At 33.6% G+C, this 144,179-nt stretch overlaps 4 protein-coding genes across 7 annotated transcripts; 2 read left to right on the forward strand and 2 right to left on the reverse strand.

Moving 5' to 3' along the window:
• Positions 1–12,078: 12,078 nt before the first annotated feature.
• smg (sterile alpha motif domain containing protein 4 smaug) lies at positions 12,079–85,914 on the forward strand. Of its 4 annotated transcripts, none has more exons than XM_075308090.1 (8): positions 12,079–12,331; positions 28,476–28,697; positions 41,816–42,796; positions 42,873–43,839; positions 51,251–51,941; positions 56,248–56,467; positions 74,635–75,184; positions 83,840–85,914. In XM_075308090.1, exons 3-8 carry the CDS (start codon positions 42,066–42,068, stop codon positions 83,879–83,881), a joined length of 3,201 nt encoding a protein of 1,066 aa, XP_075164205.1. In that variant the 5' UTR covers positions 12,079–12,331; positions 28,476–28,697; positions 41,816–42,065; the 3' UTR covers positions 83,882–85,914. The 4 variants fall into 4 exon arrangements, 2 of the variants coding, with proteins under 2 accessions (XP_075164205.1, XP_075164206.1); XR_012722206.1 differs by lacking the exon at positions 12,079–12,331 and having other exon boundaries at positions 28,342–28,697; positions 83,840–84,675; positions 85,297–85,914; XR_012722207.1 differs by lacking the exon at positions 12,079–12,331 and having other exon boundaries at positions 28,342–28,697; positions 83,840–84,258; positions 85,297–85,914.
• Positions 85,915–92,578: 6,664 nt separating this feature from the next.
• On the forward strand, positions 92,579–105,249 carry LOC142236390 (UPF0193 protein EVG1 homolog). Its single transcript, XM_075307627.1, has 4 exons — positions 92,579–92,715; positions 92,775–92,961; positions 98,269–98,646; positions 104,821–105,249. The coding sequence occupies exons 2-4, from the start codon at positions 92,805–92,807 to the stop codon at positions 104,991–104,993; spliced, it is 708 nt and encodes a 235-aa protein (XP_075163742.1). The 5' UTR covers positions 92,579–92,715; positions 92,775–92,804; the 3' UTR covers positions 104,994–105,249.
• Positions 105,250–106,918: 1,669 nt separating this feature from the next.
• LOC142233473 (ribonuclease H2 subunit C) lies at positions 106,919–107,749 on the reverse strand. Its single transcript, XM_075304410.1, has 3 exons — positions 107,425–107,749; positions 107,204–107,367; positions 106,919–107,148 (listed from the first exon to the last, which is right to left on the reverse strand). The coding sequence occupies exons 1-3, from the start codon at positions 107,639–107,641 to the stop codon at positions 107,086–107,088; spliced, it is 444 nt and encodes a 147-aa protein (XP_075160525.1). The 5' UTR covers positions 107,642–107,749; the 3' UTR covers positions 106,919–107,085.
• A 2,095-nt stretch (positions 107,750–109,844) lies between these two features.
• On the reverse strand, positions 109,845–112,514 carry LOC142234365 (protein phosphatase methylesterase 1). The gene is made up of 7 exons (XM_075305488.1): positions 112,271–112,514; positions 111,997–112,195; positions 111,825–111,934; positions 110,771–111,082; positions 110,502–110,699; positions 110,088–110,445; positions 109,845–110,010 (listed from the first exon to the last, which is right to left on the reverse strand). The coding sequence occupies exons 1-6, from the start codon at positions 112,342–112,344 to the stop codon at positions 110,136–110,138; spliced, it is 1,203 nt and encodes a 400-aa protein (XP_075161603.1). The 5' UTR covers positions 112,345–112,514; the 3' UTR covers positions 109,845–110,010; positions 110,088–110,135.
• Positions 112,515–144,179: the final 31,665 nt, after the last annotated feature.

Raw genomic sequence — 144,179 nt, forward strand, 5'->3', positions numbered from 1 at the left:
ACCCATATAAATACACTTTGAATGGCCTGAAATCTAGTACTTCGTTTTTCGTTGTTCGATTAAAAACCCCAATCGAATCTAATTTGTCGAAATATTTATTTTGTTACGAAGATATGAAAGGTTTTTCAAATTTTGTTTTGCCGGAGTCGGAGTCGAGCAAAATTTATACGACTCCGGCTCCGACTCCAGTAAAATCTTCAGACTCCGACTCCGGCTCCGACTCCACAGCCCTGACTTAAACCTAACCAATATTTTTTTTCAGTTCATGATTTTAGCCACACTGACGATATTAATCACGCTCACAATTTCATTCTTCCTCATGATGCTGATTACGTTGATAGGTATAATTTTTCTTCCCATATAAAAAAAAATTGTACCAGAGAAATGTGACTTCTGTATGGCCCCTATGGGGACTTATATCCGACTACGTTTTTAAACCTAAACAACATTTTTTTATGAGGTAAATATCAACAACTTGGACTTTCTTTGGTATATGTTTACAACAACGTCTCACGTTTCTGATTAGATATCAATCAAAATAATACATAACCTAGGGAATTGTAAAGGGTGATTTGTTAAGAGCTTGATAACTTTAAAAAAAAAAAAAACGCATAAAATTTGCAAAATCTCATCGGTTCTTTATTTGAAACGTTAGATTGGTCCATGACATTTACTTTTTGAAGATAATTTCATTTAAATGTTGACCGCGGCTGCGTCTTAGGTGGTCCATTCGGAAAGTCCAATTTTGGGCAACTTTTTCGAGCATTTCGGCCGGAATAGCCCGAATTTCTTCGGAAATGTTGTCTTCCAAAGCTGGAATAGTTGCTGGCTTATTTCTGTAGACTTTAGACTTGACGTAGCCCCACAAAAAATAGTCTAAAGGCGTCAAATCGCATGATCTTGGTGGCCAACTTACCGGTCCATTTCTTGAGATGAATTGTTCTCCGAAGTTTTCCCTCCAAATGGCCATAGAATCGCGAGCTGTGTGGCATGTAGCGCCATCTTGTTGAAACCACATGTCAACCAAGTTCAGTTCTTCCATTTTTGGCAACAAAAAGTTTGTTAGCATCGAACGATAGCGATCGCCATTCACCGTAACGTTGCGTCCAACAGCATCTTTGAAAAAATACGGTCCAATGATTCCACCAGCGTACAAACCACACCAAACAGTGCATTTTTCGGGATGCATGGGCAGTTCTTGAACGGCTTCTGGTTGCTCTTCACTCCAAATGCGGCAATTTTGCTTATTTACGTAGCCATTCAACCAGAAATGAGCCTCATCGCTGAACAAAATTTGTCGATAAAAAAGCGGATTTTCTGCCAACTTTTCTAGGGCCCATTCACTGAAAATTCGACGTTGTGGCAGATCGTAAGTCTATTCATGATGAAATGTCAAAGCATACTGAGCATATTTCTCTTTGATACCATGTCTGAAATCCCACGTGATCTGTCAAATACTAATGCATGAAAATCCTAACCTCAAAAGAATCACCCTTTATATTGTATTTGCATGTGTTACATCGAGCAAACGATCTTTATTTTGTGGTTTAGTGGGTATTTAACTAAACCTAGTATATTGTTTCGATAAACGATATCTGAGAACATTTGGGACATTTTGCAACCGTGCAATTGCATTCAATTTTCAGAGGAAAATTACTCGCATGTACGACATATTGCTTATTCTGCCATTTGATAATTAGGCCCCTAGAAATTTAATATTCTTAAGTGTTTGGTAGTTTGATCAATTTGTTTTATTGACTCCATGCAATTGCACGTGCCTTTTGATAAATTAAGTATTTTTGATGTTGAACAAATGTTAAAATGCAATCGCACACGCAAGCACCGAGGGATCTGAACGAGCCAAAAAAAATAATTTTACCCCACGGTACACCCTCAAAAAAAATCGCTTCTGTAACATATACCACAAACAAAATATTGTTTGTATTGTTCAAACATATTATGTTTTACCTTAGGCATGCACTGGTAGAAAAAATTGTTACTGAAATTTTCTTTGTGTATTTATATTTTTAAGGCGCAAATTGATTACTTCCATTCTTTTATTTGCAATATACTCTCTGGGTCTGTCTTTCTAAATTAATATATGTTTGCATCCAAACATATTATATTTACAAAAATTTAATGTCCCAAACATAATATGTTCTAACATATTAATATATATGTCCCAAACATGTTATGCTAGTTTATGAACATTATATGCTTGCACTCAAAAATAATGTGTTAAAAAATTTGGTATCCAAATATATAATTTTTACACCCTAACATATGAAAAACATTATTTTTCGTCCGTTTACATATAACACCGTTATCTTGCACTTTCGGTAATATACTTAAATTTCCTAACAAGCCGACATTGCAAATTGAAATCCAATCAATATTTGAACTCAACGAGTATTTTACTGAAAACAACCAAGTGTTAAATGTGCACGGACGAAAAAGACTGTTTTTCATATGTTTGGGAGCCACCGTGCAATGGTTAGCATGCCCGCCTTGCATACACAAGGTCGTGGGTTCGATCCCTGCTACGACCGAACACCAAAAAGTTTTTCAGCGGTGGATTATCCCACCTCAGTAATGCTGGTGACATTTCTGAGGGTTTCAAAGCTTCTCTAAGTGGTTTCACTGGAATGTGGAACGCCGTTCGGACTCGGCTATAAAAAGAAGGTCCCTTGTCATTGAGCTTAATATGGAATCGGGCAGCACTCAGTGATAAGAGAGAAGTTCACCACTGTGGTATCACAATGGACTGAATAGTCTAAGTGAGCCTGATACATCGGGCTGCCACATAACCTAACCTAACCATATGTTTGGAACTCGAATTTTTTAACACAATATTTTTAAGTGCAAGCATATAATGTTCATAAACTAGCATAACATGTTTGGGGGCATATATGTTAATATGTTAGAACATATTATGTTTGGGACATAAATTGTTTGTATATATAATATGCTTAGATGCACACATATATTAATTTGGAAGTAGCCTATAAACATATATGTGTTTTTGAAAGAGAGACCTAGAGAGTATGCTGCAAGTAAAATAGTGGAAGTAACCAATTGGCGCTTTAAAAAAATATATCCACAAAGAAAATTTCATTAAAATTTTTTACTACCAGTGTATGCCCTACGTTGAACCATAATATGTTTGAACAATACAAACAATATTTTGTTTGCACCAATCCTGAAAATATATATGTTTGAAGCAAAATGTGTTTGGGGTATATGTTACAAAAGCGATTTTTTTTTTGAGGGTGCGGTCCACTGTATTTACAATACACCAAAAGAATTATCTACGTTAACAAAAGAAAGAAATACGAGTATGTCATTGCTTTACAAACATACACGGACAAAAAAGGCAATTTTTCATATGTTTCATCATATGTTTGAAACTCAAATTTTTAGCACATTACTTTTATGTTCCCAAACTAGTAGTAAATAATAACATGTTTGGGACATATATATGAATATGATAGAATATATTATGTTTGCGGCATGACATTTTCTTAAATATAATATCTCTAGGTGGAAATATATATTAGTGTAGAAATTTGAAAGTCATTACTGATAAAAAATAAATGGAATGAGTGTAAAATAAGCATTAAACATTATAAAATTTTATAAAATTTTAAATGAAATCAATACCCAAATGTTTTATAATATATCTGCGGAATTTCACAGGGCTGGAGTTTTTTGTACACCCAGAAAAAAGTGCCTTCGAAACTAAAGGAAAAAATTTTCATCAATATAGTTTATCCATTTTATTTCCATCAAGGTAAATTTTTGTGAGAAATAATAAAATTTACTCGTTTCAGTAAAAAAATCCTAAACTGTAAGCAGTTAGGAATAGTTCATTAACTAGAATAAGGCATGGAATTTTACTCATACTATTTTCTTCGCTGGGTATAAGAATTTACTACTGAAAAAGAAAATTTTATTCACCGATAACAAAGCATTCGTAAAAATAAACAAAAACCGAACTAAAACCAAGTTTCCTCAAAATTAGTAAAATTTCTTATAAAATGATAATTGCGACTTCCTTTATAATAGAAAGTTTTTCATACATACGAACAACACTTGGCATAGAAAAATATTTTAGTTCATTCGTACTAAGAAGTATGCAATCCTTTCAAAACTTAAGGAAACACACTTGTTAGAATATAGGAAATTTTCCTAAATTTCTATTGTCTACCTGTAATCGATACCTGTCATCGTAATCGATGTGTTTGCGCGTGGGTGTAATCGATATGTTTGCGCGTCGGTTGTTTTTTCTAGTTGGAATCGCGTTGTTTTGGTATACGGAGAGATTGTTAAAAAATAATATGGTAAAATAATATAATAAATAACAAATAAAATATATAAAATATTTGTTATTTTAAATTAGAAAAATTTTCGTTTTTAAAAATAAATCTATCAATGTTCGTGATAGTGTATAAAGGAAGAAAACACCAGCAGAATAACAACCCTTTCATTTGTCTTCGTTTTGGAATCTTCAATTATCAGGTAATATTCAGTGACGCTAACCTTTTGGAACAAAAATGTTTTATGATTTTTTATATTTGTAGGTATTGAAATTGTAAAAGGAGGACAAGGAGAAGAAAAAGTGCGTTTTACAGTTGATAATATCACACGGAAATTGGAAATAGTGGAATAATAAACTAATATTTCAAAGAGATTCGATGCTGTTGATTCTTAATAAATATATTCAATATATTAATAAAACATGTCTTTTATTGAAGATAAAGTTGCTTATAGAAATAAATAAAATTGTATTTAAAAACGAAGGTAAGCAGTCCTAATTATGAAGTAAAAGTTTTACCACAAATGTGTAAGATTTGTCGAAATGAATGAAAAAATTTCAATAAAATCATTCCATATATGAATTCAAATTAGTTAATTTTTTTCATTCTGTAGTATAGTGGTACATAAATATAGGAAAATGTTAACTAATATATGGAATGCATTATTCCTAATTTCTACGAAAATCACATCGTTCAAACAAATAAAAATGGCTTTGGCGCTATACGAAGTTCAACTTTCTTCACAATGAGTTCATTTTAACTTAAAGAAGGGGTCACTTTTTTCTGGGACCATTTTTGTCGAAATCAGAAAAACATATATATGGGAGCTATATCTAAATCTGAACCGATTTCAACCAAATTAGGCACGCATAGCTACAAAGCTAATTCTACTCCCTGTGCAAAATTTCAACTAAATCGGAGTTAAAAATTGGCCTCTGAGGTCATATGAGTGTAAATCGGGCGAAAGCTATATATGGGAGATATATCCAAATCTGAACCGATTTCAACCAAATTTGGCACTCATAGTTACAATGCTAATTCTACTTCCTATGCAATATTTCAACTAAATCGGAGCAAAAAATTGGCCTCTGTGGGCAAATGAGTGTAAATCGGGCGAAAGCTATATATGGGAGCTATATCTAAATCTGAGCCGATTTGGCTGATATTTTGCAAGTTTTTCGAGACTCATAAAATATTCGGATGTACGGAATTTGAAGAAGATCGGTTGATATACACGCTAATTATGACCAGATCGGTGAAAAATATATATGGCAGCTATATCTAAATCTCAACCGATTTTTTTTTCCAAAATCAATAGGGATCGTCTTTGAGCCGAAACAGGACCCTATACCAAATTTTAGGACAATCGGACTAAAACTGCGAGCTGTACTTTGCACACAAAAATACATCAACAGACAGACAGACGGACAGACAGACAGACGGACAGACAGACGGACAGACAGACGGACAGACAGACAGACGGACATCGCTACATCGACTCAGAATTTAATTCTAAGCCGATCCGTATACTAAAACGTTGGTCTATGATTACTCCTTCTTGGCGTTACATACAAATGCACAAACTTATTATACCCTGTACCACAGTAGTGGTGAAGGGTATAAAAAGACGGAGACAGAGACGATTTTTTTAGGGTGTTCACGGGGAGAAGAAAAATAATTATCAGGATCCCATTCGAAGAGCTAAATAATTTAATGGGTTACTTTTCATAGTCCTAATAAAAATAACATGACTCCCATTTACCCCCATTTTCATGAAGCTCCGATTGTACTACGTTATGGTTAGGCTTAGTGGTAGTCCGATATTTCTGGCTTACTTAAACTATTCAGCCCATTGTGATCTCTGCCAGCATTTCAAAGTTCCATTTCATCCTCAAAGCTACCACATACTCGTAAGTGACACTACTACAATCACCAACTGTGATGGGGGAAGCGTATCAAAAAGTACGAAATGTATATGAAAGAAGTTTGCCACCACTATTTTTACAGGAGCCATTTCGTATTTTGTGAAACACCAAGCGCAACTAGCTTATCATAATTTATTTAAATAAAAACGAAAATGAAGTGCTGAAAACATAGGTATTACGCTTGAACTTTTGTCACCATTTCACTCCGGTTTCCGTCCTTCACATAGCTGTTCCACTGCAGCTATGAAGGTCCTTGATGACATAAGATTGCAGTATGACAGCTGGAACGTTACACTCGTATGTCTTCTGGACTTCTCCAGAGCATTTGACTCTGTCGACCATGGGATATTGTGTGCTAAATTGAAACATATTTTTGGGTTCACCGACCCTTCTTGTAGGCTTATACGGAGCTATCTCTCTGGCAGGTCACAAAAAGTTAGCATAGGAGATAGATCATCAACACCTAGGTATATTGAGTCTGGAGTTCCACAGTGATCAGTAATTGGACCTTTGCTATTTAGCATGTTTATTAATGACATATTCTGCGCAAGTACACCCAAAAAAAGTGACCCCACCGCGGAAGAAAATGTAGGTTTATTTTAGAAAATTTTAACTAAAATAGTTTTCTAATTGCACCATGTTACAAATAAGTTAATACTTTTTGTCAAATTGAAGAACATTTTTTAAAAATAATTTATTTTTTTCTGTTGTTTAAGAAAATGTTATATGTTGGAAGAAAAAATTGGATTTAAAAATTGTTAAAATGTCTTTAGCGCTGTACGAAGTTCGAGACAGGTACAATTTTAGTAAAATTTACTCATTTGAGAGACTTATGAACTCAATTTAAGCAAACTTGTGCCATTTTAGGAAAATATGAACTATTTCATTATACTCACCACCATAGAATGGTGACGGGGGTATAATAAGTTTGTCATTCCGTTTGTAACACATCGAAATATCGATTTCCGACTATATAAAGTATATATATTCTTGATCAGGGAGAAATTCTAAGACGATATAACGATGTCCGTCTGTTGTAATCACGCTACAGTCTTCAATAATGAAGCAATCGTGCTGAAATTTTGCACAAACTCGTCTTTTGTCTGCAGGCAGGTCAAGTTCGAAGATGGGCTATATCGGTCCAGGTTTTGATATAGTCCCCATATAAACCGACCTCCCGATTTGGGGTCTTGGGCTTATAGAAATCGAAGTTTTTATCCAATTTGCCTGAAATTTGAAATCTAGAGGTATTTTAGGTGTGCCAAAAATGGCGAGTACCGGTCCATGTTTTGGTATAGCCCCCATATAGACCGATCTCCCGATTTTACTTCTTGGGCTTATAGAAACCGCAGTTTTTATTCAATTTACCTGAAATTGGAAATCTAGAGGTATTGTAGGACCACAAATACGTGTACCAAAAATTGTGAGTATCGGTCCATGTGTTGGTATGGTCCCCATATAAAACGACCTCCTGATTTGGGGTCTTGGGCTTATAGAAACCGTAGTTTTTATCCAATTTGTCTGAAATTGGAAATCTAGAGGTATTTTAGGACCATAAAGAGGTGTGCCGAAAACGGTGAGTATCGGTCCATATTTTAGTATAGCCCCCATAAGAACGATCTCCCGATTTAACTCCTTGGGTTTCTAGAAACCGTAGTTTTTATCTGATTTGCCTGAAATTGTAAATATTCTGGTATTTTAGGCTCACAAAAACGTGTATCGGATTAAGTTTTTATCGGTCCATTTGGTAATGCCTCTATATAGACCGACTTCACTTCTTGAGGGTGTAGAAGGCGCACTGATCATGAAAATTGCTTGAAACTCAATGTAAAATTTCCAGATTTTACTTCTACAGATTTAAAATTTCAAATCAAGACGTTATTTTATAATTTTCTTACACACTTACAAGAGATGTTAATGATTCCTCTAAAACTCAAACAAAAATGGTTCTTATAAATCCAGAATCTGATATAGTCCTCATAGGTGAAATCTTAAAATTTATCTTCGGGAAGTGTCCTCAAGTCCTCAAGCCCTCCTGAAATTTCAAAGGAAACCCTAATATTTGGTTCATGGTGGTGGGTATTTAAGATTCGGCCCGGCCGAACTTAGTGCTGTATATACTTGTTTTGTAGTAACTTGGCGTGGTAGAACTTCTCAATAGTGACGACACTTTTGCCACGAGCTTTGGCAAAACGACTGTTTTCGACGTGGTGGGGATTCTCATAAGTGCCGTCAAATTCTAACAATGTTGACAGGGATATCACAGTGGCGAACTTCTCTCTCATCACTGAATCACGAATTTTAAGGACTGAATTAAATGCTTATTGAAACCTCTTTTCACAAACACAAAATATATCGTTTTTGGGAATATTAAATGTTCTGAATATACATTTAATGGTTGCGGTAAACATGGATTTTCTGTGCGCGTGTCTAAGCCACATTACGTGTGAAACAGTTCATTGATAAGGGAAAAGATCATAACTAGTGATACTAAAATGGATAATAGTACCTTCATCAATAAAAACTGCTTATACGTAATAGGTACTTTCAATCAACATCAACAACCACAATTGACTAAATATGTTTGTACCTGAGCGGCTATATACTCTACCATTAAATCCCAGCCAATAAAGAGTATTTTCAGCGAGCTGAAAATAAGATGTGCCTTGCGATATCTAAAAATGTGTCAATTAATTTGAAAGGTTTACATTATTCATTTGTACTTGTGGAAAGTGTTGGATAAGCGGCCAAAGAAAGCGCTTGATCTCTTTATTTATGCGTTTATGATAAAATTGTACAGACACGGTTAGCTATCCTCTGTTAATTGAAAAATTACACACTTGCGTGTCGATTATTATAGCCTGTCTGACGTTGAAAATGAAAACGCTATTCTTGCAGTGGTTTCCCAAATTGAATCGAATCTATTTTCGGAGAATTTATTCCAAAAATAGTCTGATTTTTGACAAGTTTTTTATTCAATCGTGATTAAAGCAAACGTAGTAACACTATGAAACAAACATTCAATAAAATTGTATTTTACTATGGCGTAGTTGGTACATAGCGTGACAAAATGTATATCTGTTGAACTACACGTAAAAGTTTGATAAACGCGTATTGGAAACGATATTCATTTGTTACGGTCTTTCAAAATTCTTTGAAAAGTTGAAACTTTTATTGCGCAAAAATTGTTTTGTTACATTTTTTTTTGCCGTAAATAAATAATTAATCAAATCGACTTTAGTACAAGGTGTTCGATTTGTCCAATTTTTGGCCAGCATATAGAATTTTCGATTCTAAACACAAAATGTAAAGACCACTTTTTTGAACTATTTTCGGAGTTATGGTCCCCTAAAGTGTCCATTATCATGTACATTGCATTTCATTATAAATGTAATATATTTAGAATACTTTAGACTCTGTCCATAGGAGAAAGTCTCGAACCACGGCCGAAGGCCGGCCACCTACATACTCCAATTTCCAAGGGTCGATATCTCGAAAACTACATTCTTCCTACAAAATTTTTAAATTTTAAAATTACTTTTTTACATTCTCTTTAAAATGTACTATTTTTACCACGAACGGAAAAATTTCATTCATTTCATAAAAAATTGATACCAGAATTAACAACAAAAACCACTGAAAATACCGATTGATTTTCAGGCGTCGATATCTCGAAAATTAATTTGTTATGCCCCATCCACACTATAAATTTATCCAGACGACAGTGCTCATGTCAAATATATACAAGATATTGGACACACTATAAGTTATGTTCGTAGACATAATCGATACTGCAGCATCTTAAGGGTACCTTATACGGTCGGATAAACCTTACGACACAACACGTTGCGGTGACAAATCCGATAGTATAAGGTCATGTTCGCATGTTGCGGGGACGTGTTGGCATAAAATCAAAACAACTTTTTAAAGGGTGATTTGTTAAGAGCTTGATAACTTTTTAAAAAAAAAAACGCATAAAATTTGCAAAATCTCATCGGTTCTTTATTTGAAACGTTAGATTGGTCCATGACATTTACTTTTTGAAGATAATTTCATTTAAATGTTGACCGCGGCTGCGTCTTAGGTGGTCCATTCGGAAAGTCCAATTTTGGGCAACTTTTTCGAGCATTTCGGCCGGAATAGCCCGAATTTCTTCGGAAATGTTGTCTTCCAAAGCTGGAATAGTTGCTGGCTTATTTCTGTAGACTTTAGACTTGACGTAGCCCCACAAAAAATAGTCTAAAGGCGTCAAATCGCATGATCTTGGTGGCCAACTTACCGGTCCATTTCTTGAGATGAATTGTTCTCCGAAGTTTTCCCTCCAAATGGCCATAGAATCGCGAGCTGTGTGGCATGTAGCGCCATCTTGTTGAAACCACATGTCAACCAAGTTCAGTTCTTCCATTTTTGGCAACAAAAAGTTTGTTAGCATCGAACGATAGCGATCGCCATTCACCGTAACGTTGCGTCCAACAGCATCTTTGAAAAAATACGGTCCAATGATTCCACCAGCGTACAAACCACACCAAACAGTGCATTTTTCGGGATGCATGGGCAGTTCTTGAACGGCTTCTGGTTGCTCTTCACTCCAAATGCGGCAATTTTGCTTATTTACGTAGCCATTCAACCAGAAATGAGCCTCATCGCTGAACAAAATTTGTCGATAAAAAAGCGGATTTTCTGCCAACTTTTCTAGGGCCCATTCACTGAAAATTCGACGTTGTGGCAGATCGTAAGTCTATTCATGATGAAATGTCAAAGCATACTGAGCATATTTCTCTTTGACACCATGTCTGAAATCCCACGTGATCTGTCAAATACTAATGCATGAAAATCCTAACCTCAAAAGAATCACCCTTTATTTTTTCTGGTTGGGTAGCACAAATCATTAGGTGTAAGGGGATGTTCGCCAAACATTGTCAAAAACAAATCTATTTTACGCTAAAAACAGGCATTTCTGCAATGAAATTAAAGATATATTGTCAATTCTGGCTAAAAATTAAAGAAATATACAAATCTAAACCAGAATTATTGCAAAAACGTAGCAAAATTCCACTTCCATTCTATGGAAAACCAGGCAAGATGTATTTTGAAATTCATAAAGTAATTTGTAATATATTAAATGTGGATTACTTCAGGAATCATTGTTTTGCAACATATACTCGGATTTTTATTATTTTCTTCCATTTTTTCAGTAAAAAATTGTTTCTCCTATAACTCTTCATACATCTTCGTTGCATGTTTATGCTTCTTCTTATTTTTTCATGTTGTCATCATATTTGTTCGTGTAGTGTAATGCGCTTTACGGACTATCAGTTATTCCGGACGGAATATCGGACACGAGCACTGTCGTCCGGAATAACTAATAGTCTGTAAACCGCATAAGGGCAAAACTTGAACGAACACACAACAAATAGACGAACCTCTGTCGTAGTGTTTATCCGGCCGTCTAAGGTCCGCTTTAATGGGATCGATAAGACATTTATAGACATTTTACTTACCTCCGACAATTCTTAGCGTTCGGCCACACTGGAAGATTCTTTACAAACACAGACATTTCGTCCGGAATAACTAATAGTCTGTAAGGCGCATTACTGACATTATTTCCTTATTGTAATAATCGAATTGCAACCAACCATTTCTCTGGGTGTGTTTATGGTACAAAACACCACATCTGATTTATAGTACAAAAAATCTCATCATGTGAATTTCCTAACCTTCTAAGTTGTATGTTCCAATTCCATGTCATTTTCCGCTTTCATTAATGTTTTGGATTTCCAATCCCATTGCATTTTACAAATTCATCTATCCTCGGTACTCTCTTAATTCGACTGGTGGCAAAAATCATATATTAATAAAAAGGAATATAATTAGTTGAAAATTAATGTGAAATTTCATAGTAACATACAACAAATATTTTATTAAAGAATAGCAACATGGGGTTTATCAATTTTGTGCCGAAACGTAATAAAGAACGCAAACGTGGTTAATGAAAAATTGCGTGAAAAAGTAATGAAGTGACAAGTGAAAAAGGTGCCCCAAATCGTATCGTATATCAGCAGCATACTAGCAGAAGAAACAAAATATTCGGTAAATTTGTGATTAAATTGTAAAAATATGAATTTGGTAAACGTGTTGTGATGGTTCGCAATAAAATTTATTGTCTACAAGACAATAAAGCTATTTTAAGTACAAAAGACTTTGTCAAAATTGTATGCGATGGTAGGAAAGAGGGGTGAAGTAAACGATAAAGAAAGAAGAAAAGATTGCAACAGAAAAAAGTAAAGATGAAATAGAAAATATTTTCAAGGTTTACAGCGCTGTTTACTGCGGAAAGAAAATCTTCTTGGACCCAAAAACAAAAAATCATACAATTTAGCACAAAACAATACTGGCATCAACGACGACAAAATGTAAACCGAAAAACACTTCTCCCGCAGTGGGTTGTAGTTGATCAAATGACAAAAAATAAAACAAAGTTAATTGTTTGTGCTTTTGACGATAATAATACAATAATGATTTGTGAGTACGCGTGTATGTGTACATTGTCGTCCCGAGTAATCACACATAGATACAATAACCATCCGTCGTTGTCGTCTGTACCGTACAACAACAAAATGTGTGCGTACATTTCGATAAATGTGTTTTCGTTATAAGAAATTGTTTTAGTATTCTTATTTCCTCCTATTTGCTCTTATTCTCAAAAAAAAAAGAAAAAACAAAACAAAAATATATACAAATAAAATTAAGAAATTTCAAGAATGAAAATACTGTGTACAAAATCAAACGAACAAGTGAATCAACCTTTCGACTATAATATAAATATATTAAGCAAGTAACAAAAGCAGCGAAGCTGACGTCGACGCCTACTTTACAGTTGTATGCTGCATTTTGCTTGAAATGAATATCAAAACAAACAAAAAAAACTATAGTAGTCGTCCACATCTTAACGGTATTGCAAAAGCTACTGCGACGTCAGCAGCTAATTTCAAACAACAAACTTTCAACTGCCTGAGAAGATATTCCGATATATCATATTTAGAAAAAAAAAACAACAACAAAGCAGACACTCTCGTAGGCTCTGCAATACAAAGACGAGAAGTCATGCCCCAACTGTAATTCCCCCTCTCCTTTACAACAAAAGTGAAATCGTGCACAATGTTGTTTTTGTGTCTGAGCCCATCTCTGCAATCATTCCCCCGTTCACCCATCATCTACAGTAATATCCAACATCATCCGAAATATGCTGTATTTTTTGCACAAAACATCAATGATTAAGATCGTCTTTTAAAAAGAGAGTTTCTAGCGACTATGTAGTAGGCAGTCATTGAACAAAGAAAGCAAAGCTGATTTTTTGCAATAAGAGAATAATGGCTTTAAAAGTTATATATAAGATGTAACACAACTAAAACAATATACATATTTTATACATAATCCAATTGATATATTAAGGGCCGGTTTTTCTCAATGGCTATTTATTATTAATAATTGTGATACCACAAGTGGTGAACTACTCTCTTATCAATGAGTGCTGCCCGTTTTTGTGTTTAGCTCAATGACGCGGGGCATCTTTTTTATAGCCAATAAACTTTGAAACACTCAGAAATGTCACCCGCATTAATGAAAGTAGACACTCCACCGCTGAAAAAGTTGGGATTGAACAAATGACCATTTGTATGCAGCGGTATACTTACCTTTGCTCTACGGTGGCTCCCTGTGGCAAACGTAAGGCAGAATATCTGCATAAAAATGTAGACTCTAGTTTATGCTATTTCCGAAAAAATAAATCAGAGTTTAATTTATATAGCTTGGCTAACCGCTGGAAATTTTTTTGTTAGGTAAGAACTCGTAATTGTTTTCCAATAACCAAATTTAAGCTCACTCCCAAATTTCGATAAAAGCTTCTAATATAGCCATTCAAAATATTAAATGTCGAGTAACTAACAGGTTGGCTGATAAGTCCCCGGTCTAACAAAGAAAAACACATTTTTTTGTCAAAATTCGTTTTTATTATTCAACATAATTCCCTTCAAGAGCGATACAACTATTATAACGACTTCCAATTTTTTGATACCATTTTGTTAGTACTCCTTCGGTTTTGCCTCAAAATAGGCCTCAGTTTCGGCGATCACCTCTTCATTGCAGCCAAAATTTTTCCCTGCGAGCATCCTTTTGAGGTCTGAGAACAAGAAAAAGTCGCTGGGGCCAGATCTGGAGAATACGGTGGGGTGGGGAAGCAATTCGAAGCCCAATTCATGAATTTTTGCCATCGTTCTCAATGACTTGTGGCACGGTGCGTTGTCTTGGTGGAACAACAACTTTTTTCTTCTTCATATGGGGCCGTATTGCCGCGATTTCGACCTTCAAACGCTCCAATGACGCCATATAATAGTCACTGTTGATGATTTTTCCCTTCTCAAGATAATCGATAAAAATTATTCCATGCGCATCCCAAAAAACAGAGACCCTTACTTTGCCAGCGGACTTTTGAGTATTCCACGATTCGGAGACGGTTCACCGGTCGCTGTCCACTCAGCCGACTGTCGATTGGACTCAGGAGTGTAGGGATGGAGCCATGTTTCATCCATTGTCGCATATCGATCGAAAAACACGGGTGTATTACGAGCTGCAAACACCGCTCAGAATCATCAACACGTTGTTGTTTTTGGTCAAATGTGTGCTCGCGCGACACTCATTTTGCACAGAGCTTCCGCATATTCAAATATTGATGAATGATACGACCAACACATTCCTTTGATGTCTTTAAGGACTCTGCTATCTCGATCAACTTCATTTTACGGTCATTCAAAATCGTTTTGAGGATTTTTTTTTGATGTATTCGTCGGTAACCACCTCTTTCGAGCGTCCACTGCGTTCACCGTCCTCCGTGCTCATTTCACCACGCTTGAATTTTGCATACCAATCAATTATTGTTGATTTCCCTGGGGCAGAGTCCGGAAACTCATTATCAAGCCCAGTTTATGCTTCCACCGTATTTTTTCCATTCAGAAAACAGTATTTTATCAAAATACGAAATTCCTTTTTTCCATTTTTTTCACAATAACAAAAGTTGCTTCACAAAAGACGCTCTATCTCACAAACTAATTGACTTACAGACGTCAAATTTTGACACGAATCATTTGAAGGTTGGTACTATATAAAAATAATATGCATTTAATACTAGCAACGTCATCTATGTGTCAGACCTGGGACTTATCAGCCAATCCTTTCTTATTTTTCTTGTATATAAAAAACATTTGATCATATTTATTATCACGATATACATCTATTATTCCTTGGGAGCTCTATTAATGATTTTGTTTAATCGGGCCTTAGAGGATATTAGTCAGTGGGTGAAGTTATATGGTATTGTTTTGTATACGTCTTGGGACAATTCGTGTAAAGCTACCTGATCCTGATATAATTTTAAAGGGCTGTTGTTGTTGTTCTAACAGTTTTTAATGTAGTTTCATCCATTTTGTAGTTCAGCTGGTATCCAGATCAAGGAACTCTGCGACAAGGATGGGGTGTGTCCAGAGTGATCTGGTAGTGAGACGGGTAGGCTTAGCTGGACAAGCAAAAAGGTGACGAGTGTCATGTGGCCCTTGATTACAGATGGGACACACGTCAGCTACGCAACATAGTAGAACTACTAGTGGACGTAACGGTGCTGTCTTTGTAACCCTTTGGAGTTGTTTGTGTTTTCTCAGGAAATAGGTCTTTGCAGATTTGAAAACCCCTTATGAACAACGAACTTCAACTAAAGGTATGCACTTTTTCGTTTCCTAAGCCCTTTTGCCATCAGAATCTCATTATTTTAGAAGATTTTCTGAATATAACTACATCCACCACTCCTTGCCAATTTTCGGAATTGTATTAGTTGAATACTTTCCTTAGGTTAGGTTAGGTGGCAGTCCGATGTATCAGGCTCACTTAGACTATTCAGTCCATTGTGATACCACATTGGTCAACTTCTCTCTTATCACTGAGTGCTGGCCGTGCTGAAAATGGTGTGTATCGGTCCATGTTTTGGTATAGCCCTCATATAGACCGATTTCCCAATTTTACTTCTTGGGCTTCTATAAACCATAGTTTCTATCAGATTTCCCTGAAATTGGAAATCTACATGTATTTTAGGATCACAAATAGGAGTGCCGAAAATGTTGCCTATTTATATAGCTCCCATATATCACGATTTTACTCCTTGGGCTTCTAGAAACCGTATTTTCTATCCGATTTATCTTAAACTTCAAATACAAAGGTATTTTAGGACCACAAATAGGTGTGAAGAAAATGATAGTTATCGGTTCATGTGTTGCTATAGCTCCCATATAGACCGATCTTCCAATTTTATTTTTTGGCTTCTAGAAAGCCTACTTTTTATCCGATTTGCCTAAAATTTTAAATCTAGAAGTATTTGAAGATCACAAATAGGTGTAACGGAAATGAGGTGAATCAGCCCATGTGTTGGTATAGCCCACATATAGACCGATCTCCCGATTTTACTCCAAGGGCAGTAGGTTTTATCCGATTTTCATGAAATTGCAAATCTTGTGGTATTTTATATATACAGTCATTGTAAAACAAGATTGTTTTGAAAATTCGTCCTATTTTCATCGATATATTTGAACCACTTAACTTATCACAGATCCATTACATACGCTTGTTCGTCATCTCAATACCTTGCATTCAAGTACAAACAACGATTTAATCGGACATTTCTAACTTGAGTTATAAATTGTTTAGTGAAAAAAGTCGGAAAACTAAAAATAACGGGATATCTCAAAAACGGTTCCATAAAAAAATTTTAACCTTCATTTTCGAATTCAGCAGATCAAAATACATAAGAAAAATCTTCAAATGTACATTTTCAGTGAAAAATAGTGTTAACAAACACAACACACAAAAATTCATATTTGGATATAAAACAAGTATATACAGCATTAAGTTCGGCCGGGCCGAATCTTAAATACCCACCACCATGAACCAAATATTAGGGTTTCCTTTGAAATTTCAGGAGGGCTTGAGGACTTGAGGACACTTCCCGAAGATAAATTTAAAGATTTCACCTATGAGGACTATATCAGATTCTGGATTTATAAGAAACATTTTTGTTTGAGTTTTAGAGGAATCATTAACATCTCTTGTAGGTGTGCAAGAAAATTATAAAATAACGTCTTGATTTGAAATCTTAAATCTGTAGAAGTAAAATCTGGAAATTTTACATTGAGTTTCAAACAATTTTCATGATCAGTGCGCCTTCTACACCCTCAAAAAGTAAAGTCGGTCTATATGGAGGCATTACCAAATGGACCGATAAAAACTTAATCCGATACACGTTTTTGTGAGCCTAAAATACCAGAATATTTACAATTTCAGGCAAATCAGATAAAAACTACGGTTTCTAGAAACCCAAGGAGTTAAATCGGGAGATCGTTCCTATGGGGGCTATACTAAAATATGGACCGAAACTCACCGTTTTCGGCACACCTCTTTATGACCCGAAAATACCTCTAGATTTCCAATTTCAGGCAAATAGGATAAAAACTTCGGATCCTAGAAGCCCAAGAAGTAAAATCGGGAAATCGGTCTATATGGGGGCTATACCAAAATATGGACCGATACTCACCATTTTCGGCACACCTCTTTATGGTCCTAAAATACCTCTAGATTTCCAATTTCAGACAAATTGGATAAAAACTACGGTTTCTTTAAGCCCAAGACCCCAAATCAGGAGGTCGTTTTATATGGGGACCAACCAACACATGGACCGATACTCACAATTTTTGGCACACGTATTTGTGGTCCTACAATACCTCTAGATTTCCAATTTCAGGTAAATTGAATAAAAACTGCGGTTTCTATAAGCCCAAGAAGTAAAATCGGGAGATCGGTCTATATGGGGGCTATACCAAAACATGGACCGATACTCACCATTTTTGGCACACCTCTTTATGGTCATAAAATATCTCTAGATTTCAAATTTCAGGCAAATTGGATAAAAACTACGATTTCTATAAGCCCAAGACCCCAAATCGGGAGGTCGATTTATATGGGGACTATATCAAAACCTGGACCGATATAGCCCATCTTCGAACTTGACCTGCCTGCAGACAAAAGACGAGTTTGTGCAAAATTTCAGCACGATTGCTTCATTATTGAAGACTGTAGCGTGATTACAACAGACAGACAGACAGCCAGACAGACAGACGGACATCGTTATATCGTCTTAGAATTTCTCCCTGATCAAGAATATATATACTTTATATAGTCGGAAATCGATATTTCGATGTGTTACAAACGGAATGACAAACTTATTATACCCCCGTCACCATTCTATGGTGGATTGGAGACATCTGGGGGGAACACAACTAAAACTCTGGTTAAAATTTACATATATGGACGAACGAACACGAAACTGAAAAATATTAATTTTATAACAAATTTAAACCACACACACATTGTTATTATTTTAAAATATAATTAAAACCATTTAATTCAATATTTATTTCGATAGAAATTTTACTTCTTTTGTTTTATTTATTTTAAGTTGCACTTAATTTTATACTTTTTAACACTGCATAATTCAACTGCTTACGTCCTCTCTCTCTTTTGAAGCCGTACTTAAAGATTACAGTAGGAATAAAACAAAACCAAATTTAAATTTTAAAACCTTGTTTGCATAAGAAACAGTGTTTCCAAACTTTTTGACAAACTTCTAACTTTGATTTTTTAGTTTTGGCCAATGGGATCGACCACTGTGCAATGTACATAGTGAAAATTTCGTGGAAATCGATTTTATTTTTGTTTTACCCTCTACCATAGGAGATGTCCCAGACACCAGGTTACATATTCTGGATTGTGGTGAAATTCTGAATCGATCTAGACATGTCCGTCCATCCGTAATAAGTATAGCCCCCATATGAACTAATTCTCAGGTTTGACTTCTTGAGCTTACAGTAGCGGCATTTTCTCGCCTTGAAATTCCTGCAATGACGCTATTTTCCATCTAACTAGTCCAAAAATTGTATAGTATATGTAGCCTCGATTCAAATCGATCTCCCAAATTGTTCTGTATTGTATTTTTCTTTTTGCTGCTGAGGCTTACTGGGGTTCCATAATTCATACGACCCGAGAACTATGTCAATAAATAGAATAAATGCTGTAACACCGTCTTATAACAAGATCAAGACTTCATTGGATTAGGTGCCATCGTACTCCTTGTTTAAAAGAGTAAATATTAATCAATTTCAATTCGAATATAAAATAAATTTCATTTAGCTATTATTTCTGGCTATTTTTTTTTACAAATATTAGCTATTTTCTTCTATAAATTTTGTTTGATCTACACACAACAAAAATATGTTTTGTCTTAAATCACGAAATTAATTGATCCAATAAATTTTTAATTGAAATGCCTTCAACAACAAAGAAATGATATTATCAATTAAAAAAAATATTGAAACTTAAGATGCCTGTGTGGTGAAATTTGGCTTGCCACTGTATTTGATGGAGTCAATAACGTTTTTGAATACGACTTTTGGATCATTTTTACCATGTTGTCTTTGAGAGATCGTTTTCTGTACGCGTAGCCAGGTTGTGGAACTCGCTACCTCACCAACTTAAAAATTTCTCAATTACTCCTTTTACATTTAAAAGGAATTGTTAAGTTACTTATCTTCTCTATAATGCAAATATTTAGCAACTCACTGACAATTTCAAAATCCATATGTTTTAATTTCTTCTTTACTATGTATAAAAGGTTGTGCGTTAGGATTTTAATTTTTTTAAATTTTTTTTAGTTTTGTTTTAATAATAAGGTTAAGTTTTTATTTGGAATACTAGAGTTCTATTGATTGAATTCTATCAACATGTTATTCAGAAAGGCGTTGGTTGATTAACCCTTGTGCACTCCTTGGATAAGTGTCCTTTACGCATGCGAATTATTATAGCGGTTTATGGAAATATTTTATTATTATGTATCTTTCAAAAACATACATTTCGTCCCTGTAATGGATAAATAAAAGTTTCAAAAAATATCCAATAACTAAAGGAATACAAATTACGTTTTAAAATCCATGGTGGGTCAAATTAAATAAATAAATAAAATAAAAAAATTTAAAAAATTAATTGATATTATTAATTTTTGTGATTGATTTTTGTCTCAATTAAACCATTTAAATTTTTAGTTGAATATTTTTTTGAATTAAGATGTATAATTGGCAAAATTTTCGTGAATTTTTTATGTGTAGTAGAGGTGTGCACGTGAGTGACATTTCATCCACACTCACGAAGCAAAATGTTTATTCACGCACAATACGTTTGGTAGACACTCACACTTACGCACATTTACGAAATGAAAACCAGTGTCACGCACGAACTAATTTTAAAGACTCACGCTCACGCACGATTCACGATAATTAACGTGACTCACGACATTTTCCAACCGGAAAAGAGCAAAGGTAACAAAATTAATAGGATATAGTTCGACAGCTAAATAATATTCAGTTACCATATCAGAAAGAATTAAATCTTGATTTTTTCGTGAGTCTGATTTTGTAGAAATTTTCTTCACGCACATTCATGAACCAATTTTATTTCTCACGCACGACATATTTGTTTTAGTCCCATTCACCCACATTCACGAAAGTTGCTTCAGATTTTGTTCACGACTCACGTGATTCACGTGTGAATCACACGGGTCACGACAGGTTCGTATCACGCGCACAGCTCTACTGTGTAGCTATTTTTGCTTCTTAATATATGGAAATACTGACTGGAACGAGTTGTTTTTTTTAGCATAAAAGAACTCGTTATGGAAGTCTCATTTCATTATTGTAAAGAATCGATTGGATTGAATCGACATTTTTTGAAGAAATGAACAAAACGAAAATTCGCTTTTCTTTTTTATACCCACCACCATAGAATGGTGATGGTGGTATAATAAGTTTGTCATTCCATTTGTAACACATCGAAATATTGATTTCCGACTATATAATGTATATATATTCTTGGTCAGGGAGAAATTCTAAGGCGATATAACCATCTGTCTGGCTGTCTGTTGTAATCACGCTACAGTCTTCAATAATGAAGCAATGCCGAAAATAAAAACGATAAAACGATGGGTTTTTGGCTTATAGAAACCGTAGTTTTTACCCAATTTGCATGTAATTGGAAATCTGGAGGGCATCGGTCCATGTTTTGATATAGCCTCCATATAGACTGATCACCCGATTTTGGGTCTTGGACTCATAGTAAATTGAAAATCTAGAGGTATTTTAGGACCATAAAGAGGTGTGCCGAAAGTGGTGAGTATCGGTCCATGATTTGATATAGTCCCCATATAAATCGACATCCCGATTCGGGGTCTTGGGCTTATAGAAACCATAGTTTTTATCCAATTTGCTGAATTTGGAAATCTAGAGGTATTTTAGGACCATAAAGAGGACCATGTTCTTATATAGCTCCCATATAGACCGATCTCCCGATTTTACTTCTTGGGCTTCTAGAATCCGTAGTTGTTATCCAATTTGCCTGAAATTGGAAATCTAGAGGTATTTTGGGACCATAAAGAGGTTTTGCGAAAATGTTTTGGTATAGCCCCCATGTAGACCGATATCTCGATTTTGCTTCTTGGGCTTCTTGAATCAGTAGGTTTTGTCCAATTTGCCCGAAATTGGAAATCTAGAGGTATTTTAGAACCGTAAATAGGTGTGCCGAATATCGGTACTGTTTTTGATATAGTCCTCTGATAAACCGGTCTAGATTCTAGGACTACAATTAGATGTGCTTGAATATTGTGAGTATTCGTCCATGTTTTTGGCATAGCCTCCATAAGACTGATCACTCGATTTAACTCCTTGGGTTTTTAAAAACCGTAATTTGTATCCGATTTGCCTAAAATTGTAAATATAAAAACGCGTATAGGATTTAGTATTTATCGGTCCATTTGTTAAGGCCTCCACTACTTGAGGGTACAGAAAATGCACTGATCATGAAAATTGCTTGAAACTGAATGTAAAATATCCAGATTTTACTTCTTGTTATCATTTGAATTATGGGGGTAAAAATCTACAGATTTTAGATTTCAAATCAAGGCATTATTTCATAATTTTCTGGCACACTTGCAAGCGATGTTTATGATTCCTATAAAACTCAAACAAAAATGGTTCTTATTAATCCAGAATCTGATCTAGTCTTCATAAATAAAATCTTTAAATTTATGTTCGGGAAGCGTACTGGTTGAACTGATTTGCTTGGGAAAGAAAACTATTATATTTGATTCATGGTGGTGGGTATTTAAGATTCGGCCTGGCCGAACTTACTGCTGTATACATATACTTGTTTTATAAAGGGTGATTTGTTAAGAGCTTGATAACTTTTTTTAAAAAAAAAAACGCATAAAATTTGCAAAATCTCATCGGTTCTTTATTTGAAACGTTAGATTGGTCCATGACATTTACTTTTTGAAGATAATTTCATTTAAATGTTGACCGCGGCTGCGTCTTAGGCGGTCCATTCGGAAAGTCCAATTTTGGGCAACTTTTTCGAGCATTTCGGCCGGAATAGCCCGAATTTCTTCGGAAATGTTGTCTTCCAAAGCTGGAATAGTTGCTGGCTTATTTCTGTAGACTTTAGACTTGACGTAGCCCCACAAAAAATAGTCTAAAGGCGTCAAATCGCATGATCTTGGTGGCCAACTTACAAATTTAATTTTATAACAAATTTAAACCACACACACATTGTTATTATTTTAAAATATAATTAAAACCATTTAATTCAATATTTATTTCGATAGAAATTTTACTTCTTTTGTTTTATTTATTTTAAGTTGCACTTAATTTTATACTTTTTAACACTGCATAATTCAACTGCTTACGTCCTCTCTCTCTTTTGAAGCCGTACTTAAAGATTACAGTAGGAATAAAACAAAAACAAATTTAAATTTTAAAACCTTGTTTGCATAAGAAACAGTGTTTCCAAACTTTTTGACAAACTTCTAACTTTGATTTTTTAGTTTTGGCCAATGGGATCGACCACTGTGCAATGTACATAGTGAAAATTTCGTGGAAATCGATTTTATTTTTGTTTTACCCTCTACCATAGGAGATGTCCCAGACACCAGGTTACATATTCTGGATTGTGGTGAAATTCTAAATCGATCTAGACATGTCCGTCCATCCGTAATAAGTATAGCCCCCATATGAACTAATTCTCAGGTTTGACTTCTTGAGCTTACAGTAGCGGCATTTTCTCGCCTTGAAATTCCTGCAATGACGCTATTTTCCATCTAACTAGTCCAAAAATTGTATAGTATATGTAGCCTCGATTCAAATCGATCTCCCAAATTGTTCTGTATTGTATTTTTCTTTTTGCTGCTGAGGCTTACTGGGGTTCCATAATTCATACGACCCGAGAACTATGTCAATAAATAGAATAAATGCTGTAACACCGTCTTATAACAAGATCAAGACTTCATTGGATTAGGTGCCATCGTACTCCTTGTTTAAATGAGTAAATATTAATCAATTTCAATTCGAATATAAAATAAATTTCATTTAGCTATTATTTCTGGCTATTTTTTTTTACAAATATTAGCTATTTTCTTCTATAAATTTTGTTTGATCTACACACAACAAAAATATGTTTTGTCTTAAATCACGAAATTAATTGATCCAATAAATTTTTAATTGAAATGCCTTCAACAACAAAGAAATGATATTATCAATTAAAAAAATATTGAAACTTAAGATGCCTGTGTGGTGAAATTTGGCTTGCCACTGTATTTGATGGAGTCAATAACGTTTTTGAATACGACTTTTGGATCATTTTTACCATGTTGTCTTTGAGAGATCGTTTTCTGTACGCGTAGCCAGGTTGTGGAACTCGCTACCTCACCAACTTAAAAATTTCTCAATTACTCCTTTTACATTTAAAAGGAATTGTTAAGTTACTTATCTTCTCTATAATGCAAATATTTAGCAACTCACTGACAATTTCAAAATCCATATGTTTTAATTTCTTCTTTACTATGTATAAAAGGTTGTGCGTTAGGATTTTAATTTTTTTAATTTTTTTTTAGTTTTGTTTTAATAATAAGGTTAAGTTTTTATTTGGAATACTAGAGTTCTATTGATTGAATTCTATCAACATGTTATTCAGAAAGGCGTTGGTTGATTAACCCTTGTGCACTCCTTGGATAAGTGTCCTTTACGCATGCGAATTATTATAGCGGTTTATGGAAATATTTTATTATTATGTATCTTTCAAAAACATACATTTCGTCCCTGTAATGGATAAATAAAAGTTTCAAAAAATATCCAATAACTAAAGGAATACAAATTACGTTTTAAAATCCATGGTGGGTCAAATTAAATAAATAAATAAAATAAAAAAATTTAAAAAATTAATTGATATTATTAATTTTTGTGATTGATTTTTGTCTCAATTAAACCATTTAAATTTTTAGTTGAATATTTTTTTGAATTAAGATGTATAATTGGCAAAATTTTCGTGAATTTTTTATGTGTAGTAGAGGTGTGCACGTGAGTGAAATTTCATCCACACTCACGAAGCAAAATGTTTATTCACGCACAATACGTTTGGTAGACACTCACACTTACGCACATTTACGAAATGAAAACCAGTGTCACGCACGAACTAATTTTAAAGACTCACGCTCACGCACGATTCACGATAATTAACGTGACTCACGACATTTTCCAACCGGAAAAGAGCAAAGGTAACAAAATTAATAGGATATAGTTCGACAGCTAAATAATATTCAGTTACCATATCAGAAAGAATTAAATCTTGATTTTTTCGTGAGTCTGATTTTGTAGAAATTTTCTTCACGCACATTCATGAACCAATTTTATTTCTCACGCACGACATATTTGTTTTAGTCCCATTCACCCACATTCACGAAAGTTGCTTCAGATTTTGTTCACGACTCACGTGATTCACGTGTGAATCACACGGGTCACGACAGGTTCGTATCACGCGCACAGCTCTACTGTGTAGCTATTTTTGCTTCTTAATATATGGAAATACTGACTGGAACGAGTTGTTTTTTTTAGCATAAAAGAACTCGTTATGGAAGTCTCATTTCATTATTGTAAAGAATCGATTGGATTGAATCGACATTTTTTGAAGAAATGAACAAAACGAAAATTCGCTTTTCTTTTTTATACCCACCACCATAGAATGGTGATGGTGGTATAATAAGTTTGTCATTCCATTTGTAACACATCGAAATATTGATTTCCGACTATATAATGTATATATATTCTTGGTCAGGGAGAAATTCTAAGGCGATATAACCATCTGTCTGGCTGTCTGTTGTAATCACGCTACAGTCTTCAATAATGAAGCAATGCCGAAAATAAAAACGATAAAACGATGGGTTTTTGGCTTATAGAAACCGTAGTTTTTACCCAATTTGCATGTAATTGGAAATCTGGAGGGCATCGGTCCATGTTTTGATATAGCCTCCATATAGACTGATCACCCGATTTTGGGTCTTGGACTCATAGTAAATTGAAAATCTAGAGGTATTTTAGGACCATAAAGAGGTGTGCCGAAAGTGGTGAGTATCGGTCCATGATTTGATATAGTCCCCATATAAATCGACATCCCGATTCGGGGTCTTGGGCTTATAGAAACCATAGTTTTTATCCAATTTGCTGAATTTGGAAATCTAGAGGTATTTTAGGACCATAAAGAGGACCATGTTCTTATATAGCTCCCATATAGACCGATCTCCCGATTTTACTTCTTGGGCTTCTAGAATCCGTAGTTGTTATCCAATTTGCCTGAAATTGGAAATCTAGAGGTATTTTGGGACCATAAAGAGGTTTTGCGAAAATGTTTTGGTATAGCCCCCATGTAGACCGATATCTCGATTTTGCTTCTTGGGCTTCTTGAATCAGTAGGTTTTGTCCAATTTGCCCGAAATTGGAAATCTAGAGGTATTTTAGAACCGTAAATAGGTGTGCCGAATATCGGTACTGTTTTTGATATAGTCCTCTGATAAACCGGTCTAGATTCTAGGACTACAATTAGATGTGCTTGAATATTGTGAGTATTCGTCCATGTTTTTGGCATAGCCTCCATAAGACTGATCACTCGATTTAACTCCTTGGGTTTTTAAAAACCGTAATTTGTATCCGATTTGCCTAAAATTGTAAATATAAAAACGCGTATAGGATTTAGTATTTATCGGTCCATTTGTTAAGGCCTCCACTACTTGAGGGTACAGAAAATGCACTGATCATGAAAATTGCTTGAAACTGAATGTAAAATATCCAGATTTTACTTCTTGTTATCATTTGAATTATGGGGGTAAAAATCTACAGATTTTAGATTTCAAATCAAGGCATTATTTCATAATTTTCTGGCACACTTGCAAGCGATGTTTATGATTCCTATAAAACTCAAACAAAAATGGTTCTTATTAATCCAGAATCTGATCTAGTCTTCATAAATAAAATCTTTAAATTTATGTTCGGGAAGCGTACTGGTTGAACTGATTTGCTTGGGAAAGAAAACTATTATATTTGATTCATGGTGGTGGGTATTTAAGATTCGGCCTGGCCGAACTTACTGCTGTATACATATACTTGTTTTATAAAGGGTGATTTGTTAAGAGCTTGATAACTTTTTAAAAAAAAAAAAACGCATAAAATTTGCAAAATCTCATCGGTTCTTTATTTGAAACGTTAGATTGGTCCATGACATTTACTTTTTGAAGATAATTTCATTTAAATGTTGACCGCGGCTGCGTCTTAGGCGGTCCATTCGGAAAGTCCAATTTTGGGCAACTTTTTCGAGCATTTCGGCCGGAATAGCCCGAATTTCTTCGGAAATGTTGTCTTCCAAAGCTGGAATAGTTGCTGGCTTATTTCTGTAGACTTTAGACTTGACGTAGCCCCACAAAAAATAGTCTAAAGGCGTCAAATCGCATGATCTTGGTGGCCAACTTACCGGTCCATTTCTTGAGATGAATTGTTCTCCGAAGTTTTCCCTCAAAATGGCCATAGAATCGCGAGCTGTGTGGCATGTAGCGCCATCTTGTTGAAACCACATGTCAACCAAGTTCAGTTCTTCCATTTTTGGCAACAAAAAGTTTGTTAGCATCGAACGATAGCGATCGCCATTCACCGTAACGTTGCGTCCAACAGCATCTTTGAAAAAATACGGTCCAATGATTCCACCAGCGTACAAACCACACCAAACAGTGCATTTTTCGGGATGCATGGGCAGTTCTTGAACGGCTTCTGGTTGCTCTTCACTCCAAATGCGGCAATTTTGCTTATTTACGTAGCCATTCAACCAGAAATGAGCCTCATCGCTGAACATAATTTGTCGATAAAAAAGCGGATTTTCTGCCAACTTTTCTAGGGCCCATTCACTGAAAATTCGACGTTGTGGCAGATCGTAAGTCTATTCATGATGAAATGTCAAAGCATACTGAGCATCTTTCTCTTTGACACCATGTCTGAAATCCCACGTGATCTGTCAAATACTAATGCATGAAAATCCTAACCTCAAAAGAATCACCCTTTATATGGTTAAATCAAAAACTAGGCGCTGTGGCGAAATTCCGGACACTGTTGAATGATGCCAATTGTTGACATATGTATGTTTCATGGTATAAAATGTTGAACCACCACCGAATTTCAAACCTTAAAATCAACAAATATTATATACAATTCCAAAATTTAAATAGAAAACTTTATCTTATACATTACTTTATCTTAATTGTTTACGATGTTGGGTATTGCGCACGATAATTCGTACTCCCTGTGACTTCAGGGTACCTTTTAACTAAAGATTACAAATACTGTCATCTCTCATAAGGCATTTCATTTTTGTTTTTCTTCACGTTTAAGTTTTCTCAGACAATAAACGGTATTAATAACCAACAATTTCCAGACATTTAAAATTGATGAGATTCTCCAAAGCTTGCATTTACTCTCGCGCTCTCTCCCAATTCTCAAAAAATATACTTTCGTTAAGAAGTGGAGATATTTCTTTCCAAGCGTAGATCAACATGTTTGATTTTTCGTCATCTCTACCATAAATTTTGTGATCTGTGCTACTGCTGCTGGTGTACGACATATTTTGTGTGCAGTTTTTGTGTATTTTTCAGCTCCTAAAGAAGTGATTAAACGTAAATTTTATAAATAAAAAAACAAATGTATTAAATCGAAATTTATTGTTGTTGTTTTAGAATGTGTTTTTGTGTTTGTTGACATTTTTTAAGATAAATGCTTTTTAAAAGCAAGTAAAACAAAAAAAAAACTATCGCATAAAAGAAAATTGTATTGCCAATGTAGAAATTCATTAAAAGTAATTAGCATAATTATCATCATTGACCTTGATTTCCTGGAGAAATTTATAAATTCTTACGAAGACTATAAAGGAATTTGGATTAGTACTATTGACATCAAATGTAAGTATTGATAACGCTATTTATTTATTATATGTTGTTGTTGTTTTTTTCTTATTAAAATGTACCTTAAATTCTTGGAAGGATTTACCGTTTAAATACTGGAAGAAGTCGTTGTATATAATTATAAGAAAAATTGTGAGGTTATGTTGGATCATATATAAAATATTTAAAAAAAAAATGCGCAAAATTTTCGCTTTACTGTGCCGCGACTAGCATGGTAGCGATGCTTTGTACTGTACTTTCATCCTATACTGCTTAAATTTACATTCATTTATTCATCTAATATTTGTCAACCAGTGCTAATTTAATTAGTAAGAGATTTAAATGAATATATACATAAACTTATAACCAGAAATACTGAATCATGAGCTAGTAATATTTCATATAAATTGAGAGCATATATGAATGGACATTTTCAAAATTGTATGTCGATCAAAATTGATTTTTATATTTAGTTGCAAAATTATTGAATATACCGCAATAATGCACTAACATTTCAATGAACAAAAGTATGCTATTGACATACTAACCATAGAAATCCGCATGCCCTGGATGATGAATTATTCAAATGAAATTAGTTTTATCTCTCATTTGTAAGCAAAATATTTCAAAATGTTTAGATACTCCATAATGATACTGATAAGGACACCATAAACATAAGTATTGGTTAAGCTGATATGTTTAAAATCCAATACTAGGACCCATCATCACAATGGACTGAAAAGTCTAAGTGAGCCTGAAACTTAATCGGGCTGCCACTTTAACCTAACCTAGGACATATTGGAGATCTGGTATCTATGATAATAGAATTATCATATCATCACTATCACTCCCAATAGAGAATATTTTGGGTGAATAAATAACATTTATTAAAACATTAAAAGTTGACAATTTTAGTTTGACAAGGGAAAGTTACTACTTCTACCATGAACTTTAATAAAGGGTGATTCTTTTGAGGTTAGGATTTTCATGCATTAGTATTTGACAGATCACGTGGGATTTCAGACATGGTGTCAAAGAGAAAGATGCTCAGTATGCTTTGACATTTCATCATGAATAGACTTACTAACGAGCCACAACGTCGAATTTTCAGTGAATGGGCCCTAGAAAAGTTGGCAGAAAATCCGCTTTTTTATCGACAAATTTTGTTCAGCGATGAGGCTCATTTCTGGTTGAATGGCTACGTAAATAAGCAAAATTGCCGCATTTGGAGTGAAGAGCAACCAGAAGCCGTTCAAGAACTGCCCATGCATCCCGAAAAATGCACTGTTTGGTGTGGTTTGTACGCTGGTGGAATCATTGGACCGTATTTTTTCAAAGATGCTGTTGGACGCAACGTTACGGTGAATGGCGATCGCTATCGTTCGATGCTAACAAACTTTTTGTTGCCAAAAATGGAAGAACTGAACTTGGTTGACATGTGGTTTCAACAAGATGGCGCTACATCCCACACAGCTCGCGATTCTATGGCCATTTTGAGGGAAAACTTCGGAGAACAATTCATCTCAAGAAATGGACCGGTAAGTTGGCCACCAAGATCATGCGATTTGACGCCTTTAGACTATTTTTTGTGGGGCTACGTCAAGTCTAAAGTCTACAGAAATAAGCCAGCAACTATTCCAGCTTTGGAAGACAACATTTCCGAAGAAATTCGGGCTATTCCGGCCGAAATGCTCGAAAAAGTTGCCCAAAATTGGACTTTCCGAATGGACCACCTAAGACGCAGCCGCGGTCAACATTTAAATGAAATTATCTTCAAAAAGTAAATGTCATGGACCAATCTAACGTTTCAAATAAAGAACCGATGAGATTTTGCAAATTTTATGCGTTTTTTTTTTTTTAAAAAGTTATCAAGCTCTTAACAAATCACCCTTTAGAATGTGTTGTTTGTATCAAATGGGAGAAACAATTTCCTGGCACCCAATATTGAGATTTTTGAGGATAATTTATAAATATTACTATAATTCAGAAACATCCCATTGGGTAAATAAATAAAAGGGGGAAAAAATAGCCATCAGAATTTTGTGGTAATTATAGTATAAATAACAAGTAAGGAAAGACTAAAGTCGGGCGGATTTGATTTGGACATTTTCCATACCATATTAAATTCGTCAAATGTGTTGGGTGCTATATATAAAGGTTTGTCCCAAATACATACACTTAAATATCACTCGATCTGGACAGAATTTGATAGACTTCTACAAAATCTATAGACTCAAAATTTAAGTCGGCTAATGAACTAGGGTGGAACACAATGTTAGTAAAAAAATATGGGAAACATTTAAATCTGAAGCAATTTTAAGGAAACTTTGCAAAAGTTTATTTATGATTTATCGCTCGATATATATGTATTAGAAGTTTAGAAAAATTAGAGTCATTTTTACAACTTTTCGACTAAGCAGTGGCGATTTTACAAGGAAAATGTTGGTATTTGGACCATTTTTGTCGAAATCAGAAAAACATATATATGGGAGCTATATCTAAATCTGAACCGATTTCAACCATAGCTACAATGCTAATTCTATTCCATGTGCAACATTTCAACTAAATCGGAGTTAAAATTGGCCCCTGTGGTCATATGAGTGTAAATCGGGCGAAAGCTATATATGGGAGATATATCTAAATCTGAACCGATTTCAAACAAATTTGGCACGCATAGCTACAATGCTAATTCTACTCCTTGTGCAAAATTTCAACTAAATCGGAGTTCAAAATTGGCCTCTGTGGTCATATGAGTGTAAATCGGGCGAAAGCTATATATGGGAGATATATCGAAATATGAACTGATTTCAACCAAATTTGGCACGCATAGCTACAATCCTAATTCTACTCCCTGTGCAAAATTTCAACTAAATCGGAGCAAAAAATTGGTCTCTGTGGTCATATGAGTGTAAATCGGGCGAAAGCTATATATGGGAGCTATATCTAAATCTGAACCGATTTCAACCAAATTTGGCACGCATAGCTACAATGCTAATTCTACTCCCTGTGCAAAATTTCAATTAAATCGGAGTAAAAGATGGGCCACTGTGGTCATATGAGTGTAAATCGGGCGAACGATATATATGAGAGCTGTATCTAAATCTGAACCGATTTCAATAAAATTTGGCACACTTGACTAAACTACTAATTGTACTCCTAGTGCAAAATTTCAACCAAATTGTGGTAAAACTCTGCCTTCTGGGACCGTATTAGTCCACATCGGACGAAAGATATATATGGGAGCTATATCTAAATCTGAACCGATTTCTTCCAAAATCAATAGGGTTCTATTCTGAGCCAATGCACATACTTGTGCCAAATTTGAAGTCGATTGGACTAAAACTGCGGCTTAGACTTTGATTACAAAAATGTGTTCACGGACAGACGGACGTGGCTATATCGACTCAGGAGCCCACCCTGAGCATTTTTGCCAAAGACACCATGTGCCTATCTCGTCTCCTTCTGGATGTTGCAAACATATGCACTAACTTATAATACCCTGTTCCACAGTGTGGCGCAGGGTATAAAAATATATTCATAAAAATGTGTTCACGGAACGACGGAAGGAAGGACAGACGGACATGGCTAGATCGACGCAGGAGCCGGACCTGAGCAATATTGCCAAAGACACCATATATCTATCTCGTCTCCTTCTAGTAGAGCATTTGAAGTTTGTGGGGAATATTTTGAAAAATCGACCGTAACACAAGAATTATACCAATATATTGTCTATTTGTTTATGATTATACCTAAATATTATAGATTTAGATCTGATCAATATTGGTAGTGGCTTAAAAAAAAAGTGTCACATAAGTATCATTGCTCAAAAAATGTGGCAATTTTGCTACTAAATGGGCAAAATGGCAGCACTGCGTATGGACTGAAATATTCTAGAAAAAGTTGTAAAATTCTTGCCGTTTTAATATTTCCCCACCAAGTTCAATTACCCTAGTATAACATATATATTTTTTTACGAATTTAAGTACATACAAATTCATATAATATAGATTGTTACATTTACATTTATACTGAAATTCCGAAATATTGTTATGGAAGATGGAATTTTTACGAAAAACTGTACTCCCGAATTATCCCGTGTTTATCGTTCTCATTTGATAGAAAAACAGACTATCAAAGTCAATTTTGACAATGCGTGGCAACATCTCCCGTCTTTTAGAAGTAAAGGGTGATACGGTCAAAATTTGGTCAAGGGAAAACGCGTGTAAATCGGTGAAATCGTTTATTTAAAAAATCAAATTAAATTTCTTTTTCAAGTTCAATTAGTATAAAATTCAGGGAAAATATTCAGTTAGGCTTTCGCTTTTCCAAATCCGAATTGCCGGGCCTCACGCTTGACACCTGCCATCAGATTTTGTACAGCCACCTTGTCCACCTTCTTCGCCGCAGAAAGCCAGTTTGCCTTGAACTGCTGCTCGTCCTTAGCAGTTTTTTTGGTCTTCTTTAGGTTCCGCTTGACAATAGCCCAGTATTTCTCAATTGGGCGGAGCTCTGGCGTGTTGGGAGGGTTCTTGTCCTTGGGAACCACCTGCACGTTGTTGGCGGCGTACCACTCCATGGCCTTTTTACCGTAATGGCAAGATGCCAAAATAGTACGGAACAACCGTGTTTCTTCAGGAATGGCAGCAGACGTTTATTCAAACACTCTTTCACGTAAATTTCTTGGTTGACAGTCCCGGAAGCTATGAAAATGCTGCTTTTCAAGCCACAGGTACAGATGGCTTGCCAAACCAGATATTTCTTTGCGAACTTTGACAGTTTTATGTGCTTGAAAATAAAGGGTGATTTGTTAAGAGCTTGATAACTTTTTTTTAAAAAAAAACGCATAAAATTTGCAAAATCTCATCGGTTCTTTATTTGAAACGTTAGATTGGTCCATGACATTTACTTTTTGAAGATAATTTCATTTAAATGTTGACCGCGGCTGCGTCTTAGGTGGTCCATTCGGAAAGTCCAATTTTGGGCAACTTTTTCGAGCATTTCGGCCGGAATAGCCCGAATTTCTTCGGAAATGTTGTCTTCCAAAGCTGGAATAGTTGCTGGCTTATTTCTGTAGACTTTAGACTTGACGTAGCCCCACAAAAAATAGTCTAAAGGCGTCAAATCGCATGATCTTGGTGGCCAACTTACCGGTCCATTTCTTGAGATGAATTGTTCTCCGAAGTTTTCCCTCAAAATGGCCATAGAATCGCGAGCTGTGTGGCATGTAGCGCCATCTTGTTGAAACCACATGTCAACCAAGTTCAGTTCTTCCATTTTTGGCAACAAAAAGTTTGTTAGCATCGAACGATAGCGATCGCCATTCACCGTAATGTTGCGTCCAACAGCATCTTTGAAAAAATACGGTCCAATGATTCCACCAGCGTACAAACCACACCAAACAGTGCATTTTTCGGGATGCATGGGCAGTTCTTGAACGGCTTCTGGTTGCTCTTCACTCCAAATGCGGCAATTTTGCTTATTTACGTAGCCATTCAACCAGAAATGAGCCTCATCGCTGAACAAAATTTGTCGATAAAAAAGCGGATTTTCTGCCAACTTTTCTAGGGCCCATTCACTGAAAATTCGACGTTGTGGCAGATCGTTCGGCTTCAGTTCTTGCACGAGCTGTATTTTATACGGTTTTACACCAAGATCTTTGCGTAAAATCTTCCATGTGGTCGAATAACACAAACCCAATTGCTGCGAACGGCGACGAATCGACATTTCACGGTCTTCAGCAACACTCTCAGAAACAGACGCAATATTCTCTTCTGTACGCACTGTACGCATTCGTGTGGTTGGTTTAATGTCCAATAAAGTAAACTGAGTGCGAAACTTGGTCACAATCGCATTAATTGTTTGCTCACTTGGTCGATTATGTAGACCATAAATCGGACGTAAAGCGCGAAACACATTTCGAACCGAACACTGATTTTGGTAATAAAATTCAATGATTTGCAAGCGTTGCTCGTTAGTAAGCCTATTCATGATGAAATGTCAAAGCATACTGAGCATCTTTCTCTTTGACACCATGTCTGAAATCCCACGTGATCTGTCAAATACTAATGCATGAAAATCCTAACCTCAAAAGAATCACCCTTTATCTGCTACCTTTCCCCTTCCTTTTGCCGTATAAAACTCCTGTCCCGGAAGCTGCTTGTAGTCGGCTTTGACGTAGGTTTCGTCGTCCATTACCACGCAGTCAAACTTCGTCAGCATCGTCGTATATAGCCTCCGGGATCGCGCTTTGGCCGTCGTATTTTGTTTATCATCGCGATTTGGAGTCACTACCTTCTTGTAAGTCGATAGTCCGGCTCGTTTTTTGGCTCGATGTACGGTTGTAGACGATACACCCAGCTTATTTGCGGCATCTCGGAGAGAGAGGTTAGGGTTTCGCTTGAATCTACTGGCAACCCTCTTTGTCGTCTCAGCGGCTTCCGGTTTTCGATTTCCCCCCGATCCAGACTTCCTGGCTGTCGACAAACGTTCCCCAAACACTTTAATTACATTTGTAACGGTTGATTTGGCAACTTTTAGCGATTTTGCCAGCTTTGCGTGCGAGTAGCTCGCGATGCACGAGCAAAATTTTGATACACTGCTCTTCTTGCTTGGACGGCATTTTGACAACTGAAGAGTGAATTCCAAAATCAAAATAGGAGCAACATTCTACACACACACACACACACCTTCAAAATGAGGGGTGTTCAGGTTTTTTAAATGCAAAATTGAAAGAAATACGTCAAGTTTATTGACCAAATTTTGACCGTATCACCCTTTATGCAAATTCCAAATCTACAAAAACATAGCAACAATTATAAATTATAAAAATTATGAGTTTAAAAACTAGAAAAAGGTAACATAAATAGTATTAATAACTAAGTAACAGAATTTGAAACAAGCAGATACACAATAATTAAAACAATTAACAAAAAATATAAAAATTACGAAAAAAAATATGTAAAAAAAAATATACATTTAATTAATTATTAATTTAAAAAATTAAAAATAGGAAACAATAAAAAATAAAAAAACAAGTAAGGAAAGTCTAAAGTCGGTAGGGGCCGACTATATTATACCCTGCACCACTTTGTAGATCCACATTTTCGATACCATTTCAAATCAATGTGTTCTACAATATTTATAGACTTCAAATTTAAGTCGGCTTATGCCCTGGGGTGGAACACAATGTTAGGAAAACAAAATATGGGAAACATTTAAATCTGAACCAATTTTGGGGCAACTTCGCAAAAGTGTATTTATGATTTATGGGTCGATAGATATGTATTAGAAATAAAGGAAGATTTGAGTCACTTTTACAAGTTTTCGACTTAGCAGTGGCGATTTTATAAGGAAAATGTGGGTATTCTGGCCATTTATGCTCAAAACGGAAATGCGAGCAACTCGGACAAAATATGACTTTTCTAATGAAGTCGTTAACCTAGGTATAAATATTTGTGGGTTCCGATCTGACCTGCAGGAGGTGAAAAATTCCGCAACGTATTTAGGCGTCTGTGTCATATATACCTTGTGGAAATGTAACAAAACACGTATATCCACAAATTTGCGAAATTCACACCCCAAAAAGTCAATGACACATGGTGTCACATGCTCACGAACATTGAGAGTGTAAACAAATCTAATAATTATATTCAGCTTAATTCTCTTGAAGAAACATCCTAACGTCCCAGAAAACACCTCTAAACAATTCAAAATGACAGGCATCAACAAGCCATGAGCTACTCTCTTCCTAATCACAAACGGAACAAATTCCACATTGTACATATCATTCCCAAAATTCACAGATACATTCCCATGATTAGTGAACCTTAGTTTTGTCAGTATTAATAGAAAGACCATATACATAAAATTCTTGACGTATCGCCAATAACACTTTGCAGGACATCAGGGAAATCGGACTGACTTTTAAACAGAAGTTGTATATCATCAGCAAAAGCAAATGGTAAACAATTCGGACTAGCTACTAAATCAAATAGATCATTAATGAACACAATGAATAAAAGCGGCCCAAGCACAGACCACTAACTACACGCAAATCACTATTTTGAATGATTTTAGGGCCGAAAAAGTGAATTTATATCTTATACGGTTTTTGAGAAATTCCAAAAAAAAAAAACTTTGAACTTATACGGATTTTAGTAAAGTTTTTGACCGAGTGAATCATAAGCTGTTGTTGTATAAGCTGGATAGTATTGGATTGACCAGTACACTTTTGGCTTGGATTTCGTCGTATCTTGAGTGTCGTACACAAATTGTGTCTTTTGGTGGCTCCTATTCGAGGTGCTTTGATGTCCCACCAGGTGTGCCTCAGGGTAGTCATTTGGGGCCTTTCTTATTTTTGTTATTTATAAACGACTTACCTCAGTCCGTAGTTAACTCTAGGATTTTGATGTACGAGTATGCTGATGTTAAGTTATTCTCCTCGTTCGATAATTCTGGTCGGGTGCATTTATTACACGATGATTTGGATAGCTTTGGTGATTGGTGTAGAGTAAATCTAATGGATTTGAACTTTAAGAAATGCAAGTTTATGCGTTTCTTCAGGTCTAGGTCTATGCAGGTCACGTTATTGGAGGAGCTTGATTCTTTTGTTGATCTTGGCATTGTTATGGATCGTAGGCTTAATTTTAATGATCATATTAATTCGATGGTGAGTAAGGCATATGGGGTTCTAGGATTCATAAAGCGTTGGGCGAAGGAGTTTTCGGACACTTATGTTACCATGTTTTTGCTGCCCTTGTTAGACCCATTCTAGAGTATGGTTCCATCGTGTGGGATCCTCAGTATGATGTTTACATTGATAAGATAGAATCGGTTCAGAAGCAGTTCGCTCTGAGACATCTTCATTGGAACAGTGATTTTGTTCTTCCTCCTTATACTTCTAGATTGAGGCTGATTCATTTGCCTACTCTTAGGAGCCGACGGACGATATTGAGCTCCACGATGATATATAGGCTAGTTTGTGGGGATATTCCATGCTCTGAATTAATATCTAGGATTAGGATAAATGTTCCTTTAAGGGCATCTTGGAATTACCAGTTTATTTTCATTGATTTTCAACGTTCGAATTATACTTCTGTGGAGCCTATTCGTAGGATGTGCATTAATTTTAATTCAATCTACGAGAGCAGTTCGGAAACTTCTTAGCCTAGCACAAAAAGCGCGGTATAGACAGCAAAAAGTTAAATGTTTTGGAAACTTTCATCTCTGTTATGAACACATGCTAAATTTTGTTTCGATCTGGCAACTCCCTCATATAGAAACAGGTGTTCAAAAAAGATGATCCGCAATTTGTATACCCTGCTCCACACTGTGGAAGTTAGTGCATATGTTTGCAACACCCAGAAGGAGACGAGATAGACACATGGTGTCTTTGGCACAAATGCTCAGGGTGGGCTCTTGAGTCGATATAGCGATGTCCGTCTGTCCGTGAACACAGACAGTTTTAGTCCAATCTACTTCAAATTTGGCACAAGTATGTGTTTTGGCTCAGAATAGATCCCTATTGATTTTGGAAGAAATCGGTTCAGATTTAGATATAGCTCCCATATATATATTTCGCCCGATATGGACTTATATGGCCCCAGAAGCCATAGTTTTACGCTAATTTGCTTAAAATTTTGAACAAGAAGAACAATTAGTTATATAGTCAAGTGTGCCAAATTTTATTTAAATCGGTTCAGATTTAGATATAGCTCCCATATATATCTTTCGCCCGATATGGACTAATACGGTCCCAGAAGCCAGAGTTTTACCCCAATTTGGTTGAAGTTTTGCACAGGGAGTAGAATTAGCATTGTAGCTATGCGTGCCAAATTTGGTTGAAATCGGTTCAGATTAAAATATAGCTCCCATATATAGCTTTCACCCGATTTACACTCATATGACCACAGAGGCCAATTTTTTGCTCCGATTTAGTTGGAATTTTGCACAGAGAGTAGAATTAGCATTGTAGCTATGCGTGCCAAATTTGGTTGAAATCGGTTCAGATTTAGATATAGCTCCAATATATAGCTTTCGGCCGATTTACACTCATATTACCACAGGGGCCAATTTTTTGCTCCGATTTAGTTGAAATTTTGCACAGGGAGTAAAATTAGCATTGCAGCTATGCGTGCCAAATTTGGTTGAAATCGGTTCAGATTTAGATATAGCTCCAATATATAGCTTTCGGCCGATTTCCACTCATATGACCACAGAGGCCAATATTTTGCTCCGATTTAGTTGAAATTTTGCACAGGGAGTAGAATTAGCATTGTAGCTATGCGTGCAAAATTTGGTTGAAATCGGTTCAAATTTAGATATAGCTCCCATATATATGTTCTTCTGATTTCGACAAAAATGGTCAAAATACCAACATTTTCCTTGTAAAATCGCCACTGCTTAGTCGAAAAGTTGTAAAAATGACTCTAATTTTCCTAAGCTTCTAATACATATATATCGAGCGATAAATCATAAATAAACTTTTGCGAAGTTTCCTTAAAATTACTTCAGATGTAAACGTTTCCCATATTTTTATACCCTGCGCCACACTGTGGAACAGGGTATTATAAGTTAGTGCATATGTTTGCAACACCCAGAAAGAGACGAGATAGACACATGGTGTCTTTGACAAAAATGCTTAGGGTGGGCTCCTGAGTCGATATAGCCATGTCCGTCTGTCCGTCTGTCCGTGAACACATTTTTGTAACCAACGGATTAGGTAGTAATTTAAGCCCAATCGACTTCGAATTTGGCACAAGTATGTGTTTTGGGTCAATGTAGAACCCTATTGATTTTGGAAGAAATCGGTTCAGATTTAGATATAGCTCCTATATATATCTTTCGCCCGATATGCACTTATACGGCCCTAGAAGCCTGAGTATTACCCCAATTTGGTTGAAATTTTGCACTAGGAGTACAATTGGTAGTATAGTCAAATGTGTAAAATTTTATTGAAATCGGTTCAGCTTTAGATATAGCTCCCATATATATCTTTCGCCCGATATGGACTAATACGGTCCCAGAAGCCAGAGTTTTACTCCAATTTGGTTGACATTTTGCACAGGGAGTAGAATTAGCATTGTAGTTATGCGTGCCAAATTTGGTTGAAATCGGTTCAGATTTAGATATAGCTCCCATATATAGTTTTCACCCGATTTACACTCATATGACCACAGAGGCCAATTTTTAACTCCGATTCAGTTGAAATTTTGTGGTAACGAAAATTTAGATCTACGGAGTGGTGCAGGGTATAATATAGTCGGCCCCGCCCGACTTTAGACTTTCCTTACTTGTTTTTACTAACATTGTGTTCCTCCCTAGTGCATTAGTCGACTTCAATTTTGAGTCTATAGGTTTTGTAGAAGTCTATCAAATTCTGTCCAGATCGAGTGATATTTAAATGTATGTATTTGGGACAAACCTTTATATATATCCCCCAACACATTTGACGGATGTGATATGGTATCGAAAATTTAAATCTACAAAGTGGTGCAGGGTATAATTTAGTCGGCACCGCCCGACTTTAGACTTTCCGTACTTGTTTTACAATGGAAAAATTAGAAGTGCGTGCTGTCATTAAATATTTATACATAAAAAGGTTTATCGGGACAAGAAATTCATAATGATATGGTGAATGTGTTAGGTGAAAGTGCTCCTTCATATGCAACATTAAAAAATTGTGTTGCTGAATTTAAACGTGGTCGTACAAGCATTGAATATGAACCACGTAGTGGACGTCCAAAAACAGCAACAACAACAGAAATTGTAGCCAAAGTGCATGATATGGTATTAAATGATCGACGAATAAAAGTGCGTGAAATTGCTAATATCATGGGCATCTCAAATGATCGAGTCCATTTAATTTTGCATGAATAACTACAGATGAAAAAGCTTTCTGCAAGATGGGTGCCGCATTTGTTAACAGTCGATCAAAAACCCATAAGAATGTCAAAATTTTATTTCTATAGAAAATTTTGTCAATTTTTTTTTTGCTATAGAAAATTTTGTCAAAATTTTATTTCTATGGAAAATCTTGTCAAAATTTAGTTCTATAGATAATTTTGTCAACATTTTATTTCTAAAGAAAATTTTGTCAAAAGTTTATTTCTATAGAAAATTGAAAATTTGGTCAAAATTTTATTTCTATAGAAAATTTTGTCAAAATTTTATTTCTATTGACAATTTAGATCCCCATCTGTTTCCATTTGGACAAAGTGGTTACATCTCTCGGGGAGCAGTGCCTTCATTATTTTATAGGTCATATATTGGGACTCCCAAACATATTTTACAATAATCGTTTTTACCATCGGATAGGGGACAGAAAATATATATTTCATATACAAATCCCCATTTTTTGCCACTCGGCCACAGTGGGCTCATTTCACTCTGTTTCATATATGCTATTTTAAAAGGTTTTTACATCAATCGAAAGCAATGGTTTCAGTGTTTCTTTGGTTAAATTTTGCTTTGTCTATCTCATCCCGTTTGGCCAATTTATGTCCATTTCTATGGAGGATTATATCGCAATTTTTTTGTTTTTGGTATTCATATATAACTCATTTTTTCACATATAGGTGGAAGTGAAGCGAATATTCCTATACGGATTTATTTAATCTCACATTTTTTAAGGGTGTAGAAAATTGTGGTCGAATATAGATGTAATCTGGTTCACATATAAATATGTATACACGCAAAAAAATAAAACGTTTGGAAAACGTGTACCCAAAACGTTTTTCTTTTGTTAAGAGTGTTCGAAAATTTTAAACTTTTATCACCAAAAAAATCGTTTGTTACAAAATTTTTATTTTTTCAATTAAAAAAAAAAATATTTTTGGACCAACAGCACAGTCAATTTTCATAGTAAAAATTTAATATAGTAGTATGTAATGTTGAACATCTTTTCGGAATCTTTGGAACATATACGTAAAAAAAAACAAAAAAAAACCTTTTGGTATTCGCTCGAAGCAGGAATCGAACTCACGACTATGCAAAGCGGGCATGCTAACCATTGCGCCACGGTGGCTCCCATTATTGGCCTTACTGGCTTACTTATTGTCTTAAAACTAAAATAAAATACATAAATAAATTGTTTATACCATAGTTTCTATTAAACCCCAATTTATGCATTTTTTCAGATCAATTTATTTATAAAACCACGACCTGTTGTCTATTTTTTGATGACAACAAGAACTAATAACTTGTAAAACAATGCGCACGGCATAGACACTAATCAAGAGAATTTTAAACAAGACTATTATTCATTTGAACTAACTTGTCGAGAAAGGATACTGTTTTGCAGCGTAACTTACAATATCCGATCCATTGGAGTCAGAGAAAATTTTTAAAAACTTGGCCAACGTAAAGTACTGGGACATAAGCCTCAATATGAAATACACAACAAACACTGAAAACCAAAATGTATCAAATGTCAGTCAACACAGTCATAGCCACAATAGCATTAGCAATAATAATGCGATAGTAGTCACGTCATTGACGTCGACAACAAATACGACGACGAATGGTGGTAGCACCACTGCCACCGGGAATGCATTGTTTTGCGAGCAAGTGAACACAGTGACCAATTTCTTTGAGAAATGGAACGATTGTGAACGCACTGTTGTCATGTATGCTCTATTGAAGCGACTACGTTATCCCAGTTTAAAATTCCTTCAATATTCCATTGACAACACCTTGACACAGAATATGGGTTCCTCATCCAATCTAAGCACCGTTGTCATTGATGTGAATGCAAATAATCCATCGTATTTGCAAAACTTGTTGAATGCCTACAAAACTTTTCATTTGGGTGATTTGGTCGACACATTGTCCTCATCATCGTCTGACAAAGATTCCATGCCATCGTGCTATGGTTCGGATTTTCAACTAACACATTGTGATGAAAGGAAATTGTATGGCAAGAAAGAGGATATACTACACGAGGTATTGAATATGTTACCTCTCTTGAAGCCGGGAAATGATGAAGCCAAAATGATCTATTTGTCATTGATACCATTGGCAGTCAAGGATACAATACGACAAATTGTACCCACTGAATTAGTTCAACAGATATTTTCGTATATGCTAATACATTCGGCCGTATCAAGTGAAGATCGAAGGTAAGTTGAAAGCCTTTCATATATTCGATAAGAATAAACGATTAACAAATTTTTTGTTTGTCTCTTTCTTTATAAGGTCCCTAAATGGGTGGCTACGCCATTTGGAGGAACATTTACAATCTTCTAACAATTGCGCATCTTTTAATATGGGCTTAGCTCCACCACACATTCAAAACTCTAATTTTATTTCCAATCAGAGTAGTCTCATGGGTAGTTTGTTATTAGAAAATCCAACAATGACTACGTCGGGCTCATCGGCTACTTCATCGTCCTCATCAGCATTATCGATTTCATCGACGGCATCTAATGCTTCGGTAGCTTCATCCTTTGGTAATTTGACACAGAATTGTAATTCGACTACAATCGCGTCTCAATCGATAATGGGATCACGCAATACAGACTGGCAGACAATACAACCTCCTAGCAGGCAGCAGCAATTGCAACAGCAGCAACAACAACAAACGAAACAAACATCGTCCATAACTTCTGACTGGTCATCTTTGGTAAAATCAAACAACAATAATAATAACAACAATACTGGCCCAATCAACAATTCAGCTGGTAATAGCGTTGCCAATGTTGGTGTGGTGGTTAACGTCGGTAATAGTGGCGTTGTTGGAAATATAACTGATCAACTCTGTGATAATTTGAATGGCATAACACTCAATGAATTAGCATCTAGTCAAAATAGTTTAGGACTCAATCTTGGAACAAGCATAGTCGACTCCCTTGGTGGTGGTGTGGTCGATACAAATAATTGCGCATCGCTGGTTAATGGTTTAGCAGCTGCGGCCGCTTCGGCCACCGCCGCCTCTTCTTCATCGGTTGCAACAACACCCAGTCTGTTTGGCCCGCAAACAAATCCAATTATTAATATAATTAATAATAACAATAATTGTAGTAGTCAATTGAATGGTATCGAAGATCATGACACTTCATTCTCTAAGAATGGTACTGAAATTTTAGACTTCGATCCCAATGTAAATACGATGAACAATTGTGACAGTTGCAGTAATAGTAGCAGTAATCTTGGCCAACTACCGGTAAGTATAACAATGAGAACATGGTTAAACTTTATATAGAGAGATAGATGCTTCGTTGATTTTTGAGTTTGTTTGTCTCAACAAGCTCTTTATGAATACTGATAAGACTCAATTAATGAGATTTAGGCCCCGTTTCAATAATGTTTTTAATATTCATATTAATGGAAGGGAGATAACGGAAGTTGCCATAGTTAGATACTTAGGTTTATACTTACAGGGAAACCTCTTGTGTACCTGAAATCTAAAATATCACCAGCTATTGGTTTACTGTATAAATTCCAATACAAGTTCGATAGAAAAACTAAATTGTTAATTTACCAGTCCTGGATACAAATTCATTATTGTTACTTGCCAATAGTATATGGATAACAAGTATATAAAGCCATAGGTTCGGCCGGGCCGAATCTTAAATACCCACCACCATGAATCAAATATTATAGTTTCCTGTGAAAATTTCAGGGGGATTTGATGACAAGCAGATCGGTTCAACCAGTACAATTCCCGAAGATAAATTCAAAGATTTTCCTATGAAGACCAGATCAGATTCTGGATTTATAAGAACCACATTTGTTTGAGTTTTAGAAGAACCATAAACATCGTGTGCAAGTGTGCAAGAAAGCGATGAAATAACGCCTTGATTTAAAATCTAACATCTGTAGATTTTTACCCCCATTTTTTAAATGATTACTAGAAGTAAAATCTGGAAACTATAATTCAGTTTCAAGAAATTTTCATTATCAGTGCACATGGACCGATATTCACCATTTTCGGCACACCTCTTTAAATGTGTTCCTCAAAATACTTCTAGATTTAAAATTTCATGTAAAGCCCAAGAAGTAAAATCGGGAGATCGGTCTATTTGGACGATAAACCAAAACATGGACCAATTTCGGCTCTCATATTTAAGGTCCTAAAATACCTCTAGATTTCTCATTTCAGGCAAATTAGATAAAAACTACGGATTCTAGAAGCCTAAAAAATAAATCATTTCTTGCACACCTATTTATATTCAAAAACCTCCAGATTTTCGATTTCAGGCAAAGTGGACAACAATTACGGTTTCTAGAAGCCCAAAAGTAATATCGGGAGATCGGTCTATCTGATGGCTATATCAAAACATGGACCTATACTAACCATGTTCGGCATACCTTTTTATGGTCCTAAAATACCTCTAGATTTCCAATTTGTGGCAAGTTGGATAAAAACTACGGTTTCTATAAGCCCAAGAATAAAATCTGGAGATCGGTCTATATGGAGGCTATATAAAAACATGGTCCGATACTCATCATTTTCAGGACACCTCTTTAGGGTTTTAAAATACCTCTAGATTTCTAATTTAAGGCAAATTGGATAAAAACTACTGATTTTAGACGCCCAAGAAGTTAAAACTGGAGATCGGTCTATAGGGGGCTATACCAAAACATGGACCGATACTCACCATTTTCGGCACACCTCTTTATTGTTCTAAAATACCTCTAGATTTCCAATTTCAGGCAAATTCGATAAAAACTACGGATTCTATAAGCCCAAGACCCCATATCGGGAGATCGGTCTATATGGGGGATATACCAAAACCTGGACCGATACTCACCATTTTAGCACACCTCTTTATGGTCCTAAAATACCTCTAGATTTCAAATTTCAACCAAATTGGATAATAACTACGGATTCTAGAAGCCCAAGAAGTAAAATCGGGAAATCGGTCTATATGGGGGCTATACCTAAACATCACCTGATAGTCACCATTTTTGGCACACCTGTTTATGGTGCTAAAATACCTCTAGATTTCCAATTTCAGGCGAATTGGATAGAAACTACCGATTCTAGAAGCCCTAGAAATATAATCGGGAGTTGGGTCTATATGGGGGCTATACCAAAACATGGACCGATGCTCACCATTTTTGGCACACCTCTTTGTGGTTCTAAAATACCTCTAGATTTCCAATTTCAGGCCAATTGGATAGAAACTAAGGTTTCTATAAGCCCAAGACCCCAAATCGGGAGGTCGGTTTATATGGGGACTATATCAAAACTTGGACCGATATAGCCCATCTTCGAACTTGACCTGCCTGCAGACAAAAGACGAGTTTGTGCGATATTTCAGCACGATTGCTTTATTATTGAAGACTGTAGCGTGATTACAACAGACAGACAGCCAGACAGACAGCCAGACAGACAGACGGACAGACGGACATGGTTATATGGTCTTAGAATTTCGCCCTGATCAAGAATATATATACTTTATATAGTCGGAAATCGATATTTCGATGTGATACAAACAGAATGACAAACTTATTATACCCCTGTCACCATTCTATTGTGGTGGGTATAAAAAACACTACTCAACTAAAATCTCTTCAAAGGCTTCAGAACAAAGCTCTTAAAGTTGTGGCGACTTTGAGCGTAACCCATTCCACTTTGAATTTACAGTTATGTGAAAAATAACGGGGACATTGCCTTCCCACATTTAGATAACATTGAAAACCGAACAAAAAATAGAAAATTCTTTCTTGTTTAAACTATTTATTTTTTCTTAAAAGGTAGAGATAAAATTAGAGACAAAAATTTTGTTACTATTGTACGAGTAATGTCATTATAAATGACATGATTTACGTGTGAAAAAAGGACGCTTCATAAAAGTTTAAACCTATTACCAAATTAAATAAAACTTTATAGATATTTATACTGAATATTGCTCCATAAAGCCGTAGTGTTACATTAGTACTTATTTGCGGATCCTTTGTTATTCAGAACAGTAGAACATCTTCTAGGCACTGAATCGACCAAGTTTTGCCAAAAATATAGCGATAATTCGTTCCACGCATCCTGTATTAGATTCCAGAGCTCATCGCAAATTAGCTTCGTTGCACAAATTTTTCTATTGGGTTCAATTCTGAGGACTGTACCGCTCATTCTAACACATTGATTTTATTGTCCTAGAACCTTGCTGTATGTTTTGTGTACCTTGCTGTATGTTTTGTGTACCTTGCTGTATGTTTTGTCTTATTATCCTCCTGGAAGATCCATTTGAGTGGCATCTTTTTTTCGGCCTACGGCAGCATTGTATTTTGCAAAATATCTGTGCTATCAGCTGATTTCATTATATTCTGTATACGATATAAAGGACCCACACCATAATACGAGAATGACTCCTATACCATGGTACTGCCACCAGCGTTTTGGACCATCTTCAAAGCATATTTGGGATTGAATACTTGATGGATACACACAAAAAAAAATTTCTGATTCAATCACGAAATTAATTGATCCAATTAATTTTTAATTGAAATGCCTTCAATCACAGAAATGATAGTATCAATTATCCAATCCAATTAATTTTTAATTGAAATGCCTTCAATCACAGAAATGATAGTATCAATTAAACAATTAATTGAAGGTCAATTAAAAAGTTAATTGATCCAATTAAAAAAATAATTGATACTATTATTTTTGTGATTGATTTTTGTTTCAATTAAAAAATTTGTTGAATCAATTAAATTTTTAATTGAATATTTTTTAAAAATCAATTAAAATTTTAATTGGAAAAATTTTCGTGAAATTTTTTTGTGTGTAGGTCTTCTTACATGCTGGACACTTCTATCACAAGAAAACAAGTTTACTTTTGTTTCATTGGGCCACAGAATATTACGCCATCTTTGCTTAGGCCTATAGATTTGATTTTTAGAAAACTTTAATCCTTGTTTAATATTCTTTTTGGATAACAATGACACTTTTCATGCACTAAATCCATTTCCTATATGTGTTTCCCGAATAGATGATGCATCAACGTCAATATTCAAATCATTTCTTAGTTGGTTAGATGCGATACGAGGGCAGTTCGGAAACTTCTTAGCCTAGCACAAAAAGCGCGGTATAAACAGAAAACAGTTAAGTGTTTTGGAAACTTCCATCTCTGTTATGAACACATGTTAAATTTTGTTTCGATCTGGCAACTCCTTCATATAGAAACAGGTGTTCAAAAAAGACGCATCCGCAATTTTTTTACAATGGAAAAATTAGAAATGCTGTCATTAAATATTTACATAAAAAAGGCTTATCGGGACAAGAAATTCATAATGATATGGTGAATGTGTTAGGTGAAAGTGCTCCTTCATACGCAACATTAAAAAATTGGGTTGCTGAATTTAAACGTGGTCGTACAAGTATTGAAGTTGAACCACATAGTGGACAGAAATTGTAGCCAAAGTGCATGATATGGTATTAAATGATCGACGAATAAAAGTGCGTGAAATTGCTAATATCATGGGCATCTCAAATGATCCAGTCCATTTAATTTTGCATGAAAAAACTACAGTGGAAAAAGCTTTCTGCAATATGGGTGCCGCATTTGTTAACAGTCAATCAAAAACGCATGAGAATGAACATTTCTCAAGCTTGTTTGGATCGCTTTAGGCGAAATAAAATTGATTTTAAGCGTCGTTTCATAACTGTTGATGAGACATGGATCCACCAAACAATGGACTGAAGCTGGAGGAAGTGCCCCAAAGAAGGCAAAAACAATTCAATCGGCTGGTAACGTTATGGCAACGGTTTTTTGGGACTTCAAAGGTATTTTATTGATTGACTATCTGCAAAAGGGTAAAACAATAAATTCAGAGTACTATTGCAACCTTTTGGATCAATTAAATGTACAAATTCGAGAAAAACGTCCTGGCTTACAACACAAAAAAAATAATTTTTCATCAAGACAACACACCAGCGCATAAGAGTGTTTTAACAATGGCTAAAATCAACGAATTAAAGTACGAGTTGTTTGACCACCCACCTTATTCTCCTGATTTAGCTCCCAGTGACTTTTACTTATTCCCAAATCTAAAAAAAAAATCCTTGCTGGCAAGCGTTTTACCTCAAATGAAGATGCAATTACAGTTTTAAACCACTACTTAGAAGACCTTGAGGAAAACTATTTTAATCAAGGGATAGAATTGCTAGAAGTGTTGGACTAATTGTATTGAAGTTTCAGGAGATTATATTGAAAAATAAAAATATTTTTGAAAAACTAACTATTCTCTTTCATTGATATGCTAAGAAGTTTCCGAACCGCCCTCGTAAAGTCAGCAGAGAACTGGACTGGATGACGCCGACGCAAACTGTATGATATTTGAGAGAAGCGCTGACAAAAATTGCATGATATTAGAGACATTTTCCTCATGACTGCCACCTACTGACGCAGTTTCACTTCACACTTTCGTTCTCTTGTATTTTCATTCTCTCTGATACATAATTTATAGAACAGTTCTACGAGTTTTTGAAAAGGGCTGCTCATTTCATTGGCACTTGTGAGCGGAGCTGTCATGTCGGCCGCTCTTTTTAAAAAGTGCCGAGCTTCATGTGTGCTCCGGCACTCAAATAAAAAAGTTTAGCTCATTTTTGAGCAAAATTCAAACACTGCTTCAAACTATTGAACATTTTACCAAACCATCAGGGGAAGAAATTTAGCCTATAAAATTAGGATTTTTTGTTTGGAGTCAAAAACTTGAATATTGTGTCACTCAGTTATATATGTAAATCAATGTTAAGTTTGTCTATACCAGACTTTCATTTAAAACTTTTGAAAATTGCATATAAGTGCATTTTCGCGCTTTGAAGACCTTTAGGAAGATCGTAGATTTAGAAAGCAAATAGTTAGGAACCCTAAGTTGATTCTGATTATACCATAAATCACGCCCACTTTGAGTATTAACAATTCAATTACACTTCAATTCGGAAAAAAACTATGTCCTTCGTTTATTGACAAGGGCAATAAATGTCTAGTAGATCATTTATAAAAAAAAAACAAGTGAGTAACGTAGAAAGTCGGGCGGGGCCGACTATATCATACCCTAAACCACCCCTACTGAATTAGTAAACATAAGCATTTGTGGGGTATCATTGGTATAGGTTTTGGAGAACATAAAAGGGGGGTACATGTTTATGGGTGTCTTGTCACAATCTGAGAAGAAATGTCTAATATTAGGAGCTATAGTTAATTTTGCACCAAAAGAGTTAGTTTGCCACTAATATTGAGTCCATTATTAAGAAAGAGGAAATCGGTCAATTAGTTGTGGGTAATAAATCCAAATTTCTGCAAATAGGGCAATAGATTTATGTAAGAGCTACATGTAAGTCTAAATACGATCAGCTAGTACATCAAAATTTTAAATTTGGATAACATAGGTTAATAAATAAAAGTATTATGGCCAAATATGACAAAATCGAGCGATGCATACATATGGGACCTATATCTAAATCTGAACCAATTTGTATAATATTTTGCAGGTATGATTGATACCACAGAAGGTCATTTTGTGTAAAATTTGAGCACGATCAGTTAACAAATGAGGCGCGTATGGTCAAAAATAAGGTTATTGGGGGCAAATTTTTCAAAATCGGGCGATACATATATATGGGAGCTATATCTAAATTTGAACCGATTTCGATGAAATTTTGCACATACAGTTAGTGCTATAGAAGATTACATTTAGCCAACCTTGGTTACGATCGTTTGATAAATAAGGGTTTTACGGCCAAATTTGGCAAAATCGGGCGATACATATATATGGGAGCTATATCTAAATCTAAACCGATTTCGATTAAATTGCGCACATACAGTTAGAGGTATAGAAGATTATATTTAGCCAACTTTGAGCACTATCGGTTGATAAATAAGGGTTTTACGGCCAAATTTGGCAAAATCGGGCGATACATATATATGGGAGCTATATCTAAATCTGAACCGATTTCGATTATTTTTGGCACATATTGTCAGCACCATAAAAGATTAGAGTAAACCAAGTTTGAGTAAGATCGCTTAATAAATAAGGCTTTTATGGCCAAATTTGGGAAAATCGGGCGATACATATATATGAGAGCTATATCTAAATCTGAACCGATTTCGATGAAATTTTGCAGACTTAAAGGGTGATGAAAAATTTTACTATGTGCAAAATTTGATGACGATCGGCTTGTAAAAAAGCGCAACGTAATACCATTTGTCGAAATCGGGCGATACATATATATGGGAGCTATATCTAAATTTGATCCGATTTCTTCCAAATTCAATAGCGTTCGTCCTTGTGCCCAAAAAACACCCTGTACCAAATTTGATCCAAATCGGTTAATAATTGCGACCGGAATCCTGTGAATAACAAATACATGGACTGACGGACGGACGGACACCAAGCGCTAGATCGACTCAGGAGGTGATTCTAAGTCGATCGGTATATATTTTATGGGGTCTAAAATCAATATTTCTGGTAGGCACATTTTTTGGCCGATCAAACTTATTATACCCTGACCACTATGTGGTTTAGGGTATAAATATAAATCTCAAGGTCATACAAAGCAGTTTTTCAAATCGTACTTGTATTTTATTCTAATAAATTTATATGCTTTATTGTTCACATTTCAGCCTCAAATGGGTTATGCCTCAATTCTAATGAGCAACTGTGGAGATCAGTTAGATATAAATCGTTGGAGTTTGGATAGCAAATTTGCAGCATTAAAAACACGACGTTCAAACAGTCTTACCACTCAAACTATATCCTCTTCAGCTTCGTCATCAAACTCATCTGTTATAACTGTTAATGATAATTGCTCCAATTCTACAGAAAATTTGGCACAATTTGCCAATAAACCACGTAGTTTTTCGCTATCAATAGAACATCATCGGGGTTCATTGACCAACAGTGGATCAGATACTCGTCTGGATGATTTCAAACCAAACTACATTAAATTTCAAACGAGAAATGTTGGCATGTCCAGCATTGGATTGTGGCTAAAATCATTACGTTTACACAAATACATTGAACTCTTTAAAAATATGACGTATGAAGATATGTTGCAGATAAGTGAGGAATATTTACAGAGCTTAGGTGTAACCAAAGGTGCTTCCCACAAGTTGGCATTGTGCATTGAAAAACTAAAGGAACGTTCTAATCATTTGGCCAAAATGGAACACGAACTATTGAATGGTCAGCTCAAGCTGCAGGCAGCCGTAGAAGAGTTGGCTAATATTGTACTAACGCCTATGAAGCCAATAGAATTGGTCGCAGCTGGTGATGACAATGTGGCTTTAATGTTTTTAAAAATAGTCGATTTAGGTAAGTATAAATTGAACATTTTACGAGAAGACTCAATTTAATAACTACCCAGAAAAAAAATTGTCGCCAAAAAGTAGTGAATATGTTCTTTTTGGATCCGGAAGTGGTGCAAAATTGACGCAGAAGCGATGAATTTAACATGGGCTTGTCATAAGACGAATGTCCACCATTTCAACAGCTGTTGCACTGAATTTGCATCACTTCTTAAGGTGTGATGCGAATCCAGTGTTTTAGATGTGAATTAAGAAATTTTGTGATATTTTGACGAATAAATAATTTTTAAAACTTTTTATGATTTCTAATGTATTATAACGCTTTTCTGTAGCGTTTGACATCAAATATTTTCAAAAATTCGAAAGTTTTCTAGAAAGGATTTCTCATTTTTTCGGCAAAATTGAAATAATTTGCACTATTTCATTAATTATTAATCTGTTTTTAACCTATTTGAAATAATAAAATTTTAAATTTCCCATTAAAATTATGAACAAAGCGAGTTATAACAAGTAAGGAAAGTCTAAAGTCGGGCGGGGCCGACTATATTATACCCTGCACCACTTTGTAGATCTAAATTTTCGATACCATATCACATCCGTCAACTGTGTTGGGTGCTATATATAAAGGTTTGTCCCAAATACATACCTTTAAATATCACTCGATTTGGACATTTGATAGACTTTTACAAAATCTATAGACTCAAAATTTAAGTTGGCTAATGCACTAGGGTGGAACACAATTTTAGTAAAAAACAAGTAAGGAAAGTCTAAAGTCGGGCGGTGCCGACTATATTATACCCTGCACCACTTTGTAGATCTAAATTTTCGATACCATATCACATCCGTCAAATGTGTTGGGGGCTATATATAAAGGTTTGTCCCAAATACATACATTTAAATATCACTCGATCTGGAAGAATTTGATAGACTTCTACAAAATCTATAGATTCAAAATTTAAGTCGGCTAATGCACTAGGGTGGAACACAATGTTAGTAAAAAATATGGGAAACGTTTAAATCTGAAGCAATTTTAAGGAAACTTCGAAAAAGTTTATTTATGATTTATCACTCGATATATATGTATTAGAAGTTTGGGAAAATTAGAGCCATTTTTACAACTTTTCGACTAAGCAGTGGCGATTTTACAAGGAAAATTGCGGTATTTTGACCATTTTTGTCGAAAGCAGAAAAACATATATATGGGAGCTATATCTAAATCTGAACCGATTTCAACCAAATTTATGGCTCATAGCAACAATGCCAATTCTACTCCCTGTGCAAAATTTCAACTAAATCGGAGTTAAAAATTGGCCTCTGTGGTCATATGAGTGTAAATCGGCCGAAAGCTATATATTGGTGCTATATCTAAATCTGAACCGATTTCAACCAAATGTGGCACGCATAGCTACAATGCTAATTCTACTCCCTGTGCAAAATTTCAACTAAATCGGAGCAAAAAATTAGCCTCTGTGGTCATATGAGTATAAATCGGGCGAAAGATATATATGGGAGCTATATCTAAATCTGAACCGATTTCAATCAAATTTGGCACACATGACTATACTACTAATTGTACTCCTAGTCCAAAATTTCAACCAAATTGGGCCAAAACTCTGGCTTCTGGGGCCATATAAGTCCATATCGGGCGAAATATATATATGGGAGCTATATCTAAATCTGAACCGATTTCTTCCAAAATCAATAGGTATCTATTCTGAGCCAAAACACATACTTGTGCCAAATTTGAAGTCGATTGGACTAAAACTGCGACCTAGACTTTGATTACAAAAATGTGTTCACGGACAGACGGACATCGCTATATCGAGTCATGAGCCCACCCTGAGCATTTTTGCCAAAGACACCATGTGTCTATCTCGTCTCCTTCTGGGTGTTGCAAACATATGCACTAACTTATAATACCCTGTTCCACAGTGTGGAGCAGGGTATAAATATGGGAAACATTTAAATCTGAAGCAATCTTAAGGAAACTTCGCAAAAGTTTATTTATGATTTATCGCTCGATATATATATATTAGAAGTTTAAGAAAATTAGAGTCATTTTTTCAACTATTCGACTAAGCAGTGGCGATTTTACAAGGAAATTTTTGACCATTTTTGTCGAAATCAGAAAAACATATATATGGGAGCTATATCTATTCAACTAAATCGGAGCAAAAAAATAACCTCTGTGGTCATATGAGTGTAAATCGGGCGAAAGCTATATATGGGAGCTATATCTAAATCTGAACCGATTTGGATGATATTTTGCAAGTTTTTCGAGACTCATAAAATATTGGGATGTTCGGAATTTGAGGAAGATCGGTTGATATACACGCCAATTATGACCAGATCGGTGAAAAATATATATGGCAGCTATATCTAAATCTGAACCGATTTTTTCCAAAATCAATAGGGATCGTCTTTGAGCCGAAACAGGACACCATACCAAATTTTAGGACAATCGGACTAAAACTGCGAGCTGTACTTTGCACACAAAAATACATCAACAGACAGACAGACGGACAGACAGACAGACAGACGGACATCGCTAAATCGACTCAGAATTTCATTCTAAGACGATCGGTATACTAAACGATGGGTCTCTGACTTTTCCTTCTTGGCGTTACATACAAATGCACAAACTTATTATACCCTGTACCACAGTAGTGGTGAAGGGTATAAAAAATTGACTCAAATGAACTTCCTGTGCAGTTAAAATAAAGAACATCGTTGGGTGGACATTTTTGGAAGTGCTTTTAAAGTTGTGCCTTTTGAAGAACTTCCAAATTTTTTTGCTGGGTAACAGTAAGAACATCATTTTGTGATAAATATCGTTGTGTTTATATATAAAGAATATTTCAACTTTAACAACTTGTTGAAAAAGTTTTTTATTTCCATTTTTATGTTAGCATGATATAAATGCAGACTTTAATCAGATGAATTCAGCAATGTATGTAAAAATAGAATTCGATTTGTTGTTGCATTAGTGTAGTAACAAACGAAATCAAAAAATAAGATTAAGGTATTGAAGTTATACGAAAAGATGATGCATAGTGGTGGTGAAAACATGGTTCAATTTGGGAAGAATAATTCTCGTATCAAATTTTCATAAGAAATTAACATAAAAGACCCAAATTGAATCATCTCATCCGGTCAGATCTTATTAAAGACTATGGCAATGTGTATTAGCCAACACTGAAACATAATTATTGTCAGGCTTGTGAGCTTCGTATCCAGCATTTTCTTTTCAGTAACTTAATAGTATCAATTTCCTTAATCTTCTTGTCCAATAAGCTCGAATAAATATTGTAGTAATACATACCAATCTTCAGAACAAAGCTTTTTGAGCCTCTTGAGGCCTCAATTTTAATCTGATTTTTTCACATGTGAAGTCCTCTAACTCCCACGAAACGATATTGGTTGAATTTGGTCGGTTGAGTTTTCGGCCCATAATTTCTTCGTCTTTTTATGACTTCGCGCAAACGACGCTCGATTATCTTCGATTATCGAAGAGATATATCAACAAAACCTTGATCTACTTCTACTTGCTTTGATGTGTTTTTTCGGCATCGGCTCACCTTTGGCACGATGTTCTGCCGATTGATCATGTGGGTCCAGGTCGTAAGCGTATATCCAAGTCGGGTCGCCAGTGATAATACGTTTCATGTCATCTTGGTAATCGGAATGCAAAGTTTGAGATTTTGTTCGAGTGCTTTTACATGCGATCATGACTTTACTTTTCTTAAGCCCAAATAATCTTTTAAAAATGTCTTCATCGATCACTCTAATTTTCAAACAATATCAAAAGATCTCTTTGATTTTATTAACATGTAAATCATGAGTTGATCTTGATGGAGGTCGTGGTTCGTCCCCAAACCGAGGAAATTTCATTCCGCATGCACTCATTATAAAAATCGCTGAATAAACTTTTTGTACTTCAGGCACTAATAATTACTTTGATTTGACATTTGGCAGAGATGTTACAGACATTCATCACAACGTAGAAAAAATTACGACGAATAGATTCCGCATCTTAGAAGTCATAGTCATTTTTTGTCCACAGTAGTATATGGACAGAAGTTCAGACAGACAGCGTCAGTTAGACTAACGAATTGATTCTTAGTCAATTAGTATAATTAGTATATTACGTTGCCTAAAACCAATATTTCCAGTAAGCTCACTGGCAGACCTAGATTATTGTTATTATATGCTGACCACCTGATCCCGCCCTGTATGACCCTGACGCACAAAAAATAAAGCTTGAAATATATACATATATTTGTTGGTTATTCATTAATATTTGTTTATTACAGTTTGTACAATTGCACAAAAGGATCCGTACGCAGTTGTTGATGACGACAACATAAGTGTTATTTTGTGGATTTTGGATCGTTCCATACACAACGAGGCTTTTGTTAATCACGTAAATCAATTGAAGGAATTAAAATTCAAATTATCCAAATTGAAAATGTCGCTCACTCCCAAAATGCATCATGCCAAAAACGGCAGCAATGGCAATTTGAATAAACCCAGGTGAGATAATAAACATGTAAAATCTTTTTCATAGCAAAATATAAAATTACGTTATTTTTACGGTACGGTCACATGGGGCAAATATTTGACTGAAATCAATAAAGAATCCGTTGCCATATTCAAACCAGCAAACATGTTTAACTCATATTGCATACATTACATCACGATAAGAACATCTTCCGAAAACGATATTTTAAAAGTGCTCCTGGAAAAAAAGTTTGGCACTCGTTTTGGGCAAATATTTGCCTAATATGACCATACCCTTAGACTTGTATTTGATTTGTAATGGTTCACAAACATTTGGTAATACGAACACGGTTGTAACAGTTGGTAGAATTCTACCAAAAATGGTAATTTTTTTCTGTTTGGTAGATTGGTAGAATTGTTGGCGTTTTGGTAGATTTTTCAAAATATTCTGATCCGACGAAGATACCTCAATTACTCTTCTATTCAATTTATATTTGGCGAATTTCAATACAGAGAAACAGTATTATACAGACTATTCCTTTTTTCCACTGCAGTTTACGTAGTATTCATATGAAGATTTTTGGAATATAAGCAGCATTTCCGAAATGTTTCATGAGGATGATTCTGATCTAAATATTTATGCACATCATATTCATAATAATTTACTGACAATTTATCGAAGAAAATTATATGGTAACTGTAGGTTTATAGCTTACGTTAACTTTTTTTTTTGTTAAATTTCGTGTTAGGCTATCAAAGAACATTGCAATACCACATAGCAACTGCTCTTTTTTGGTGGAAGTTGTTGTTATCCATTTTTGGACCAAACTAAATTCTAAAATTCTACATATTTTTTCCTATACCACTAAATTTTCATCAATCTCAGATTTTTTTATATTTGGTAGAATTTTCACAAAATCTTCCTCGATTATTTTTTAATCGTGTGACTAATTTAACTCACCACCCAATGGCAATTTACTATGTCGTAAACGGCTACTATCACAATTTTCAAAATTTTATTTCTATAGAAAATGTTGTCAAAATTATATTTCTATAGAAAATCTGATCAAAATTTTATTTCTATAGAAAATTTTGTCAAAATTTTATTTCTATAGAAAATTTTTTAAAAATTGTATTTCTATAGAAAATTTTGTCAAAATTGTATTTCTATAGAAAATTTTGTCAAAATTTTATTTCTATAGAAAATTTTGTCAAAATTTTATTTCTATAGAAAATTTTGTCAAAATTTTATTTCTATAGAAAATTTTGTCAAAATTTTATTTCTATAGAAAATTTTGTCAAAATTTTATTTCTATAGAAAATTTTGTCAAAATTTTATTTCTATAGAAAATTTTGTCAAAATTTTGTTTCTATAGAAAATTTTGTCAAAATTTTATTTCTATAGAAAATTTTTTCAAAATTGTATTTCTATAGAAAATCTTGTCAAAATTTTATTTCTATAGAAAATTTTGTCAAAATTTTATTTCTATAGAATTTTTTTTTTTTAAATTTTATTTCTATAGAAAATTTTTTCAATATTTTATTTCTATAGAAAATTTTGTCAAAATTTTATTTCTATAGAAAATTTTGTCAAAATATTATTTCTATAGAAAATTTTGTCAAAATTTTATTTCTATAGAAAATTTTGTCAAAATTTTATTTCTATAGAAAATTTTGTCCAATTGTATTTCTATAGAAAATTTTGTCCAATTGTATTTCTATAGAAAATTTTGTCAACATTTTATTTCTATAGAAAATTTTGTCAAAATTTTATTTCTATAGAAAATTTTGTCAAAATTTTATTTCTATAGAAAATTTTTTCAAAATTGTATTTCTATAGAAAATCTTGTCAAAATTTTATTTCTATAGAAAATCTTGGCAAAATTTTATTTCTATAGAAAATTTTGTCAAAATTTTATTTCTATAGAAAATTTTTTCAAAATTGTATTTCTATAGAAAATCTTGGCAAAATTTTATTTCTATAGAAAATCTTGGCAAAATTTTATTTCTATAGAAAATCTTGGCAAAATTTTATTTCTATAGAAAATTTTGTCAAAATTTTATTTCTATAGAAAATTTTGTCAAAATTTTATTTCTTTAGAAAATTTTGTCAAAATTTTATTTCTATAGAAAATTTTGTCAAAATTGTATTTCTATAGAAAATTTTGTCAAAATTTTATTTCTATAGAAAATTTTGTCAAAATTTTATTTCTATAGAAAATTTTGTCAAAATTTTATTTCTATAGAAAATTTTGTCCAATTGTATTTCTATAGAAAATTTTGTCAAAATTTTACTTCTATAGAAAATTTTGTCAAAATTTTATTTCTATAGAACATTTTTTCAAAATTGTATTTCTATAGAAAATCTTGTCAAAATTTTATTTCTATAGAAAATCTTGGCAAAATTTTATTTGTATAGAAAAGTTTGTCAAAATTTTATTTCTATAGAAAATCTTGGCAAAATTTTATTTGTATAGCAAAGTTTGCCAAAATTTTATTTCTATAGAAAATTTTGTCAAAATTTTATTTCTATAGAAAATTTTGTCAAAATTTTATTTCTATAGAAAATTTTGTCAAAATTTTATTTCTATAGAAAATTTTGTCAAAATTTTATTTCTATAGAAAATTTTGTCAAAATTTTATTTCTATAGAAAATTTTGTCAAAATTTTATTTCTATAGAAAATTTTGTCAAAATTTTATTTCTATAGAAAATTTTGTCAAAATTGTATTTCTATAGAAAATTTTGTCAAAATTGTATATCTATAGAAAATTTTGTCAAAATTTTATTTCTATAGAAAATTTTGTCAAAATTTTATTTCTATAGAAAATTTTGTCCAAATTGTATTTCTGTAAAAAATGTCCAAATTCAAAATTTTATTTCTTTTTTCATTCGTTTTGTTTTGTTATTGTTGGTTTCTTTCTTTAATCATTGTTGTTGTTTTTGATTTCAGCTTAAAACCATACATTGAATAAACTACAAGTGTAGCTTAACCAACAGAGGAAAATAATGTTTGTCAAAATTATTCGGACAAAGCCCTATAGACTGCAAGATGGACTGATTTTAGTTCTATAAAAAATTTTGTCCAAATTTTATTTCTATAGAAAATTTTGACAAAATGTTATTTCTATAGAAAATCTTGTCAAAATGTTATTTCTATAGAAAATTTTGTCAAAATTTTATTTCTATATAATATACTAATATTAATTGACGTAAAACGAAATCCATTATTTTTTCCAATAGATGGTGTTATTTATCTGTTCTCACATTGTAGAAGTTGTATCGCTTTCCGCCAGATGGCGTGTAAAAAATATTTCTTATTATAGAATCAATCAACCGTACCATCAGAAAAACTGTTGAATTTGAATTCAAAATGTCATCTTTATAACGCCGAAAGGACATATGCAACACAAGATACAGATAAATAACACCAACTTTTAGAGAGAAATGTTCGAGCGTAGAATTCTTTTATTGTTTATAGCTTAAGTAAGCAATTCTACTTTTTATAAAGTAATTCAGTCTAATATTAATACGATATAGTAAATATTTTTTAAACTAAATTCAAAATGCCGTAGTAGAGGCATTTCTTTGGCATTCTTTCCTTGCGTAAATAAAGGCCACCACCATGGTTGAAACGCTAGACTTTTACTTTTGCTGCAATATATATATATAACATTGATCTTACGTATCACAAGCTAAAATTCTGCAAGTGAAATCTGTCTCATAAAGCTAATAACCTTAACCACATATATGACTTCCAGATCTCTAATATTTACAATAACATATAGAGCAATTCAATTCATGATTCATATCGATAAAAAAATGGTGAAATTGCTATATACGCAAATGAATGAGCAAAGTGAATGACATTTTAGTTTGTATAAATATCCAACCCAAATACTAAAAAAATCTTTGTGGCCGTATTAGTTACCTAATTTCAATATAAAGATACATTGCATTGTAATATTATACGAGAGCAATCATCTTGTTTATATGGGGAGTTCCATGAAAACATGACAATTTTGAGCAAAATCTATATTGAACATTTAGCCGACAGGAGGGCAGTTTGCGGCGGTGGTTGCATTAGGAAAAAAATCTTTAATCTGATGAAGCATTATTATTAATCCGATTACCATTCGTTATTTGCATACTATATAAATGGTTGAACAATTACAAACCATCGCATTCGCTAATTTACAACCGAGGCAGCATCAATCATTGCTGAGCATCATCATCTTACGTAGAACAATGAAAAATTTCTTAATACTATACCAACTGTGCCTACTACAACTAGCTGCTAATCAGGTGTTATGTGTGCTTATCAAAATTCCGACACCTGCCTTAACAAGCTCATCAAATGCTATAGATCGCAAACAGCTGAAATCAATAGAAGGTTCAATGGACTTGACCACAGACGCATGTGAGAATTTTTATCAGTATGCCTGCGGGAATTGGGATAAATTACATTCGGATACTTCGAAATACCATGATTCTTATAGAATGATCGAATACTACACAAATAAGGAAATGGCCGTAGCTTTATCTGAAAGACCTTCGACAACAGAACCTAATTTCATGAAAAAAGCTCGAGCATATTATAAATCTTGTGTGAATATGAGAACTTTGGATTTATTGCAATACCTAAAGTGGTTGGAAGAAAATGAAGATCTCAGAATTATAGTGAACTCGAACACATATGACCATCAACAAAACGTTTCCATCCCCACGCTCTGGTTAAAATATTTTGGTATACTCAATAAGTACGGATTAAATGGAGTATTTCTAGAAGAGACCTATATTAAGCGTTTAGGTGTGCTGAAAATCAATCGCCCATTGAGAAATAAGGGATTCCGCAAACTCAATTTCCCTATTTTCAAAGTGATAACATCTGCTAGCTTCGGTTGGAAGAATGAGACATTGAAAGAGAAGTGGAATCAATTCAGCGACTTCGAAAATGATTTACTCAAACTTTACTCATTGGCAGAGGATAAAAATATAATATTCAATCTATCTACTATACAACAGATTCCTTGGTTGAACTACTATGTGAACATGCTGCTGTATAATACAAATTTTCCAGTAACAAATCTTAAAATATATATCAAAGATTTGTCCTATATCACAAGCCTTCAAAAACTATTGCAAGTACACGATGGCGATTTTATTTGCGAGTATCTACAAATAAGGTTTTTGTGGAATGTCCTTCAAAATGAAAATGGAAAATTCAATCCAAAGGGTTGTGCTTTAAAAGCGCGACAATTTATGTATTTAGCCATGGACTGGTTGTTTGAACGACAACATCCTGGTCTAGTAAACAGTATACCAAAGATTCAAAATATGTTCGAGAGGATCAAAAAACACTATGGAAAGGTCTTGGTAAAAAATCCAAATGGGTTTAATTCCACCATAATGGGATTTCTTTTGAAAAAACTAAACAGTATCAAGCTAAAGATTGGTCTCTTACCTCGCATCAATACAGAGCAACGTCTAGAAGATATCTATGGTGTTTTGAAAATGAATGAAAGCAACTACTATCACAACCAATTACATTTATTTGTATTTCAAACGAATAATACCTTAATGAATTATATACCATCAACGAATAGTTCTGAATATATTGAACATGTAAAAAAGACATCACCTTATTTCCACAGACTTTACAACATAGTGGTAGTGCCCATTACCACTCTGCAATTGCCTATTTACGACCCCAATTTAAATGATTTATACCAGTACAGTTCGGTTGGCTATATATTGGGTCACGAAATTACCCATGGCTATGATACTTCCGGCATTCGGCGAGATGCTAATGGTCTAGCAATAGATATTTATCGTGACATGATAAATGCAAATCCTAGATTTAATGAAAATTTATCCTGTATTCGTAAATTGAATAATGGTCAAATTGATGAAAAGATAGCCGATGTAACCGGATTTCGTGTGGCTTTCCAGACATATTTTGAACTGTATCCACAAGCTCGCCAAAAAACGATTAGACTGCATGGAACAAATATAACTCTTGATCGCTTATTTTTTCTAAACCACGCCCAATTCAGATGTAGGTCTACACAAGTCCATTTGTTCGCCGATGTAACTCACGGCACGGCAGAAGATCGCATTGTCGATGCCTTAGCACATTTTCCAGATTTTGTAAAGACATTCAACTGCTCTAAATATACTGATATGTATTTGGAAAAAACGTGTCAGTTGTGGAGGAAATAGAAATATGTTTTATAATATTATTATAATAGCAAGTAATAACATAGACGTAGCCAAAGAAAAAATACCCAACAAAAACGTTCGAATTGTAATAAAAATCATTGATACATTTAAAACCTGGATGTAGTACAAAGCAAGTTTGAGTTTGTGTTTCAAACCCTTAAATAATAAAAAAATGTTTATATTTTATACGCTTCACTTATATGATGAGGGATATATTAGAGTTACGATTCAATTTGTATCACATTGTGTTCATTCTTAATCAGGATGTCCGACTGTCTGCTGTAGCAGTAGTTTTGATTCTTACAGCAATCCCCATTTGTACACAGGAAAGCAGTTATTAATTCAATCACGAAAATAATTGATCTCATTTTTTAATTGAAATTGCTTCATGCTCGACTATCACAGAATTAATTATAAATAATAAAAAAAAATATACTTGCTTCCAAAATTAATAATAATTTCTTAATTATAATACCAACTAGGCGTATTTAAATTAAGCTAAATAAATAAAATATGTTGTGAACCATTATAATTTAACGAAATAATGATATGCTAGATTTGTCCGTATGGGTTATGGTTAATTTGTGACCGGGTAGGTGAAGGCTGAGCGGTGTTTTGGGATCATATTAAAGTTGATTGGTTGGAATTATATGACCATGTTTGGGCGGCCGGCTGGAGGTTACATCTCAATCCCTCCCTTGCGTTTTATTTGTATTGCCTTTGAAAAGTTATTGTGTATGTCACCAGGAGAGACCGTCGGAGCTAGCTGGCCAACAGCGTTGCCAATTTAGCTATTTTCCCGCTAGATTTGGCTTTTTTTGAAGACGTTTAGCGGGAAAAAAATGCATTAAGCTTTTTTCTGGCTTTTTTTCATGACCCTTTTAGCTATTTTTGACTTTTTTATTTCCGACATGTTTCTATTGAAATATGGATAAAACAGGGTTTTATCTAAGCCTTGCTGCAAGAATAAGGTTTTCCACATATTTAAAAGCTCAGTTGAAACATTAATAATGATTCCAGCCATTTATGCGGGCATTTTTGCAGCAAATACACCTTGTTGTAAAGTTTTTTCCTCATATTCATAAAAGTTATCGTAAACTTTAAATCTACTATTACCATACAAATTTGTTTGATAAACTGGCAGTAAATTATTGGGAATAGTAGCATTGTACTCGATTACCCTTTTTATTTTATTATAATATTCTAAAGTTATTACGATATTACTAAATTAAAATAGTAGATGTGAATTGCTTTGTGCACTGAAAAAATATTGTCGTGAGGCCAAAGATTTCATCTCCTTTAAATTCGAACGCGAATTTTGTGAATTTCTCTTATATAAACTGTTTTCCTTGTCCAAAAGCCGATAAAGTCGTTTTGTCCTTATCGTTAAGTGATTCAACTTAAAAATGGGTATCTTTTCATGAAAGAAGGCTAGGGTCAATTCTAAAATTAATGAAATAGACTTTAAATGTGAGGAGTTTTTGTATATTGACCACAAACCAAAATAGCGTTCAAAAATTTTAAAAACGTATACATACAATAATTTCTACTTGAAATCGATTCTGAATTTGGAAATTTAAGTTGGCGTTAGCACGTTTTTAAAGCACTTTGATAGCTCATGAAGAAAAAGAAAATGTTTTTACTGGGAAATGTAAACTGTAGGTATTTTATACAATTTAAATAAAAGTAATGTATTTCGAATTTCTCACAATTTCAAAACTAACCTAAAATTTTATTTAAAAAAATGACTATCGTGTATATAAGTGATTCGAATTGAGATGTTCTATTTCATTGCTCTTTATTCAACGCAGTAAATTCAATACACTGATATGATGATATGACAAAGTGTGTGAATAAGTATGTATGATATATTCGTATATGTGATAAGAATGTCAAAACAAAAAGAGTAAATAAAGCATAATTAGTGAACTAGTAACCTATACGTAACGATGACAAATCATTTTTTTACCAAATCCAAAGCATGCTTAGATCATTTAATATTTTAAAATAACAAGTAAATAAAATAGAGGTGTTGGGAAGGTAGTTCCCACAAAACGAAGGACTTCCAGTAAAAATTTGTGATAGTAATCAACATGTATCGAACACTCAAACAGAGCTAATATGACTTAGATAATGTTACAGTCTCACAGAAGTGGATTAAAATGAAAATAATATGCATTCTAGGTGAAATAAAGCCTTTAAGTTTGTTTCATCAAATTTCAATCAAAAATGCTACTTTTGATACAAAAGAATTTAGCTAGCTATTTTTTAGCATTTTTTAGCTATTTTTTGGGCAAATCTAGCGGTTTTTGGTGAAACAATTCTGACAACGCTGCTGGCCAGATTGAGTCGTTCTGCACAGAAAATGTTTTTTTTTCTGAATCACGCAATTAATTGATGCAATTAATTTTTTAATTGAAATTTCTTCATTCACGAAAATTATAGTATCAATCACAGAATTAATAAAAAGAAAAAAAAAAATAATAAGAAAAAATGTGCTTTAAAAAATAATAACTTCGGCAATTGCAATTAAAATTTTTAGTTGGTTAAATAATTAATTGATTTTTGTCGCAAAACTCAATTAAGTATTTAATTAAGACAATCAATTATTTATTGCAAAGTTATTCATTTATTAATGGCCTTTTTACCGTAATGACAAGATGCCAAATCCGGCCAAAACAGTACGGAACAACCGTGTTTCTTCAGGAAAGGCAGCAGACGTTTATTCAAACACTCTTTCACGTAAATTTCTTGGTTGACAGTCCCGGAAGCTATGAAAATGCTGCTTTTCAAGCCACAGGTACAGATGGTTTGCCAAACCAGATATTTCTTTGCGAACTTTGACAGTTTTATGTGCTTGAAAATATCTGCTACCTTTCCCCTTCCTTTTGCCGTATAAAACTCCTGTCCCGGAAGCTGCTTGTAGTCGGCTTTGACGTAGGTTTCGTCGTCCATTACCACGAAGTCAAACTTCGTCAGCATCGTCGTGTACAGCCTCCGGGATCGCGCTTTGGCCGTCGTATTTTGTTTATCATCGCGGTTTGGAGTCACTACCTTCTTGTAAGTCGATAGTCCGGCTCGTTTTTTGGCTCGATGCACGGTTGTAGACGATACACCCAGCTTATTTGCGGCATCTCGGAGAGAGAGGTTAGGGTTTCGCTTGAAACTACCGGCAACTCTCTTTGTCGTCTCAGCGGCTTCCGGTTTTCGATTTCCCCCCGATCCAGACTTCCTGGCTGTCGACAAACGTTCCCCAAATACTTTAATTACATTTGTAACGGTTGATTTGGCAACTTTTAGCGATTTTGCCAGCTTTGCGTGCGAGTAGCTCGGATTTTCGCGATGCGCGAGCAAAATTTTGATACGCTGCTCTTCTTGCTTGGACGGCATTTTGACAACTGAAGAGTGAATTCCAAAATCAAAATAGGAGCAACATTCTACACACACACACACCTTCAAAATGAGGGGTGTTCAGGTTTTTTAAATGCAAAATTGAAAGAAATACGTCAAGTTTATATTGACCAAATTTTGACCGTATCACCCTTTACTACCTCGCTTATGATCAAGTTGACTGATGATATTAGGCTTGCGATCAGCGTTGCCAGAATTCTTTCTCCAAAAACCGCTAGATTTGCTCAAAACAATAGCTACTAAAAAAGCTAAAAAAATAGCTAGAAACAAGTATATACGGCCGTAAGTTCGGCCAGGCCGAAGCTTATGTACCCTCCATCATGGATTGCGTAGAAACTTCTTCTAAACACTGCCATCCACAATCGAATTACTTAAGTTGCGGTAACGCTTGCCGATGGCAAGGTATCTTAAAACCTCCTAACACCATCTTCTAAATTGTATGTAAGTCCATACGTAGTATATTAAATCAAAAAAGATCGATCCAATAGGTATATAATTTAGTTTGACAAAGTAGACATAAAATTTTGACAAAATTTTCTACAAAAATAAAATTTTAACAAAATTTTCTATAGAAATAAAATTTTCACAAAATTTTCTATAGAAATAAAAATGTTGACAAAATTTTCTATAGAAAGAAAATTTTGACAAAAATTTCTACAGAAATAAAATTTGAACAAAATTTTCTATAGAAATAAACTTTTGACAAAATTTTCTATAGAAACAAAATTTTGACAATGATGAAACTTTTATTATGAACCGAATAAAATTTTAACAAAATTTTCTCTAGAAATAAAATTTTGACAAAATTTTCTATAGAAATAAAATTTTGACAAAATTTTCTATAGAAATAAAATTTTGGTAGATTATTTTTGGCTCTAGTGGCAACCATGATTATGAACCGATATGGACCAATTTTTGTGTGATTGGACCAATTTTGGTATGGTTGTTAGCGACCATATACTAACACCACGTTCCTAATTTGAACCGGATCGGATGAATTTTGCACCTCCAAGAGGCTCCGGAGGTCAAATCTGGAGAATGTTTTATATGGGGGCTATATCTAATTATGGACCGATATGGACCAATTCTGGCACGGTTGTTAAAGATCATATACTAACACCATGTTCCAAATTACAACCGGATTGGATGAAATTTGCTTCTCTTGGAGACTTCGCAAGCCAAATCTGGGGATCGGTTTATATGGGGGCTATATATAATTATGAACCGATGTGGACCAATTTTTGCATGGTTGTTAGAGACCATATACCAATATCATGTACCAAATTTCAGGCGGATCGGATAAAATTTGCTTCTCTTTGAGGCTCCGCAAGCCAAATCTGGGGATCGGTTTATATGGGGGCTATATATAATTATGAACCGATGTGGACCAATTTTTGCACGGTTGTTAGAGACCATATACCAATATCATGTACCAAATTTCAGGCGGATCGGATGAAATTTGCTTCTCTTTGAGGCTCCGCAAGCCAAAATCTGGGGATCGGTTTATATGGGGGCTATATATAATTATGGACCAATGTGGACCAATTTTTGCACGATTGTTAGATACCATATACCAACACCATGTACCATATTTCAACTGGATCGGATGAAATATGATTCTCTTAGAGGCTCCACTAGCCAAATCTGGGGATCGATTTATATGGGGGCTATATATAATTATGAACCGATGTGGACCAATTTTTGCATGGTTGTTAGAGACCATATACCAATATCATGTACCAAATTTCAGGCGGATCGGATAAAATTTGCTTCTCTTTGAGGCTCCGCAAGCCAAATCTGGGGATCGGTTTATATGGGGGCTATATATAATTATGAACCGATGTGGACCAATTTTTGCACGGTTGTTAGAGACCATATACCAATATCATGTACCAAATTTCAGGCGGATCGGATCAAATTTGCTTCTCTTTGAGGCTCCGCAACCCAAATCTGGGGATCGGTTTATATGGGAGCTATATATAATTATGGACCGATGTGGACCAATTTTTGCACGGTTGTTAGAGACCGTATACCAACACCATATACCAAATTTCAGCCGGATCGGATGAAATATGCTTCCCTTTATATGGGGGCTATACGTAAAAGTAGACCGATATGGCCCATTTTCAATACCGTCCGACCTACATCGATAACAACTACTTGTGCCAAGTTTCAAGTCGATAGCTTGTTTCGTTCGGAAGTTAGCGTGATTTCAACAGACGGACGGACGGACATGCTTAGATCGACTCAGAATTTCACCACGACCCAGAATATATATACTTTATGGGGTCTTAGAGCAATATTTCGATGTGTTACAAACGGAATGACAAAGTTAATATACCCCCATCCTATGATGGAGGGTATAAAAAAACTAAATTTGTTAGTATCAAAAGTCAAATTTTTCATTGAAATGTAACAAACTAAAAGCTTTATTTCACTTAAAATGCATATTAATTTAATTGTATTCATTTTAGTTCTACTTCTGTGAGACTTTAACAATATCTAAGTCATATCATTAGAAAATATCAATATGTTTCGTTTTAATTAGCTTAAATCCGGTGTATTAATGATAAATTCGTGAACATGTACATTTTTGCTAATTTTACCCAAGAGAGTAAAAGCCATTCTTACTGTCTTGCAAGTTTATACTGAATAATTTTTATTGGAAAATTACCCAAACAAACCTATTGTTGTCCAATTTTCGTAAATGTAATTCCTTTCCATTAATAAATAGCAGATTTGTTTTTATCGTTTTATTTTGTTTTGATCCTATCAATACGATATTTTTTATTGTATTTTTATGTTAAAACAAGTAAGGAAAGTCTAAAGTCGGGCGGGGCCGACTATATTATACCCTGCACCACTTTGTAGATCTAAATTTTCGATACCATATCACATCCGTCAAATGTGTTGGGTGCTGAACATATAGAGGTTTGTCCCAAATGCATACATTTAGATATCACTCGATCTGGACAGAATTTGATAGACTTCTACAAATTGTATAGACTCAAAATTTAAGTCGGCTAATGTCTAGGGTGAAACACAATGATAGTAAAAAATATGGGAAAGATTTAAATATGAAGCAATTTTAAGGAAACTTCACAAACTTTGATTTATGATTTATCGCTCGATATATATGTATTAGAAGTAGAGGAAAATTAGAGTCATTTTTACAACTTTTCGACTAAGCAGAGGCGATTTTAAAAGGGAAATGTTCGTATTTTGACCATTTTTGTCGAAATCAGAAAAACATATATATGGGAGCTACACCTAAATCTGAACCGATTTCAATCAAATTTGGCACGCATAGCAACAACGCTTATTATACTCCCTGTGCAAAATTTCAACTAAATCGGAGTAAAAAATTGGCCTCTGTGGTCATATGAGTGTAAATCGGGCGAAAGCTATATATGGGAGCTATATCTAAATCTGAACCGATTTCAATCAAATTTGGCACACTTCACTACACTACTAGTTGTACTCTTAGTGCAAAATTTCAATCAAATTGAGCCAAACCTCTGGCTTCTAGGACCATATTAGTCCATATCGGGCGAAAGATATATATGGGAGCTATATCTAAATCTGAACCGATTTCAATCAAATTTTGCACACTCGACTATCCTAACAATTGTACTCCTCGTGCAAAATTTCAAGCAAATCGAGATAAAACTCTGGCTTCTGGATCCATATAAGTGCATATCGGGCGAAAGATATATATGGGAGCTATATCTAAATCTGAACCGATTTCTTCCAAAATAGGGTTCTATTCTGACCCAAAACAGGAACATGTGCCAAATTTGAAGTCGATTGGACTTAAACTGCGACCTAGACTTTGATCACAAAAATGTGTTCACAGACAGACGGACGGACGGACAGACGGACATGGTTAGATCGACTCAGGGACCCACCCTGAGCATTATTGCCAAAGACACCATGTGTCTATCTCGTCTCCTTCTGGGTGTTACAAACATATGCACTAACTTATAATACCCTGTTCCACAGTGTGGCGCAGGGTATAAAAATAATACCACACTTTATTTCCTTAAATTTTTCTTGCATACACTGAAAAAAAATGCCCGGTTCCAAAGATTTTGTACACTAATAATTTTGGTATTGATTCCGCGTCAAATTTGAATTTATTCGTCCCTATTGATTTTGGAAGAAATCGGTTCAGATTTAGATATAGCTCCCATATATATCTTTCGCCCGATATGGACTAATATGGTCCTAAAAGCCAGAGTTTCGGCCCAATTTGGTTGAAATTTTGCACAGGGAGAGATTTAGCATTGTAGCTATGCGTGCCAAATTTGGTTGAAATCTATTCAGATTTAGATATAGCTCCCATATATATCTTTCGCCCGATATTGACTTATATGGCCCCAGAAGCCAGAGTTTTGGCCGAATTTGGTTAAAATTTTGAACTAGGAGTACAATTAGTAATATAGTCATGTGTGCCAAATTTGATTGAAATCGGTCCAGATTTAGATATAGCTCCCATATATATGTTTTTCTGATTTCGACAAAAATGGTCAAAATACCAACATTTTCATTGTAAAATCGCCACTGCTTAGTCGAAAAGTTGTAAAAATTACTCGAAATTTCCTAAACTTCTAATACATATATATCGAGCGATAAATCATAAATAAACTTTTGCGAGGTTTCCTTAAATTTGCTTCAGATTTAAATGTTTCCCATATTTATACCCTTCACCACTACTGTGGTACAGAGTATAATAAGTTTGTGCATTTGTATGTAACGCCAAGAAGGAGTAATCATATACCAACCTTTTAGTGTACGGATCGGCTTAGAATTAAATTCTGAGTCGATTTAGCGATGTCCGTCTGTCTGTCTGTTGATGTATTTTTGTGTGCAAAGTACAACTCGCAGTTTTAGTCCGATTGTCCTAAAATTTTGTAAAGGGTCCTGTTTCGGCACGAAGACGATCCCTATTGATTTTGGAAAAAATCGGTTCAGATTTAGATATAGCTGTCATATATATTTTTCACCGATCTGGTCATAAATGGCGTGTATATCAACCGATCTTCCTCAAATTCCGTACATCCGAATATTTGATGAGTCTCGAAAAACTTGCAAAATATCAGCCAAATCGGTTCAGATTTAGATATAGCTCCCATATATAGCTTTCGCCCGATTTACACTCATTTGCCCACAGAGGCCAATTTTTTCCTCCGATTTAGTTGAAATTTTGCATAGGGAGTAGAATTAGCATTGTAACTATGCGTGCCAAATTTGGTTGAAATCGGTTCAAATTTGGATATATCTCCCATATATAGCTTTCGCCCGATTTACACTCATTTGACCACAGAGGCCAATTTTTAACTCCAATTTAGTTGAAATTTTGCTCAGGGAGTAGAATTAGCATTGTAGCTATGCGTGCCAAATTTGGTTGACATCGGTTCAGATTTAGATATAGCTCCCATATATATGTTTTCGACAAAACTGGTCAAAATACCAACATTTTCCTTGTTAAATCGCCACTGCTTAGTCGAAAAGTTGTAAAAATGACTCTAATTTTCTTAAACTTCTAATACATATATATCGAGCTATAAATCATAAATAAACTTTTGCGAAGTTTCCTTAAAATTGCTTCAGTTTTAAATGTTTCCCATATTTTTTACTAAAATTGTGTTCCACCCTAGTGCATTAGCCAAGTATAGATTTTGTAAAAGTCTATCAAATTCTGTCCAAATCGAGTGATATTTAAATGTATGTAGTTGGAACAAACCTTTATATATAGCCCCCAACACATTTGACGGATGTGATATGGTATCGAAAATTTAGATCTACAAATTGGTGCAGGGTATAATATAGTCGGCCCCGCCCGACTTTAGACATTCCTTACTTGTTTTTTACTAAAATTGTGTTCCACCCTAGTGCATTAGCCAACTTAAATTTTGAGTCTATAGATTTTGTCTATCAAATTCTGTCCAGATCGAGTGATATTTAAATTCATTTGGGGCAAACCATTATATATAGCCCCCAACACATTTGACGGTCTCGAAAATTTAGATCTAAAAAGTGGTGCAGGGTATAATAAAGTCGGCCCCGCCCGACTTTAGACTTTCCTTACTTGTTTAGTTTGTGATCAAGATACAAAAACTCCAGAAATTTAAAGACTGTTTCATTAATTTTAAGAATTTTTCAGAATTGACACTAGCTTAAAAAATGCTCTTTCATGATACCCATTTTTAAGTTGAATCACTTAACTAACAGGTTGGCTGATAAGTCTTCGGTCTGACACATAGATGGCGTCGCTAGTATTATATGCATATTATTTTTATATAGTACCAACCTTCAAATGATTCGTGCCAAAATTTGACGTCTGTAAGTCAATTAGTTTGTGAGATAGAGCGTCTTTTGTTAAGCAACTTTTGTTATTGTGAAAAACATGGATAAATGGAATTTCGTGTTTTGATAAAATATTGTTTTCTGAATGGAAAAATACGGTGGAAGCATAAACTGGGCTTGATAATGAGTTTCCGGACTCTGCCCCAGGGAAATCAACAATAATTGATTGGTATGCAAAATTCAAGCGTGGTGAAATGAGCACGGAGGACGGTGAACGCAGTGGACGCCCGAAAGAGGTGGTTACCGACGAAAACATCAAAAAAAAATCCACAAAATGATTTTGAATGACCGTAAAATGAAGTTGATAGAGATAGCAGAGGCCTTAAAGATATCAAAGGAACGTGTTGGTCATATCATTCATCAATATTTGGATATGCGGAAGCTCTGTGCAAAATGGGTGCCGCGCGAGCACACATTTGACCAAAAACAACGTGTTGATGATTCTGAGCGGTGTTTGCAGCTGTTAACTCGTAATACACCCAAGTTTTTCCGTCGATATGTGATAATGGATGAAACATGGCTCCATCACTACACTCCTGAGTCCAATCGACAGTCGGCTGAGTGGACAGCGACCGGTGAACCGTCTCCGAAGCGTGGAAAGACTCAAAAGTCCGCTGGCAAAGTAAGGGCCTCTGTTTTTTTGGGATGCGCATGGAATAATTTTTATCGAATATCTTGAGAAGGGAAAAACCATCAACAGTGACTATTATATGGCGTTATTGGACCGTTTGAAAGTCGAAATCGCGGCAAAACGGCCTCATATGAAGAAGAAAAAAGTGTCGTTCCACCAAGACAACGCACCGTGCCACAAGTCATTGAGAACGATGGCAAAAATTCATTAATTGGGCTTCGAATTGCTTCCCAACCCACCGTATTCTCCAGATCTGGCCCCCAGCGACTTTTGCTTGTTCTCAGACCTCAAAAAGATGCTCGCAATTTGGCTGCAATGAGGAGGTGATCGCCGAAACTGAGGCCTATTTTGAGGCAAAATAAATAAATAAATAAATAAAACCGAAGGAGTACTACCAAAATTGTATCAAAAAATTGGAAGGTCGTTATAATCGTTGTATCGCTCTTGAAGGGAACTATGTTGAATAATATAATAAAAACGAATTTTGACCAAAAAAAAATGGGTTTTTCTTTGTTAGACCGGGGACTTATCAGCCAACCTGTTATACCCCCATCACCATTCTATCTTATAGTGGTGGGTATAAAAAGCCCAATCTAGCGGGAAAATAGCTAAATTGGCAACGCTGCTTGCGATGGACAATCGTAACCCAGCACTTCTGGCTGCACTAGAATTCTGCAAAGTTTTTGACTCTGTTGATCATAATATTATTTGCTACAAACTTAATCATGTATCAGTGTCGTCCAGAGCTCGAGCGAAACAGGTTTTTTTGGCCGAAGCCGATTATTTTCCTAAAATTTCTAATAACATAGATGTTTGGAATGTTTTAGTTCAATACTAGCATATTTTAGTTTGAAAATGCAATAAAAACAACAATAAAAGGTATTCAGTCTTACAATATTCTTTTAGAACTTACATACTTTTTAGTATTCAAAATTTAGTACTTCGATATTATAATGAATAATTGTTCGTTGGCCACACTTGTCGGTGAAGCGTGTAAATATTTTATTGCCGCTGTTCTTAAATGTTGAGAAGGAGAACTCTCTCAATATTCAAGTATTTTACGTAACATAGTAGGCTCCATAATATATGAATCCATTTCATTTTTTTTTTCTTTTCTTAATTTTGTCGCACAGAAACAAAAAATTCATGAACATTTTTCCAAATAAAATGTTATTGAGTTTAAAAAAAATTAATTGATTCAACTAATTTTTTTTTTTTTTTATTGAAACAAAAAGCAATTACAAAAATTAATAGTATCAATATTTTTTTTTATTTGATATTATCATTTCTGTGATTGCAGACATTTAAATTAAAAAATTTATTGGATCAATTAATTTCGTGATCGAATCAGATTTTTTTGTTGTTTTTTATTAACAGCAAACAAAATGTTTGCTGATCGCATTCAGGAGCTTTTTATAGAACACGAATATATATAAAAACAAACATTTTTAATGGAAATAAAAATTAATGACTTTGGAAGAACATATAAAATACGTTAATCTACACTTAATCATTTACATTTTGCAATTAACTTTTGTTTCTTGAATATTGTCAAATAATCTTTACAGTTTTCAATTTTCCAGGTGGAATGGCAAAACACGCAAATGTGACCAGAAAAATGGAAGTAATGATCGAATTAATCATCGCAAAAACTCCAATGACATGTTAAATTTCTCGCTGAGCTGTCTGCAACAGCAACATCATCATAATCAACAAATATCTGACTATGATAAATTTAATCATAGCACCAATAATAACTACAAAAATTATCAACATCAAAATTTCCCAGCTTTACCCCAACAACAACAACAGCATAATCCACAACATAGACGTTCACTTAACAATTTAATTGTTGTTTCCGGAGTTCAGCAGCCACAAAAAATGATTTTTCAACCAGGCCAGGCAATCCTTTCAGCAACTAATAATAATGGTGGTAATGATGAAATATCATCTATTGACATCCCACAACAATCGAGGAAAGCTAGCCTTACTTCAATGAATAACAATAATAATTTGGAACAATCTATCGCTGGTGGCCAACACAACTCTTCATCATCATCGGCAGCTAACGTTACCATCTCTTCTGTGCCAAAGAAAACAATGGCTGCTGTCGTTATGGTTAGTACCGATGATCTCATGCAAAACTCTGGCCCTGGGTCGGGTATAAAATCAAATAGTAGCATTGTTGTATTACCTCCTCCAACGCCACAATCTCAACAGGTAGCCACCAATCAACAACATTTATATTGTTGTACCCAAAACGGTGGCCTTGTGAACTTAGCTTCCCTACCTACCTTGAGCGAAAACTATACTTCGCTTCCCCCATCTCTTACTCCCACAACCAATGTTGGAGACGTTGCTGCTGTCACACCCAACGGCAGTAACTCAGTTAGCCTCAATGATGCCAGCAGTCTGGAACAATTGGAAACATTATGTCTTCAAATGACCGAACAAGCCATTAATTAATAATATGTCCAAGCAAGGACAATCTCTTCTATGCATAGTTTGTTTGTTCTATATATTGTTAAACCATTTTGCTGAATTATGTAGTAGCAGTAAGTCGTAATGGTGTTGTTTATTTTATATTGATGGTGTTTGTTTTTTTTTTTTTTTTTTAATTTGATGCATCAGAAAACGCATAATAATTTCCTAAATCCGTGGGAGTAAACGTAAAAGAAATCTTCTTTAAATATTAAAAATGTTCAGAAAATTGGTTACGTCAAAATCAAAACAATTTAATCCTTTTAACATGTCATCGGCTATTTAGTACAAAATTTGTATAGCTTTCTAGAAGTTGCAATTGACTATTTTTTTTTCTTTTTTATGGATCTTTTGCAATTTATATCAGTAGCATTGGCATGCGTTTTTTGTATTCAAAAGAAATTGAAAAAAAAAAATTATATATAATTGTAAAGTGTTGTAATTTGTGTTGTGTTATGTTTTATATTTTATTTGGTTCCCAATATGTATGTACATGTATGATTGTAAAATTTAATAGTATCCACCCCATTTGATTAGATTTTCACTCCATTTTTTTTTAAATTGAACGGTCCCATTGCCCATTTTCCAGCCCCTTCCGACCGTGAGGACCTCGTCCCCATTACGTAGGGACAGCGTAAATACCATGATCCGGAACATGGCGGGGAGGAGGCCGAGGGATGTAACCAGCTACAGAAAAGCCGGTTACACCCCTCTTTGCTATTATACATTTAGTTTTTGCGTGGCACGAAAAGGTTTAATTTGTATAAATATGTATACATAGAAGAAAAACGGAAAAATGTCCGTAAAAGACAACATTAAAAATTTTAACACCTTATGGTAAGATAAAACAGTGAACTATGGTGTAAACTCGGTTTGCAAAAAGCAAAATGTTAAAAGTTCTTAGGCCAAAACAAATTACTTGCACATAATGCATACTGTAAAGCAAAATAAAATTTTTGGCAATATGTACGTTATGCAAATTTTTCTGTTAAAGATTTAGAATCCTAGAAATTTGTTTATTTATTTATATATTTTAATTTTCCTAAATTTTGTGAAGATTGAAGTCGTTAGACCCTATATATCACCCAAGAGCTACACAATTCCTTAATTAATCAACTTAAATCAATTAATAGTACACAAAAAAAGTGCAAACTTAAAAAACACAATCCACTCTACAGGGTGTTCTTGTGTACATTACATCAAAACATTTTAAAAAGTATAAATAAATAGAATGGCTTTGATTTGAGGTTATTAAAGCCAACTACTAATATTAGCATCGAATGCTAGTAAACACATGTTTTGAATATTGTGAAATAAAAGCATGATTTTATTCCAAAAAAAAATGACCTATTCGGGTATTTGCAGTCGAAAGTAACAAAGAACTTTCTAAAATTCCATTGTCACTGATTGCACTAGCCAACAGTCGTTTTGTGAATTGGTTCTAGCATAATTTTTCTCATTGATTTTGACCTACTAAACACGAAAATGAGTTTTAAAAAATTTTCTGTCGATTGGTTTTCGAGATACAAATTTTTGAACTTTTTTTTTAATTTGTGGAGGTACACTTACAATTTTGAGCATATCTTTCGTCTTCTTTGACCAATTTGATCCTACTAATACTCAAATTAAAGAAAATTGAGCCGTCTACAACTCATTTTCAGAAAATTTTCAATTCGGGTAAGTAGTTTGGATGTTGGCGGCTTAAAAAGGTTAAAAAACGGTGTTTTTTAGTAAAAATGTGGCAGAAAAAACCATAAAAAATGCATATAAAATATAAAACACGATGCTAACAGCAATTTTGGTTTTTTACGAATAGCTTCGGTCTTTTACCAAAAAAATTATAAGTCCGCTATTTGTTGTCATTGTTTAAATATTAAAAAATGTTCAGAAAATTGGTTACGTCTATGAGATACCATTCGTTTCCTTTTTCACTTGATTTATTGAAACAACTTTTATTAATTGTAAAAAATAAATTAAAAACTAACGGCATACTTTACAGCCAATTTTCAATTCAATTTTTTTTGTCGCATCACTGATCTAAACAAAATCAAAACAATTTAATCCTTTTAACATGTCATCGGCTATTTAGTACAAAATTTGTATAGCTTTCTAGAAGTTGCAATTGACTATTTTTTTTTTCTTTTTTATGGATCTCTTGCAATTTATATCAGTAGCATTGGCATGCGTTTTTTTGTATTCAAAAGAAATTGAAAAAAAAAAATTATATATAATTGTAAAGTGTTGTAATTTGTGTTGTGAAACACAAATGATTTTGTTTAGCATCGTGTTTTATATTTTATATGATTTTTTTTATGGTTTTTTCTGCCACATTTTTACTAAAAAAACGCCGTTTTTTAACCTTTTTAAGCCGCCAACATCCAAACTACTTACCCGAATTGAATGAGAATGATTTGTAGACGGCTCAATTTTCTTTAATTTGAGTAGTAGTAGGATCAAATAGGTCAAAGAAGACGAAAGATATGCTCAAAATTGTAAGTGTACCTCCAAAAATTAAAAAAAAGTTCAAAAATTTGTATCTCGAAAACCAATCGACAGAAAATTTTTTAAAACTCATTTTCGCGTTTAGTAGGTCAAAATCAATGGGAAAAAGTATGCTAGAAACAAATAACAATGAAAATTTTGTTATTTGTGACCTAGTGTTGTCAAATACAATGAAATATGTTAGCGCCCCTATATAGGTGGCGAATTTAGAACATCGGTTTAGATGGAGGTGATATCCAAAAATTAGTCTATAACCATCTCTAACGTCGCTCTTTGCGAGTGCGAAAGCCATCATATGTCGTGGAGCCAAATAAAACATATAGCCTACGACAGAACAAAATGGAAAGACTTTGTAAACAACCCATGCTCAGAAAACTGAACTTTTAATTATTGTGTTTCACTGTTGTTTTGTATTCACGATAAAAAAAGGACATATATATAATTAATTTTTTTTATTGAAATGTCTTCAATCACAGAAATGATAGTATCAATTAAAAAATTAATTAATCCAACTAAAAAATTTATTTATACTATTAATTTTTGTGATTGGTTTTTGTTTCAATTTCAAAACATTTGTTGAATCAATTTAATTTTTAATTGAATATTTTTTAAAACAATTAAAATTTTAATTGGATTTTTTTAGTTTTAATATAGAAATAATTTTTAATCGAAATTGCTTCAATCAGAAAAATGGATAATATCAATCACCCACACCAACTGAATAATTAATTGATTCAATTAAAAAATTACTAGTATCAATTAAAAAATTAATTAATCCAATTAAAAAATTAATTTATACTATTAATTTTTGTGATTGTTGAATCAATTTAATTTTTAATTGAATATTTTTTAAAACAATTAAAATTTTAATTGAATTTTTTTTAGTTTCAATATAGAATTAATTTTTAATCGAAATTGCTTCAATCAGGGAATTGATAATATCAATCACCCACACCAACTGAATAATTAATTGATTCAATTAAAAATTTTAATTAGTATTTTTTTTTGTGGTTGAAAAATTAATTTAATCAAGATTTTAATTGATTTTGTTTTTCAAATTCAATACAATTTTTAATTGAATAAATATATTGATATTTTTTCTATGTATAAAGTTGGTCATTCGAGTTTTGTTTTATAGTGTTCAAATTGACTATCCTTTATAATGAAATCCATGATATGATCGATTTCGGAGTACAAATTAGTATTTTAATATTTAAAAAAGGCGATTTTTTATTCTGCTTGATTCTCTAGTTTGGTTAGTATTGTGCCAGTCCGTTATTTTAGGCTCACTTTGACAATTCAGACCTTTGCGATGCCTTATTCTTATTTGAAACATTCAGAAATTTGTTCCTCTACATTCATGGAAAAAAGTCTGCTAAAAACAACAGTCGGTGTCTGCTGTTATATTTTTGTTCTTCAGGGTCTAACGAAAAGCAAATTATAAAATTTGTAGTTTATAAATTTTTCTCCAAAGATATTTAAGAACCAAAAGTAGTTTTGGTATATTTTTGTACTGTAATATACTTACAAGCTCCTAAGTGCGATCAGCAAACATTTTGTTTGCTGTTATGCCTCAATTTGATAAATATTCAGATTTTTAGTATAGATATTCACAAAATATTGTTTTAATTGTGTTACGATAGCCCCTAACATGACTTTTTTTGTTTCAGCCAAACTAACACATGTTTTAGTGTAATCGAGCTTAAAAATAGCAGACAATGTTTGCTATTTCAGCAAACAGTGACTGCTTTTCCTTTTTCAACAGACATTTTTGTGCTGTTTTAGCAGACTTTTCTGTTTCTACTAACAAATTTCATTGGGTGTACTTGGAACTTCATTTTTGGAAATAAATCGTAAAGAAAAACTAAGCAAAGTCAGTGAACAAGACGAGAAAAATGCATCACAATAATTTAAATTTTGTGACTATTAGACACATTTTTTTTAGGTTTAAGCTTTGTCTCGCCACAGAATATAACGTCGTCCCAATAATCAAAAGAAAGCCTTCATTATAATAACGAAAATGTTGATCAGCCAGGTCATGCGTCATTGATCGGACTAGTTGTGATCAAAAGGAGCAATATCTGCGTTATTCATCGGATGGGATAGGACTTCCCATTTGAGTGTTTCCAAAAATATTTAAGAGCGTTTCAATATGTGGCCGAGAGTTCCCGTTTATCAGGTAATGTTAGCCTCAAACGCATAAATTGTGGTTCGATACAGTTGGTTCCACCAAATACACAGACTCTTTCACTTTGCCGTTGATGTTGAGGCATGACAGTGGTGTGACCATATGATTTTCACCACCAGTAACTATGGGATCCCAACGTACACTACCTGTTGTCAATCCCGCATTACTAATTTGCGCATCCAATACATCGAGTTTTTTTTTTGAAATTCAAGTTTTCTCGCAATGCTATGTACACAACAATACGAAGTTTTGAAAATCGTAGCAAAGGACAACGCCGGTGATACATTACGGTAAAATACTTTTCGATTGTGAAAAAGACTTGATTGAATAGCTCCGGCAGTGTTGTCCCCAAATTATAATATTTTCGTCCCCAAAAATCTCCAATTTAAATTTCAAATTAAATTTAAAATCCTCAAAAAATCCCCAATACATTTTTTTTTTTTTGAAAAAAAAAAATATTTTAAAGTAGTAAAATTGCGTGGCCAAAGTTGGTAGAATTTTACCAGAAGTATTTTTTTATTGTTTTGTAGATTGGTAGAAGTTTTGACGTTTTGGTAGATTTTGCAAAGAGGTACTTCATTTTCTATAGACATAAACTTCTGACAAAATTGTCTATATCGAAATAAAATTTTGAGAGAATGTTCTATACATGTTTAGGAACGAAAATGTACTTTTAAATGTTCAAGTAGTAAAATTGGGTGGTAGACAGATTGCCAAAGTTGGTAGAATTCTACCAGAAATTGTAGATATTTCGATTGAAATAAAATTAATAAATAAAATTTTGACAAAATTTTCTATAGAAATAAAATTATGACAAAATTTTCTAAAGAAATAAAATTTTGACAAAATTTTCTTTAGAAATAAAATTTTGACAAAATTTTCTATAGAAATAAAATTTTGACAAAATTTTCTATAGATATAAAATTTTGACAAAATTTTCTATAGAAATAAAATTTTGACAAAATTTTCTATAGAAATAAAATTTTGACAAAATTTTCTATAGAAATAATATTTTGACAAAATTTTCTATAGAAATAAAATTTTGACAAAATTTTCTATAGAAATAAAATTTTGACAAAATTTTCTATAGAAATATAATTTTGACAAAATTTTCTATAGAAATAAAATTTTGGCAAAAGTTTCTATAGAAATAAAATTTTGACAAAATTTTCTATGGAAATAAAATTTTGACAAAATTTTCTATAGAAATAAAATTTTGACAAAATTTTCTATAGAAATAAAATTTTGACAAATCTTTATAGAAATAAAATTTTGACAAAATTTTCTATAGAAATAAAATTTTGAAAAAATTTTCTATAGAAATAAAATTTTGAAAAAATTTTCTATAGAAATAAAATTTTGACAAAATTTTCTATAGAAATAAAATTTTGACAAAATTTTCTATAGAAATATAATTTTGACAAAATTTTCTATAGAAATAAAATTTTGGCAAAAGTTTCTATAGAAATAAAATTTTGACAAAATTTTCTATGGAAATAAAATTTTGACAAAATTTTCTATAGAAATAAAATTTTGACAAAATTTTCTATAGAAATAAAATTTTGACAAATCTTTATAGAAATAAAATTTTGACAAAATTTTCTATAGAAATAAAATTTTGAAAAAATTTTCTATAGAAATAAAATTTTGAAAAAATTTTCTATAGAAATAAAATTTTGACAAAATTTTCTATAGAAATAAAATTTTGACAAAATTTTCTATAGAAATAAAATGTTGGCAAAATTTTCTATAAAAATAAAATTTTGACAAAATTTTCTATGGAAATAAAATTTTGACAAAATTTTCTATAGAAATAAAATTTTGACAAAATTTTCTATAGATATAAAATTTTGACAAAATTTTCTATAGAAATAAAATTTTGACAAAATTTTCTATAGAAATAAAATTTTGACAAAATTTTCTATAGAAATAAAATTTTGACAAAATTTTCTATAGAAATAAAATTTTGACAAAATTTTCTATAGAAATAAAATTTTGACAAAATTTTCTATAGAAATAAAATTTTGACAAAATTTTCTATAGAAATAAAATTTTGACAAAATTTTCTATAGAAATAAAATTTTGACAAAATTTTCTATAGAAATAAAATTTTGACAAAATTTTCTATAGAAATAAAATTTTGACAAAATTTTCTATAGAAATAAAATTTTGACAAAATTTTCTATAGAAATAAAATTTTGACAAAATTTTCTATAGAAATAAAATTTGGCAAAAGTTTCTATAGAAATAAAATTTTGACAAAATTTTCTATGGAAATAAAATTTTGACAAAATTTTCTATAGAAATAAAATTTTGACAAAATTTTCTATAGAAATAAAATTTTGACAAATCTTTATAGAAATAAAATTTTGACAAAATTTTCTATAGAAATAAAATTTTGACAAAATTTTCTATAGAAATAAAGTTTTGAAAAAATTTTCTATAGAAATAAAATTTTGACAAAATTTTCTATAGAAATAAAATTTTGACAAAATTCTCTATAGAAATAAAATGTTGGCAAAATTTTCTATAGAAATAAAATTTTGACAAAATTTTCTATGGAAATAAAATTTTGACAAAATTTTCTATAGATATAAAATTTTGACAAAATTTTCTATAGATATAAAATTTTGACAAAATTTTCTATAGAAATAAAATTTTGACAAAATTTTCTATAGAAATAAAATTTTGACAAAATTTTCTATAGAAATAAAATTTTGACAAAATTTTCTATAGAAATAAAATTTTGACAAAATTTTCTATAGAAATAAAATTTTGACAAAATTTTCTATAGAAATAAAATTTTGACAAAATTTTCTATAGAAATAAAATTTTGACAAAATTTTCTATAGAAATAAAATTTTGACAAAATTTTCTATAGAAATAAAATTTTGACAAAATTTTCTATAGAAATAAAATTTTGACAAAATTTTCTATAGACATAAAATTTTGACAAAATTTTCTATAGACATAAAATTTTGACAAAATTTTCTATAGAAATAAAATTTTGACAAAATTTTCTATAGAAATAAAATTTTGACAAAATTTTCTATAGACATAAAATTTTGACAAAATTTTCTATAGAAATAAAATTTTGACAAAATTTTCTATAGAAATAAAATTTTGACAAAATTTTCTATAGAAATAAAATTTTCTATAGAGATAAAATTTTGACAAAATTTTCTATAGAAATAAAATTTTGACAAAATTTTCTATAGGAATACAATTTTGTTAAAAAAAAAGATTAAAACGATTTCTCGAAAAAATCTCCAAATTTATGGAAATTCTCCACCAAATCCCCATGTCCCCAACTCAGAAATTTCGTCCCCATTCACGAAAAATATCCCCAATTTGGGGGAAAATCCCCAATGCTGGCAACACTGAGCTCCGGCATAAACCACTTTTATATGTTTATTGCTTTTTGAATGTCGTAGCTACCCTGTACTCAATTATGTATATTTTATTTAATTAATGTGTAATGTATAGTAATTTGTCCAAAATTAAAATTGAATGCGATTTCTTAAAAGACTAGACTAACTTATTGGGATATATGAATTATTTGGCTTCTGTTTTATCCCGATTTCATACTTTTCTTCTTTTAGGAAAATTTGGCTAAATTTGATCAACACTTTACATTGTTTTAAGCAAATGATCCATAAGGATAAATACCATTACAAATACCATTACATTTTACATCCATCAATATGCCTTGTAGTAGTGAATTGTATATTCGTTCCTCATATGCTTGGGGCTAACATCATCATTATGATCATCAAGAGCATCATCTCTGTTGTTTTAACTAATATTCTCGAAGAAAATAGATATTTCAAGAAATAAAAAAAAAAAACGAAGGAACAACAACAAATGCAATACTACACGCGATATATAATCAAGTTGGAAAAAGAACTACAAAAATTAGGAAAAAAAGAGATACTAATAAAAGAGACTGACTTAGATAACTTTCCTCCATGAACAAAAATGCAACCAACAATAAAATGATCAATGGAAAGAAACTGAAAATGTAAGTTATAAACAACAAGTAGTGGTGTTTTCAATTACAAAGCAAAAACTAAAAAAAAAATGAAAAAAAAACTGAAAATTTCAAACAATTACAAATAAACAAAAATTCTCACATACAAAGAAATGATTGTAAATCAAAAAACATTTTAAAACTAAAAAAACAAATTTTTGAAAACTAAAAGAATATGTTTGCTGAAGTTTTTCGACTTTAAAAAAGTTTAATGGAAAACTTTTTCTTGAAAAACAAAGAAGAAAAAAAATACAGACTCTTAATAATTTTTCCACTAAAGAAACGTAATTGCTGAATTAATAAAATTAAAATTGAAAAAAAAAACAAAATACACAAATCCCACACACACACACACGAACACAATAATAATGGATTGTAATCAATAACAACCACAATAAGTCAAATATTGTACGTATATTTTTTAATTCAAGTTACTGATTTACATATGCATAATTACACTAACTTAAACAACAACAAACAAATATGAAAAGAAATAAATATATTTAGTAATTAGTATGTTAGTATATACGACTTATAAACATTATTATAATACGAAGAAAAGGACTCTTATATAGCAACAATAGAACAAATTATTAAACCAAAACAATGATTATTGTATCGTCCATTTCCAAAACACCCTCCCTCCTTAAAAACAAAGAAATATTAAAACACATATACACCCACTCATTAATATAAACATATAAACTTTTATCATATTGTATTACTTGAAAGGAAAAAAAAATAATATATACTTATCTCTGTATACATATATGCTAAAAAAAACTCTTCTCCAAAATTGTATCAATATTTGCATTATTAAAAACAAAATATTTATTGTTGGTTCGTTTTGCGCTATTATTGTTTATATATTTTATGCAAATTTGTACACATATACAACATTGTAACTTTTCATATTTTTTGTTCTTTTTGTATTAATTTTTAATACATGGCAGCCTGCGTATTGTTTTATATATACATTTATACTTAAGCTATTTTATTTTTTTAATTTTATATGTCCTTTATTTTTAGATGTTTTTTTGTTCAATTTTTGATCCCATACCCCCTACCCGGAACAGTGGAAAGAAAAAACAATCTCAAATCTATAATATATGACAGTGTTTTTTTTAGATGTACCTCTTTTTGTAATAGTTTACATGTTTGCTAATTACTGTCAAAGAAAAAATGTTCGTTCATTATTATTTATATTATGTATTTCTAAAGGAGCTGTGCACCATAAAACTTAGATAATGATTTGACAGTCAATCCCTAAGCCTGGTTTTAGGTTTTGTACCAGTTATATTTATACTTGTTTCACTCTAAGGCTTAGTACATGGCTCGAGTCTTCAGTAGTAGTAGTACATTCATGCCAGCTATGAAGTATTGGAAAAGTAAATTTCTATTTTTTTTTTTGTGTATATAATTATGTTTTACGGAATGAAACAAAAGCAACAAATTTTGTAATTGGTTCTATCAGTTGGTGTAACCTTAAACTAAAGTTTGAGGAAACTTGCTTACAAAATTAATATTAACTACGAATTAGTTGATAACAAAAATCCATGTTAAATATTATTACTATTATATATAATTTTAATTTTATATAGAAATCCTAATTTATAATAAAAATGACAATGTTTAACAATTTTAAAAGCTTTGCAAAATTTTAAATACTCTAATACCGATGGCATACACATTTAGATTTCAAATCTCGAAAATGTGGATTTTGAGTGTAATGTGTAGAGCCTATAAACTACTATGTGGCTTTAATTTCAAATTTCAATTTAATTTTTTTTAACAACAACAAAACGTAAACTAAATTCAAAACATCAACAATATGTTTTGACATTTTGCTGAACTCTTTAAAGTCACTTGATGAATTAAGGCTGCCTTATAAATAATTGTACCATGGACATACCCATTGATTTATTGTTTGGGTTAAACTCGTCTATAAGGTAGGAAAATTGTTCGAGGCGAATCTCAAATACCCAAAACCATGTATGGCAAAGAAAAATTTCACTGAGTATATCTCCTGGTAACGGATTATCCAACAAAAACTTTCATAGCCAAATAATCTTAAAGGTAAGGTAGCGGAAAATTGGTAAGCACTGACTATTAAATGGAAACTTATGGAATGGAATTATTCAATTACATCTGAATAATTCTAGGAATGTATAGAGAAATTGTATGATGCTAATTGGTTTGAAGTTGAATTCCGACAAAATATATACTTATTTTCATTTTATTTATTTATTTTTATTATTATAATTTGTTTTTATTTTGACTTATTTACAACCATATTCATAAAAATTCAATCGACATTTATTAAGGACTGATTTTTTTATAAAAAAAATAGCATTCGTAAACGATTAATAGCTTACCAATCCTTTAATAAGTCCTTGGTAAGTTGCAAAAATTAATTGTAAGATGTGCGCTCCTTTAACTCTTTGATAAAATTGTAAAATTCTATTTTTCAACAATGCCAATTAATTTTTCACTGTTTTATGCAATTTCGTATATGTCAATACGTATAAAATGGGCGATCGCGTTTTTAGAAAAGACCAAATAAAATAACTAAGAAATAGACCTACAGAATTCGTTTAATATTTACCTGCACAACAACCCAGCAAAAAAAAATTGGAAGTACTTCTAAAGGCACAACTTTAAAAGCACTTCCAAAAATGTCCTCCCAAAGAGGACAATTTATTTATTTATTTAACTCATTTTACAACCAAGACGAAATGGCCATATACGGTTACAGGGATACTCAAAATGAAGAATTACATTAAATTTACTTTAAAAAAATATAAAAATAATTAGGACTACAATCAAGGACTGCAAAAACTTGACATTATTACACCTTATTACTAAGTATATATCTTACTACTCACTTCCGGATCCAAAAAGAACATTTTTACTACTTTTTTGGCGACGCTTTTTCGGTCTAACAAAGAAAAACACATTTTTTTTGTCAAAATTCGTTTTTTATTATTCAACATAGTTCCCTTCAAGAGTGATACAACGATTATAACGACCTTCCAATTATTTGATACCATTTTGATAGTACTCCTTCGGTTTTGCCTCAAAATAGGCCTCAGTTTCGGCAATCACCTCTTCATTGCTGCCAATTTTTTTCCCTTCGATCATCTTTTTAAGGTATGAGAACAAGAAAAAGTCCCTGGGGCCAGATCTGGAGAATACGGTGGGTGGGGAAGCAATTCAAAGCCCAATTCATGAATTTTTGCCATCGTTCTCAATGACTTGTGGCACGGTGCGTTGTCTTGGTGTCTTGTTCTTCATATGGGGCCGTTTTGCCGCGATTTCGACCTTCAAACGCTCCAATAACGCCATATAATAGTCACTGTTGGTGGTTTTTCCTTTCTCAAGATAATCGATAAAAATTAAAACAGAGGCCATTACTTTGCCAACGGACTTTTGAGTCTTTCCACGCTTCGGAGACGGTTCACCGGTCGCTGTCCACTCAGCCGACTGTTGATTGGACTCAGGAGTGTAGTGATGGAGCCATGTTTCATCCATTGTCACATATCGACGGAAAAACTCGGGTGTATTACGAGTTAACAGCTCAGAATCATCAACACGTTGTTGTTTTTGGTCAAATGTGAGCTCGCGCGGCACCCATTTTGCACAGAGCTTCCGCATATCCAAATATTGATGAATGATATGACCAACACGTTCCTTTGATATCTTTAAGGCCTCTGCTATCTCGATCAACTTCATTTTACGGTCATTCAAAATCATTTTGTGGATTTTTTTTGATGTTTTCGTCGGTAACCACCTCTTTCGGGCGTCCACTGCGTTCACCGTCCTCCGTGCTCATTTCACCACGCTTGAATTTTGCATACCAATCAATTATTGTTGATTTCCCTGGGGCAGAGTCCGGAAACTCATTATCAAGCCAAGTTTTTGCTTCCACCGCCTTTTTTCCCCTTCAGAAAACAGTATTTTATCAAAACACGAAATTCCTTTTTTTTCATTTTTTTTTCACAATAACAAAAGATGCTTCACAAAAGACGCCCTATCTCACAAACTAATTGACTTACAGACGGCAAATGTTGACACGAATCATTTGAAGGTTGGTACTATATAAAAATAATATGCATTTAATACTAGCGACGCCATCTATGTGTCAGACCGGGGACTTATCAGCCATCCTGTTAGTTCTAAAAACATTAATAGGAAAACTGAAACTGCGAAGGTTTAAAGGTAGTCTATTCCATATACGAACAACGCAGACAATGAAGGAACGTTCACATATAGAATGCGAGATACGAGACAACGTAATCTGTGGATTGCGAGTCGATCTGGAGAAGAAAACCTTATCAAGAACATGCAATCTAGATCCACATTGGATAGCCCTATAACAGAAGATCAGGGGCCAAATCACCGCATTCGTCATCGAGTTATGTTTCGTATCGAGAAACATTTCGATCGCTGTAAAATTTTGGATCACCGCATTCGATCGTAATTTATTTTGTCTACTACTTTTTTTACATTGCTCTAAACATATGGTAATAAGAAATTGGAAGCAAAAGATGATTTCAAAATAACTTTTTGTGATCAAAATATGTATATGTGTAAAATTTGTTATGAATCCATGTGTTTTTGTTTTCCTCGTCTTCGGATTCAGAGGATGAGTACAAAGTGGCATTAATAAGGAAAAACATTCGAGACAAAATCAGTCGTTTGCCTGAGGTGCATTGCCTGTAAGTGATTCTATTTTGAAGTGAGTGCTTTTGTTAGTAGTGTTGATGACCTGAATGATGGATTTGTAAGTAACCAGTTAAATGTCGTGGGGGATTTTGGATCGTTTTTAACATCTTCACTTGGTGAAGCGGGATTTTCATTCAACTGTGTTACTATTGACGATGTCATCTGTGCTTTTTCGTCCGTTAAGTCTAATGCTTCTGGAAACGATGGATTTCCACTCAAATTCTACAAAATAGTAATACCACATATCGCCGACCACTTCCTTCATTTGGTCAATACCATTATCATGACTTCTAAGTTCCCTCGTGAGTGGAAAACGGCAAGAGTGTGTCCGATTAAGAAAAGGTCAAGTCCGAATTGTCATGAGTATAGGCCGATAGCGCTAATGCCTGTTTTATCTAAGGTATTCGAATATATTTTGAAAAAGCAACTTAATGATTATCTAGAATTTAATAAGTTACTTTCTGATTGTCAATGTGGCTTCAGAAGTCATAGAAGCACAACAATGTTACTGCTTGGCCTAACTGATGCTATAAGGGGGAGTTTCACGCATGATAAAGTATGCGTTTTACTTTCATTAGACTTAGAAAAGGCCTTCGATCGCGTAGATCATTTCATATTGGTAAAAAAGCTTCACCAATACTTCGGCTTCGGCTTTAGTGCCTGCAAACTTATTGCTTCATACCTTACAGGTAGAAAGCAATATGTGCAGATCAATGGAGAAAGATCAAATATTTTGTCGGTAAGGAGTGGAGTCCCACAAGGCTCAATTCTTGGGCCTATGCTTTTCATACTTTTTCTTAATGATTTATTTGCGAATCTTGATATGTTTTGCTCCACTTTTTCGTATGCCGATGATGTTCAGTTGCTTTTTCGGGGGGATGTTAATAATTTAGATGTCTTACAAGCTAAGATTGATTTTGTAACTAATAGTTTATACAGTTGGATGTGTCTCAATAATCTTTCCGTCAATGGTTCTAAGACAAAAGCATTAATTTTTTCATCTCATCCTGATATTGGACTAACTCTTTCTTATAATGGGTGTGATATTGAAGTCGTCCACCATTTAAAATGTTTGGGGGTTACCATTGACGATAGACTTTCATTTGATCTACATATAGACAATGTTATTAGTCAAACGAATTTGACTCTACGCCAATTGTACAACTCTGATTTGATGCTGCCTTTTTCATTCAAAAAGAGACTTGTACATGCTTTGGCAATGCCCAATATTCTATACGGCATTGAGGTTTTTTGTGGCACAAATGCTGGTAACATAAGGAAAGTTAAACTAGCAATTCATAGAATAGTCCGTTATCTACATTCATTGCGTCGATATGACCACATATCTCCTCATGTCCAGGATTTCCTGGGGTGCCCATTTTCGAGTTTTATTGACTTCAGATCACTTGTTCTTTTCCACAAAATTTTCAGTGCTCAGTCACCTCGATTTCTCGTGGACTTATTTTCATTTGGCCGATCGCGGCGAAATCAGATTGTTGTACCTCTTGCCAGAGGTCATATGGACAAGTCATTTCAGGCTAGAATCGCCAGATCTTATAACTGTCTCCCTACTAATTTAAAGGACTTCTCGATTTCTGATTCGACATATCGTAAAAGATTACTCGATCATCTTGGATCACCTGCATGAAGCTTATCCAAACTCTAGTTAGTAGTGCTGCTTTGTTGTGCTTGGTTGAGTAAATAATATTTTCTTATTTTGTCTTTTTTCAATCATAATGGGAACTAAAAATGTTTTGTCATATTTCATTTTCTTTATATTTTTTTTATCATATTATTAATTATAATTGTCATATTTCATTTTTTGTCATATTATTAATTAATCTATTTTATACCTTATATATGTAATTATACTTTTTATATACTCGCATATATTTTCACATTGTCATAACTTCAATTATACTTTAGTCACGGTTAGTAGTCCATTGTAATTTACATGAATTGGCCGCTATGTGGCTTCAAATTACATAATGAAAATAAAATAAAATAAAAAAAAATAATTGTGTTTTTAACATCCATAGATTTAAAAGACGCTTTCGTCTGTCAAAAGAAGCTTTTATTAAATATGTTCTTGAAAAGTGAGTTTTTTTGAAGCGGCTACTGAGCATTCCTTTCTTTCTTCCGTTTCCCTAAATGCAAGTAATATTATATTTTCTTAAATGTATTTTGCCAAAATATATAAATAATACTTCCATTTTCACCAACTACTTGTTTCTTTTTGTTTACCTTTTTTTCTGCTCAAAAATCACTACATATTTCGTTTTCGATAGCATGCTACCTGTCGTGTTCAACTTCGAGTAGAAACAATTCGATAACGACTGCGTTGATTCGCGTAAACTACATTACGACGACGAAGTACTCGATTTCGACTGCGGTGATTTGGCCCCAGGTTCCGCAATTGAACGTATAGTTCAAAAGGCATCCCAAGGAATTCAATAGCTTGCTCCGAAACGTGGTCAAATCGACCCAAACTGAACACAAAACGTACTAGCATATTGAATATTTCATTTTATTTTATTTATTTATTGCAAAAATTTCTGTGAAATGAAAATTATGTCCATCTCTAGAAGAGCATTTTTGGATGTACATTAAAATTAATGACTTGGGAATATCTTTCATTTTTTTTTTTTGCTGGGTAGTTCTATACTTAAAGTAAAGTAACAAATAACAAACAATTTAATTTTAATTGAAAGCGACCAATTGTCGTTCGAACGCTCTCGTTACATCCTAGTGGTGTGTACCGTCTTACTCGCTCCCCGCTCGTATTCACCGACAGTGGGGTCCAAAAAAATTCCGAATATTATCGGGAAAATGTCCTAATGGCAGTATTGAAGCCTTGGGCGGACAAACATTTCGGCCGGAGATCATGGACATTCAAACAGCACTCAACTTCGGCAGGAATGGGACAAAATACGGTCGTGGCACTTTCGTGCAGCGTGTAATAGCTTTGTCGACCGTTTGAGGACACAATTTGTGCCAATGGTAGCCAAGTCGAACATATCTAAACAGATTTTAAAATTTGATGCCATTTCCGACATGTTTTTTCTTTTGAACAAAAAATTAAAAAAAGAAATACAGCGCTTTACTTTTCAGCCACCCTGTATGAATATGTATTGTGTAGGTTATGTTAGGTGGCAGCCCGATGTATCAGTCTCACTTAGACTATTCAGTCCATTGTGATACCACATTGATGAACTTCTCTCTTATCAGTGAGTGCTGCCCGATTCCATGTTAAGTTCAATGACATGGGACCTCCTTTTTATAGCCGAGTCCGTTCCACATAGCAGTGAAACCACTTAGAAACCCTCAGAAATGTCACCAGCATTACTGAGGTGGGATAATCCACCGCTGAAAAACTTTTTGGTGTTCGGTCGAAGCAGAACACCTTGTGTATGCAAGGCGGGCATGCTAACCATTACACCACGGTGTACACGTATGTACATACATATGTACCAAATGTGTAATAATATTTATGTATACGACTTAATAAAATCGTAAGTGCATTACAAACGACCCATCAAATTTCACAGGTCTCAATTATTTCGTTACCTTGGTTCCAAAGAAAAAACAACCAAAACTTGTTTGTTTGCCTTGACAAAGAACTTGCTGGCAATAAATCAAATTCATACTTCAGAACGAAATAAACAAAGTGCTTGAAGCGAACTCAGTCAATGATAGATACTCTGGCAAGCGACAATTCATCACGTAAACAAACATCACACAAATAGTTACAAATATTTGTAGAATTCAATTGAACATTTCAGAAATTAATAGGAAAAAGTTAAAACCCATCAATGGATGAAACGTCATTGCCAAGACCCGTAACATCAAGAACTAAATCCATGGACAAAACGGATCCAATTATGTGGCCTAGTGAGCGTGTGCCACAGGGTGGACTTTTTCACGCACCTAAATTTCAATATAGCAAAGAGACGTCTGATTTATTAAAATGTAAGTATTGTCATTTGACCCACGCATTTACATATATTTCGGACTTTTAATTATTAAAAATAAAACCTACTTTTTTAAATAATAATGTTCTGGAAAGAGATTTGGCTTATTCTAGGCATTACTTCTGAATTCAAATTGAAAAAAAAAAAAATAGTTGATGACAATATTTTTGAAAAAATTTCGAAGTTTTCATTTGGCTTGAGGTGCTGAACTAAAAAAAGGAAAGTTTCCGAGATCAAAGTAAAGTATGTCTATTTGGATAATTGATTCCATCTCCTCCCCGTTGTGAAGCTAAAGCAGTAATCGTTGTCCTTCAATCGAAGTATATTTGCAAACTTTTTGCCCACTATACTAAATATATCTAAAGGCATATATCGATGTCTCCATTCACTTTTTAGACTTATGCTATGGTCACACTAGGCAAATATTTGACAAAAATGAGTGTCAAACATTTTTCCAGAACCATCTTCCGAATATATGAATACCGTTTTTGGAAAATTATCATACAATGATGTTATATATCCAACATGAGTTAAAAATGTTACCTGGTTTGTCTGTGGCGACGAATTCTTTTTTGATTTCTGTCAAGTATTTGCCCAGTGTGACCATAGCATAAGTCTAAAAAGTGAATTTTACAGGAAACAAATTCTAAGTTTTTTTTTTTGATTTCTCAAAAACCGTATAAGATATAAATTCACTTTTTCCGGTCTTAAAATCATGTTTATTGTAGATTAGTATGTACGAATTCAAAATAGTGATAATAGAACATGGCTAAAACTGACTTTAGCCCGAACAAAGCTTTTTTTCCCTTTTTTAGATTGGAAATTTTTAAAACTTTAGTCACAGGCTACGTACAATATTAACCATACTTTTTGATATAAGTGTCCAATAAATTCTAATTTATGACAGGATGCAATTCACATTAATCCGAATAAAAAACTACGAACTCCATCAAAAAATGCTAAGTCGACTTAGCGCACTCTGGAATGAGGACATCGATATCTAAAAGCAAGCCATTAATGGAATATGTACTTATTTTGCTAAATGTCCCAGAGATATACATAAACGTCATTCACTGAACATTTTTCTAAAATCCTACAAAGAGGCGGTTATTGGAGTACCAACCCTCAACATGGGAGCCTTGGGAGCCACCATGGTGCAATGGTTAGCATGCCCGCCTTGCATACACAAGGTCGTGGGTTCAAACCCAGTTTCGACCAAACACCAAAAAATTTTTCAGCGGTGGATTATCCCACCTCAGTAATGCTGAATGTTTCAAAGCTTCTTTAAGTGGTTTCACTGCAGTGTGGAAAGCCGTTCGGACTCGGCTATAAAAAGGAGGTCCCTTGTCATTGAGTTTAACATAGAATCGGGAAGCACTCAGTGATAAGAGAGAAGTTCACCACTGTGGTATCACAATGGACTGAATAGTCTAAGTGAGCCTAAAATATCGGGCTTCCACTAAAGGGTGATACGGTCAAAATTTGGTCAAGGGAAAACGCGTGTAAATCGGTGAAATCGTTTATTTAAAAAATCAAATTAAATTTCTTTTTCAAGTTCAATTAGTATAAAATTCAGGAAAAATATTCAGTTAGGCTTTCGCTTTTCCAAATCCGAATTGCCGGGCCTCACGTTTGACACCTGCCATCAGATTTTGTACAGCCACCTTGTCCACCTTCTTCGCCGCAGAAAGCCAGTTTGCCTTGAACTCGTCCTTAGCAGTTTTTTTTTGGTCTTCTTTAGGTTCCGCTTGACAATAGCCCAGTATTTCTCAATTGGGCGGAGCTCTGGCGTGTTGGGAGGGTTCCTGTCCTTGGGAACCACCTGCACGTTGTTGGCGGCGTACCACTCCATGGCCTTTTTACCGTAATGGCAAGATGCCAAATCCGGCCAAAACAGTACGGAACAACCGTGTTTCTTCAGGAAAGACAGCAGACGTTTATTCAAACACTCTTTCACGTAAATTTCTTGGTTGACAGTCCCGGAAGCTATGAAAATGCTGCTTTTCAAGCCACAGGTACAGATGGCTTGCCAAACCAGATATTTCTTTGCGAACTTTGACAGTTTTATGTGCTTGAAAAAATCTGCTACCTTTCCCCTTCCTTTTGCCGTATAAAACTCCTGTCCCGGAAGCTGCTTGTAGTCGGCTTTGACGTAGGTTTCGTCGTCCATTACCACGCAGTCAAACTTCGTCAGCATCGTCGTGTACAGCCTCCGGGATCGCGCTTTGGCCTTCGTATTTTGTTTATCATCGCGATTTGGAGTCACTACCTTCTTGTAAGTCGATAGTCCGGCTCGTTTTTTGGCTCGATGCACGGTTGTAGACGATACTCCCAGCTTATTTGCGGCATCTCGGAGAGAGAGGTTAGGGCTTTGCTTGAAACTACCGGCAACTCTCTTTGTCGTCTCAGCGGCTTCCGGTTTTCGATTTCCCCCCGATCCAGACTTCCTGGCTGTCGACAAACGTTCCCCAAACACTTTAATTACATTTGTAACGGTTGATTTGGCAACTTTTAGCGATTTTGCCAGCTTTGCGTGCGAGTAGCTCGGATTTTCGCGATGCGCGAGCAAAATTTTGATACGCTGCTCTTCTTGCTTGGACGGCATTTTGACAACTGAAGAGTGAATTCCAAAATCAAAATAGGAGCAACATTCTACACACACACACACCTTCAAAATGAGGTGTGTTCAGGTTTTTTAAATACAAAATTGAAAGAAATATATCAATTTTACATTGACCAAATTTTGACCGTATCACCCTTTATTCCTAACCTAACCTAATCCTCAACATCATATACCATTATAGGCATAACCACTGCCGTGTATAGCCAATGCAGATATTAGATTTATTTCCCATTTTTTACTACTGCGCTTTACTAACTCTTTCTTTATGTAGAGCTTAATTTTCAGCTTTCTGTCCAATATAACATCGATGTATAGGTGGTACAAAATACATCGAAGTTATATTGGACAGAAAGCTGCTGGATTTACCTGGGGAGATCTAATAAGTTCTGTCTTTACACAGGATTTACTTCCAGACCATTCTCACTCACCCATTCCCCAATCTCCGCATGAGCATTTCTAGTGTCACATCCTCCGCGTATGACCCTAATTTTATTTTGAGCAAAATACTTTTTCCAATATTACCTCTATGTATCTTGCATCACCTATGGAGATGGAATTAACTCGGTGATCTAATCAGTTCTGTCTTTGGAGGATTTACTTCCTGACCGTTCTCACTAACCCATTCCGAAAGACTCTCTGTATGTCCCTAATTATACCCTGCGCCACTTGTGGAACAGGGTATTATAAGTTAGTGCATATGTTTGCAACACCCAGAAGGAGACGAGATAGACACATGGTGTCTTTGGCAAAAATGCTCAGGGTGGGTTCCTGAGTCGATATAGCCATGTCCGTCTGTCCATCTGGCCATGAACACATTTTTGTAATCAAAGTCTAGGTCGCAGTTTTAGTCCAATCGACTTCAATTTTGGCACAAGTATGTGTTTTGGCTCAGAATAGAACCCTATTCTTTTTGGAAGAAATCGGTTCAGATTTAGATATAGCTCCCATATATATCTTTCGCCCGATATGGACTAATACGGTCCCAGAAGCCAGACTTTTGCCCCAATTTGGTTGAAATTTTGCACTAGGAGTACACTTAGTAGTGTAGTCAAGTGGGCCAAATTTTATTTAAATCGGTTCAGATTTAGATATAGCTCCCATATATATCGTTCGCCCGATTTACACTCATATGACCACAGTGGCCAATATATATATATATATATATATATATATATATATATATATATATATATATATATATATATATATATATATATATATATATATATATATATATATATATATATATATATATATATATATATATATATATATATATATATATATATATATATATATATATATATATATATATATATATATATATATATATATATATATATATATATATATATATATATATATATATATATATATATATATATATATATATATATATATATATATATATATATATATATATATATATATATATATATATATATATATATATATATATATATATATATATATATATATATATATATATATCGAGCGATAAATCATAAATAAACTTTTGCGAAGTTTCCTTAACATTGCATCAGATTTAAATGTTTCCCATACTTTTTTTTTACTAACATTGTGTTCCACCTTTGGGCTTTAGCCGACTTAAATTTTGAGTCTATAGATTTTGTAGAAGTCTATCAAATTCTGTCCAGATCGAGTGATATTTAAATGTATGTATTTGGGACAAACCTTTATATATAGTACCCAACACATTTGACGGATGTGATATGCACACAAAAAAATATTTTTCTGATTCAATCACGAAATTAATTGATCCAATTAAATTTTTAATTGAAATGTCTTCAATCACAGAAATGATAGTATCAATTAAAAAATTAATTGACAGTCAATTAAAAAATTAATTGATCCGATTAAAAAATTAATTGATACTATTAATTTGTATGATTGATTTTTATTTAAATTAAAAAATTTGTTGATTCAATTAAATTTTTAATTGAATATTTTTTAAAACTCAATTAAGATTTTAATTGGAAAAATGTTCGTGAAATTTTTTTCTGTGTGGTATCGAAAATTTTGATCTACAAAGTGGTGCAGGGTATAATATAGTCGGCACCGTCTGACTTTATACTTTCCTTACTTGTTTTATTTTGAGCTGGTTCTACTGTTTCTAGTCTCATTCCAAAGTAAAGGTGGTACAATTCTCATTAGAGGAGCGTCTATTTTCACAATTATAATTTTTTAACTGAAATGTCTTCAATCACAGAAATGATAGTATCAATTAAAAAATTAATTGCAAGTCAATTAAAAAAATTAATTGATACCATTCATTTTTGTGATTGATTTTTGTTTCAATTAAAAAAATTTTTGAATCAATTAAATTTTTGATTGAATATTTTTTTAAAACTCAATTAAAATTTTAATTGGAAAAATTTTCGTGAATTTTTTTTCTGTGTATTGAATGTCCCTTCCCGTTAGTAGTTACTTATAATCAACCTATGAACTCTTATTATCATATTTAATGAGAGTAGTTGGTTGATACAAAATGTCCGTTTATACATTTCAAAATTTCCATATGTGTAGAGGTTTGTAATGAACATAATTCAGAAATTTACTTTTCAATAACTGCAAAACCTAAAAGGAAACCTTTCCATAATTTTAAAAGAATGAAATTCTGATTTTTGATAAACGGTTTTCTATATTGAATTAATCCAACAGTACTAATGAAAGAATCCAAAATGACCATGTTAATGCGCAAACAAATCGATTATCATCTACGTAATGGAGAACCATTGCCAAAACCCGAACCTCCTCGTCTTAACATTAACAAAGATCCAGATGCCGAAGCCTTGGAAATTTTAAAAAGAGCCCACAATGCAAAACGTAAAACATTGGCAGAAATTAAAGCTAGTGGAGCATATGAGGCACCCCGTTACCGTCCAAAACCCGATGATAAACTACCATCCGAAAAATCAAAGAAACTATTACAAGAATCTATGTCTGGTTTACGATTATGTGACACAACTCTAAAGCCTAAACGAAAGCAGAAAAAGAGACAAGATCACGATACAACCACGGATGATATAATCAATGAATGTGAGTATAAGACGATTTATTTTCTATTTTATCATATTTAAAAATTCCATTTTGTTGGTGCAAATGTTTTTGGAAGGAAAAATAAATTAATGGGAATAGTAGGAAATTAGGTCTGGGATCGCTTATACTGTCTCCAGATCGAGGAGCTCTATGTCCAGAGTGATCTGTGGCTGCACTTGCCTGATCTTAATTGGGCTAAAACCACCCTAGTCTGTCGTGGGAGGTTTCTTTCCTCCGGTGCTATGGGCGGTGGTCGAACTCCGAGAACAGGATTAACCTTGTAGCTTCTCACCGCTTCAGCTACAGTATCCTCATAAATCCTGTTCAGACCTGTCTGATATGCTGCCTGATCTAGAGGCTCACTTTTGTAACGCTGGATCTCGCGCTCTAGAAGTTGAAGATCAACCCTTACATTCTTGGGTGGAGGTTGCCTATCCACGAGATGGTGATTCGGATGACAACTTCGATAGCAACCCAAAAGGTACTGCTTTGACAACATGTAATTGTGTCGAGTCACCGGGATGACCTTGGTCTCCGCATAAAGGTGATCCAGGGGTGTACTGCGGAAACATCCTGTTACAGTTCTAAGGGCAGCGTTTTGACAGGTCTGGATGTTATTCCACAGCGTGTCGCTTGTTTGAGGTGTCCACACTGGCGCTGCATAGTTTACCACTGATCGGTCAATTGCCTTATATGTAGTCAACAAGATTTCTTTGTCTTGATTTGGTGGGAGATATCCTCAAATTTCTTGCATTGAAATAACTGGTAAGATCAGCAAGGAAGACGTTCAATCGATCGCATATGTATGTCATCAACAATGGGCCCGGATGCCATGATTGTACAATCGTCCACATATGATACAATCTCAACGCCGTCAGGAGGGGGTGGAATCGAGGACATGTAGAGATTAAACAGTGCCGGAGAAATAACCCCACCCTGGGGAACTCCCTGTTTAACTCTACGGGGTTTTGACTTCTTGTCCCAGAATTCCACGTATGACTGGCGTCTGCACAGAAAATTCAGAACCCAACGCTTGGGTTCTGAATTATCTGTGCTTGGGTCCCTACCTGCCGGTAGGGACGTATTCTCGATGTCCTCGAATAGTGCGGCATGGTTGACCGTATCGAATGCCTTCGATAGGTCAAGCGCCACGTGGACCGTCCTGTAACACGGCTTGGGCTGATTGAGTCCCATATTAATGTGTGCTGAAATGGCATGGAAGGCTGTCGTCATGCTATGTACCTTACGGAATCCATGTTGATGGTGGGCAGCTGGAAAATTCTCCACAAGGCTGGGGAGGAGTAGTGGCTCAAGTGTCTTGGCTACTGGCGAGAGAAGGGATATCGGTCTGTACGATTCACCTTTACTCGAATCTTTGCCTGGCTTCAGTAGTGGAATCACCCTAACCATCTTCCAGACATCGGGTATAATGAGTCATTCTAAATTGAGGAGTCTGGTCAGGTACTCAACTCCCAGTATTCCCAGATTCTTCAGCATTAGCATTGAAATTCCATCGGGAAATTCCATTGATGACATTAGTAACTTCGGCTGGGTAAACTATGGTGTGTCATCGGCTCGGAGACCACGTATGCGACGAGTGGCTCTCGTTTTCGCTCTATCACTCTCGGGATGCTCGACAAACTGTCGGTTGAAAAATTTGGTGCATCTCTTCGAATCAGTCACAGTCACGTCGCCAAAGGTGACTGAAATCCCATCATCGCTCGTAGCGGGGTTCGAGAGGGCTCTCACTGTCGACCACAATTTAGCTGTTCCTGGGCCTAGGTTACATTGCTTCAGGTGCTCTAACCATGTGTTCCGCTTGTGCTCATCGACTATCTTACTAATCTCTAGATTCAGTTCCCTGATTCTAGGGTCAGCAGGGTTAGTGTGACGGCGTTCTTCACGCTCGTCTGCGAGTCCCGCCGCTTCAGCAGTTCTTGAAATGAAACTCGACATTAAATTCAAATTAGTGTCAGAATTATTAGAGTCAAGTTGACCCCAGTTCAGCTAATATTTCTTATAGTATGTAAAGATATGCATTTTAAAGTCAAATAAACTAAAGGTTGAGTTACATACCATACGTTAATGCGCCCGTTAATTGAAGAGTTGAATTTTCTCCTTGAAAGCAACAGTTTTGTTAGAGGGCTTCAAACTGAAAAATATCAACCCTTTCATCAACGAACGGATTAACGCATGGTGTGTAACTCAACTTTAACTCTAATAGCCCATTCACATTAGACTCTACTAAAAGGGAATTTGAAACCATTTTCTAGTTAAAGTGGATTTTGGATGTGTGATGAAAATGAGGTATAAGGAGAAAACTCCTCCTATGAAAAGTTAAATTTCGTTTTGCTGAATAATTCATTTATAATTATCGAAGTCCGTGATGCAATTTGTATCTCTTCCATGTTTTATATGTCGGACTTGAAAAACTGTTCAGAGAATTCTTTAGCATTCCTCCTTGGTTTGTAGTTTTTGCCCCTTTTTCAGAAGTTTATTTTTGTAATATTTTATCTTGTTCAGTTTTGAGTTATAATTTACAAATCTGCCAGTTGCTGTTGGTTTCCGATACCAAGTCATTCTGAATTCATTGTAATGGAATCTATCGAAATTTGAATTTTGCGGTGTTGAACGTGTAAATGATCCTTGGTGAAAGACCGGTACCCTTACGCCCAATCAAACTAATTCTATTATTCGATTACCACAAACAAAATTTAATTACCCTTAAAGCTGGTCTTAAGTTGGCGTTATCGCAATAAAATTAGCCACGGTTACTTTTCTGCAATAATTTATATTAATGGCAATACACTTTTGCAATTGTTGCTTTGTATCATTCTCTACCAAGTTCTAATAAAATTTGCAACAAAAAAAAGTTATTCTGTTATTCTGCTTTTACAGATTTATTTGTTGTTTTAGCGGCTAAAGGTGGGTATTAAGTTCGAGTTTAGCCGCTAAAATCGTAAAGTGAAAACTAAATTAGTAAAAAAGGCATAAAATTATACATATTTGTTGAAATTTTTATTATAACTTGATGGGGAATAGCCCAAAGCAAATGTTCACAAAGTTTCTATTCCTTAAAATGGATTATTAAAGAAAAGTAATCGTGAAAAAATGACGATTTTAGCGTCTAAAGGTGAGTATTAAGTTCGAGTTTAGCCGCTAAAATCGCTAAAGTGAAAACTAAATAAGTAAGAAAAATGCATGAAATTATACATATTTGTTGCAAATTTTATTATAAAGGGTGATTTGTTAAGAGCTTGATAAATTTTTTTTAAAAAAACGCATAAAATTTGCAAAATCTCATCGGTTCTTTATTTGAAACGTTAGATTGGTCCATGACATTTACTTTTTGAAGATAATTTCATTTAAATGTTGACCGCGGCTGCGTCTTAGGTGGTCCATTCGGAAAGTCCAATTTTGGGCAACTTTTTCGAGCATTTCGGCCGGAATAGCCCGAATTTCTTCGGAAATGTTGTCTTCCAAAGCTGGAATAGTTGCTGGCTTATTTCTGTAGACTTTAGACTTGACGTAGCCCCACAAAAAATAGTCTAAAGGCGTCAAATCGCATGATCTTGGTGGCCAACTTACCGGTCCATTTCTTGAGATGAATTGTTCTCCGAAGTTTTTCCTCAAAATGGCCATAGAATCGCGAGCTGTGTGGCATGTAGCGCCATCTTGTTGAAACCACATGTCAACCAAGTTCAGTTCTTCCATTTTTGGCAACAAAAAGTTTGTTAGCATCGAACGATAGCGATCGCCATTCACCGTAACGTTGCGTCCAACAGCATCTTTGAAAAAATACGGTCCAATGATTCCACCAGCGTACAAACCACACCAAACAGTGCATTTTTCGGGATGCATGGGCAGTTCTTGAACGGCTTCTGGTTGCTCTTCACTCCAAATGAGCCTCATCGCTGAACCAGAAATGAGCCTCATCGCTGAACAAAATTTGTCGTTAAAAAAGCGGATTTTCTGCCAACTTTTCTAGGGCCCATTCACTGAAAATTCGACGTTGTGGCAGATCGTAAGTCTATTCATGATGAAATGTCAAAGCATACTGAGCATCTTTCTCTTTGACACCATGTCTGAAATCCCACGTGATCTGTCAAATACTAATGCATGAAAATCCTAACCTCAAAAGAATCACCCTTTAACTTGATGGGGAAAAGCCCAAAGCAAATTTTCACAAAGTTTGTATTCCTTAAAATGGATTATTAAAGAAAAGTAATCGTGAAAAAATTACGTTTTTAGCGGCTAAACTCGAACTTAATACCCACCTTAAAGGTGGGTATTAAGTTCGAGTTTAGCCGCTAAAAACATGATATTTTCACGATTACTTTTCTTTATTAATCCATTTTAAGGAATACAAACTTTGTGAAAATTTGCTTTGGGCTTTTCCCCATCAAGTTATAATAAAATTTGCAACAAATATGTATAATTTCATGCATTTTTCTTACTGATTTAGTTTTCACTTTAGCGATTTTAGCGGCTAAACTCAAACTTAATACTCACCTTAAAGGAGGGTATTAAGTTGGAGTTTAGCCATAAGCGTAGGAAGGCCTTTGGGAGGGGGTTTAGACCCCCCCCAGAAAAATTTTAGCACCCCCCCCCCCAGAATTTGGAAACCGACTTAGGATTTTGCATTGTTGTTATATAATTATAATATATATTATATATTATATTATAATATTAAACAAGTAAATACAACCGCTCCAAGTTCCGCTAAAGTCTTTCATTTACAATTTTATTTTGTTTAGTCGGATTTTTTGTTTAGCCTAATTTTTAGTCGATTTAATTAAAAAATAGTAATTGATATTAAAATTATTTTTTAATAAACGAATATCTTAACAATGCTGCAAAAAAATATGAAAAAACGATTTATAGAAAAATTAATTAAACAATTAATTCCTGTTAACTTCTTTCTGAGTTTGAAACTGCTTTTAGTTGCTTTATTATAAATTAATTGTCTAGTTATATTGGAATCTAATTTTTTATTCATTTTTTTATAAAATAAAACAATAATATAACCTATAACTTCATTCTATTAATTTTTAGCTAGGGGGCTATAGCCCCCCCTAGGAAAATTTTCTAGCTACGCTAATGAGTTTAGCCGCTAAAAACATAACTTTTTCACGATTACTTTTCTTTAATACTCCATTTTAAGGAATACAAACTTTGTGAAAATTTGCTTTGGGCTTTTCCCCAGCAAGTTATAATAAAATTTGCAACAAATATGTATAATTTCATGCATTTTTCTTACTGATTTAGTTTTCACTTTAGAGATTTTAGCGGCTAAACTCGAACTTAATACTCACCTTAAACTCGAACTTAACACCCACCTTAAAGGTGGTGGTATTAAGTTCGAGTTTAGCCGCTAAAATCTAAAATAACACCCATGTTCGGATATCCACTTCAATTCCACTTCCACTATTCACGTCAAATCCACGAACGTGGAAATTTGGTGTCCCTAATTCCACGCTCTTTTTAAACTTTTCTGTAACCAACTGGGTTGCACAAATCACCCAAAAATTTACTAAGGCAGAAATCAAAATAAAAATGGCACATTTTTCATGTATTAAATATAAAACTTGTGAAATTTTTTACCCGAGTACTTTTTTTGAACGGGAAACACATCCATCTTGGACATAATTCAACTTTCACCAAGACTTTTGCAAGTGAATTGATTTCACGAAAATTCTGGTGAAAGTGGATTGTAGGACACCAAAATCGTGGAATTAATTTTCATTCACCTGAGAGTGGATTTGCGAACATGTTCCCAAGATGAGTGTATTTCCGGTTAAAAAAAGTACTCGCGTAAAAAATTTGAAATGTTTTATATTTAATACATGAGTTTTATTAAAACTGCGTCATTTTTAATTTAAAAAAAATAATAAATTATAATAAGTCTATTGATTCCAATTATTTTGATTTCCGCCTTAGTGAATTTTTGGGTGATTTGTGGTGCAACCCAGCTGATTACAGAAAAGTTCAAAAAAGAGCGTGGAATTAAGAACACCAAATTTTCACGTTCGTGGATTTGACGTGAATAGTGGAAGTGGAGTATCGGAACATGGGTGTTAAACAAAATGTATTTTTTTTTTGTTTTTATGGAAAATTTATCATCCTAAAAACACTTAATAACCCAATAATGTTAAACTCATAAATATATTTCAGTATTAAACCAAATTGATGAACGAGCTGAGTGGTTGGCCGAAATGGAAGAGTTGGGTGAGGGAAAACGTTATAGAGATGAGATACGTGAACAAATTGCTCAACGTTTGCGTCAAATCAAGGCACTGGAAACAAAAAAACTACTTCAAAAGGATGGTATACGATACATGGATTAAGAATCTTTTCAATGCTTGGATTTGAAACACACAATTTTACATATTTTTAAATAAAAATTGTTATTACAAAAATCCACATCTCCAAAGAAAGAATGATGAAAAGTCTCCCTTCCAAGAAATCAACATTTTTGTTCTCTAAAATAACAAAGCAATAAATGATTTTTTAATTTAGAATATGTATACGTAATATATTGTATATATTTTAGTTAAAATTTATTACATCTGCTGAGCCATGGTATTGCTTATGCAAAATTTATATATATATTTTTTTTCTTATTTAATAATAAATTCTAAATTGACGTGTAGAGAAAACTTTCAACTTTTTCAGAGTTCTAACCTCGGTGCAACATCATGGAATATGCCTAGCACCGAAAACCCTATGTCTGTATGTAACAAGTGAATAGGCTTTATATGTATTAACTAAACACAAACGCTGCTACTAAAAATCTATTTTGTACCTCTTACATCAGCTTTAAAATCGGATTGGATACCATGACTGTATACATATGATCCAAATTAAGACGAAATGATTTCTAATACCATAATGATGTAAAAAAACTGTTGCCATGTTTTAGGACAGCCCTTTTTTATAAAAGTACTGACCCGGAGCTTCGGAACTATTTCGAACACTGTACAAAAATATAACAGCAGACATCGACTGCTGTTTTTAGCAGACTTTTTTTCTGCGAGTGTATAGTAATTGTATCCCAGTAGTAAAAATAAAATACAGTCCACTCTCGATAATCTGACACGTGTTAATTTGAATCTCTTGATTATTTGAAGTCTTTTACCGGTCCCTTGAAAAAATCGATATATTGAAAAAAACCAGTACGAGTTTGGCACTTTGATAATTTGAAGCCGTAGGAATGACATCTTTCTCGCCAACATTCTATAAGAATTTCTGTTATTTTACTCTTTCTATTTTGAAGTCAGTGATTCCACGGTTAACGATGACATGAAAAAGGAAAAATGCAAAATCTTATTGTTTTTGGATAACTGCACCGTGTATAATAAAATAAAATAATGAGCCATAGGTTAGGTTAGGTGGCAGCCCGATGTATCAGGCTCACTTAGACTATTCAGTCCATTGTGATACCACATTGGCGAACTTCTCTCTTATCAGTGAGTGCTGCCCGATTCCATGTTAAGCTCAATGACAAGGGACCTCCTTTTTATAGCCGAGTCCGAACGGCTTTCCACATTGCATTGAAACCACTTAGAGAAGCTTTGAAATCCTTAGAAATGTCACCAGCATTACCGAGGTGGGATAATCCACCGCTGAAAAACTTTTTGGTGTTCGGTCGAAGCAGGAATCTAACCCACGACCTTGTGTATGCAAGGCAGGCATGCTAACCATTGCACCACGGTGGCTCCCTAATGAGCCATAGTTATCAGAACTATCAATATTTTCGAGTACGGACCCTGGGTGGGGACTTCTACCTAACTGTGGAGATTTAAATTTTGGGGATTTTGTTCAAGTTGATACTAACATCTGTTTTTATGGAGTTCTTACTGATGCTGAACTTTTAGATTTGGACAAAAACAAGGAGGAAAATGAAGAAGACCAACCGCTGAACCCAGTCACATTGAGCGAGGCAAGGAAATGTATTAATAACCTACGCCCTTAGAACTGACACAAGTGACTAATTCTATTCAGCACTCATAACAATAATAATATAGATCGCTAACTCAGAAGAAAACACGTTTTTTTTTCAAAATAATATGAAGCAAAACTAATTTTCTGGATTTATTAATACTCTTGTTTAATTGAACTTTTTCGCTGTTCTCTCTCTCGATAATTTGAACTTTTTAAGACACTTGGTAATTTGAACTTTTTCTCTAGTCCCTTGAGTTTCAAATTATCGAGAGTCGACTATACTCCCAAAAAGCTCATATTGAATTCCCCGACGTCATGAAGCATTAGCTTCCTGGATAAGATAATTTATTAGAAATAATTAGGAATGTTAATAATTCTCATATAAAACCAATATAGCAACTGGGGGATTTAAACACAAACACCCATTATTAATAATTTATGTATATAAATTTTATTATAGTCCCAATTAATCTATGGGACTATCAGCAGACTTTTTCATTTATTTTTATTCGCATTTATTTCTTGTAGAACATCATCCTCGGATATAGTTTCTGCTAACTGAAAATAAAAACCATTATTAGGAAACCATCATATAAATTAAAGTTTGTCTTACATTATGTGCAATGTCTAGAAGCTGAAGAGCCTGATTGTATCCATCCGCTGCAGAAGGAATTTTATCATAGTTCCAATATGTGAAATTCTTGAATGTGCCTTTAACACGTAATATACGATCTGCCTCCTCATCTAAGGGCTTCCGCGTTTCCTGCAAGACCAATCCTACACCACTAATTATTACAAATGTATTCGTATTTATAGCAAATCTCTTAAAGTTACCTTTATAATTTGAGGGAACACTTTTCTCTTCTCCTTCAAGAGGATAACCTCGCAGGCAATTCTTCAGACATCCATTTTCACGACGAGTGTAGACGTTGAAATAGGAATCAACATTTGCCACACCATCCCCATTTATTTTCGCTGGCAAAAAGTGCATCTGTAAATTGTTTGGTTCATCCCATATTTGTTTATTGATTTCAATGCTAATTGTCGGCATTCTTCAGTTGATTCGAATAGAAGTTATATTTTGATGGAAATTTTTTAAAGCAGTTGATGATTAGTTGACCGCCTTTTTTGTTTGTTGCCTATGTAAACAAATATGAGTAGATACAGTGCTGCCGGATTTGACAATTTATGTAGAACAATCGATGACTTATAATTAGGTGGCACCCATGATCAAAATAAGGCAGGTACTGTAATTTCTGCAGAGACTCCATGGCTGAACTTATTCAGCCATGAGAGACTCAAGCAAATTAACAATGCGGTTCTTAAAGGCACGTAGTTGAGATCGCCGTTATGTTTACAAAACTCTTTCATTTCTACATTTACTTACTTATTTTTTTACAAAAGAGCAAATCATCTAAAGGCCGGTACTATGTTCATTCTTGCGAAAAATTTTTATGGAAACCATTATTTCGCACATAGAAAGCGGCGTTTTTTTAGGTAGCTTGGAGCGCTATTTTACAGGGAGCGATATTGGATTAAGTTGGTGGTTGTTGCTTGTTTTTACAAAATAACATTTTATTTTTCCTTGGGCAATTGATCTGCTATTCCTTTGATCCTTTGTATAGTTTCGGAACAAAAATATGGTCCGTGTTTGATTTATAAACCCGCACAAATAGTTTTTAATAAATAAATTATTTCTTAATTCACATTGCAAATGGCGCTATAGTGCTATAAACGTCAGTTTTTCAACACGAAAAAACAAAGTATCACAAATGGAAAAAATTTCGCATATTTTTCGCATTTTTTGGTTTTGTATGGAGTTTCAACGCGAAAACCGAACAGAGTACCGGCCTTAAAGGAGACAATAATTCTGCACAATCTGTTGTTTTTTTTATTGCAAACTGAATTAATTGCATGATATTGTCTTAAAATAAGTGAATCGTACGCGCAATTAAGTATGGTGAATGTGCACTATAAGCAAGCAACAGCATAAGGATGTTGATATAACCTAAAGCAAGGTAGGTAACTCCACACTCGTTCAAAGTTGTTCCAGACTCGCAACACTGTCGTTTGCCAATATTTTCTTAAGGTGTGTACTATGTTCGGTTTTCGAGTTGAAAACGACTTTATTTTCGCCATTACTTTTCCTTAAATAATCAAAATTATAGATGAAAACAAACTCATTCCTGTAAAGTCTTGTCGAAATCTAGAGGAACAAGAAACTGCGCATCAATTGAATTAATTTATCTGGTACATATTGAACTGTTTTAATAAAATAACTACGAAAATTTCAACGCGAAAATAGTACTTACCTTTAAGGGTAGGTACTATGTTCGGTTTTCGAGTTGAAAACCACTTTATTTTCGCGATTACTTTTCCTTAAATAACCAAAATTATAAATGAAAACAAACTTATTCCTGTAAAGTCTTGCCGAAATCTAGAGGAACAAGAAACTACGCATCAATTGAGTTAATTTGTCTGCTTTATATTGAACTGTTTCAATAAAGTAACCACGAAAATTTCAACGCGAAAAGCGAACACAGTACTTACCTTAAGGCCGGTATACAACTCTTGCGAAAAATTTATTTCCCACAAGAAATGGTACGCAACTTTAACCTAAAAATATTTACTTACATTTCATATTGAAATTCGATTAAAGTCTCTGTATTGTTATGAGAAAAAATAAAATTGTGTGATTTGGACTTCAAAACATGGGCAACTATGTTCGTATATCAAGTAGAAAAAATTTAATTTCCTGTTAAGGTGGGTGGGTATTAAGTTCGAGTTTAGCCGCTAAAATCGTAATTTATTCACGATTACTTTTCTTTAATAATCCATTCTATGGAATACAAACTTTGTGAAAATTTGCTTTGGGCTATTCCCCGCCAAGTTATAATGAAATCTGCAAGAATTTTATGCCTTTTTTACTGATTTAGTTTTCACTCTAGTGAAAAATTACGTTTTTAGCGGCTAAACTCGAACTTAACACCCACCTTTACATTTAATTTCAAATTATAAAAATCTACACACATGACTGATTAGAAGATTTTGTTAAGCAAAGGCAAAAACATTTTCATTTATGTGCTGGTTTATCAAATTAATTAAATAAATAAACATTAACATAGTACTCGCCTTAGCCTGCAATGGAGAATATGAAAGCCTTTTGTAAAATGGATATATATATTTATTTGAATATAACTATTGGTCCATATTATTTCGATTATTTATGGTTCAAATATAAAGAAATGTGTATCTTTGAAGGGTAATCAATGAAATTTATTTCAAGCAATTAGAAATGAATCTTAAAATTTAGATTTGTTAAGTATTATCATAGATAAAGAGGTTCCAATATTAATAAATATTATATTTTAGCAAATTTTTATGTTGGCCAATTAAAATCATCATTTCTTCAGTTTCCACCTATATAAGTACATAAAATAAGAAAATATATATTAATAGTAAATTATAACCTAATAATACTTTATATAGTCGATTACATTAGTTGAGTACTATCCAAACCATATAGCTATAGCAATGAAGATCACTTAACAGGCGGGTAAGTGACAGCGGAAATCCCCTGCAGCTTCTGCCACGCGATTACGTATTAGATAGCCGCTAAGAACTTCAGCCACCTCATGGGGTCGATCTTCATGTACGGCATGACCACATCGAGCCAAAACTTGCATTTGAAAACGTCCCTGCATTTGGCCTACAGTTAGAGCTTTATCGAGACCATCGATACTGGCCAATAAAAGTTGTTTGGGTAAACGTAAATTAAGGAATTTTTCACTTAGACCAGAAAACCAGCCTACCCAATATTTTTCAGATTTCGACAAGTCTATGCGCCAAGTGTATCTATGAATTTGAAGATAGTAAATATATGAAATTTTTGTACTTCTTGTTCATCTTACTTTTTTGTATTTTCTTCAATAGATGTTTGGGGTTTCTTAAAATCTGCAACTTTTGTTTCACTTTCACCAGTTTCATCGGCAACCTCCTCATCCTCCGAAATACTAAAAGGATGTGTAAACTTAGAGGAAGCGGTATCTTCAGTTACTTCCTCCTCGGCAAGCGGAAGCTCATTTGTGGCTAGTTTCTTCGTTGTGCAACTGATATAGAGCGATATATGTTTTACGTTAGTTATGCTATATATAATTAAACACCATAGCTATAGGCTTACTTGATAATTTGACCTGGCATGGACACTTTGGCACTGTCGATATTACGTATTTGTCCACTACGTATGCACCATTCAATGGCATTTGGTATGCTTTTAAAATATTGTGGTCTCGAGCGCAAAAAACTTTGCATGCTTGCCAAAGCCTCCATGGCTGTTCCTTCAACCACATCGATAACCGTAATGCCAATTAAATTTGGTATCAACTCCATATGTGCAAAATGTACTGCAATAGCACCACCCATAGAGTGACCCACAACATATACTGGAGGCATGTCTGAGGGATATAATTTCAACATAAGGTCGCCTATATCTCTGAAAATGTTAGATGATAAAATTATAGTTTTTAGGAGATTAATAAGTAAAGCAAGTAATTCAAGTTATGATTATTTTTGCATTTATCTAGATTTACACTTCATCAATCGAATTTCATCAATCAAATTCACTATTTGACCATACAAAGGCATCCACTTTGATGGGCAATAAAGGTCTAAGTTTAGAAATTACAAGTATCTTTTACCTAAACCCCTAAATAAACTGGCAAACCGTTATTGCTCTAGATTCAGACCATCTTTATATAAGTATATGCACCGGCCGACTGCGCGATTTAATAACTTCTGAACTCCAGATGTTTATTCATCAAAAACAACCAAATTGTCCCTCAGAGATTACACCGGTCCAGCTTCAGTGAGCTACCGCCTCTTATTTAAATCATATTGCCAAGTGACAGCATGCCAGGCAGGTACGAATAGGACTCATGAGAATACTGTACTTAAAACGGTGAAAACTATGAGTAATCCCATTCTTAGAGTCCAATCATCGCTTATAGCACAAGAGAAAATAGACCTTTGGGCCTACTAAGATCTAGTAAGTGCAGCTCCCTCTACTCCTTCATATTCGGAAATGAAAGGAGCGAATCTCTCGTGTGTACCTCGTGTTTTTTATTCGGCACTAAGTCTACCCGACACCACCAGATTATTCTGGACACATTCAATTTTAGTCGCAGAGTTCCCCAATCCGTTTGCATGTGAAAAGAGATAAAGTGAAAAATTCTTACCTTGCTAGCGTATTTTCAGATAAGTCATCATCATTATCCGTTACAGAGTCACCGTGACCACGTAAATCAATGGATAGGCATTGACAATGAATCATATTCGTTATCTCAGTCTAAATAAATGATTATCTCGTTATTGGACTTAGCATTTCAAATATCCAGTTTGAAAACTTACACAAAAATGGGCCCATGTAAGAGCGGAATAGCCACCTCCATGTAACAGTAAGAGAACTGGGCCCGGTTTCTCTGGTTGCTTTGTGCGATATATCCGAAAAGTACGTTTTTCATCAACCACAATATCCTCCTTTTCGGCAAAGAATTCGCTCCAAAGTGATGGTTTGAAATCCCTAACGCGAGATTTCTTAAAAGAATCACTGAAAAAATATAGCGTCAGCTAAAACTCAAAGGAGTGGGGCTAAATGAGAAAAAAAATAGGTGTACTACAAAACCTTCTTCCAATCCTTGAGCCGGGAATAGTGGGAGGTAAACGTCCTTTTAACATTGTCCTTTGTAGATTGGACATATTTCGTTGGCTAGATTAGTTGAAATTGACCTCTTCTCTTTCTGAACACAAACGAATACGATTTCCAATTCTTTTTTTCTTTTCACAAACCATCAACCATATCAATCCAATGTTACGCACGAACGCCAGCTGATTTTTGCACAAAACCGACCAAACAAAAAAATACACAAAACTGATATGCGTTCAGATTAATAGCTAAACGCTAACCTAAATCGTACCGTATAGAAACTTATCAGGTAGTTCTGGTATCTCGTTTAATAGGTTGTTCGTATTATAAACATAGGCCACGAAATTTATAGACGTCTCAAGCCAAATCACAACGTTTGTAAAAAAAAATAAAAACAGTCTGTTTCTCTATGTCGAAAGACATACAAACTTCATAAAAAATTGACTATTGGTTATAATATCAAATGTTTGTTCCCTTTTCACACACAGGCTAACAATTATGTACATCGGGACATCTTCCCTGCCAGCATTTCAAAGTTCCATTTCATCCTCATCGCTACCACAGACTCGTATGTGACACTGCAACAATCGCCAACTGTGATGGGGGAAGCGTATCAAAAAGTATGAAATGTACATTAACGTATTTTGCCATCACTATTGTCACAAAAGTTATATTTTGTGAAACACTAAGCGCAACTAGCTTCTTATAATTAATTATTTATGGCCTGTTCCTCTATATCGAACGAAAGATTTCTTTCGTATTCCAAACGAAAGAAAATTGATTTTTGTTCTTTTATTTCGAAAGGCAAGTCACTTCATATTTTGTTGTCGAGTAATAAACGAACATATACAATAACCCTGCCAGCATTTCAAAGTTCCATTTCATCCTCATCGCTACCACAGACTCGTAAATGTCACCACAACCATCGCGAACTGTGATGGGGGAAGCATATCAAAAAGTACAAAATGTACATGAAAGTATTTTGCCATCACTACTGTTGGAAGAGCCATTTTATTTTTTGTGAAACGCCAAGCGCAACCATATTTAAATAAAAACGAAAATAAAGTTCTGAAAACATAGATATTACGCTTAAAATTGTGAAAGGTATATAGGTGAACAATTTTCGACTTTCCAAATAGAATAAAGTGATCGTTTTTCAAATATTTTTCCAGGCACGCTGTCTCCATCGAAAATAAACAAACTGGCTGATAGACGCTGCAATATGTAACTTGCTACTTAAAACTCAACATTATTATTTTATTAATGCAAAAAATTATGTTAAATGTGATGTGATAGTGGTATAAATGTTATATTTGAAAGAATTTATAAGTGTTTAATCAAATTAATAAACATCTAAACAATCGTGTTTACTTGACCACAATGATTCTTTTACAACTACCTTAAAAAACACTTTTTCTGATAGTTTGAAGGGGCTCTTATTGGTGTCGTTCTCAATTTATTAAAAAGGGCACCTAATAATTGCACTCATGCGATACTTTTTTTGTAGTAACTCGGCGTGGTACAACTTCTCAATAGTGACGGCGCTTTCCCGACGAGTTTTGAATACGATTGTTTTCGACGTAGTGGGGATTCTCAGAAGCGCCGTCAAATTCCAAAAAATGTAAATAGCGCTCCCTGTTACCTAAATAAACACCGCTTTCTATGTGCGAAATAATGGTTTCTATAAAAATTTTTCGCAAGAATGAACATAGTACCGTCCTTAATGCGCTTTACAGACTATCAGTTATTCCCGACGGAATGTCGGTGTTTGTTAAGAATCTTACAGTGTGTCGGATCGATACGACTTGTCGGCGATGACTAAATAATCGGTAAATGTGTTATCGATCCCATAAACATGCAGCAGTATCGATTATGCCTTCGGACTTAACTTATAATGTGCACAATATATGGGATATGTTCGACACGAGCACTGTCGTCCGGAATAACTGATAATCTGTAAAGCGCATAAGAAAACTAAATGCTTGCGATTCCGAATATGGAAACATGGGGGTATAACCATGAAAAATGAGATATTAGATATACACCCTGCCAGCATTTCAAAGTTCCATTTCATCCTCATCGTTACCACACACTCGTAAGTCACACTGCAACAATCGCTTCTTATAATTTATTTAAATGAAAATGATAATGAAGTGCTGAAAACATAGTTATTTCGCTTAAAATTGTGAATGGTATATTGGTGAACAATTTTTGACTTTCCAAATGAGATAAAGTGATTGTTTTTCAAATATTTTACCAGACAAGCTGCCTCCATTGGGAGTAAAAGCACTGGCTGATAGACGCTACAACAAGTAACTTTCAACTTGTAACTCAACATCAATGTTTTATTAATGCATAAAAATATGTTAAATGTGATGTGATTGTCGTATTTACATTTATGAGAATTTATAAATGTTTAATAAAATTAATAAACATCTAAACAATCGTGTTTTACTTGACCACAATGATTCTTTTATAACTATCATAAAATGCACTTTGTCTGATTGTTTGAAGGGGCTCTTATTGGCGTCCTTCTAAATGTATCCAGAAGAGCACCTAATAATTGCACTCATGCGTTACTTTTTTGTAATAACTTGGCGTGGTACAACTTCTCAATAGTGACGGCGCTTTTCCGTTGAGTTTTGGATGTCGTATTCGACTTTTTTCGACGCAGTGGAGATTCTCAGAAGCGCCCCCAAATTCAAAAAATGTTGGCAGCGCAGATCTACCAGCATTTCTAATGGCGTTTTCTTTTCTTGTAAAAAATGTGCACTTTTTTTGCATTTTCCCCGGAAAATGTACTTTTTAGGTTCTTTTCTAAAAAAACAGGCAAAAGTGCGAAAAGGCTTCGAATTCTGTTGTGAAAATAGTGCCACGCATAGAGACAAATTACGGGCATTTTCAGCACTGCCAACAAACGAGAGTGCTGCGATTGCCCTGTTTCCTTCTTTGAATTCTTTTCTGCCCGCTGAAATGATAACATTTTTTTAGGTTGCTGGTAACATTTTAAAAATGCGCATTCTGTACAGACAAAATGACGGCAAAGCACTTTTTTCAGAAAAGAAAACACCATAAGTTTGTTATATGTGCAAACATGACGATTTTCGCATAATAATGCGAACTTAATACTAGCCTTTTATTAGCCGAAGTTATATACAGTGTTGCTCTTCGATAGAAAAGAACAACTTTTTGCAAAAATTTGTATTATTTTTTCTACAATGAATCGGTTCACGACTGTTGCTGGTGAACTGCTACTACCTAATTTACCATTGGTTCATACGCGTTCCTCTTTGATTGTGTTTATTAAATCAGTCGATTCTCGTGCAATGTTGGTAGCCGAAAGTTAACCGCTAATGTTTGTTTGTGTGCGTTTGTAACATGCAAGATACAATCAAACCGCTGACAATAACAATGCAATACGAAATGTAACAAAATAAAAAAGTAATTTATTTATTGAATTTGATTGCGATGAAATGCAAATGAAAGTGTAGCGTGAATATGTTCTCCGAGTGCCACTAACACAAAACATGAAATATATGTTGAAACTAGAAGTTTTATGTGAAAAATATAAATGCAACTCCATCTAGCCTGAAGAGTATGGGCAGATTTGCAATGAAGATGTACAAATTAAGTGCTAAATAATACGGAAATTTTTTTTATAAATTAAAATCGGAAAATAAATACATTGGAATATGTGTAAAACTTGTTGAAAAATATCAGGCAATTGAATTCTTATTGGAAAAGAAATAAAAATTGCATATTTGCAAATTTTGATACTGGAGTTAGTGAAGAAGAAGCACAAATGAAAGAGGAAGCAAACTAAAAGAGTGGCTAAAAAAATATGCAATGCAATTATTTTGCTAAAGGCAACAAGTTGTTTTGCAAAAAAAAAAATCTAAAAAGACAATCTTGACTATCTAATTAGAAAATGTATTGAATTCTTGAACGAAAATACCTATTTCGATTTTTTATTCAAATAATACGGGAGTCGGGTAGTTGCGTTTGCGCCAGACATTTCTATATCATGTAATCGTGTCGTTAAATGGATTGGAAAAATAAATAATCTGCGCTAACAAATAAAATAGATCGTTATAAAATCAATTCGAGTAAAAAGTTTAATATTATAAGTAAAACTAGATATTTACTAGTGGCTTGAGTGGTCGTTAATAGTGCAGAATTGTTCCTATGTCGAAATCTCCTTTTAGGACAAAGAGAGCTACATTTGTTGAAAAAGGTATATTGAATGTATTGTACTATTATTATTTAATTTTATATTAAATATATTTCTAATTAGAAATTATGCAAAGCTACAACTGTGTGATTAGTATGGGGCAGTTAAAGAAGAGTTGTAAAAGATAAAAAGATCGAAGATCATTGCGCAAAACAAACCCACAACAATTTTGTGGCAGGGATGTAAACGTTGATACAATTGTACTAAATTTGGTACTTCCAACTTACCAAAACTACAATTGTACCACAATGACCTATTAGTACAATTTGAAATATTAATTATACCCTCCACCATAGGATGGGGGTATATTAACTTTGTCATTCCGTTTGTAACACATCGAAATATTGCTCTAAGACCCCATAAAGTATATATATATTCTGGGTCGTGGTGAAATTCTGAGTCGATCTGAGAATGTCCGTCCGTCCGTCCGTCTGTTGAAATCACGCTAACTTCCGAACGAAACAAGCTATCGACTTGAAACTTGGCACAAGTAGTTGTTATTGATGTAGGTCGGATGGCATTGCAAATGGGCCATATCGGTCCACTTTTACGTATAGCTCCCATATAAACGGACCCCCAAATTTGGCTTGCGAGGCCTCTAAGAGAAGCAAATTTCATCCGATCCAGCTGAAATTTGGTTCATGGTGTTAGTATATGGACCCTAACAACCATGCAAAAATTGGTCCACATCGGTCCATAATTACATATAGCCCCCATATAAACTGATCACCCGATTTGGCTTGCGGAGCCTCTAAGAGAAGCAAATTTCATCCGATCCGGCCGAAATTTGGTACATGGTGTTAGTATGTGGTCTCTAACAACCATGCAAAAATTGGTATACATCGGTCCATAATTATATAAAGCCCCCATATAAACAGATCCCGAGATTTGGTTTTGGAGCCTCTTGGAGGAGCAAATTTCATTCAAGTTAACTTTAAAAAGAACAAATAGTTAAAATAAAAAAACGATCATTGTGCCAAAACTATAGAGGGGGCAGTATACACCCATATACCAAATTGTAGGGCACGATGAGTAGAATCTGAATCCGAAATAATTTCATAAAGTTCATTGCCAGAATTCGAGATATTTTCAATTTTAGTGTCAATTGAGTTAATGTTAAAAACAAATGTGACCACTGTGCCAAAACTATAGAGGGGGCAGTATACACCCATATACCAAATTGTAGGGCACGATGAGTAGAATCTGAATCCGAAATAATTTCATAAAGTTCATTGCCAGAATTCGAGATATTTTCAATTTTAGTGTCAATTGAGTTAAAGTTAAAAACAAATGTGACCACTGTGCCAAAACTATAGAGGGGGCAGTATACACCCATATACCAAATTGTAGGGCACGATGAGTAGAATCTGAATCCGAAATAATTTCATAAAGTTCATTGCCAGAATTCGAGATATTTTCACTTTAAGTTGCGATTGAGTTAAAGTTAAAAACAAATGTGACCACTGTGCCAAAACTATAGAGGGGGCAGTATACACCCATATACCAAATTGTAGGGCACGATGAGTAGAATCTGAATCCGAAATAATTTCTTAAAGTTCATTGCCAGAATTCGAGATATTTTCACTTTAAGTTGCGATTGAGTTAAAGTTAAAAACAAATGTGACCAATGTGCCAAAACTATAGAGGGGGCAGTATACACCCATATACCAAATTGTAGGGCACGATGAGTAGAATCTGAATCCGAAATAATTTCATAAAGTTCATTGCCAGAATTCGAGATATTTTCACTTTAAGTTGCGATTGAGTTAAAGTTAAAAACAAATGTGACCACTGTGCCAAAACTATAGAGGGGGCAGTATACACCCATATACCAAATTGTAGGGCACGATGAGTAGAATCTAAATCCGAAATAATTTCATAAAGTTCATTGCCAGAATTCGAGATATTTTCAATTTTAGTGTCAATTGAGTTAAAGTTAAAAACAAATGTGACCACTGTGCCAAAACTATAGAGGGGGCAGTATACACCCATATACCAAATTGTAGGGCACGATGAGTAGAATCTGAATCCGAAATAATTTCATAAAGTTCATTGCCAGAATTCGAGATATTTTCAATTTTAGTGTCAATTGAGTTAAAGTTAAAAACAAATGTGACCACTGTGCCAAAACTATAGAGGGGGCAGTATACACCCATATACCAAATTGTAGGGCACGATGAGTAGAATCTGAATCCGAAATAATTTCATAAAGTTCATTGCCAGAATTCGAGATATTTTCACTTTAAGTTGCGATTGAGTTAAAGTTAAAAACAAATGTGACCACTGTGCCAAAACTATAGAGGGGGCAGTATACACCCATATACCAAATTGTAGGGCACGATGAGTAGAATCTAAATCCGAAATAATTTCATAAAGTTCATTGCCAGAATTCGAGATATTTTCAATTTTAGTGTCAATTGAGTTAAAGTTAAAAACAAATGTGACCACTGTGCCAAAACTATAGAGGGGGCAGTATACACCCATATACCAAATTGTAGGGCACGATGAGTAGAATCTGAATCCGAAATAATTTCATAAAGTTCATTGCCAGAATTCGAGATATTTTCACTTTAAGTTGCGATTGAGTTAAAGTTAAAAACAAATGTGACCACTGTGCCAAAACTATAGAGGGGGCAGTATACACCCATATACCAAATTGTAGGGCACGATGAGTAGAATCTAAATCCGAAATAATTTCATAAAGTTCATTGCCAGAATTCGAGATATTTTCACTTTAAGTTGCGATTGAGTTAAAGTTAAAAACAAATGTGACCACTGTGCCAAAACTATAGAGGGGGCAGTATACACCCATATACCAAATTGTAGGGCACGATGAGTAGAATCTAAATCCGAAATAGTTTCATAAAGTTCATTGCCAGAATTCGAGATATTTTCACTTTAAGTTGCGATTGAGTTAAAGTTAAAAACAAATGTGACCACTGTGCCAAAACTATAGAGGGGGCAGTATACACCCATATACCAAATTGTAGGGCACGATGAGTAGAATCTGAATCCGAAATAATTTCTTAAAGTTCATTGCCAGAATTCGAGATATTTTCACTTTAAGTTGCGATTGAGTTAAAGTTAAAAACAAATGTGACCAATGTGCCAAAACTATAGAGGGGGCAGTATACATCCATATACCAAATTGTAGGGCACGATGAGTAGAATCTGAATCCGAAATAATTTCATAAAGTTCATTGCCAGAATTCGAGATATTTTCACTTTAAGTTGCGATTGAGTTAAAGTTAAAAACAAATGTGACCACTGTGCCAAAACTATAGAGGGGGCAGTATACACCCATATACCAAATTGTAGGGCACGATGAGTAGAATCTGAATCCGAAATAATTTCATAAAGTTCATTGCCAGAATTCGAGATATTTTCAGTTTAAGTTGCGATTGAGTTAAAGTTAAAAACAAATGTGACCACTGTGCCAAAACTATAGAGGGGGCAGTATACACCCATATACCAAATTGTAGGGCACGATGAGTAGAATCTGAATCCGAAATAATTTCATAAAGTTCATTGCCAGAATTCGAGATATTTTCAATTTTAGTGTCAATTGAGTTAAAGTTAAAAACAAATGTGACCACTGTGCCAAAACTATAGAGGGGGCAGTATACACCCATATACCAAATTGTAGGGCACGATGAGTAGAATCTAAATCCGAAATAATTTCATAAAGTTCATTGCCAGAATTCGAGATATTTTCACTTTAAGTTGCGATTGAGTTAAAGTTAAAAACAAATGTGACCACTGTGCCAAAACTATAGAGGGGGCAGTATACACCCATATACCAAATTGTAGGGCACGATGAGTAGAATCTGAATCCGAAATAATTTCATAAAGTTCATTGCCAGAATTCGAGATATTTTCAATTTTAGTGTCAATTGAGTTAAAGTTAAAAACAAATGTGACCACTGTGCCAAAACTATAGAGGGGGCAGTATACACCCATATACCAAATTGTAGGGCACGATGAGTAGAATCTAAATCCGAAATAATTTCATAAAGTTCATTGCCAGAATTCGAGATATTTTCACTTTAAGTTGCGATTGAGTTAAAGTTAAAAACAAATGTGACCACTGTGCCAAAACTATAGAGGGGGCAGTATACACCCATATACCAAATTGTAGGGCACGATGAGTAGAATCTGAATCCGAAATAATTTCATAAAGTTCATTGCCAGAATTCGAGATATTTTCAATTTTAGTGTCAATTGAGTTAAAGTTAAAAACAAATGTGACCACTGTGCCAAAACTATAGAGGGGACAGTATACACCCATATACCAAATTGTAGGGCACGATGAGTAGAATCTAAATCCGAAATAATTTCATAAAGTTCATTGCCAGAATTCGAGATATTTTCACTTTAAGTTGCGATTGAGTTAAAGTTAAAAACAAATGTGACCACTGTGCCAAAACTATAGAGGGGGCAGTATACACCCATATACCAAATTGTAGGGCACGATGAGTAGAATCTGAATCCGAAATAATTTCTTAAAGTTCATTGCCAGAATTCGAGATATTTTCAATTTGGTATATGGGTGTATACTGCCCCCTCTATAGTTTTGGCACAGTGGTCACATTTGTTTTTAACTTTAACTCAATCGCAACTTAAAGTGAAAATATCTCGAATTCTGTCAATGAACTTTATGAAATTATTTCGGATTCAGATTCTACTCATCGTGCCCTACAATTTGGTATATGGGTGTATACTGCCCCCTCTATAGTTTTGGCACAATGATCGTTTTTTTATTTTAACTATTTGTTCTTTTTAAAGTTAACTTTATTTTTTCTCTGTTAAGCACTTAGCAGAGCTCTGTTAACGCTCTGTTAACGTTAAGACAATGTTATCATAAATTTTAAAGTTAACTTTATTTTCACGGACATAGATAAATCGATCCCCAATCACACAAAAATTGGTCCATATCAAGTTCCTAATTCTATTCATAATTCCCCCATATAAGCGACCCCCATATTTCAATTTCCATATCGATTCGTAATTATTTGTAGACTTACCTATACATAACTTTTTTGTCTAATATATACCACGTATGGACTAACTCACAATTTAGAAAACGATGTTAAGAAGTTTTAAGATACCACAACCCAAGTAATTCGATTGTAGATGACAGTCTTTCGTAGAAGTTTCTACGCAATCCATGGTGGAGGGTACACAATATTTGGCCTGGCCGAACTTACGGCCGTATATACTTGTTTTGTCTTAAATTCCCTAGAAGTCCCAGCCTTAGGTTAGGTTAGGTTATGTGGCAGCCCGATGTATCAGGCTCACTTAGACTATTCAGTCCATTGTGATACCACAGTGGTGAACTTCTCCCTTATCACTGAGTGCTGCCCGATTCCATGTTAAGCTCAATGACAAGGGACCTCCTTTTTATAGCCGAGTCCGAACGGCTTTCCACATTGCAGTGAAACCACTTAGAGAAGCTTTGAAACCCTCAGAAATGTCACCAGCATTACTGAGGTGAGATAATCCACCGCTGAAAAACTTTTTTGGTGTTCGGTCGTAGCAGGAATCGAACCCACGACCTTGTGTATGCAAGGCGGGCATGCTAACCATTGCACCACGGTGGCCCCCAGTCCCAGCCTTAATTTATAACAATAATGAGAATAATTTTGTCCACTATAAATTATTTGGTTCACATCTTTTAGATACTGACTAAATTACAGTGAAATGGGATGAAAATTGTACATTTAAAATCTGGACTTCCGGGTGTAGGGCATCGATAAAAACTGTCTGATATCCACCATCTGGCAATAAAAGACAACATCTCGGAAAATTGAATGCATAATGGATATATAAAATATTAGGGACTCTACACGATAATTTTTCTATACCCTGAAATGGATTAAAAGAAAATATATTTGGGATTTGATGTAAAACTTCCATTCAACTTTGGCCTTCATGGCCATCTCAAAATTTCGAAGCTCCTGCCAAATCATGGACAACTATTGAGTGAAAAATTGTTTTTACTCAATTAACAAGACGAATTTTTCCAATATTGATTTCAAATACCAATTTTTGCCCAAAAAATCGTGAAGTTCTCCAACGTAAATACTAAAAAATATTGGCAGTAAATATTAATACGGATAATTCTACGACAGGTTTTTCATTTCTACCAGTTTCCCTTATTTTTACAAGCTGATTAACTATTTTTCTTTCATATTCCATTATTTTTTTAAATTTAGTTCACTTTGAACCCAAAAAGTACACTTTTTTATTCTCGTTGGTACAATTTAAAAAAAAATATTTTTTCATCCCTGTTCTGTGGTCAGTAAATTTTTTACTCGTTCTCTCTCCTTCTCACTGTTTTACACTCTACGAAGAGGTTTATAAAACATTAAGGAATAATGTATTCTGTTTTTTTTTTCATGCCGGTTTTAATACCAAAATATATAGATATGATATTGAAATTACGTAAAAAATTTGGAAATGAACATAAGAATAAATACACTTTCGAAAATTTTCCCGTAAAGAGTGTTTTGATTTTTATTATTTTCTTTATCCTGCCATGGTTGCCATAAGTTTATGGAAAATTGAAGTAAACATTCTTTCTTTCTCAAGGGCTGTTTTCTTTTTGCACTGGATACAACATTTGTATGGGCTATCCAGAACATCGTTGCACTGGTGTTCTATCCAGAACATCTCATCAGCGCAAGTCGCGCCGATCTTGCCAGATTGTGTTTTGATAAAGTGACGCTTCATCGATTCACAATAGCACTTTATTGTGACTAATTTATCGAAAAACATGAAATTCAAAGTGGTATAGTGTCACAAATAATCGCAGCAGTAAATATTTATTACTAATTGGAGCATTTCATACATTAACAAGTATATACGGCCGTAAGTTCGGCCAGGCCGAATCTTATGTACCCTCCACCATGGATTGCGTAGAAACTTCTACGAAAGACTGTCATCCACAAATTTCAACTCACATGGTTCTGAAATATCATATGCACCACCACGTACCAAATTTCAACCAGATCGGATGAATTTTGCTTCTCCAAAAGGCACCGGAAGTCAAATCTGTGGATCGGTTTATATGGGAGCTATATATTATTATGGACTGATAGGAACTAATTCCTGCATGGCTGTTGGATACCCTATACTAACATCACGTACCAAATTTCAACCGAATGGGAAGAATTTTGCTCTTCCAAGGTGCTCCGGAGGTCAAATCTGGGGATCGGTTTATATGGGGCCTATATATAATTATGGACCGATATCGACCAATTTTTGCATGGGTGTTTGAGGCCATATATTAACATCACGTACCAAATTTCAACTGAATCAGATGAATTTTGGTCTTCTAAGAGGCTCCGGAGGTCAAATCTGGTTATCGGTTTATATGGGGGCTATATATAATTATGGACCGATATGGACCAATTTTTGTGTGGTTGTTAGAGACCATATACTAACACCACGTACCAAATTTCAGCCGGATCGGATGAAATTTGCTTATCTTAGAGGCTCCGCAAGCCAAATCGGGGGATCGGTTTATATGGGGGCTATATATAATTATGGACCGATGTGAACCAATTTTTGCATGGTTGTTAGAGACCATATACTAACACCATGTACCAAATTTCAGCCGGATCGGATGAAATTTGCTTCTCTTAGAGGCTCCGCAAGCCAAATCGGAGGACCGGTTTATATGGGGGCTATATATAATTATGGACCGATATGGACCAACTTTTGCATGGTTGTTAGAGACCATATACTAACACCATGTACCAAATTTCAGCCGGATCGGATGAAAATTGTTGCTCTTAGAGGCTCTGCAAGCCAAATCGGGGGATCGGTTTATATGGGGGCTATATATAATTATGGACCGATGTGGACCAATTTTTGCGTGGTTGTTAGAGACCCTATACTAACACCATGTACCAAATTTCAGCCGGATCGGATGAAATTTGCTTCTCTTAGAGGTCTCGCAAGCCAAATTTGGGGGTCCGTTTATATGGGGGCTATACGTAAAAGTGGACCGATATGGCCCATTTGCAATACCATCCGACCTACATCAATAACAACTACTTGTGCCAAGTTTCAAGTCGATAGCTTGTTTCGTTCGGAAGTTAGCGTGATTTCAACAGACGGACGGACGGACGGACGGACGGACATGCTCAGATCGACTCAGAATTTCATCACGACCCAGAATATATATACTTTATGGGGTCTTAGAGCAATATTTCGATGTGTTACAAACGGAATGACAAAGTTAATATACCCCCCATCCTATGGTGGAGGGTATAAAAATGCAAGATTTCACTTCTTTTCTGTGATTGTTTTTGAACAGCTGATGACAGTGTTGCATATTTTTGGAGATGTCCTGGATAAACGAGTACTCTGTTTTCTTTTAGTCCTTCACGGCTTAGGGTATCCAGTGCTAAAAGAAAACAGCCCTTCAGTTGAATTTGTTCGTATCTAAAGATGAATATGAAGTTCGAGTTTAGCCGCTAAAGTGAAAACTAAATCAGTAAAAAAGGTATAAAATTTATACATATGTTGCAAATTTTATTATAACTTCATGGGGAATAGCCCAAAGCAAATTTTCACAAAATTTTTATTCCTTACAATGGATTATTAAAGAAAAGTAATCATGAAAAATTACGATTTTAGGGGCTAAACTCGAAGTTAATACCCACTTTAACTCAAAAAGGAACAACCCTTGTTTAGCTAAAAAAAAACTTTTTTGGGTCCATAGAGGATTATATAGCAAGTAACTGGTTTGCGGATGTAACCGGATAACCGGTTATTCGAGCCTAAAGTATAATTTCTTGTTTTTATAGAAAATAAAATTTATATTTAGAAATAAAATTTTGACAAAATGTTCTATAGAAATAAAATTTTGACAAAATTTTCCATAGAAATAAAATTTTGACAAAATATTCTATAGAAATAAAATTAAAAAAAAAAATTCTATAAATTATAATTTTGACAAAATTTTCTATGGAAATAAAATTTTGACAAATAAATTTACCAAAATGTTCTATAGAAATAATATTTTGACAAAATTTTCTATAGAAATAAAATTTTGACAAAATTTTATTTCAATTTTAATCAGACTTGTCTGAAGATGGAAATATGGAGGGACTTGAGGTGCACTAAGACATGTATCGAATTTGGTTTACCTTAGCACATATTTTGGCAAGTCCCCCGATCGACCAATTTATCGTTTTTAATTCTTGTGCATCTAGACACCTCAAGTTTGTTCCGAATTTTATGAAATTTTAAGTGTAGAGTTATTTTAGAACAATTAAATATATGCCAAATTTGGTTTATATCGGTAAGGGTTTTATATAATCCTTATATGTACCGGTTTCCCGATTTAATTCTTGAGGGGATAGAGGGCGCACTGATCACGAAACTAGAAGTAAAATTTCCCGATTTTATATCTCGTGCTCATTCGAGTAATTGAATCGATTTCAAATCATATAAAGAGCACTGTTTCATTGGATTTTCTTGCACGCTTAAGCGGACCTTAGACGGTCGGATAAACACTGCGACAGAGGTTCGTCTATTTGTTGTGTGTTCGTTCAAGTTTTGCCCTTACACTGCAGGAACAAATGTGATGACAACATCAAAAAAATAAGAAGAAGCATAAACAAACAATGAAGTTGTATGAAGATTTATGGGTGAAACCATTTTTTACTGAAAAAATTGAAGAAAATAATAAAAAAAAATCTTGATATTTGTATCAAAACAATGATTCCTGAAGTAATCCACATTTAATATATTACAAATTATTTGATGAATTTCAAAATACTTGTCGCCTGGTTTTCCATTGATTGGAAGTGGAATTTTTCCACGTTTTTGCCACAATACTGGTATAGATTTATATATTTCTTTAATTTTCAACCAGTATTGGCGATCCATCATTAATTTCATTGCAGAAATGCCTGTTTTTAATGTAAAAATAAATTTGTTTTTGATAATGTTTGTCAAACATCCCCTTACACTCAATGACTTGTACCACCCAACCAGAGAAAATCAAAGTTGTTTTGATTTTATGCCAACACATCCCCGCGACAGCCGAACACGACCTTATACTATCGGATTTGTCGACGCAACGTGTTGTGTCGCAGGGTTTATCCGACCGTATAAGGTGCCCTTTAGACAATGTATTTAAGATTCTTTTAAAGTTCAAACTAAACGGAGCAGATCTACTTTGAAGAGTATCTGTCATCAAATCTACCTGAAATTCTATATATTTGCAAGTAAAACGCTGCGATGAAAATTTCTCACAGGAAGCTTTTATATTTGATTCATGGTGGTTGGTATTTAATATTCGGCCAGGCCGTACTTATTGCTGTATATTAGACCTGTCCAGGAAATGTATGAGATTTTTCAAAACTCAAATTTTTTAATGAACACTTACAGTTTTAGAATCTCTCAATGATTGTAATAAGAACTGTGAAAAAAGATTTTGAAAAACTTTTACCAAAAAGTTGCTCAACGTGGTTTAAGTCAGGATTTTGGCAATTTTCGAAAATTTTAAAGGTATACGTACAAACAAAATTTTAAATAATTTATTAGTAAATATAAGAAATATCTAAAAGCGCAATCTTTGAGCTAAATGCTCAAGCAAATAATAAAAAAGTCAAAAAAGTGAAATTTATTGAGCCGTTTGCTTGCTGTAGCCTCTAGAAATCAAAAAATGCAGAAAATTTCCGCATTTTTTTTTTCAATGCATTATATTTTTTCGAAAACAAAAAATATATACGTTTGCATATTTTTTATATATTCTTGGAACAATAAGGTATAAAAAAATTTAGGTTAAGAATTTTTGGATGTGTCATTAGTCGCTAAAAAATTAATTTCTTTATGAAAGGTCTCACTTAAATATTTTACTTTTAGTTATATGTGGCACTTTTTAAAAATTTTAATCTATCTTATTATTGCTTTGACTTTTAGCTCATAGACTGATATTTCACAATAACACATATGGGTTAAGTGAGACCTTTCATAAAGAAATTACTTTTTTAGCGACTAATGACACATCCAAAAATTCTTAACCTACATTTTTTATACCTTATTGTTCCAAAAATATATAAAAAATATTCAAACGTATATACAATTTTTTTTCGAAAAAATATAATGCATTGAAAAAAAATTGCGGAAATTTTCTGCATTTTTGGATTTCTAGAGGCTACAGCAAGCAAACGACTCAATAAATGTCACTTTTTAAATTTTTTATTATTTGCTTGAGCAATTAGCTCAAAGATTGCGCTTTTAGATATTTCTTATATTTACTAATAAATTATTTAAAATTTTGTTTGTACGTATACCTTTAAAATTTGTTGTTGTATTATTGTTAGTATATTAATGTTAGAAATAAGAGAATTGTTTTGAGTAGTATTTAAAATGTTGATTTAAGTAACTGTATAAGGCCTTTGTAAGGCTTAGTTACATATGAAAATACAATAAATAAATAAATCCTGACTTCAACCGCGTTGAGCAACTTTTTGGCAAAAGTTTTTCAAAATCTTTTTTCACAGTTCTTATTACAATCATTGAGAGATTCTAAAACTGTAAGTGTTCATTAAAAAATTTGAGTTTTGAAAAATCTCATACATTTCCTGGACAGGTCTAAAACTGTAAGTGCTGATTAAAAAATGTGAACTTTGGAAATCTGGACAGGTCTACTGTATATATTTGTTTTAATTTCATTCCATAAATTGTCTATAAATTGTATTTGTTTCAATATGATTTTGAAATAATGTGGCATTGAAAATGTTTTACTTATATTCTTTGAATAGTGTAAACAAATTTATTTTCTGTGTGTAAAATCAAGGAAGAAGTTGACAATCTGGAGCGTTATTTCTTAAAAAAAAAAATCCTTAAATTACCAAGCTTTACACCAAATTATGTTTTGATGCTAGAAACTGGTCTAGAAAACAGTCACCTTTATACTTTAGGTCTTCACTTGGAATACATTAAAAAAATCATGTTCGAATATAACGATCAACGTATGCCAAAAATGTTAACTACGCTCGTGTTGCAGGAGGAGGTATTTTGGGTTTCGAATCTCAAAACAATTACCCAAAATCTAAGTTTATCCTGGCCGGCAACAAATAGAAATGAATGGGAGCTGTTTAATGCAGAAGTTTTAAGATGCAAAAAAATAGAAGTTCTCCAATATTATCTTGATCGAAAATCGCAAAGTATTTCCAGGGCTTACAAATATTTAAATAGTGCAAGAGGAAAATATTACTTTACTGATTTCTCCAACATAAATCAAATATGCTTAATATTTAAGGCACGATGTGACTTACTAAATCTGAATTCATGCAAATTTAATGCCGAGGAAAATGAGAAATTGTGCACGCTGTGTAACCAGAATGAGAACGAAACATTGTTTCACTTCCTTGGATCTTGCCCTGCACTACGAGAGTTTAGGATTCGTTGCTTCCAAAGGCAGTACTTATCACAAAGAGAAATTATAGATATTTTGGATGGCGTAGCTGAAGGTTATTGGTATAAATTAATTGCTTTTTTGGAACCAGCCTTAAAATACCGACAATTCCTTATAAACGAATACAATTAGAGTATCCTTATATATATGAACTTATTATGACAAACGTTTGTATAGCAAACCACTGTCATCACTCGATTTCTCATTTCTTTTTTTACACTGTAGAAATACAATTAAGAAAAATATGAACTTTGAATGATGTATACTATATTTTTGTAAATAAAGAAAACATACATACATACATACAAATCAAGGACACCCCATACTCTTTGCTTTACCTGGTACTAAATTTATTGAGATTTCTCACAACTTCTTGATTAGAAGTTTTAACAAATTGTGTCCTCTATCATAGGTGCATTTACATTTCTACGATTATTTTCCGTATATTTGATTTTCCCATGGAAAAGTGTTTCATGCAAGAAAACCCCTCAACTTAATTAGTTTGCCTTTCTGACTTCTTTTAACGGATCTGGAAAATCTTTTCCTTCAGTTAAATAGCATCCTAACACGATAATGTTTGCTCTCGTCAAAGAGAAATGTTGGCGCAGAGGCATCATATATTGCGTGCGCTACAAAGTTCATTATAACGTCAAACATGTCCGACATACTTTCAGATAGTGATGACGAAATGTGAGAGTGTTTTTTAATACGTTCAGCCCATTCATCCTCCTCCATTTCCCATTTGTTGAGGAGTGAATTGGATTGACCAAAACATTGGAACACCTTCCAGAGCTTCAATCGGAGATAAATTATGTAATGATGATGGATAGTGATTGTGCATGAAGAAAACAGAGAAAATTCGGTGTTATTTTAGGCCGTTTTTATACCCTCCACCATAGGATGGGGGTATATTAACTTTGTCATTCCGTTTGTAACACATCGAAATATTGCTCTAAGACCCCACAAAGTATATATATTCTGGGTCATGGCGAATTCACGCTAACTTCCGAACGAAACAAGCTATCGACTTGGCACAAGTAGTTGTTATTGATGTAGGTCGGATGGTATTGCAAATGGGCCATATCGGTCCACTTTTACGTATAGCCCCCATATAAACGGACCCCCAAATTTGGCTTGCGAGTGCTCTAAGAGAAGCAAATTTCATCCGATCCGGCTGAAATTTGGTACATGGTGTTAGTATATGGTCTCTAACAACCGTGCAAAAATTGGTCCATATCGGTCCACTTTTACGTATAGCCCCCATATAAACCGACCCCCAAATTTGGCTTTCGATTGCTCTAAGAGAACCAAATTTCATCCGATCCGGCTGAAATTTGGTACATGGTGTTAGTATATGGTCTCTAACAACCATGCAAAAATTGGTCCACATCGGTCGATAATTATATATAGCCCCCATATAAACCGATCCCCCGATTTGGCTTGCGGAGCCTCTAAGAGAAGCAAATTTCATCCGATCCGGCTCGGAGCCACCGTGGTGCAATGGTTAGCATGCCCGCCTTGCATACACAAGGTCGTGGGTTCGATTCCTGCTACGACCGAACACCAAAAAGTTTTTCAGCGGTGGATTATCCCACCTCAGTATTGCTGGTGACATTTCTGAGGGTTTCAAAGCTTCTCTAAGTGGTTTCACTGGAATGTGGAACGCCGTTCGGACTCGGCTATAAAAAGGAGGTCCCTTGTCATTGAGCTTAACATGGAATCGGGCAGCACTCAGTGATAAGAGAGAAGTTCACCACTGTGGTATCACAATGGACTGAATAGTCTAAGTGAGCCTGATACATCGGTCTGCCACATAACCTAACCTAACCTAACCTAACCTATCCGATCCGGCTGAAATTTGGTACATGGTATTGGTATATGTTCTCTAATGACCATGCAAAAATTGGTCCACATCGGTCCATAATTATATATAGCCCCCATATAAACCGATCCCCCAATTTGGCTTGCGGAGCCTCTAAGAAACGAAAATTTCACCCGATCCGGCTGAAACTTGATACATGGTGTTGGTATATGTTCTCTAATGACCATGCAAAAATTGGTCCATATCGGTCCATAATTATATATAGCCCCCATATAAATCGATTCCCAGATTTGTCCTCCGGAGCCTCTTGGAGGAGCAAAATTCATGCGATCCGGTTGAAATTTGGAACATGGTGTTAGAATGTGGTCTCTAACAAACACGCAAGAATTGGTCCATATCGGTCCATAATAATATATAGCCCCCATATAAACTGTTCCCCAGATTTGATATCCGGAGCCTCTTAGAGGAGCAAAATTCATCCGATCCGGTTGAAATTTGTAACGCGGTGTTAGTATAAGGCCGCTAATATCTATGCCAAAATTGGTCCATATCGGTCTTTAGTCATATATAGCCGATCCCCAATCACACAAAAATTGATCCATATCGGTTCATATTCATAGTTGCCACTCGAGCCAAAAATAATCTACCAAAATTTTATTTTTATGAAAACATTGCCAAAATGTTATTTCTATAGAAAATTTTGTCAAAATTTTATTTCTATAGAAAATTTTGTCACAATTCTATTTCTAAAGAAAATTTTGTCAAAATTTTATTTCTATAGAAAATTTTGTCAAAATTGCATTTCTATAGAAAATGTTTTCCAAATTTTATTTCTATAGAAATTTTTTTCCAAATTTTACTTCTATAGAAAATGTTGTCAAAATTTTATTTTGTCAAAATTTTATTTCTATAGAAACTTTAAACTTAATTATATACGTATTTAATCGGCCTTTTTTTGTGGTATATATTACGGTGCTAGGAAGTTTTAAGATACCTTGCCATCGGCAAGTGTTACCGCAACCCAAGTAATTCGATTGTGATGACAGTCTTCAGTAGAAGTTTCTACGCAATCCATGGTGGAGGGTACATAAGCTTCGGCCTGGCCGAAATTACGGCCGTATGTACTTGTTTTCAATTTTTTTCAATATGGAATAGAGAAGATAGAATTTTCGGAAAATGTTTAGCCCTTTACGTTTCAGCGCCATCTCTATGTGAAAAAATGCTTGTTATATGAATACATTTTTTCTTTGCAATATATTCCTCCATAGATATTGGCAAAAATTTGTCAAACGGAAAGAGATAAAAATTCAACTTTTAACTAAATATACTAGTACACTGAAATAATAGCTTTCGTTTGGAATAAAACCCATTTGCCAAACATTTTCCGAATCGCAGCATATACGGAACTGTAGCCAAAGGTACAAAGGTGGACTTTCAGATTTATATGTGAAAAATAGATCTTTTAGTGTGCTATCCGATGCACTATGGTGCATGCCAACGACCGGATTTTGAGGCGAAAACTACATGCAAATGCTCTTATATATGCTTCGTCCGATTTATGCAAATGTGACCACAGAGACCAAAGTTTTACTCCGATTTTTGCACAGGGAGCAGAATTAACATACTAGCAATACGTGCCAAATTTTGTGGAAATCGGTTCAGATTTAGATATAGCTTTCATATATATCGTACACCTTATATGCACTTTATTGGTCTCAGAGGCCAGAGTTTCACCTTAATTTGCATCAAATTGCACACAAAGATGGCTCTATTGAAAAGATCCCTTATTCTGTAAATCCTCGAGTCCTTCTTTGCATGATCAAGTCTTTATTATAACATTTATTTCTATTTAGTGAAGCATTTCCCGCAAACAGCCAATGGGACGCATTTTCTATTTGTGTTTCTTCCACTTTTGTTTGGCTCGAACGAAAATATTACATGTTTTTTAATTATTAATGCCATGCAAGCTTACTTTGCATTCTTCGAAAATTTGGAATACGACACCAAACCCAGCAAAAAATGGAGCACTATTTCAACAGGATTGTAAGGGAGAGAGGCAGTACCAACAGCTTACAAAACAGCTGAATCAGCGCTGATTTTTGTGGGTGATATCCCGATTTAGAGCAGCTTCTAAATAGCGCTGATATAATTGCTCATTTCAATAGCAATATTGCTCAGAAGTGATATATAATCTTGATTTTCCCATTTTATAGCATTGCTGGTATGAAGGAAAACAGCATTACCTTTCATGCATCTATACTGCATGAATTGGTTGCAATAACGTAAACGAAGGATCATAAACTAGTTTGGGAGCCACCGTGGTGCAATGGTTAGCATGCCCGCCTTGCATACACAAGGTCGTGGGTTCGATTCCTGCTTCGACCAAACACCAAATTATTTTTCAGCTGTGGATTATTCCACCTCAATAATGCTGGTGACATTTCTGACTGTTTCAAAGCTTCTCTAAGGATTAGGCTATCAAAAGGAGGTCCCTTCTCATTGAGCTTAACATGGAATCGGGCAGCACTCAGTGATAAGAGAGAAGTTCACCAATGTGGTATCACAATGGACTGAATAGTTTAAGTGAGCCTGATACATTGCAACTAAACTCCTACTTCTGAAGTATTTTTTGCTGGGAAGGAATTCCGACCGTTCTGCAGTCAAAATCTTATGAGTTCAAAAATTTTTCTTTAGTTTTAAAAACACTGAAATTTTTTAATTTTTTAATTTTCATTATAAGCCGAACACTGCCGGTATTAAACTTAAAAAACCACATGGAAGTACACCTTTCTTCCGATAGCAAAATGTCGGTGAATACACGTGAATACAGAAAGTACCATTCCACGAAACACAAAAATTACATGAAAATTATAAAACAAAAATTTATCACTTTAACACAACACGAATTTTTAAAATTTTTTATATTATTTTACGTACCTGTGGAGAATATTACCATTTTACACTATGTAGAATCGCTTACTAGTTTATTTTTTACATACAATTTTCTACAATGTATTTTTTTTTTTTTGACTAGCGATTTAAAATGTGAATAATCTAAAAACAGGCAACTTTACCACCTTGTTTTAAAAGCAATAAGTTGTCATATGTTTCCAATATTTTGTATTTCGAGCTACTGGGATGTCTGAAACAGAATAACGTTATCAGTTTTTCCAATTTAAACTATCGAAAAACTGACTTTTTGCCGCACAATTCGTTCATTTGCCCCATAGTGCGATGGTAAAAATGGGCATTACAAAATGTGTTTGGGACTCCCAATATATGGCCTATAATGATTGTAGGTACTGCTCCTCGAGATATATGTAACCACTCTGGCCAAATGGAAAAAGATGGGCATCCAGATTTATATGTGAAGGATAGATCTTTTAGACCCCTATTCTCGAGAGAAATGTGACCAATCTGGCCAAATAGAGAAAAATGGGCATTCTGATTTATACGTGAATGATAGGTCTTTTAGTCCTCTATCCGAAGGTTCTTTTATTTTTAAATATTCACTTAAAACGCTCAATTTCTACGACTTATCCAAAAGACCTTTATCAGAAGTGGAAACACCAGTTAGACCACTCTGGATGTGGTTAAACATAAACAAATCAACTTCAATTTGTCTTATTGCTTGGAATCCTTAAGTAAAGGTCAAAATCGTTAGACCAAGGTACATTTTTTTTCAATGCACATCTGCAGCCTTAACTAATATTATTGACCACGTATCTTAATATAAATGCCTGTAAATATATTTTTCTTATATTCACTAAGTCAAAAATGAGGAAGCTATCGATTATTTTGGAATTTCTTAATGATTTTTGATAATTTTATTTTATTGATGGCATCTCCATTTGATGACAAGGAAAAATTGTATAAACGTATGAAATTGACAAAGACAAGGTATGAGCGATAATGGTTATGTGCAAAGGATGAATGGATAGATGGTAAGCAGTGTTACCAGTATTGGGGATTTCCCCCCAAATTGGGGATATTTTTTCATGAATGGGGACGAAATTTCTGAGTTGGGGCCATGGGGATTTGGTGGGGAATTCCCATAAATTTGGGGATTTTTTTTTCGAGAAATCGTTTTAATCTTTTTTAACAACATTTTATTTCTATAAAAAATGTTGTCAACATTTTCTTTCTATAGAAAATTTTTTCAATTTCTATTTATTTGTATAGAAAATTTGGTCAAAAATTTATTTCTATAGAAAATTTTGTCAAAAATTTATTTCTATAGAAAAATTTGTCAAAATTTTATTTCTATAGAAAACTTTGTCAAAATTTCTATAGAAAATTTTGTCAAAATTATATTTTAAGAAAATTTTTTCAAAATTTTATTTCTATAGAAAATTTTGTCAACATTTGTTTTTATAGAAAATTTTGTCAAATAATTTGTCAAAATTTTATTTGTGTAGACAATTTTGCCAAAATATTATTTCTATAGAAAAATTTGTCAAAATGTTATTTCTATAGAAAATTTTGTCAAAATTTTATTTGTGTAGACAATTTTGCCAAAATATTATTTCTATAGATAATTTTGTCAAAATTTTATTTCTATAGAAAATTTTATAAAAATTTTATTTCTATAGAAAATTGAAAATTTGGTCAAACTTTTATTTCTATTGAAAATTTTGTCAAAATTTTATTTCTATTGACAATTTGGCCAACATTTTATTTCTATTGATAATTCGGCCAAAATTTTATTTCTATAGAAAGTTTTGTCAACATTTTATTTTTATAGAAAATTTTGTCAATTTTTTTTTTCCATAGAAAATTTTGTCAAAATTTTATTTCTATATAAAATTTTGTCAAAATTTTATTTCTATAGAAAATTTTGTCAAAAATTTATTTCTATAGAAAAATTTGTCAAAATTTTATTTCTATAGAAAACTTTGTCCAAATTTCTATAGAAAATTTTGTCAAAATTATATTTTAAGAAAATTTTTTCAAAATTTTATTTTTATAGAAAATTTTGTCAACATTTGTTTTTATAGAAAATTTTGTCAAAAATTTTTTTCTATAAAAATGTTGTCAAAATTTTATTTGAGTAGACAATTTTGCCAAAATATTATTTCTATAGAAAAATTTGTCAAAATGTTATTTCTATAGAAAATTTTGTCAAAATTTTATTTGTGTAGACAATTTTACCAAAATATTATTTCTATAGATAATTTTGTCAAAATTTTATTTCTATAGAAAATTTTATAAAAATTTTATTTCTATAGAAAATTGAAAATTTGGTCAAACTTTTATTTCTATTGAAAATTTTGTCAAAATTTTATTTCTATTGACAATTTGGCCAACATTTTATTTCTATTGATAATTCGGCCAAAATTTTATTTCTATAGAAAGTTTTGTCAACATTTTATTTTTATAGAAAATTTTGTCAATTTTTTTTTTCCATAGAAAATTTTGTCAAAATTTTATTTCTATATAAAATTTTGTCAAAATTTTATTTCTATAGAAAATTTTGTCAAAATTTTATTTCTATAGAAAATTTTGTCAAAATTTTATTTCTATAGAAAATGTTGTCAAAATTTTATTTCTATAGAAAATTTTGTCAACATTTTATTTCTATAGAAAATTTGGCCAAGATTTTATTTCTATAGAAAATTTGGCCAAGATTTTATTTCTATAGAAAATTTTGTCAAAATTTTATTTCTATATAAAATGTTGTCAAAATTTTATTTTTATAGAAAATTTTGGCAAAATTTTATTTTTATAGACAATGTTGTCAACATTTTTTTTATAGAAAAATGTGGTCAAAATTTTATTTCAATAAGAAAGTTTTGTCAAAATTTTATTTCTATAGAAAAATTTGTCAAAATCTTAGTCCTATTTTCTATTTTGCCAACAGTAGAAAATTTTGTCAAAATTTTATTTCAATAAGAAAGTTTTGTCAAAAAAAATATTTCTATAGAAAATTTTGTCAAAATCTTAGTTCTATTTTGCCAACAGTAGAAAATTTTGTCAAAATTTTATTTCAATAAGAAAGTTTTGTCAAAAAAAAAAATTTTTATAGAAAATTTTGTCAAAATTTTATTTCTATAGAAAATTTTGTCTAAATTTTTTTTCTATAGAAAATTTGGTCAAAATTCTATTTCTAACGACAATTTTGCCAAATTTTTATTTCTGTAGAAAATTTTTTCAAAATTTTATTTGTATAGACAATTTTGCTAAAATATAATTTCTATAGATAATTTTGTCAAAATTTTAGAAAATTTTGTCAAAAGTTTATTTCTATAGAAAATTTTATAAAAATTTTATTTCTATTGACAATTTGGCCAAAATTTTATTTCTATTGACAATTTGGCCAAAACTTTATTTCTATAGAATATTTTGTCAAAATTTTATTTTTATAGAAAATTTTTTTCTATAGAAAATTTTGCCAAAATATTATTTCTATAGATAATTTTGTCAAAATTTTATTTCTATAGAAAACTTTGTCAAAATTTCTATAGAAAATTTTGCCAAAATTATATTTTAAGAAATTTTTTTCAAAATTTTATTTCTATAGAAAATTTTGTCAACATTTGTTTTTATAGAAAATTTTGTCAAAATTTTATTTGTGTAGACAATTTTGCCAAAATATTATTTCTATAGAAAAATTTGTCAAAATGTTATTTCTATAGAAAATTTTGTCAAAATTTTATTTGTGTAGACAATTTTGCCAAAATATTATTTCTATAGATAATTTTGTCAAAATTTTATTTCTATAGAAAATTTTATAAAAATTTTATTTCTATAGAAAATTGAAAATTTGGCCAAACTTTTATTTCTATTGAAAATTTTGTAAAAATTTTATTTCTATTGACAATTTGGCCAAAATTTTATTTCTATTGATAATTCGGCCAAAATTTTATTTCTATAGAAAGTTTTGTCAACATTTTATTTTTATAGAAAATTTTGTCAAATTTGTTTTCCATAGAAAATTTTGTCAAAATTTTATTTCTATAGAAAATTTTGTCAAAATTTTATTTCTATAGAAAATTTTGTCAAAATTTTATTTCTATAGAAAATTTTGTTAAAATTTTATTTCTATAGAAACTTTTGCCAACATTTTATTTCTATAGAGAATTTTGTCAAAATTTTATTTCTATAGAAAATGTTGTCAAGATTTTATTTCTATAGAAAATTTTGTCAAAATTTTATTTCTATATAAAATGTCAAAATTTTATTTTTATAGAAAATTTTGGCAAAATTTTATTTTTATAGACAATGTTGTCAACATTTTTTTTATAGAAAAATGTTGTCAAAATTTTATTTCAATAAGAAAGTTTTGTCAAAATTTTATTTCTATAGAAAAATTTGTCAAAATCTTAGTCCTATTTTCTATTTTGCCAACAGTAGAAAATTTTGTCAAAATTTTATTTCAATAAGAAAGTTTTGTCAAAAAAAATATTTCTATAGAAAATTTTGTCAAAATCTTAGTTCTATTTTGCCAACAGTAGAAAATGTTGTCAAAATTTTATTTCAATAAGAAAGTTTTGCCAAAAAAAAATTTTTTATAGAACATTTTGTCAAAATTTTATTTCTATAGAAAATTTTGTCTAAATTTTTTTTCTATAGAAAATTTGGTCAAAATTCTATTTCTAACGACAATTTTGCCAAAGTTTTATTTCTGTAGAAAATTTTGTCGAAATTTTATTTGTATAGACAATTTTGCTAAAATATAATTTCTATAGATAATTTTGTCAAAAGTTTATTTCTATAGAAAATTTTATAAAAATGTTATTTCTATTGACAATTTGGCCAAAATTTTATTTCTATTGACAATTTGGCCAAAACTTTATTTCTATAGAATATTTTGTCAAAATTTTATTTTTATAGACAATTTTTTAAAATTTTTTTTCTATAGAAAATTTTGCCAAAATATTATTTCTATAGATAATTTTGTCAAAATTTTATTTCTATAGAAAATTTTGTCAAAAGTTTATTTCTATAGAAAATTTTATAAAAATTTTATTTCTATAGAAAATTTTATAAAAATTTTATTTCTATAGAAAATTGTGTCAACATTTTATTTCTATTGCCAATTTGGCCAACATTTTATTTCTATAGAAAGTTTTGTCAAAATTTTATTTTTATAGAAAGTTTTGTAAATTTTTTTTCTATAGAAAATTTTGTCAAAATTTTATTTCTATAGAAAATTTGTCAAAATTTTATTTGTATAGAAAATGTTGTCAAAATTTTATTTCTATAGAAAATTTTGTCAAAATTTTATTTCTATAGAAAATTTTGTCAAAATTTTATTTCTATAGAAAATTTTGTCAAAATTTTATTTCTATAGAAAAATTTGTCAATTTGTTTTTATATAGAAAATTTTGTCAATTTTTTTTTCTATAGGAAATTATATTTCTATAGAAAATTATGTCAAAATTTTATTTTTATAGAAAATATCATAATTTGGGGACAAGAACCAGACAAATACTGGCAACACTGATGGTAAGAGACAATTCCTGGCGGCTTTCACAAATTTCCATTCGGCTATTATGTATGCAAATTGTTATACAATGAAGATGTGCTAGCGGAAAAAAAGACGAATTTTCTTTAATTGAGTAGTACTTTAGTTTATGTTGTAAAAAATAGGGAATTAGTTATTACTCATTAAACTAATTAAAAAAGTTATACACATTTATGAACAATGAAATATAAATACTATTTAAGAAAAAAAAATCCCTAATAATTTAATTCAAAACCACTGGTATAAAAACCGTTTGTCAAAAACCTTCTGAATCATCTGAATAATGCAACATATACGAAACAGAGAGAAATGTGTCCACTGCGGCCAAATTGGAAAAGATGGGCATCCACACTGAAAAAATATTTAAGTGATATTAAAGATTTCGCAACCTAAATTTTAGGATGTGAAATTTACAAAATATTAAGGAAAAATTTCTTTAAAATAATGCTATTTTAATTAAAATAAAGTTTATAATCTTTGCTTCAAACATTTGTTCCATTAAATTTAGGACACAAATTTTGTAAATTTGCGTCCCTCCGTTAAAGTCACATGTCATTGAACTGAGGCTAATTTTCCTTAAAGTAAAGAAACACATTTTTGATTTAAAGAAAATGTCCTTAAATTAACTGAAATGTTTCAACTTTAGATTTAAGATAAAAAGGCTTCAAATATAGGCTAAGACTTATTTTGAGGATTTAGCGACTTTGGTTTAAAGTTTTTTTTTTTTTGGAATTAAGAAAACGTTTTTTACTTTGAAATATCCGTTATCATTTAGATTTTTAAACTGACATTTGTTTGTACGTGAGTACTTTTATTAATAAACTGCGAAAAGAGAATGAAAATTTAATAAATGAGATCTGTATCCTAATTTTAATTGTATTGGGCCTAGATTTAATGCCAGATAGGTCGCTAAAAAATGTCTTTATTTTAAAGAAGCCCCATCTTTGGCTCGGGATCAATCCTGCTCCTTAAAGGAAGGTCAAAATCTTTGGATCCAAGTAAACTTTTTTTGAGTGCAGATTTATATGTATAAGATAGATTTTTTAGTCCTGTATCTTATGGAGAAAACGGGTATGCAAAGTGTGTTTGGGAGTCTTAATTATATGGGCTGAAGAAACGTGGAGGCACTGCTCCTCGAGACACTCCTCGAGAGAATCGTGCCTACAGTGGCAACCGTTCCAGGCCATATGTTGAGACTCCCAAACACATTTTGCAATATCCGTTTGTACAAACGGATAGAGGAATAAATTATCTGTCTTCCACAAATAAATCTAGATCCCCATCTTTTTCCATTTGGCCAGAGTGGTTACATCTCTCATATATATTTCATATATAAATCCCCATTTTTTGCCTCTCGGCCACAGTGGGCCCATTTCTCTCTGTTTCATATATGCTAAAGGGTGATACGGTCAAAATTTGGTTAATACAAACTTGACGTATTTCTTTCAATTTTGCTTTTAGAAAACCTGAACACCCCTAATTTTGAAGGTGTGTGTGTAGAATGTTGCTTCTATTTTGATTTTGGAATTCACTCTTCAGTTGTCAAAATGCCGTCCAAGCAAGAAGAGCAGCGTATCAAAATTTTGCTCGCGCATCGCGAAAATCCGAGCTACTCGCACGCAAAGCTGGCAAAATCGCTAAAAGTTGCCAAATCAACCGTTACAAATGTAAAGTGTTTGGGGAACGTTTGTCGACAGCCAGGAAGTCTGGATCGGGGGGAAATCGAAAACCGGAAGCCGCTGAGACGACAAAGAGAATTGCCGGTAGTTTCAAGCGAAACCCTAACCTCTCTCTCCGAGATGCCACAAATAAGCTGGGTGTATCGTCTGCAACCGTGCATCGAGCCAAAAAACGAGCCGAACTATCGACTTACAAGAAGGTAGTGACTCCAAATCGCGATGATAAACAAAATACGACGGCCAAAGCGCGATCCCGGAGGCTGTACACGACGATGCTGACGAAGTTTGACTGCGTGGTAATGGACGACGAAACCTACGTCAAAGCCGACTACAAGCAGCTTCCGGGTAGCAGATATTTTCAAGCACATAAAACTGTCAAAGTTCGCAAAGAAATATCTGGTTTGGCAAGCCGTCTGTACCTGTGGCTTGAAAAGCAGCATTTTCATAGCTTCCGGGACTGTCAACTAAGAAATTTACGTGAAAGAGTGTTTGAATAAACGTCTGCTGCCTTTGCTGAAGAAACACGGTTGTTCCGTACTGGTTTGGCCGGATTTGGCATTTTGCCATTACGGTAAAAAGGCCATGGAGTGGTACGCGGCCAACAACGTGCAGGTGGTTCCCAAGGACAAGAACCCTTGTCAAGCGGAACCTAAAGAAGACCAAAAAAACTGCTAAGGACGAGCAACAGTTCGAGGCAAACTGGCTTTCTGCGGCGAAGAAGGTGGACAAGGTGGCTGTACAAAATCTGATGGCAGGTGTCAAGCGTGAGGCCCGGCAATTCGGATTTGGAAAAGCGAAAGCCTAACTGAATATTTTTCCTGAATTTTATACTAATTGAACTTGAAAAAGAAATTTAATTTGATTTTTTAAATAAACGATTTCACCGATTTACACGCGTTTTCCCTTGACCAAATTTTGACCCTATCACCCTTTATATTACTGCGATTCGGAAGATTTTGGGTAAAAGGGTTTTACATCAAGCAATGGTTTCAGTGTATCTTTGGTTAAATTTTGGCTTGTCTATCTCGTCCCGTTTGACCAATTTATGCCAATTTCTATGGAGGATTATATCGCATTTTTATTTGGTATTCATATATAACTCATTTTTTCACATATAGGTGGATGTGAAGCGAATATTCCTATACGGATTTATTTAATCTCACATTTTTTTAAGGGTGTAGAAAATTGTGGTCCATTATAGATGTAAACTGGTTCACATATAAATATGTATACACGCAAAAAATAAAACGTTTGGAAAACGTGTACCCAAAACGTTTTTCTTTTGTTAGAGTTTTTTGAATTTCTTCAAAAATTTTAAATTTTTATAACCAAAAAAAATCGTTTGTTAAAAAATTTTTATTTTTTTCAATTATAGAAAATATTTTTGAACCTTGTTGGACTTCATTTTACGGTCATTCAAAATCAGTTTGTGGATTTTTTTGACGTTTTCGTCGGTAACCACCTCTTTCGGGCGTCCACTGCGTTCACCGTCCTCCGTATTCATTTCACCACGCTTGAATTTTGCATACCAATCAATTATTGTTGATTTCCCTGGGGCAGTGTCCGGAAACTCATTATCAAGCCAAGTTTTTGCTTCCACCGTATTTTTGCCTTTCAGAAAACAGTATTTTATCAAAACACGAAATTAATTTTTTTCCATTTTTTTCACAATAACAAAAGTTGCTTCACAAAAGGCGCTCTATCTCACAAACTAGTTGACTTACAGACGTCAAATTTTGACACGAATCATTTGAAGGTTGGTAATATATAAAAATAATATGCATTTAATAGTAGCGACGCCATCTATGTGTCAGACCGGGGACTTATCAGCCAATCTGTTATGTTGAATAATAAAAACGAATTTTGACAAAAAAATGTGTTTTTATACCCTCCACCATAGGATGGGGATATATTAACTTTGTCATTCCGTTTGTAACACATCGAAATATTGCTCTAAGACCTCATAAAGTATATATATTCTGGTTCGTGGTGAAATTCTGAGTCGATCTGAGCATGTCCGTCCGTCCGTCCGTCTGTTGAAATCACGCTAACTTCCGAACGAAACAAGCTATCGACTTGAAACTTGGCACAAGTAGTTGTTATTGATGTAGGTCGGATGGTATTGAAAATGGGCCATATCGGTCCACTTTTACGTATAGCCCCCATATAAACGGACCCCCAAATTAGGATTGCGAGGCCTCTAAGAGAAGCAAATTTCATCCGATCCGGCTGAATTTTGGTACATGTTGTTAGTATATGGTCTCTAACAACCATGCAAAAATTGGTCCACATCGGTCCATAATTATATATAGCCCCCATATAAACCGATCCCCCGATTTGGCTTGCTGAGTCTCTAAGAGAAACAATTGTCATCCTATCCGGCTGAAATTTGGTACATGGTGTTAGTATATGGTCTCTAACAACCATGCAAAAATTGGTCCATATCGGTCTATAATTATATATAGCCCCCATATAAACCGATCCCCAGATTTGGCTTGCGGAGCCTCTAAGAGAAGCAAATTTGATCCGATCCGGCTGAAATTTGGTACATGGTGTTAGTATATGGTCTCTAACAACCATGCAAAAATTGGTCCATAATTATATATAGCCCCCATATAAACCGATCACCAGATTTGACCTCCGGAGCCTCTTGGAAGACCAAAATTTATCTGATGCAGTTGAAATTTGGTACGTGATGTTAATATATGGCCTCAAACACCCATGCAAAAATTGGTCGAAATCGGTCAATAATTATATATAGGCCCCATATAAACCGATCCCCAGATTTGACCTCCGGAGCACCTTGGAAGAGCAAAATTCTTCCCATTCGGTTGAAATTTGGTACGTGATGTTAGTATAGGGTATCCACAACCATGCAGGAATTTGTTCCTATCAGTCCATAATAATATATAGCTCCCATATAAACCGATCCCCAGATTTGACCTCCGGTGCCTTTTGGAGAAGCAAAATTCATCCGATCTGGTTGAAATTTGGTACGTGGTGGTGGTATATGATATTTAACAACCATGTGAGTTGAAATTTGTGGATGACAGTCTTTCGTAGAAGTTTCTACGCAATCCATGGTGGAGGGTACATAAGATTCGGCCTGGCCGAACTTACGGCCGTCTATACTTGTTCTTTGTTAGACCGGGGACTTATAAGCCAACCTGTTACCATGTAATGGTCTCAAATTCTAACATTTAAATAATAGAACATGTTTGCGACATTTCAGAAACATTTAAATGCT

Source organism: Haematobia irritans, chromosome 4 (genome assembly GCF_050003625.1).
Source record: "Haematobia irritans isolate KBUSLIRL chromosome 4, ASM5000362v1, whole genome shotgun sequence".
Taxonomy (NCBI): Eukaryota; Metazoa; Arthropoda; class Insecta; order Diptera; family Muscidae; genus Haematobia; species Haematobia irritans.

Bases quoted from the DNA above. Each gene is read 5' to 3' on its own strand.
- smg (XM_075308090.1), top strand. From the start codon at position 42,066: ATGAAATACACAACAAACACTGAAAACCAAAATGTATCAAATGTCAGT. The intron at 51,942-56,247 runs GTAAGTATAAAT...TGTTTATTACAG, and splicing joins TTTAAAAATAGTCGATTTAG to TTTGTACAATTGCACAAAAG. The intron at 75,185-83,839 runs GTTAGTACCGAT...TTCTTCTTTTAG, and splicing joins CAATGGCTGCTGTCGTTATG to GAAAATTTGGCTAAATTTGA.
- LOC142236390 (XM_075307627.1), top strand. From the start codon at position 92,805: ATGGATGAAACGTCATTGCCAAGACCCGTAACATCAAGAACTAAATCC. The intron at 92,962-98,268 runs GTAAGTATTGTC...TTAATCCAACAG, and splicing joins GACGTCTGATTTATTAAAAT to TACTAATGAAAGAATCCAAA. The intron at 98,647-104,820 runs GTGAGTATAAGA...AATATATTTCAG, and splicing joins GGATGATATAATCAATGAAT to TATTAAACCAAATTGATGAA.
- LOC142233473 (XM_075304410.1), bottom strand. From the start codon at position 107,641: ATGCCGACAATTAGCATTGAAATCAATAAACAAATATGGGATGAACCA. The intron at 107,368-107,424 runs GTAACTTTAAGA...TTAGTGGTGTAG, and splicing joins TGTTCCCTCAAATTATAAAG to GATTGGTCTTGCAGGAAACG. The intron at 107,149-107,203 runs GTAAGACAAACT...TTTTATTTTCAG, and splicing joins TTCTAGACATTGCACATAAT to TTAGCAGAAACTATATCCGA.
- LOC142234365 (XM_075305488.1), bottom strand. From the start codon at position 112,344: ATGTCCAATCTACAAAGGACAATGTTAAAAGGACGTTTACCTCCCACT. The intron at 112,196-112,270 runs GTTTTGTAGTAC...ATATTTTTTCAG, and splicing joins GGCTCAAGGATTGGAAGAAG to TGATTCTTTTAAGAAATCTC. The intron at 111,935-111,996 runs GTAAGTTTTCAA...TCATTTATTTAG, and splicing joins TTACATGGGCCCATTTTTGT to ACTGAGATAACGAATATGAT.